This window comes from Squalius cephalus, assembly GCF_949319135.1.
Source record: "Squalius cephalus genome assembly, chromosome: 2".
NCBI lineage: Eukaryota > Metazoa > Chordata > Actinopteri > Cypriniformes > Leuciscidae > Squalius > Squalius cephalus.
Window position 1 is genome coordinate 50,361,255 of NC_137123.1, and position 107,219 is coordinate 50,468,473.

The following is a 107,219-nucleotide window of genomic DNA, read 5'->3' on the forward strand; positions in this document are numbered from 1 at the left end:
GAAAAAAGTAAGGATACCCAAATGGATATTGACTCAAGTAAAAGCATTAAAGTCATTGATATTAAAATTTAAGGAATAAAGTATCAAAAGTACATGTAGATTTTATAAATAATGTCAGCTGATTTGATAAATTTCAGGTTCGATGGTGCAGAACATAAATTAATCTTGGGGTTAATGTTCATTAGTTTTGTTCATGTTTAAATCATGTTTTTTCTTACAGTTTTACATTCTCTAAACTGTAAGTGCAATTGCCACATCTGTTTGCTGGAACATCAGAACTACTGCATGAAGCGCAAGAATTAGCGGCAGGAGAGAAACTTACAGAGGAGTGAGAGGCCTTCGACTTCACTGCCAATGATGGGAAGTGCAGGAAGAGATGCCATAAGGTACCTGAGAAGAACCAGCTTGGAGAGAGAGAGGAGGAAAGAGAGGTGAAGAACAATAAGGGTGGGTCATCAAGATGAGGCTGAAATAGACAGAGTAACACTCTGATAAAGATAAAGATAAAGAAGAGAGGATGTGTGCACCAGAAAAAAAGAGAGATGCACCGTCTGGAAAAGTTGATGGAGGGAGGAAGTGAGCTTAGAGAAGCTGGAGAAAAGAAAAGGACGGAGAGAAAACGGAAGAAATGGAAGATCACAGAGCCAACGCCACGTCTTGTGGAGGTCAAACCTCTGCATACTACAGTCAGATCTTCCTTCTCAAAGCCAATAGAGGGAGAGCTACCAATGCTTCCAAGTGTCTCCAGATACCTTGCTCTACCATCTGCTCGCTTCAATCCCCAGCTGCCAGTGACACAAGCACCCGTGCATCCTCAGAAAACAACTCCAGCACCTGAAGATGTGTTATCCCTTCCATGTTCTTCGAGTGGATCCTTCAAAACTCCTCCATGTCCCGATGAAGTTGTTTCCCTCCGACGCTCTTCATCCCAGGTGGTTCCATTGGCGGTTCCTCACTCCAGCACCTAATAAACTGTTTTCCATCCGGTGCTCTTCATCCTAAGTGAGTCCTCCCAAACCACAGATGCTTCCATTGGCGGTTCCTCCACGTCCCACTCCAGCACCTGATAAACTGTTTTTCATCCAGTGCTCTTCATCCCAAGTGAGTCCTCCCAAACCACAGATGCTTCCATTGGCGGTTCCTCCATGTCCCACTCCAGCACCTGATGAACTGTTTTCCATCCGACGCTCTTCATCCCAAGAGCGTCATCCCAAACGGCTTCCTCCGAGCCCCACTCCTGCACCTGATGAAATCGTTGCTCTGCGACGGCCTCCCAGCCAGAAGCCTCAGCCGTTCACTTCTTCCCAGTTTGAGCCACCTCCACAACTCATGCTGGTTCACATAGAGGATGAGGAGAACGAGTATGTGGAGTACACAGGGAAGACCATCCGGGCCAGTGACTTACCCAAGTCTGAACGCCCTCAAATGCAGAAAGGCTGAAATGAAACCAAGAAAGATGGTTGCTTGGTTGAAGAAGGACAGCGAGGTGCAGGAGCAAGTGTGGGGAAGCAAAGTGGTGGAGGTCCAGGGATTTGAGGAAGAGGAAGGTGATCCCAGTGAAATGGGAGACTCCAAGGCCATACAAGGCCATTCGGATGATGCCTCTGAGATTGATAAGCTCATGATGAAGCTTTTCTGTGTAGCCTCTCCTGACAGTCCCAAGAATGAGACCCAGCACAATGGGAACGTCCAGAAAGTGCAAAAGAAAAGTGCCACTTGTTCTGTTCACTTGGGCACAGGAGAAAGACATGAAAAGGGAGGAGAAGAAAATAATCAAGGAAAAGGAGCAAAGAGAAAAAGAGTTTTTGCTTGAACACTACATGAACTGTCTGAAACTGATGCACTTGTGGACTTGCAACTACAACTCCTCAATGCAGATCATCATCCCTCCTCACCTAACCTGTGTAAATAAAAAAATGTGCAAACTAAAAGTTGAAAGATCCATGACTCTTCCTGACTATTAAAACATAAAACATGTGTAATATAAAGTGAATCAATTTGAACTAATTTAAATAACTGTTTACCTAGAACAGCAGCAGAAAGTGATTCATTCAATGCAGTGCATAACAGTGAAGTACACGGATCAATATATTTTCTCTGATGTGGATCCTTCCAACCCATCACCTCAATGCTTATCATTGTTCTCGTCTATTGTTGTTTTTGGCAACAATTGCATGTGTATATTTTTACTTATAATGTCTCATTCAGAGTCAAAGAATATGTGAAAGTAAATACATTTTATTTGTCTATACATTTGTGTTAATGACGAAAAGAGTTGGCAGCCTTAATGAGTGAGTTGAATCCTTCATTAATTTAATTAACTAAGCAATTACTGTATTTCAATGTATCAAGATGGTTCGTATAATTTGTTCATGGGTAAAAAAAGATTATGCTTTAATATTTGTTTCGCATGACACAGACCCCTAACTGAATCATTTACTCATGTGATTCGTTCAAATAGATTATTTGAGGAATAAAACCCTGTTTCGCTCGGAGACACAACGGTTCTGCTGTTTGTTCTATTTTCCTTGACGGAGCAAAAACAAACAGAATGTGTCTATGAAGGTTTAGTAATTTGTTGGTTATTGAATTGTTGTATTAAATCAATGCCACATTTGCGCTGCAGATGTAGGGAAAAATGGCACTCTTGCTTGTGTAATAACTCATATATCATGGACTTATGTTATAAATATAGCCTAAAAAACAGGAACTCATTAAATAGATTTTATTATTCATTTTGATGACATTTCTTCCCCGCAAATGGTGAGATGGCAGTGCCAGGAGAGAGCGTTAAACACTCTTCAGATCCCATAACTTGGTGGAAAATTAACAAAAATTAACATTGTCTGTAAAGAAATAAGACGTGAACATATAAGACCCAAAATATAACTGTTAATGTACCTTCTACGTCTCTTTACTCCATCCTGCTGTCCATTTCCTTTCTGTTCATGGCTTATTACAATTTCTCCTCTTATTCTTTCCACTCTATGGCCTCCCATTTAGCTACCCATCTATTCTCCCACTCATTTTCCCCATTCTACTCTTCCTATGGCCTTCCCTTTTCTTAAACTATCTCTTCCTCTCCCCCCATCTTTTTCTACCTGTTCCACTCTTCCTATACAGACTATACAGTGTGAAGAGTGGGGTTATGGTTAGGGTTGGTTACGATCTAGGGCGCCCTCTGCTGCTCACCAACCATAAAGGCGATGCCCTATTTCCAGCTTCACAAAGTCACCTGGGGGTCCCTAATGCTGAGCCTCCTAGTAGCCTACTAATCTAAACTAAAGTAAATGGTCACACTTTTTACCCCAGGGTGTGCATGTAAAGCCAAGTACTACACCGGACCTCTGCAATTCTCTCTTGTGCTCTGCGTGCAAGTGTTGGGTTGGGTTGGCTATACAAACAAATGAAACGAAAATGTTCCTTTCACATGTGGAAATAAAATCTCAAGTCAGTAATATGTCAACATCTATCTTATATAAAAGATTTTAAAATAATCACTTCATTAAATGCACCAATCACCATTGTATAAGCTGTATTATATCTTAAATTGAAACAGAATGTCATTAAAGACTTTGTTTTGTCCACAGAATTAAGGTTTACTAAATTCATATTTGAGAAACGAAGGCGTCAACATGTGATATTATTGTTTCATTTAATTTTATTTAATATTACGAAACAAAAATGTAAAATTTGCTTGGACTTGGGCTTATTTATGTGTTTTAATAAAGCACACTTAAGTTTATTTAAACATTTTTAACATTTTATTTAAATATTTTACTTGGCACTGAAAGAGAAAAACAATGTTGTTGAAGAAATTGTATTATTTCTTATTTTATTATAAGCATTGTCAATTTATTGTTTTATTTAATACATTGTGTGTTTAGAGATTAGCATTATTTAAAAGCTGGATGTAATCTAGGACCACTCAACCACTGCACTAGATGTATAAAGAAAGTTAACTGGAAAATAAATTTACAATCAATTAGTTTAGAATTTGATAAAGTGCACTTGCAAAAATATTGCATTGCTATCTAACTACGTGGAACCACTGCACGTAGTATCGTTCTGTTTGAACAGAAAAAAAATATTTTGTGTACATAAGTTGAATAATTTCAATGCTTATTAAGAGACAGCTTATTTAAATAATTTACAAAAAGTATCAAATCAAAATGGCCAGAAACGGCCCTGCTGTTTGTTACTGTACATATCTGTTGTGATAATGGTTGTTTAGCATGTTTAGAGCTTGTCTGCCAAAAAGGGAAGATTTTAAACGTGTTTAAAAGTTTATTGACTCGTTATATCTTCGTATGGTAATGCATTATTACATCTTTCTCAGTATAGCTCTAAAATGAAAAGAGAGATAACATTAATATTTAACTTGCTAGGTGGTAAAGACATACAAAATGTCACATTTCAGTCAGGAATTCCTGCAGTCGTCCACAACCTGTCAGTCAAACAACATTCTGCTGGCCTCCACAAAACCTCAGCATTCTAAAGTGATTTTCTTTTGACTTATTTGCACCAAAATAAAACAGTTTTAGAGAAACTCCATAGTTCGTAGTCATAAATCAGCTCATATCACCCCATAAATCACCTCAGGTTAGATGTCGGGTCACATGAGCATTCTGTTTGGCTCATCTGCACAGCCTCCTCTCTGACCCTGCAGTCAAACCTTTCAGCTCCTTCTTGTTCTTTAGTAGAGGAAGTCTTCTCCAGTGGCTGAGGGTTCTTCGGGTTTCTTAGTCTGTATTTTAGGCAGATGTATTTTACTGGAGGCTACTACAAGAATGTTAGCTCCATGTGTTACAGCGCTGGCAACGCACAACCAGAAGGAGAAGCCAAGATTCTCCTCAAGGATCACAAGGGTAAAAAGGCTCTCACGGTAATTAGCCACATGTTTCGTGAGCTGATGGCACTGAATTGCTGCAAGGAAACACGCAAAGCCCATTGCACTGAACAGAGCTGAGAGAAGAGATTGAAAAATATTGGATTAGAAACTGAAAAAAGTAGTGATTCACAATTTGTTATGGTTGATATTGTTGATTTAGGGTTTATTATCTTAGATTCTGTGTTATGTTGACTTACCTGCAATGAAATTCCAGAGGTAGATGCCAAAAGGTCCTTTGATAGATTGATAAGGAACTTTTCTGGCATTATATATACAGAAAGCTAAACTGAGCACTGCAAAGCCAATAGCCATGAAAAGGAAGAAGATAATGATCATATGAAGACCACTGTTGATTGTTTTGATGAGCTTTGGGAAAACTGCATAATTTGTGAGGAAGAGAGAGAGAGAGAGAGAGAGAGAGAGAGAGAGATCAGATTCACAAAATTGGACTTATACGTGAAAAAGCGTACAGTTACTGCGTAACAGTAGGCTAGATCTATCTATCTATCTATCTATCTATCTATCTATCTATCTATCTATCGTTCAAAGATTGCATTTATTCAATCAAAAGTAAAAGTGTAATGTAAAATTACAGTAAAATCTGTAATATTGTGAAATATTATTACAATTTTAAATGATTTTATTGTAATTTTTAAAATGTAATTTATTTCTTTGATGGCAAAGCTGAATTTTTTTTTTAGCAGCCATTACTTCAGTCTCACATGATACTTCAGAAATCATTATTATATGCTGATTTCCTATTATTATCAATGTTGAAAACAGTTGTGTGGCTTAATATTTTTATAGAAACTGATACATTTTTATAAAAAAGTTTTTTTTATATATATATTCCATTATATTATATTTACATTTTTACACATACACAAGTTTTCAAGATTCTTAGAGTTCAAAAGAACAGCATTTATTTGAAATAGAAATAGTTTGTAACATAGGCTAAATGTCTCTCTCTATTTTTTTTTAAATCAATTTAGAAATGTAATACTTAAATAATTTGTAATAAAAGTAGGCCTATTAATTAAAAAAAAGGACAAAATTATCAACAAAACTAGCCTACAACTAAACAAAATTCAAAGACCTGTTCTAATAATAGCCTACATTAAATAAATGTTATTCATTATAATATGTGTACAGAGCTTGACTGTTTAATCAGAGGGGAATCTTATCTAATCAGTCAACACGTTAGTGCTCTTACTGTATATTTTGGAGCGGCGGATTCCGAGCCCGCATCTCCGTGTTTTCCCGCCCTGAAAGAGGCCGTAGTAAATGTGTCCCGTGAACTGCTCGAGCTCTAGACTGGACGCGTTCACCAGATCTACTCCTGTCTGACACAATGTGGTTCCGGTGACCCAGCGCTCGGTGGACAGTGCCACGACCAGAAGTACCACAGAACCGATGCTGAGTATAGAAGCGAAGGAGAACACTATCTGTTTCCAGAGAGTTGGCATTTCACTAACCCCATTCCTCCTATTTAAAATCAAGACGCAAAGTAACACGACTCAGCGAGGCGTCCACCTCTCTTCGCTACTGCGCGAGTCAACTCTGTTGTAACGTACGGAGTTTAAAACCTTGCGCAATTAGCCTACCGATTAGCAACATGTTTACGATAAGTTTGCAACACTAAAAACTAAAACACAACGGTACTAAACTGAAGTAACGCGAGATAGACTGCGATAGGGAAAGAGCAGGAAACCAGATATAAAGCGGTCAGATGGATCTCCTTTACCACCTAACGAAACCTTATACAGTTTACTTGCCTTCGCTTGGTTCGGTTGCTAGAGCGCGCGCGTGCGCGCGCATACACACAGAGTGTGGGAATTATTACGGGTTATAATTTTTAAGTTCATCTAGCACAAACCAACTGTCAAGTCTTGTAGTCACACACGTAAATCAACCTGCTGTAACATGGATTTTTATTGGATGTCCTTTGCTATAACAATTAATCAAATAGCGATGGCTACTTTTCATTAAAACCTATAGGTCATAGAAACGGACGATTCAAAACATTAAATGTCAGTTCAGCCAAGACTCTACTGGGTCACTGAGCACTGAAATAAAGAAAGAAAGGGGAGGGTTTGATAGGAAAGTCACTGCAATTGAGCAGCAATAAATGGACTAATGACTTGAAATATGAACCTGAAATAGGAACATGATATTTGTTTCATTTGGTGCAGAATTTTGGATTCCAAAAAAGAACCAAGCCTTTACTTTGTCAGTTGGAACATTCTTAAACAGACTTCAGCACCATGGACAGCAGTCTTGTCAGACCTCTTTGGTTCAGGACCATGGACAGCTCAGCTCGTTCAAGAGCTCTGTGGTGCCCTGTAAACAGTGCGGATCTCGCCACTAGAGGGGGATGCTTTACCGTTTCATTGAGCTGAGCTCTGTGCCATTTAATTAAAGGGTTCCTATTATGCTTTTCAACTTTTTCCACTTTAGTAAGTGTGTAATGTTGCTATTTGAGCATAAAAACGATCTGCAAGGTTACAAAGCTCAAAGTCCATTCCAAAGGGAGATATTTTATTTAACAGAATCCCCTTTTCAAGAACTAAAACTTATTTTAAACACTGTTCCTGAACATTATAACCCAAACGTTTATCTATGCGGTGCACATTTTATGGAGAACAGCTTGTGTAATCCCTTCGCTTTTGTAAGATGGTTCACTGCTCCTTAGGAAAATTAACCATGGTTTAGTGATCGATTACTGTTTGTATTACCTTAGTTTTCCGACAAATATCACGATTAAATGGTGGATAACATCGTATCTAAAATGCATAAGAAAATTACAAAAAACATAGCACTCTGAAATGTCCTGTAAAATCTGTGCTTGCAAAGTCTGTGCATGAAATCCGTTCTGCATGATTCTCTTGTTTGTTAACACTGTCAGGGTCTGAATCGGGCTCGAATTAGTTATAAATTGACGGCATCCTTAATATTTACACTAGAGTAGAACTCGCAGTTATGGAGGGGTGGGACATTTTCCAAACATGCTCTAAGTGCTGACAAATTAAACACTGGGCCAGCTAACCAATCACAGCACATTTCGTATTTCGGAAGGAGGGGCTTCATCGAAAACGACAGGTTCGAGACAGACTGGGGAGAGAGGTGCTGTAATAATGTAAAATATGTGAAAAATAATGTATTTTTTGAACAATCAAGCATGAAAACATATTCCAGTACATCAAGACCTCGTAAAAGGGCATAATAATAAGACCCATTTAAAGGATAGGCCTATACTTGTGTGACAAAAACAGCATTTCTTAAAATTTTAAATAAGTGTACTGTAACTATTACTACATATAAAACACAATATTTGCAACAAGCATGATACAAAGTTGATTATACACAAATTAGTTATTGTCCTCAAATTTGATTTGCCGAGTGGTGTATATATATATATATAGTATTGATATTTATGTTTATGTTTCACTGTCTGGATCACTCCACTTATCGGTGTTCATGTCACGGCAATATAAAGCAATCTCAAATATGAGACATATAAAGTTGCAAATTTGCAAAAGACACAATATAATGTGACTAGTATGCATATCAATCTTCCTTAAATCTTATGATTATTGGATTCAGTATTTCTAATCTTCATGCAATTTTGTCTGCTCATCCCTCATTTTTATCTTTTATATGAATAAAAAATATTCACATAAGCAAACACAAAACAAAACTGAGTAAACATGATTGATTTATTTTGTTGATCAGTCTTTTAAATTTTAAAGATGTTAACATTTTTATCTGATGTTATTACTATTTCTATTCAATTTGGCTGATGCTGAGAGAAAGAAAGGTTACAGGGTTCTTGAGGCATGTCTCAAAACATGTCTTCAATCTATATTGAAATGTATTGATGAAAACTGCTTGTGAAGAACACCAATTGGCTGTATAAACAAAATGTTAGCTTTAGTGTCAGGCACATATACAATATATGTTCCCTGTGGTTAAAGAGTCTTGTCATATTGATTGAAGAATGGAGGCATATTGACCAGCTAAATTGCAGCGATGCTCATTGAGGCAACTGTGAATATCAAATGACTACTGTTGTGGTTTTGGACAGGCTTATAGACTTAATGCATTCTGGAATGTTTTAAATGTTTATAATGCAGTTATGATTGGACATGAGTTATGACAGGTGCCTTTATTAATGTAAAATATATTTTTCTATGTATTCTTGATCACTCTTTCTGCTCTTCTGTACATTTTTCTGCTCATTTTTTGTACATTTTCTATTTATCATTTTCTGCTTAATCTAACTTCATTAATATCAATCTAACTCTCTGCTTCTTGTTTTACTAAATCTACTCTTTCTCTTTAGTTCTCAGCTTCACATTATGCTCTTTCTTCTTTATCCTTCTATTTTTGCCTTCTTCCCAACACCAATAAGCTTAATGAGATTCAAAGTGCTCTGTAACCCAGTTAATCAGATTCATCGTTTTGATTACACACTCAGTTTAGCATCTTAACATTTCTTAATCTCTTTGTTTTTCTGCAAAACAGTCAGACGTATTGCATAGATTGACTCTGTTGCTGTCCGCATTAGAATTCTCACAGATCAGTTAAAAATGCATTTCCTGTCATGTCTGACTATAGCATGAAATTGCCCTCTAAAAGATACCATGAGAGTTTATGCATCACAAGACATTAAGATGTTCAACTGATTAACAGATTGTGAACATGGTGTTTTGGAAGAGATGCTATGAATCTGTGAACATATCAGGGAGGGGCAACTCCAGTCCTGGAGAGCCACTGTCCTGGAGAATTTAGCTCCATTAGTCAAATTCTAATGACAGTGTTCCTCTAGGACCGGAGTTTACAGTATATTCTGTAACTTACACTGTAGTGGTTTGCTCTGCTGTACTCTATGTGGCCAAACCACAAAACAAAACAAAACAAAACAAGACAAAACCACTGCACTCTGTGGACAAAACAAAACAAAACAAAACCACTGTACTCTGTGGACAAAACAAGACAAAACCAAACAAAACCACTGCACTGTGTGAACAAAACAAAACAAAACCAACCACTGCACCCTGTGGACAAAACAAAACCAAACAAATCCACTGCACGCTATGGACAATAGAAAACAAAACAAATCCACTTGCACCATGTGTATAAAGCTAAACAAAACCAAACATATCCACCGCACTCTGTGGACAAAACAAAACAAAGCAAAACCAAACATATCCACCGCACTCTGTGGACAAAACAAAACAAAACAAAGCAAAACCAAACAAATCCACTGCACTCTGTGGACACAACAAAACCAAAACATTCACTTTACTCTGTGAACAAAACAAAACAAAACAAAACAAAACAAAACAAAACAAAACAAAACCACTGCACTCTGTGGACAAAACAAAACAAAGCAAAACCAAAACATTCACTTTACTCTGTGGACACAACAAAACCAAAACATTCACTTTACTCTGTGAACAAAACAAAACAAAACAAATCCACTGCACTCTGTGGACAAAACAAAACAAATCCACTGAACTATGTGGACAAAACAAAATAAAACAAATCCATTGCACTCTGTGGACAAAACAAAACCAAACAAATCCACTGCACTCTGTGGACAATACAAAGCAAAAATAAATCCACTTGCACTCCGTGTACAAAGCTAAACAAAACAAAACAAATCCACTTCACTCTGTGGACACAACAAAACCAAAACAATTACTATGTGAACAAAACAGAACAAAAACAAAACAAAACAAAACCACTGTACTCTGTGGACAAAACAAGACAAAACCAAACAAATCCACTGCACTCTGTGGACAAAGTTAAACAAAACCAAACAAATCCACTGCACTCTGTGGACAATACAAAACAAAACAAATCCACTGCACTCTGTGGACAAAGCTAAACAAAACCAAAAAAATCCACTGCACTCTGTGGACAATACAAAACAAATCCACTTGCACTCTGTGGACAAAACAAAACCAAAATAATCACTTTACTCAATGAACAGAACAGAACAAAAACAAAAAATCCATTAGAACAAAACAAAACAAATCCACTGCACTCTGTGGACAAAGCTAAACAAAACCAAACAAATCCACTGCACTCTGTGAACAAAACAAAACAAATCCACTCACTCTGTGGACAAAACAAAACCAAAATATTCACTTTACTCTGTGAACAAAACAGAACAAAAACAAAAAAATCCAGCAGAACAAAACAAATCCACTGCACTCTCTGGAAAAAACAATATAAAACAAATCCACTGCACTATGTGGACAAAACAAAACAAATCCACTACACTCTGTGGACAAAACAAAACAAAGCAAAGCAAAGCAAAACAAAACAAAACAAAACAAAACAAATCCACTGCACTCTGTGGACAAAACAAAACAAAACAAATCCTCTGAACTCTGTGGACAAAACAAAACCAAAACATTTACTCTGTGAATAAAACAGAACAAAAACAAAACAAGACAAAACCACTGTACTCTGTGGAAAAAACAAAACAAAACCAAACAAATCCACTGCACTCTGTGGACAAAACAAAACCAAACAAATCCACTGCACTCTGTGGACAAAACAAAACCAAACAAATCCACTGCACTCTGTGGACAATACAAAACAAAACAAATCCACTGCACTCTATGGACAAAACAAAACAAAACAAAACAAAACAAAACAAAACAAAACAAAACAAAACAAAACAAAACAAAACAAAACAAAACAAAACAAATCCACTGCACTCTGTGGACAAAACAAAACCAAAAGAATCACTTTACTCAGTGAACAGAACAAAACAAATCCACAGTTCTCTGTGGACAAAACAAATCTACTGCACTCTGTGGACAAAACAAAACAAAACTACTGCACTCTGTGGACAAAGCTAAACAAAACCAAACAAATCCACTGCACTCTGTGGAAAAAAACAATATAAAACAAATCCACTGCACTCTATGGACAAAACAAAACAAAACAAAACAAAACAAAACAAAACAAAACAAAACAAAACAAAACAAAACAAATCCACTGCACTCTGTGGAAAAAAACAATATAAAACAAATCCACTGCACTCTGTGGAAAAAAACAATATAAAACAAATTCACTGCACTCTGTGGACAAAACAAAACAAATCCACTGCACTCTGTGGACAAAACAAAAGCAAAGCTTATTTGCTTATAGTTCAGCTTTCATACACAAAAGAAAGTCATGTATGGGTTTATATCCATATGGGTATATGGACTGACCTATTCCTTTTTGTCAGGCTCATGTCAGTTTAGGGTATGCACTTATACAATATTAAAAAGGACAAAGTTAAAATGGTCAACAAAAGCAAAGTACTCTCAATGTGTAGACATACAGCAACACTTAAAAAGCACCACAAAACCCACCCTGCCCACACACCAATCATACTATTATGGATTGAAGACCCTAATGGTCACTTGGTTGAGTAGATGAGGTTGTCTGTACGGTCAGCAAAAATCCAGTGGACAAACTTCATTAGGTTGGCATCTTAGTCCATTAGACTACTCTCGATTTCAGTCTGCGTTGTTCTAAAAGGCCTTTTTAATACTAACAAATATTGGTGCAGTAAAGCATTTGAGCTTAAAACTATATCTATCTATCTATCTATCTATCTATCTATCTATCTATCTATCTATCTATCTATCTATCTATCTATCTATATCTATCTATCTATCTATCTATCTATCTATCTCTCTCTCTCTCTCTCTCTCTCTCTCTCTCTCTCTCTCTCTCTCTCTCTCTCTCTCTATATATATATATATATATATATGTTGGGAAAACAAACAGAATATAAAAGGACACTGTTTCTGTTTAAAATGGCAAAGTGATCATATGTCCATAAAAGAAGGAATGAGTCACTTCTGAAAAGAAAGACCAGTGAGTCAGCATCTCTATCTCTCACAAACAGCCTGCAGAAGATGAGTAAGGACCTATCAGTATCAAAAACCTGCTTTGATTCATGAATAATTTATCAAACTCAAAGTAGCTACTCACACAACATACATGCCCACCGCATAACAAGCATCAGCCTACAAGTATAGAATGGAAGTTTCTCACAATAAAATGAGAAAGCAAAAGTACTTGAAGGTTTGAAAAGCCAACATATCCACCAGGTTGCCATAATTGTATTAGAAGAAAAACAATATCAGAAACAGAGTATGCGTGTGTCTGTTTACGATGAACACACATGCGCGCGCACACTCCTGTCCTGTTAAGACTTCTGATGCAGCAGACAGCACGTCATCATTGAAGAGCTGCAACATTTTAAACTCTATCGATTAACATGTGCATGAGAGGGCAGGCAGAGCAATAAGTTTTAAATTCATGTCAGTGGTCTTTGGCAACACAGAGATGACTGAGCTGCTGAACTGCAGCAAGAGACGTGACACCGTCCAAAATCCTCCACTTAAGATAATGAAAATTGCAATTTGTCCTCTTAACAAGGGCAGTTCTAATTCAAAATCTGTTTGGATTTCCTGTAAGCACACGTCAGCTGATGTCCAGCACCAGTATACCAAAAACCTTTGGTCAAAACAACCTTCATATTGGCAGCTGGGAAACATAGTCAGAGAGATGCATAGTATGGCAAGCCATTTTAACATTATCAAAAAATGTTGCCACTGACTTCTATGGTTTCTGTAGATCAGATATCACTTATTCACTTCTGAAAAGTATGTATTACAACTGTTACTGGCATCTATTCAGGTTTACTAAGTATTCATTAAGTATTATTAAGATTTTAATATAGCTATAAAGTTGCAAATCTGACTAGTCATTACATATGACAAATAAAAAGCATTTGCAATTGGTGATAGAAATACTAGTAAGAATGATAGATGAATGATAAGTAATGGAAAAACGGAAACTGTATTAGTACCTAATGAATAAAATTGGAATAAATAACAACAATTTGAATAAAGTTTTAAGGCCACGTACACACTGCAATTAAATTTGGTTGTCAGTTCAACTTTTAGTGTTTAATCCTGTTCTGTACACACACAGCGCAATAATTAACATGAGTGACAGCAGCATTCTACAGCCAAATTAACTCCCGCAAAAATGCAGGTAGTGGCAACCGCATTTACAAAATTTCTACGCAGTGTATATGGAGTGAACTGAACAACTAGTTAATGACGTATTTAAATGTGCATCAGAAATGTGTTTCTTCTGAATGTGTGCGGTGCAAGAAATGTTAGAGGTCCAGAGTGATTTTGCCAGCCCTTTTACTCACTCTGGATGAGTACCGTTCTTGGAGAGTGGGCAGGGGTGTACCGATGATTCTCTCAGCAGTAAAGGGGTTTAGTTAAAATTGTAGAACATTGGTTCTACATTCAATTACACCCTGGGTGAGACACCCTTCGAGCGCCCCCCATTCAAGTGCACTTTTTGTAGTGTAATAACTGAACTTGTAACAGTTTTGTTGCAAAGCACAATATTATGGTGAAATTAGATCTCGTGTTTGAGTTAAAACCGAATTATTGTTAAGCATAGCAAGAATCATAGCAAAAAGGCTAACAAATAAGAGTTATACCCACCAATTAATATTGCCCCTTCATTCATGACATGGATACCGTAATCATACAGAGAAAACATAGTTGCATACCTTTATCTTTCGCTCGTTTCTAAATTGTACCTGATGGCTTTGACCTTTCTTGTCCATCTCTTATTTGGCACTCGACATCGACAATCAACAGATTTCCCCTGATCCCCCCCATACCAACTGTCACTCACGAGTCACGACCAGAAGTCAAGACTAAACCAATTCACCTTGGTGGTGGTGACCAAGTAATCGTTTTTGTATTACCTATTTTTATTAGCCATTCAGACCATGCAGAAAAACAAAAATGTGCAGGAAATATAGAGGCCTGTATTTATAATATTATGAATGAAATGTGTGTTATTTGGAAGAAAGTCGAGGTGTGACTGACTTAGATAACTATATGGATCCCCCCCCTTGTCCGTTCCATTTGGGAGAGACCCAGGGGTGAACTGTCATCCGCGCCCGCGCCTCCGCGCTCCCTCCCCTTTCCCCTTCTCAAACAAACAGCTTCTGTGCACTGCATCTTCTCAGCAGCAGGGGCGCCTGCAGCTGCAGGGGGCGCAAATTTGCCAATTCCCCACACAGTGAAATGATAGATAATAGAAAACCGCTTCGCGGTGCAGAATTATTATTTTTTGCTCGTGCCGGCGGAGCCGCCCCCCCAAAAATGCCGCCCCGGGCGATTGCCCGGTTCGCCCGTGCCAAAAACCGCTACTGACAATAATTTAGGGGATTAACTCCTGTATTTAAATGAGGTTGTCAATTTAACAGTTTGTATGTGGCCTATGTGAAGTTGGAACATTCCTGATTATCCCCCTTGACAGCAGTGAATAGTTAATAGTGAAACTAAATAATACACTAATGCCTATTGAATTAAGCAATAAAAAATATAGCTACTAGTAATAGAAATATATACTTTAAGGGATTAAATGTTAAAATGGCTTGCCATACAGAGTGAGGGGAGAGAGAGAGAAAGAGAGAAAGAGAGAGGCACTTGAAGACGCACAGTCAGTTGTGGATCAGTCATACTAATGTACGGACACACGTACAATAGACAGAATGGATCACGCTTGGTTTCTACCCACAGTTCTGCTTTTATTCGCCTTACCTGGAGGTAAGAACTTACATTTTTAGTTAAGATATAAAATGGCGTTTTATTAGCCGTTTTTTCCCCCCAAATATGTTGCATTTTTCCCCAGAAAAATGTTGGCTCCGCAATTCCTATTTGTATGAGTTAATTATGAGCAGATGATTAGGCTGATATCCAGGGAATTATCCAATTGTTTTGATAACAGATGCAGATGATGACCGTTAAGAGTTATGTTTTTGTCCATCTGTTAATGTAGCCTACTCTCGATAGTTACAGTTGCGCGCTATCAATTTAATTATTGATTTATTTAGGCCGTCTAGATAGCTATTGATTAATTTCAGTTATTATGTCAAGTTAACTCTCATACAGGGTGAATCTCATGTGCTGTGTCAATAATTAATTAGCGTGTAATTAGAGTCGCGTAATTGAAATAAAGTAGCGCAAAAGCAATCGGTTACTAATAAAACTACTGTCAACATAATGACCACATCAACTACCGAGTTATTAAGTTACAGGCATTGTGACAAACTGTTCTCAACTAACGGTCGGTTTGCTCTTTCCTGGTCGAGATTATCTGATAGATTATAGCTGCTAGCAACAGGTGCCGTCCGAGAAGAAGGTTCACAGGTGTCTCGTGTTTTTACATAGGCTATAGGTGAGAGACAGCGAGACATAGACGTAGGCCTACAACTGTTATTGTCTGTGGACATGTGTGCATATTTCTATTGCATATTTTTATATTACTTTTAACTCAGTCCCCTTTTTCAGTAATAGGCTAATTTCCTCAGGCTGCCAACCTAATAACACCTGTAAAAAATAACATTCATTGTCATTAGGACACTTAGCCTATTAGCCTATTATAGGTCTATTACTCAGAAAACATGCCCAAACCATTTAAGAATCTTCAGAATGGCGTGCATGTTACGTTGCTTTGATAAATTCTGTTAGCCTTGTCTTCTGGTTTGTTGTCATAGTCGCATTGTGTGTGTGTGTGTGTGTGTGTGTGTGTGTGTGGGTCGCGCGTTGCGCGAGTGATTAATGTTCTAATCTAGCGGGAAAGCTTCGTATCTTCGGCTATCCTGAGAAAATGGCATACCTTAGTCACTAATGCACCCCGTACTTGTTTCGTATAACGTTTGATTCATCTGGACAGTAAATCATCATGAGTAACAGATTAGTCATCGTGTTGCGGATAATGAGAAGGCAGAGCTTAATTGTTTAAATGCGAGGGCATCAAAAAATTAGAATGTTATAGAGATGCCTATACCTCAAAAATGTATAAAGATTAAATTAATTAAATATTTTCAATTCTTTTTTTCATTTATTGCTTGCATAAAGAAAACGCCTATTTTTATTTTAAGCAAAAATCATTCTCACTCTGAAATTCAAAATATTATTTACAATGTAGGTCTCATTCTTTGTTGACATAAATTACCATTTAAAGTTTGAGGTAAGATTTTTCAGTGAGATTTTGTTTTTAAAGAAATTAATACTTTTATTCAGCAATCACACAATAAATTGTTCAAAAGTGCCAGCAAAGACATTTGTAATACTACATAAGATTTTTATCTCAAATAAATGCTGTTCTTTAAAACTTTTTTTTTGATCAAATAAATACAGACTTGGTGAGCATGAGGCTTCTTTCATTAAAAAATAAACTTTTGAACCATAGTGTAAATTAGAAAAAAAATTAGTATTTTTTTTTTTATATATAATAAAGTTACTGCACAGAAAAATGTGTCCATAATTGACATAAAAAACATGTATTACAATATATGTTAATAATCTAAACATTTACTTAATGCTAAATATAATTTCTTCTCTCTTAGTTTGTTTTTTCATGGCACTTATTGAGATGCAGGAGTTTTTGTCATAATGAAAATGTTCAGAGCAGACACATCAGCTGCGGGTTTAAGCTTTTAAAGAATTATCACAGTGCACCATGTCTACCATAAAGACCTTCTCACCTTCCTAAGGTTTGTTGACTGTCAACAAAGTGATGCATTAACTGATTGCAGGATGTTGCCGTTGATTAGACCTGACTTGGTATGCGCAGTGAATATATTGATGTGTGTTTGTATTCCAGGATGGTTTAAACCTGTTATCACTCCCGATGCCCCTCATCTGGTGATACTTAAAGGTGGACAACTGGAACTCCGTTGTCATGACGATGCAGAGGCAAGCATGGGCATGGTACAATGGCTGCGGGAAAAAGGTCGGAAAATCGATGGAGAGCTAAAGGAAGACGGAGACAGTGTCATCTTCCTCACCTCCACACAGATACAGCATATGGGCCGTTACACCTGTGAGAACACACAAACGAGAGAGAACAGCTCTATCTATGTCTACGTGAAAGGTCTGAATATGCGTGTTTACACAGTTCTCTTTGATTCTGAGGGGTGTATTTGTTCTTTTGGCCTCAATTCCCACACTTCGCTGTTGAAGGAGTATTAAAACTTGAATAGGTCTTTTGTAAAAGCACAAATGCATGTCCTTAAGCTGTGTACTCAAACCCCACCTTAGTGTGGATGTGGTTTAATATCTTTTAATTGTATTATTGTTAACTGTCATTGAATGATGTAGGTATTTGAACAGCCGAATTGTGTGATAAACCTCTTGCACACATTCATTTTTTTTTAAAAACTATTTCCTCATAGACAAGTCCTTCCAGTGTTTAATGTAACGCCCCTTGTTTTGCATGCACATTTTTTTTCCACATTTCTTCCTTATGTTCTCTTTTGTTTTGCATGTCTTTTGTTCCCTTTCTCATCACTCTCTATGTTTTCTACCTAAAATGTCTCACTTTTTTGGCAGATTTGAGGAACGCTTTTGTGCAGTCCATGGTGAATGGACTTCTGGTGAGGGAAGGAGGGGATTGCACTATTCCTTGTTTAGTAACAGATCCAGCTGTCAATCACCTGTCCCTGTTGACCTGTGCTGGCACAGCCTTACCAGCTGGCCTCACCTACATCACACACCCTCAGAGAGGGATCACCATAAGAAACGTCTCCAAAGCCTTTGATGGCTGCTACGTTTGTGCCGGGCAGATGGATGATAAACCTGTGAAATCAAGCCATTATAACTTGGATGTGCGGCCAGGTGCGTATATGTGTGTGTTAGAGCAGTGGTTCTTAAAGGGATAGTTTTCATTTAATCACCCAAATTATTCTAAATCTGTCATGCATTTATTTTTTCCCTGTGGAACAGGAAGATTATATTCTGAAAATCTATCTTTTTTTGTCCATAAAATGAAAGTGAATGGAGCTCAGTGTTATAGTAAGGCCGGGACACACCAAGCCGATTGGCGGCCGGGCAATGTCGGGCCATTTTTGAGCATCCGTCGGCTTAGTTTTTTCGTTGTGTTCCGCACCGTCAGTGTTTAGGGTAACTCATTGTAAGTAACTTGAGTTACTAAATCAGATTACTTTTTTCAAGTAACAAGTAAAGTAATGCATTACTTTTAAATTTACAACAAAATATCTGAGTTAATTTTTCAAATAAGTAACGCAAGTTGTTTATATGTTGAGAGGAATTGTAACAGGCATTGTGTTCTCTGTGTAAACATGATGGTTATTGTAGTTTTAGAATAAACGTAAGCTTGCATTTACTCATCCTAGTTGCAAAAAAATAAATAAATAGGTTTAGTATTACCCAAAATTAATAAAAAACAGTGAAATGCAATCTCAGAATATTACGCAAACCTGCAAAAATTAAATATATTAAATTACACAAATATACTTTATGTATTTAATCTCACTTTAATAACCAATGTTACTGCTGACATTCAATTATCCACTTATATGCTTGACAATAAACAAAAAGGATTTTAGATAAACAACACATTTGTGTTTCATTTTTAAAAACATTTTATTGGTGAAGTAAGTGTTGAACATTTTTCTGCTGCTATTCTTCTTCAATTCAGAATGGCAGAACAGCTGAAAAGTGTTTTTGAACTGCGCCCTCTACTGTACAGGCGTGAATTTGTATTTCTTTCAGCCTGAGGCTTATTCAGTTCACTTTTGGTGTGAAAGGGCCATTACATTTGCCAAAAATAGAGCTTTTTTTTATTGTTATTAAAAAACAAACAAGTAAGCCCAGCCCAGGTTAGAAAAAAATAACGGAAAAGTAATGTAACGCATTACTGTCCATAAAAAGTAACTAAGTAACGCAAGTAGTTACTTTTTTAGCGAGTAACTCAATATTGTAATACATTACTTTTAAAAGTAACTTTCCCCAACACTGCACACCGTTGGCTCTAGTCGGACACTGTCTGGGTTTTTTGGGCCGATTCAGCAGGTTGATTGGCCGTCGGTGAGAGAGAGAACTCTGATTGGCTGTTCAGCTTAGCGAACGAGTCAGTGCACGAGCGTTCCAGGCAACCTGTAACCCGTGTTTTTCCAACTCGTAACTGGGAGTACATCGATCTAGTACGAGTTCACGGGTGGGAAGTCACGGGTTTGACTGCCGTTCCAGTGCACTTTCACGGGTATAAGGTTGGAAAAACACGGGTTACAGGTTGCCTGGAACGCTACAAAGTCGTGAGTCGTGGTTTGAAGTCGTGATTTACGTGCTCAAAAACCTGCCTGGAACAGCGCAGTGATGAAAGCGAGCAAAGAAGTCAAGACGGTACAGACAGAAGGCTGTTATAATTTTACGCCATCTTACCTGAGCATTCAAATGCACAAATATTTTCATAATAACATAATCCGACTAAATTGAAGAAAGTGATCAGTGTGATTGATATTCAAAATGGTAAGAAAGCGCTGCTTTGTTGACGGTTTGTAATTGTATATCTGCAGTCCTAGTTTCGGTTTCCAATCTTTGATGTCCGCTTGGTGTAGCTGTAGACCCCATTGACTTTCTTTGTATGGATACCAAAACATACCAAAAACATTCATTAAAATATCTTCTTTGTATGGAAAAAACATTCATTAAAATATCTTCTTTTGTGTTCCACAGAAGAAGGAAAGTCATATATGTTTGAAATGGTGTGAGTGTAAGCAAACGATGATAGGATTTTTGTTTTTAGGTGAACTATCCCTTTAACTAGTTTTGTTTGTTGATTTTACATTGGACATCAAAAAGCGACCAATTAAAGTACTAAAATTGTTTATTGTACAAAAGTAAACAAAAATGTGGGAAATATGGGAAATGTTTTCTCTCTTCTATATTATGCTTATCTAATTAGTCATGATTATATGATTATGTGCCTTTTTCACTTTGCAACTCACTATTTGAGAACCACTTTGTTAGATGGAAAGAGTTAGTGAGAGTTGATAAAGAGAATGATACCATACGCAAATTTACTTTCAGCAGTGGACACAAAGTTTGGAATAATTAAGTTTTTTTTAAAATGTTTTTGAAAGAAGTCTTAAATGCTCACCAAGTCTACATTTGTTTAATATAAAATACAGTAAAACAGTAATATTTGAAAATATTAAATAAATAAATAAATAATATTATTAAATATTTTTAAAATGTAATTTATTCCTGTGATGTACAGCTGAATTTTATGAAAAGCAGATATCATTCTAATATGCAAGATTTTTGAATAAGAAATAAATAAATAAAAATTCAGCAAGAACACATAAAATTGATCAAAAGTGACAGTAAAGACATTTATAATGTTACAAAGGATTTCTATTTCAAAGAAATGCTGTTCATTGAGCATTCTATTCTTCAAAGAATAGAAAATTATATAAAACAAATATAAATAAAACCAGTTATATATTATATCTCACAATATTACTGTTTTACTGTATTTTTGATCAAATACACTAGCTGACAGTAGTGTATCATTGCCATATTATATCATTACATATATCTCAATATATCTTTGCCTATATGCTTTATTGCATATTTATTGTTTTTGTGATACAGTCCCGGAGACAGCGCCAGTGATCAACCTATCCAGAATGGAAAATGTGATTCTGATCCAGGATCAGAACTTTGATCTCACCTGTAGCAGCATCAACATCAACCATGATTTCTACCTGAACTGGAGCATCCCTTCGGAATCGGTTAGATCCACACACCTGTTGCATATCTTAGATTGCTTACTGTAAGCGCAGTACCTAACCTGGACTAATGTTGTCAATAATGATTTAGACAGCAAAGGAAACAACTAAATCTAACGTCCTGCCTGGTTCTCGAGGATATCTGCGCATAGCAACACTGAAGTTCTTTTCTGTGAAGATGAATGACTCAGGAGTCTATCAATGTAATGCGAAGAATGAGAAGGGTGTCTCCATGGCAACTGTCAATCTGGAGGTTTACGGTAAGATATGTGAGATTAAGCTGTATCTTCTAAATAATATTGACTTTAACCAGAGAGCAAGAAGGCCAATACTTGTAGTAACACGAAAGGGCTTAATTGTAACACTCAATAGAAGTCTTGCCTTTAAGTTGATAGATGCATGGGTTTTACTTCAACCATGCATCTTTAAACCTTGGCCTTTTCAGCAAAAGACACGTCCCTGGCTAAACAACGGAACATCTGTTTATGTGTGTATTTGTGGCAGAGCGTGGTTTCATTAACCTTACGGAGGGAGAGGACAGTGTGGTGGAGGTGCGAGAGGGAGAGAGTCTGACCCTCAGCGTGGAGATGACTTCATACCCCAAACCCTCTGAAATCTACTGGTCGTATAACAACCAACAGCTCAAAAACACATCCGAGCACGTCATTACACTACACAACCAGCAGTACAGGTACACACACCTGCACATATACACACACAGTCAATTCTGTGGTAACTCCACCAGTGTTTTTATACACAAAAGTTTGATCCTATCTTATTGCCACTGGTTCTTTAAAGCTGGTATATTATATATTTTTAAAACAACTTCTGAAGTGACTCAATAAATTAATAATTGACCAAACTCTTGGAAATATTTGAAAATGTTCCAACAAAAAGTAAATAACTTTTTACGCTTGTAGGAAATAGGATAATTTTATCTCCAAATATTAATAAAATGTGTGTTATTTGTATAAACTATAAAATAAAACTTTTTGTTTGAACTACTAAAATATGCACTTTGTCTTATACAATTAACCACAATTTAAAAAAAGTTCATGTCCAATTGTTAACTACGTGTATCCGTTAGTTTTACAATTAGCATTAGTGACCTAATTTCAAACATTTATATGTGAAAATTTAACAGACATTGAGTGTCGTTCGTCTGAATTTTGCAGGTTCATCAGTGAACTGAGGCTGGTTCGAATTCATGGATCAGAGGGCGGGATCTACACTTTCTCAGCCAATCACAAATATGCATCTGTCAATCAGTCATTCACAGTCCATGTTATGTGTGAGTTCAGAGGATTGAGAGGATTTTAGCTTTCACATTTGCCAGATTATTAGAGTCTTTATATAAATACAGTAAATCTCTCATTCAGGTAAACCAGTGATAGTTTCCCAGGAGGGGCCGGTTGATGGACAGGTGCGGTGTGTTGCTTCAGGATATCCTGTCCCCAAAATATCTTGGTATTACTGCGAGCCGCCACATACACGGTATGACTCACTCACAGGCTAATATAAGCCACTCACACTCACAACCATGTTAATAGCACATATGCTAACACTTTATGTTGATGGTCCATTTTAGACATTCTACTATCTATAAGTAATTATCTACATGTCAATCTGCTCTCATTAGATTATTAGTGGACTACTACAGTCTACTAATACTCTAATGAGAATTAGTTGACATGTAGTTGCAAAGTCACTTATAGTTAATAATAAATATAGTGTAACCACATGCATCTCTAACTTATGTTATGTAAGTAGTAAACAAACTATTGAGATTGCAGTGTCAAAAAGCCATTTAGAATGGAAAAGTGTTTCTTAGATGATAAATTGTGGTAAATAACGTTATATAGATATAATAGCTGTTTGTCATATTCTTTTGGCTCTTTATATTCTCTGACAGGTGCTCCCTTCTGTTGAATGCGACGCAGGCCGATGAAGAAGTTGCTGTTGTAACAGTGTCAGGGTCAGAGTTTGGACGAAGCGAGGTGGAAAGTCGACTTAATATCAGCAAAGGAAAATTTCACACCCTTGAGTGTGTGGCAAAAACCCAGAGCGAGCATGCCTACACCCTCTTTTCCATCAGCGGTGAGATTCATTCATGTTTATCTAAATGAGGATATTCCTATTGCTTATATAAAGCTAATCACAAATATAGCAGTAAACAGCAATTATCAAGGTCCAAAAAGATAATACATGTTGTATAATACAATGCAGTTGTTACAGCAGTGTCAATGTGGCATAGCCGTTCAATCTTAAGGCCAGAGAGAAGAAGCTTTCTACAGACTGTCCTTTACCCAAACCCTAATGCTGCTTTCAGCTGCTGTTTACAAGTTCAGAAATCATAATTACAATGTGATGTGTGTTCAAGTGATTTTAGTAGGAAAAAATGGAGGCAATTTCATATTTATTTTCCTGTTTTTTTCACTTACTGTTAAGACAGAAAGCTTTTTTCACACTAATGCAACAAAATGAAAAGCAAAGGAAGCGCATTAGGTCTGTAATAGATGCTTTATCTTGGTATTTTATTATGACATAGAGAATGGTGGGAAATGCAGTTTGGTCACACATGACTGTGACCTAAAAAAAACAAACAAACAAAAACCAAAGTAGTGTTTTATCAGATTTAAAATTAAAAAAAAAAGAAAGAAAGAAATTAATACTTTTATTCAGCAAGGATGCATTAAATGAATCAAAACTGACAGTAATAATCATTTATTTCACTTTCTATTAATCAAAGAACCCTGAAAATAATAGGAAATATTTTTATAGCAGCAAATCAGCATATTAGATTGATTTCTGAAGGGTCAAGTAATTGCCATCACAGAAATACATTTCAATTTAAAATATATTAAAATAGAATCAAATATTTAGATACCAGATATAGAATTAATCAGATATTTTTTAAACTGTAATATTATTTTTTACAAAATTACTGTCTTTTTATCTTTATTTTTAATGCAGACTTGGTGAGAATAATAGAAAACATAAAAACATAAGCTATAGTGTATGTACTGTATATTAAATTATACAGTCAACATTTAAAATTAAACTTTAATTACCTAATTTATTTTTTTTACTTTCAAGGACATCCCCTAAATGGAGGTTTTGTCAGATTAAACTAACTTAATTTAGTTTATTAGCCCTTAGCTAATTATTAGCTAATTTCTCCAGACACAACAAACAGTTGTGGGCAATTCATTACATTTAATATACAATTAAACTTTATTTACCGAATTTATTAATTATTTTTTACCTTCAATGATATCAAATAGAGGCTTTGTCAGAATAAGTTAACTGAATTTAGCTCTCATAGCTAATTATCAGCTAATTTCCCCCCCCACACACACGCCAAAACAAACGTTCTATTTTGGTTGAGGTGGGCCATTCTTGCCATTTAGTGTTATTGAGATCAGTAGAGAGACACAAACCCGTTCACACCCAAACACACACACACACACACACACACACACACACACACACACACACACACACACACACACACACACACACACACACACACACACACACACACACACACACACACACACACACACACACACACACACGGCTGTTAACAGATAATCCCTGAATGTTCTCAGACACACACTGAGCTTGTTGACAGATACGAGGGATTATTATTTTGTGCAGCGTGTGCACATTAGGATTTGATACTGATGCTAAGCTCTTAAAATCCTCTGAATAACAGATTTAAAACACTCACCTTATTAATATAGTACTGCGAATTAAGAAGTATTATTGTTTAAATGCAGATGTGGTGTTTATATTTGTGAGTGTGTATATTCATGGATGTGTGGGCATGCGTTTCTCTCCCCAGAGAGAACTGTGCCCCATAAACTCTTCACACCTCTGTTGTCTGGTGTCGTCTCCACTGCTGTTCTGCTTAGCTTACTTGTGGTGGTTCTGCTCTTCAAATACATGCAGGTACACAACACTCACACTACACACTATGACATAACTTCAATTGTTAGCAATAATTCTGGTTTTATTTATTTCACTTTTATTTCCTGCTTACCATTTTGTACACTGCCATAGAAACCCAAATATGAGATCCATTGGAAGGTGATCGACAGTTTTGATGGCAACAATTACACCTACATAGACCCGACGCAGCTGCCTTATGACTCCAAATGGGAGTTTCCACGGGAAAGACTCCGCTTTGGTAAAGGCATTTACATTACACATAAATCTCAACGTTATGATTACACAATACCTCATTACTTAATCTGACTAAAAGTGTGTATCATACATATAGGATTCTTCGGTGAATAGAAAGAACATATATATATATATATATATATAAATCAGCATATTAGAGAACATTCCGCTTCGCCATCACAGGAATAAATTACATTTTACATTATATTAAAACAGAAAATATTTATTTTAAATTGTAATAATATTTCACAATATTACTGTTTATACTGTATTTTTTATCAAATAAATGCAGCCTTAGTGAGGATAAGAGACTAAAATATATTTTTTAAAAAATACACCACAAAAATATACCACAAACTTTTTAACAGTAATACTTAGAAGTCCTATAATACTACATAACTATAATAATCATCTAGTCGAGTGCTTATTAAAATGGTATAAATTTGAACATAATAATGGCAAATAAGAGCTAAATGTTTGTTGTTTGTCATGATAAAGGTAGAATCCTTGGCTCTGGAGCGTTTGGTAAAGTGGTGGCAGCTACGGCATATGGGCTCCTATCAGCTGACACAGTGACCACTGTTGCTGTAAAAATGCTAAAACGTGAGTATATGTCTGGATGTATGACTTAACGTGTGTAAAGTACACTTCCCTGGATGTATGACTTAACGTGTGTAAAGTACACTGCCCGGCCAAAAAGTTACTTTCTGGATTCATAAAGCAAATGCTTAAGAGTCTATGATTATTTCAGTGATATTATGTTTCAGAAATATTATGTTTCTAGCATGTAGCAAGTCTTTGGGATGTGCTGGAGTAGACTTTACAGAGTGCTTGACTCTTGCATTGTCAAAACAAGATCTTGACCAATAATTGATGCACCTCTTGATGGAAATAAATGTTGTGATGTTATTTCCATCAAGAGGTGCATCAATTAAGGTTAGAAGAACTATTAGCAAACATATAGCATGCTAGAAACATAATAATCACTGCAATAATAATCCAATCATAAACTATCCAATCATAAACCTGATCATAGACAATCATAGACATTTGCCTAATTTTTGCTGGACAGTATATGTTTATAAAGACTCCAGTCATTGGTTTTCAAAACCTTTAATGTCTATATAACGTATCTTTGTATGTGTGTGTGTGTGTGTGTGCACATGTGTGTGTATCTGTGGATTTTTCCCAAAGCGAGCGCTCACTCCACTGAAAAAGAGGCTCTAATGTCAGAGTTGAAAGTTCTGAGCTACATTGGCAACCATATGAACATTGTCAACTTGCTTGGCGCCTGTACAGTAGGAGGTACGTGATTAATATTGATTCAATCACGTTAACAGTGGTGACAGGTTAAAGAAAGATACCTATAAGTTTATTATAAGATATATTGTATGTTCCTAATGTCATTCCAATCCCATATTGTTTTCTTTCTTCTGGTTGAAACACAACAGGAGATGTTAGTAAATTACTGTACTTTTCCAAATAAGGAAAGTGGAAGTGGGTTTATTCTGCACCACAAAAGTAGAAAACAGTAGTATTTGTCTCTCGAAATTATGGTCTGTTCTTCACACAAATTTTTTGTATAGCCTTTTATAGGGTAATATTGTAGAGCTTTGTATATAGCTTATTGTATAGGCTTCATAAGACTTGGACTATATCACACATTTATGGTGCCTTTTGTCATACTTAGAGCTTACCAAATTATCAAAAATGATAGTATGGAAAAGAGCAGTCTAGACATTCTGCCTAAACTTTTGATGTTTAACTGAAAAAAAAGTCACACAATGATATGAGAATGAGATATTTTGGCAAAGTGTAATTTTTTGGGAGACTTTTTCCTTGAGGAGAAATTTGATAATTGTTAAAGTGACACATTTTTTTCAACAGGCCCTACTCTGGTGATCACAGAATACTGTTGCTATGGCGACATGTTGAACTTCCTGAGAAGAAAGCGGGATGCGTTTTTCAGTTCCAAAACAGGCGACGGATATTACAAAAATCTGCTCAGCCAAATACAGCCTTCAAGGTAAGATGTGTGTCTGAGAAGAAATGTGGTGCAACATTTATAAGAGTGTAGATGTCCTTTGTTAGGTTTTTGTAATGTAATACACCATCTATTATATGCATGTGTGCACACACAGAGAGGGCACTGATAATGGTTACGTGCCCATGAGGTCGTATCAGAAGAGATCGAATCAGACGGGTAAGGCCCATCCCAAGAAAATACAGCCACTTTTACCACCAATTTTCATTATTTTACACTTTTCCAATCTGTATCATCTCTCTTAGAATGGTGTGATGATAAAGATGATCTCTCTTTGGATACTGAGGATTTACTCAGCTTCTCATATCAAGTGGCTAAAGGCATGGACTTCCTCACATCCAAAAATGTGAGTGTGTAATTACATTTATTCACCTCTCAAGTTTCAGAGTGAGTTGAACATACAGACTTTGTAATGTTATCTCATTTTCATATACAGTTCTATAGTGAATACATACGTTTTTGACATTTATGTGTGTCGCCATGTATATTTAGTGTATCCACAGAGATCTGGCTGCTAGGAACGTTTTACTGACTCAGGGTCGGGTAGCAAAGATATGTGATTTCGGTCTGGCACGTGACATCACTAGAGACTCCAGCTACGTCCTGAGAGGAAATGTAAGGAAGTGTTGTATAACCGTTACCACACTCACACCAACTGGCAGGCTCTATGTTAATATCCAGCATATTCAGAATTATATTGGAGATTTTATGTAGTAAAAACACCATTGATTTAAAGGGATAGTTCACCCAAAATGATTTACTCGCCCTCATGTTGTTTCAAACCTAATGAAAGTCAGTGGAGTACAAAGCAACATTGGACCCCATTAACATTAAATTAACAAAAAACTGAAAGAAATCTATGTATTCTGGAGAAATCCACACAGGTTTGGAACAACATGAATGTGAGTAAATGACGACCAAAAAAAAAAAATTAAAGCATTGTTCATTATCATGAATGATGTGTTTCCTGTTTAGGCACGTCTACCAGTGAAATGGATGTCCCCAGAGAGCTTGTTTGCTTGCGTGTACACTTTTGAGAGTGACGTCTGGTCCTATGGCATCTTACTGTGGGAGATCTTCTCTCTAGGTCTGTATTAGCTGGTATCAGGCCTATTAAATATCACACATACCCAGAATACATCTCCTAAACCAAGGCCTATAAGTGACTCATTATAAAGGTCTTACGAGGTGAAAATCTGCCTGCAGGTAACACGCCTTATCCGGGGATTCAAGTTGGATCCACATTCTATAAGATGATACAAGATGGATACAGAATGACTGAGCCTGAGTTTGCCCCAATCGAAATGTAAGATAATTATAATTGTCTTTAAACAGCCTGCAGTCAGTATTTTATATTTATGGCGTGCACACTTCCATTCAAAAGTTTTGGGGTGATGAGATTTTTATGCTCACCAATAAACAATAATATTGTGAAATATTATTACAATTTAAATGGAACTGTTTTTTATTTTAAAATATTTTAAAATGTCATTTATTCCTGTGAAGGCAAAGCTTTTTCAGCATCATTACTCCAGTCTTCAGTTGCACATGATCCTTCAGAAATCATTCTGATTTGATGACATTTCTTATTATCAAGGTTGAAAACAGTTGTGCTGCTTAATATTTTTGTGGAAATCATGATGCATTTTTAAGGATTCTTTGTTGGAAGTGTTTGTGGAAGTTTTGTTCTTTTGCAACATTATAAATGATCAATTTAATGCATCCTTGCTGAATATAAATATATATATATATTTTTTTTAATCTTACCCCAAACATTTGTGTGATGTGCATGATAACGATGCTTGTGTGTATGCATTATCAGTTACGAGGTAATGAGATGGTGTTGGAGTGCTGACCCTCTGAAGAGACCAACCTTTAAAAAGCTGGTGGAAAGGACTGAACTCCTGCTGTCGGAAACCACCAAACATGTACGTTCTGACTCAGCTCATCTCAAAAACTGCTGACATTGAACCAGTTTCTTAAGTTAGGTTTGTATTTGTGTCTTGCAGGATTACTTGAATCTCAGCACTAGTGGCAGCTGTGAGGCGTTTGTTCCTCCAGACCTGCAGAGGGCACAACGGCTGAGTTCTGTGGGCAGCTCAACGGCCTCCTCAACTCAACCCCTGTTGCAGGCAACAAATGAAGTTTTTCTGGAACATCAGAGCATATAAATGACATCACATTCTTTGTTTTGCCTCAAAATCATTTTCTCAATGGGTTTGACCTAAAAGCCTTAACCTCCATTTAAATACTGACTTTGTGGCATTTAAGGGCATCTCCTAAGATTACCTGCTCTCTGCTGGCTCAATGCAACTCCATTAGCCTTGTCTTCCATTATATTTGAAATTACTCAACAGACAGCATGTCCAGCTATATACCATATTTTTTCTAAATGCAGCTGGGCTCCATTTTATTGTATTGATTATAGTATTCTGAGTGCATGAGCAGCTACCATGGCCAGGCAAGCATTTAGATATAGAACCTAATGTTACCTCACCAGATAAATGACCAGCTCTACTAATGACATCATCGTGTAGTGAGTGTCTCTGTGATGATGTCGTGTCGTGTATTCTTTTGTCTTTGTGTTTGACTGGGTGAACAACTGCGATTATGTCTTAGTGCAAGTAACAGTAAGGTGGGTAAGTGGTAAAGATGTTAAACCCGAAGTGAATCTTGTTTAATGTGTCTCTATCTGAAGCACTTAATACCAACGAATGGAGGTTCTCGTTCATGCATACAGTTTTTAGCATGTCATTACTCTCAGGTGAGTATTAGAATGCATTATCGATTTGTAATGCTATATTGTATCTATGAGATCCCTCTCTAAACTAAAATCGTCATATTTATTAATGATGAAAAGAAAACTAGGATGTTTACATTTTTTTTTAGTTTGGAATTGAACGTTTGAGCTGTTGAATATGTGCATATATAAATAAAATTGGTTGCAGTGTTAAACTGAGAATCATATTTGAAATGTACATTGTTTGTTGTAATAATTGACTGGGTTCTATTCTTCAAAAGTGGCTAATTTGGCTGGAGTAAACCATAAGTTTTTGTTCTTGAGGCATGCTTTAAAGATGAGAAGCATATCAGGTATCTGCTCATTGCTAATTATTCCAGTAGATCCAAGGTTTATGCTAAATTATTCAGCCAACTAAACCACATTCGAAGGATGGGATGTTGGTTTCAAAAAAAGAATCAAATTCAATGTTTTTGAAGGTTGACTGTGACAAATAACTTGAATTGCTATGAGATTTGACTTTGTAAATATCTGATGTGTGAAGCTATTTTTTCAACTTGTAGAGTTTTATGTCAGAAATAAAAGCAGTAAGGAATGATGTAATGTTTTTATACAGAATAAATGAAAATGAAAAGGAGCCACTGCATGAATTGTGTATTTTTAAAATACAGAAAACGTGTGCAATTCCTTAAAAGTTACAGTTGATGTTAAAATACATTGATGTTTGTTTTAAATATCCAGATTCTAATTTGGAGCAGCTAATCCAATGGTGCGAGTTTGGGGTGGGACTATCCGTTTGTCTGACCAATGACAGACAATAGGAGTATTCAAAAAACCAGTTTGCAATTATTTTGGCAATTCCATTTGGTACCGCATTTTGCAGTATAAATGTCACTTAAAGCAAATCTACATAGACAATATGAATAACATTGTTTGCTTTATTTCAAGATTTAATATTGTGGAGGGAAAATTCTCTTTTTTTTTTTTGGGTAAACCAACAGAGGACAATTCCAACAAATTCAGTCACATTGAAGGTGATATGACCTGGTAACATGGTTTTGGTGCACAGCAATTCAGTATGAACAAAACAATAATAAAAAAAAGGTTATGGTAACATCTTAAGACTTTTACATTTACTCCCTTGATGATTTATTATTTTATCATTCACTCAACTCACTGATTTTCTACTCAGAAATCAGAAGCATTAATCAAATTTCAGGGGCTACAACCAATAACCATCATATTCTGGAAGCACACATTCTTTTGGTTGCATACAGGAATACAAACTGTAAAAAATAAGTTAATTTTGGATACAGACGGTTGAAATATCCAGGAATGGCATCTAAAGTCCTATTCAATTATCTTTTCAACCTGTCAGTAGCTTTTTTGGGGGTAATTTATGATTGTATACACAATGAAACATCGTTTCCAACAGTAACAACAAACACACTTGGGGGTTTCAGTGCACAACACAACTATGAAAGAAAATAGGACAAATTAGAGGAAAGTGGACATCTACTTTAGGGGTATCTCCACTTTTGGAATTCCAGAAGTCAACAATATCACAATCTGTTCAGTTTCCATATACCTTTCAGCTCTAACTAGTTGTCTAACAGTGTTACCGGTCTATACACAGCAATACTGTTTAACACGAATGTCTTTAGCCATATGAAAATAAAATTGCTTTGAATACTTCTTATATAAATCCATTTCTGAGGTATATAGCTAAAATGGGGAAACATCTAGAATACTGAGATACTGCAACGCAAGAACTGATTGGTCATCGCTGGGGTTAATACACACTGTAGCAACCCACACAGCGATACTGGAAGAGTCACAAACTGTTATTGATATAATAGCCTGCACTTTAAATTCTCTCTCTCTCTCTCTCACTCACACACACACACACAGACACAAACATTCAAGCAGTTAAAAGGAAGATCACTTAACTTTAAGACTCTACAGCTGCACGATAACCCTGCTTCGGTTTAAATTACAACTTTGGAAATAAAACGAGGAAGAGGACAATATAATTATTTTCCTGAAAATGGGAATGGGTCCACAGTATTCCGGACCGTCCTCAATAACACATTTAGAAATGCTCTGCCTTGGATGTGGCTTCTTGTATAGTTCCCAAATCCATAAGGGAGAACATTTATGAAAGAGGATTTGAAAGCTTATTTATGGCGTGTTATTCTCTGAAAAATACAAGTACCATCCATGCACACAAAAACTAAACCATTAGGTCACAATTACTAGAAGGATGGACTATTTTAGTGTGCATAAACACAATAAGTGCTATATGTAGCGGGGAAAAGGTGCACAAAAACTTTTTAGTGGACTACTATGACTCAGCTAAAAAGCCAATTAACATTCAAAAACTGGAAGTAGGTTTTTTTTTTTTTTTTTAAACAAACTAAATACAATTTGGCACTTAAAAACTGTCAAATTTGATTCTTCTGCATCAAATGTCTTTGATAATTAGAAATAAACTGAAACTGGGCTTTTTTTGTAAGTCAGAGACATGGGGTATAATAATCCCCCCCCCCCCTATTTTTTTTTATCTATTGTTTTAGATAAAAAAATCTAAAACAATTCTAGCGCCTCTAAAAAACCTCAAGGACAATCTATTATGAACCCTAACTACACGTGAGGAGACTACTGTAAGGGAAGGGTTAAAAGTAGGAAGCATCACTATATGCATAATATAAAAACGTTAAAATTAAAGTAATACTTTAAAAAACAAAACTGGAAGTACAAATGAAAGTTTACACTTCATGCAGCATATAAAATATTCAATATCTTGCTTTGTTTCTTTACGGTTGTGTATTTACACTGTATGGTACAGAGACTGTACAGATAGACACAGTTCTTTGGGCTGTTTACAATGAAAGCCTGAGAACGAGGTTTGCTGTTTGGCGATGCAAAGGCTAGCAATCCTATACTTTCTGTTGTTGAAATAAATAATGAGTTTGGCAACCACCTGTTGGTCTGGTGAGACATTCTGCATGGTTGCCACAGCATCCATCTGGTGGTGTTGTGTTCCTCACAGCTGCCACGTTGAGGGAGTTCCTTGTCTGAAAAGCATTTCAGACGCTGCCAGGAAAGGCCGTTTTGTCATAGAGCTTTCAAATGAGTTCAGCACCAATAAACATCCAGAAGAGATGATGCGAGCAGGCTCCTCCATCTGATTGGCCATTGTGTTTATCCATGTTACTGAGACTGGGCACTAGTGCTGTCAGTCTGGTGAGAAGGGGTTGTTTTCTGCTGTTTTTGAGTGTGTGGTTTCAGTTGCTGCTGCTGCTGCTGCTGTGATGGAGTAAATGTGCCTTGCTGCTGAATAGGGAAAGCCTGCAGGATCAGTTGTGTAGACTGGTTGCCATGGAGAAGGCGTGTGTTCTGACAAATACACAGAAGAAAATTAGATATGCGTCAAACACTTTTATTTAAAAATTAAAGTCAAATGAAATGTTTCACATGTGACTGAAATAAACCAAAACAAAAAATGGATGGAAGTGGTTTTACATGGTTTCTATATGAACCGCTTATTCAGATCAGTGGTTCTCTATAATATTATATATATATAAAAACACACACACACAACCAATCAAAGGTTTTGGAACGGTAAGATGTTTTTAAAAGTCTCTTCTGCCAACCAAGGCTGCATCTACTTGATTAAAACTACCAAAATGTGAAATATTATTACAATTTAAAGCAGCTCTTTTCTATGCGAATATGTAGTAAAGTGTATTTTACTCCTGTGATCAAAGCTGAATTTTCATCATCATTACTCCAGTCTTCAGTCACATGATTATTCAGAAATCATTTTACAGTAATATGATGATTTGATGCTCAAGAAACATTTCTCATTATTATCAATGTTGAAAACAGTTATTTATTTACTTTATTTCAGGATTCTTTGATGAATAGAAAGTTCAAAAGACAGCATTTATCTGAAATAGAAAGCTTTTATAACATTAAACACTACTGTTGAAAAGTTTGGGGTCAGTAAGAATTTTTATTACATTTTTTGGGGGAAAGAAATAAAAGAAATCAATACTTTTATTCATCAAGGATGAAATAAATTTATCAAAAGTTACAGTAAAGACATTTATAATGTTAAAAAAGATCCTACTTCAAATAAATGCTGTTCTTTTCAACTTTCTACTCAAAGAATCCTAAAAAAAAAAAAAAAAAAAAAAATGTACACAACTGTTTTCAACATTGATAATAATAATGAATGTTTTTTGAGCATCAAATCAGCAAATTATAATGATTTCTAAAGGATCATGTGAGACTGAAGACTGGAGTAATGATGCTGAAAATTCAGCTTTGATCACAGGAATAAATTACATTTCAAAGTATATTAAAATAGAAAACAGTTATTTTTATATATATATATATATATATATATATATATATATATATATATATATATATATATATATATATATATATATATATATATATATGCTGAATCACTGAATCAAGTTCTGAAAAGATTCAAAATGAAACTATGTGCATGCTTTGTTACCTGTAAAAATGGTTGCTGCTGTTTTGTTGGCTGCTGCGTCGCCCCCTGCTGTTGACTTGTTTGTAATGTGGTAGATTGAGCCTGTTGTTCTGCAGGCGCAGCTGACTGAGTCTGCAGTGCTATGGTCTGTGTCTGACCTTGTTGCTGTGGAAACGGGCTGTAAGCCGTCACCACCTGACCCATAAACATTGTTGTGGGTACCATGACAGCATTACACGCCATTGGAGCTGTCACAATCTTGGTGACCAACTGCTGCCCAGAAGGAAACCTGAGAGTGACAGGGTCAGGTAAAGAAAGAAATAATTAATATTAGTTGTATTATTAATAATGATAATAATAAGCATATATTTTATAAAGTGTCCTGTAAAAGAGAGAGGAGAAAAAAGACATGTACTGTACCGGTTTATTGCATTGCCCTGATTGATTTTTGAAGCAAGATTGCTGGGTATCTGCACAACATTGGCATTGGCAGGCTGGCTGATCATCATGGTATTATATACAGGACCACGCTGAGAAAAAGAATGAGAGACAGAAAAATTAAGTCATCTATTTAGATGATGTCACCACATGAAGTGGAAGACGAGACATTATGTCATTGTTAATGGGCTTTTTAAAAACTTCTAGGTAATACACAGCTAAAGATACTGTCTATACAGTCAATGTAGGAGTGTTAACAACTGTAAATTAATCTTTTTTAATAACTAATTGCAACAGAGTTGTGATTGGCGATATATACCTTAAATTTATAAAGCTGCGTTAAATCATAATTAATCATGTTATTTATATATATATATGTGTGTGTGAGTGTGTGTGTGTGAGTGTGTATATGTAAACTACCATTCAAAAGTTGGGGGTCAGTAAGATTTGTTTTGTTTTATCAAAGATGCATTAATTTGATCAAAAGTGACAGTAAAAAAAAAAAAAAAAAAAAGAATCCTAATATTAAGCAGCAGAACTATTTTTAACTTTGATAAGATGTTTCTTGAGCATCAAATCATCATATTAGCTCGATTTCTGAAGGATCATGTGACAGATTGAAACAGAAAACAGTTCTTTTAAATTGTAAAAATATTTCACAACATTTACGACTTTTATTATTTTTTAATAAAATAAATGCAGCTTTGGTGACTTTATGTGACTTACTTCAAAAACACACACAAAACAATATTACAGACCCTAAACTTTTATATGGTAGTGTACATATATAATATATATTAAAAATATATGAATTGACCGAATCTGAAACATTGAATTGTGACCAAAATTCAGATTATCATCATCCATTGAATCTTTTAATAAAGAATCATATTCAAATCATTTACACCACTAACTGAAAAAAGACAAACTCACCTGTGTAACAGAAGAACCCTGTAGATTCTGCTGAAGGGAACGAGGAGCCTGTTGCTGTGGAAGTGCTTGTTGCTGTGGAACAGTCCCACTGTGTGCTGTACTCGTCACATTTTGCCCCTGTATAGCTATGACCCCAGTCTGTGACCCAACACCTAAAATGTTAGTCTGTGCCCCTCCAACTTGAGGCAACTGTACGCTGAGTCCACCACCTGACTGCTGCAATATCATCTGAAAGACACCATTTGAATCACATGCTTCTGTTACCATGACAACAAAACGGTCAATACGAACATTCACACAATTATGCGTGTGTACCTGAGTGCCCGGACCCTGCACTCTCTGCAGCTGCTCATGAATCTGTCTCAGTTCCTCCTGCTGTTTCTGAATGTTGGCCTCTATCATGCGTGTCCTCTGCTCCAGTTGATCCTTTAGGTGCTGCATTGCATTCAACTGCGCAGAGAACTACATTCAGAAAGCACAGAAAGATAAATATTATGGTGTCATTGAAAAAAAGAAAGAAAATTAAGAAAAAAATATTCTAGCTGAGCCCCCACCATGAGTTTAAGGCGACTGTTATTTTAGAACGCATCACCTTATTCTTTCCATGACGATGCATCATGCTTGTCACGTGACACACCGCCAGCCACAATAGCGCTGTGTGACAAATGTATTGCTTTAATTTCGTTTTTCCTTTTTTATTCAAAATATTCACTTGTATATAACTTAACTTGTTAACTATATCATGAACTATCTGATATTCCGATTCTCAAATATGTGAATGTGTTTTGTCGTTTAAAAAAAAAAAAAAAAACGTTATGATGATCATGTTAGTTGATTTATAATGCGTGATGGGCGCCGCCATGTTAGATTACACAGGTGACATTACATTTAATCATTTAGGAGGAGAACAATGGAAGCAATCAGACCAACAAGAGGGCAACAGTATACAAGTGCTGTAACAAGTCTCAGTTAGTCTAGCACAGTACACAGCAATTTTTTTTATTTTTTTTATAAGAAAAAAACATAGTATAGAATAGGAAAGGTAAGTGCTAGTATTAATTGGTCAGGTACTGACAAAAAAAGATGTGTCTTTAGACATTTTTTGAAAATGATTTTTCAAAAAAAATGTATATAGTTATCTACACAATGTGTATCTGATATGAATAAATCAAGCCATCAAATTATAATTGAAAGGATTATTATTGCCGTTTCAATAGACATGAGTGTGTATTTCACAAACCTTTAATGTTTTTTTTTTCAAGAAATTATGTGCACTTAAATGTCTGAAACCTAAAATAAACATTATGTGGTTGAAAACACTGAATAATTGTGATAAGTGACAAATGCTGAGCACGTCCAAAAAGCGCGAAAACACATCTGAATTTAGCAGTTGATCACGTGATGCACTGAACGTTCTAATCTCACTGGTGTGATTGTACGTAAGTGTCAAAGGGCTTAATTGTGGCTTATCTGATCTCTTTCTAAAATTCTCAGCAGGGCATTGAGCTGAAACTGCTGAACAAAAAACAATTCTCACCAGGGCATTAGGTTGAACCTGCTGCTGTGGTTGAGGTTGTTGTGGTTGATGTTGGCTGATTTGGACCGAAGATCCAGTTTGATTGGTGTTCTGAGAACTCATGGACTGTCAAAACAAATTAGATATGCTCATAGCTGGTGAGTAATTAAGGTTAAGTTAGAAGTGTTTTGTAAGATAATTAAATAATTTGATGCTGATGAAGAGGCAAGTCTCACCTGTGTGCTGAAAGAGGAACGACGTTGGGGTGTCATATCAACAGCGGGCTGGGGTGGAGTGCTCACATCAGTCTGTAGCTTGGAGGGAGTTGCTGAGGAAATCAAACAGATACGAGCGCTTTCAAACCAGCACAAAATCAGGAAAACCCAATAGAACAGCACACTTTTGGTTTTAATCAGGGCTTGACTGACTTAACACCAAACGCGGGTGGATTTCAGCAGTGACGTGTAACAGTTACGCCCACTGGCCACTTTAACGGGTTGAATTTTAAATACATTTCAATTGTAGTCTTCTCAAAAGGCATCTGAAATAACTAGAGGCTAAAATTTGTGAACAAACTTTAATGTGGGCTTGAGAAGCCTGAACCTTGAACCGGGACTTGAACTCGCATCACCTGAAGCACAGCTGCGGCATATGTCAGAACGATATTGCTCTGACATAACAGCTCATTTTCATCAGATAAATGTCTATGGTTTGTTATATTTCTTACAGATTTCTGCTTGTCCTAAATCAGATTCAGTTAAAGTAGCACAGTGAGATTACATTTATTTGAATGCATTAGTGAGAGAGCGACTGCGTGTGTGAATCAATCCTACCTGTCTGCGCAGCTTTTCTCTACTAACAGTGAAGCTGTGGGTTTTCATTACTTTAAAAACAGAAAGAAATGCTATAACTTTTGTTTCTCATCTATTTTATTGATACTGTAAATCACAGGACAGCATTGACAATAAGTTTCTGTGCGAGTATGGATCTGTATCTGCAAGTTACTGTCTGTATGCTTGAGTGTGTGTGCAACAATGTAGCAGCGCATTAGTTTAGAACAGTGATTACTAAGGTGTATAATAAACTGTTTAAACGTGCATTCACCAGATCAATATTGAATAGGCTATAAACAAACATTACTTTGTGGAGCGCTTGGAGTACGCATTTATTTATAATTTTAACTGATGGAAACGAGAGCAAAAGAGTGGACAAAGATTTCTTATCCTGTGCCCCCCTCAATAGGACAGCATTAGTATCACAGCCAATGTAAGTCTATGGGATTCTTTGATAAAGGGGATCTGTAGAGTGAAGGAGGTGTGTGTACAGTGGTCATTTACATTTAAAATGGTTGTAAATCTAGCTCAATGACATTTTAGCATGCCACAGTCCACTTTAATCATATAAAATGTAATTTCCCAACTACAAAATTGTGGCCAATGAAAATGCCAAATGGCTAATAATTTTGGAAAACCACTAGACACAGTGGTTAGTGAGCAAAAAAAGTTAATGCCAAGCCTTAGTTTTAATGCTTACAGGTGCAGGTGTTGTCAGAGACTGCAGTGTGCGAGGACTTGCGGGAGCTCCTTGAGGAGGTGGAGGGTGTGCGGCTGTTACTGAAACGCTCCAGCACCTCCTTCAGACTGGAGGTGTTCAACTGCGATTCACAGCCAGAAATCTGAGACCGATGCAGAGAGAAAGAGGAAAATAAAGACTAAAATATAAATACTTATATATTTATGTGTTTGAAAAGTCTCTTATGCTCACCCAGGTGGCATTCATTTGATCAAAATACAGATAAAACAGTAATACTATGAAATATTATTAATTTAAAATGACTGTTTTTTGTTTGTATATACTTAGTTCAAAATGCTACAAAAAATACTCCTGTGATGACCAGGCTGAATTTTCAGCAGCCATTATTCCAGTCTTCAGTCACATGATCTCCCAGAAATCATCCTAATATGCTGATTTGATGCTCAAGAAACTTTTATTATTATCAACAATGTTGAAAACATTTGTGCTTCTTTGATGAATACAATGTTCAAAAGAACAAATAACTGACTTCACTTTAGATCAATTTAATGCATGCTTGCTGATAAATTAATAATACTTCAATTTAATTAATTTAAACTTTTGAAAAATAAGGTATATAATAAAGATTTATTTTTATAATATAATTTATTGCAAGTGAGACGCACATGAATGTTAATCATTCAAGAAGCAGCCACAGTTAACCGCCAATGCGATAACCTCAAAATGATTAATGACCTGGCCATTTTCATTAATGTTGTGGAAAATACTTAATCACAATCTGCCTAAGATAAGCCATTTAACAGCATGTCCATTATACCACATTAGTGGACTATTTCAGAGAGGTTTCTGTCTCAAGCATCTCACCTTGTCTCTAGTCAGCTCAGGGGGAGACTCCTCTATACCCATCTCTCTTCTCCGCTCCGCTCGCACCTCGGCATAACTATAGACAAAAAGAACTGAAAATAAGAGCAGAACTGCAGAAAAGAGTGTAGAAAAAGAAAAGAGGTTCAACTCCAGCCCCAAAAACTTGCTGATCTTGAACAGAGCTGAGTAGCGGAGAAATGCTGTCGCTGTCTATGGCAGTCTCATTAAGCAGTGTAATAATATTGCACAACATAGCTCTTTTTATCTAAATATATAAAACTGTACGTGCGAGAGTGCGAATGACTCAACGGTTTCAGTTTCAATATATCACCAAAAAGGACACAAGAGTACCGGGAGTTTATGCGAGCTGCCGGTATGCTAGAATCACTCCCGGTACTGTGAACAGCAAAACAGAAGTGCCAAAATGCCTGCATAAACACCTTAATGCACAATGTTTGATTTTAGACTGGTTATAGTCAGGTGAACACATATCTGCATTACGTCACCGTCCGCTCCTCAAGTCTGTGGAAGCACATGGCTGGTTTGAAACAGGCTGAGGTTTGCCTGGCTGGGAACAGGCTCTGGCTCCAGAACGCAAACAATTCTGGTGGAAAAGGGGTATGTGGGTATCTGGTTGGATGGTGTAGACATTTATGTGCCTCTGCGTACCTCACAACAGTGTGCGTGCACACAATGAACTCTGGTCGTGAATTCCACTGGTGATAAGTGATGTAGTAGTTAGTCTGGAGCCAAATCCATTGCTGCCCTTTAGTTAAAAAGCGATAATAGCACGATTTCCCTTTTCCAAACTGCATTACTGCAAGCAGACAAATAAAGAGAAAGACATGAAGAATATGGTACCTAATGAAAGTCTCAAATGTATTTTTGTGCATGTTATACTCACAATGCTCATGGCATTTGGCCAGCGAATGCAGGTCGTCTACATGATAGTAGTCATAGCCTGACGTTCCCAACACCTCAAATGGCATATAGCCAATGATAGGTGGTGCTCTGTAACACAAGGACACACACACACCTCATTGAAGAAAAAAACTGGACAATGAGTTACAAACAAGGAGAAAGTGATATTGTGAGTAAGTGTGAAAACCTGTGATCTAATAGGAGGAATTTCCACTCCAGACTGTGTCGAGATGTGAATTCCTCATAGGGCTCCTCCACCATGCACATCTCCTGTACACAATCAATTGTGTCAATATTAGTGTGTTAATACTAATATTAAGTAATACCTTATTATGATGAATGACTATGGTTATCTGCTTTCAGATCTACTTATTCTCTGGATTTTCTGATTGATTATCTGCTTACTTTGATGAATTGGGGTTTGGCGAGCCTCACAGTAGCAATAAAACAGACTGGATCATCGAAGGCTGGCTGCAAAGAACGCTGCAAAACCCCCTCAAGGCCATTCCGGGTTGCATTAGGCACTGAGAATAAAGACAGGAAGAGGAATAAAGTGGAGATTTGTGTTAAGGGAAATTGTCAGTACAAGCATGTGTTGAGGGCAGTAATGCATGCAGTTAACATATGGTTTCGTATTCAGTGAGTCTAGATCAAGAGGAAAAACAAACACTCACTGTTGGCAAGTGACTTAAAGTTGCCAATAAACTTGACATATTCATATACAGGTGGTTTCGTGGGATCCACAGATCCTCTGAGGATGTGACAACAAAACTCCATCTGGTTCTTGGCTAAGAAAAACAAACAAACCAAAAAACACTTTAGGTGCATGACAATCTAAATTGAGATCACTGAGTTACAGTGAAAATAGGTAGAGGCAGCAAACATTTGCACAGTTTTTTTGATAAAATACCACAGCAGAACAGATATCTGGAAGTGATTGAGGTTGGACACTCACACTTGTGGTAATCAGAGTTGAGTTTCTCAATGTCTGGGTGTGAGGCCAGCGCTTTATACACTTCTTCATGCTCCCCCATTGGAAGAAAGTTCAAAAGGTTCTGACCCACCAGGTCCGACTGAAACAAATACGACTATATATGAACATATGACTGATACAAAAATCTAACAATTCCAGGACAATATTTAAATAGACTTCACACAACTAGACTTCACACAACTAAACACACACATACTCTCTCACTTACAGGTAGATGCTCAAGCAGAGAGGTTACGCTTTCCGAGGCGTAAATTATGTTGCCGTCTGTCAGCATCACAAGGAAAAATCCATCCAGCGCCTTAAAAAAAAAAAAAAACACACTACTTAAGACAGCTCCAATCCTAAACTACAAATTTAATCTAGAAGAGATGTATGAAAAATTATAAACATTAAACATCAATGAGGATGCACTCATATTCTATTAGTGGAACCATCTTTCACAACAGGACGAAACACAAACATTTTGCCCAAAGCGGGGTCTCACCTCTAGCATCAGCTGTGTAAACTCCTCATTACAAAGAAATGGGGGTTTCCAATCCTGCTTGATCTCACTCGACTCAGATTGTGCAGCATTTTCTGTATGTGAACACAAACACTTCCTTGTAACTAGTTTTCCTAGGGATCTGTACATCTAAGTTGATTAGAGACTACGCAACCTTTAAAAAGTTTTGGGTCTGAAATATTTTTTTAAATGTTTTTTAATGAAATTTCTTCTCACCAAGGTTGCATTTTATCACTGAAAAATACAGTAAAACAGTAATATAGCTAAATATTATTACAATGGCAAAGATGTGATGGCAAAGATACATTTTCAGCAGCCATTACTCAATTTTTCAGTTAAACAATCCTTCAGAAATCAATCTAATATGCTGATTTGCTGCTTAAAAAAAATTATGTTGAAAACAATTTTTGTGGAAACACAGTTTCTTTCAGGATGCTTTGTTTCAAAAGAACAGCATATTTGAAATAAAAATCTTTTGTAAAATTATAAATGTATTAAATGCATTAAATTGATCAATTTAATGCACCCTTGCTGAATAAAAGTGTTAATTTCTTTAAAAAAAAACAAACAAAAAAAAAACATTAATTGACCCCAACATTTTTAAAGGTAGTGTATTACAGTGTTTGTTATTACAGTTCTGAGTGGAATACTAGTATAGCAAAATAGCTTTAGCGAACTAAATATTATGTACTAAATAATAATAATAAAAAGTACAGCGCTTCCTACAGTATGGCTTTTTGTCAAATTTGCATTGAATATAATCCTTTGTTTTTGCACAGTAGATTGAGCAGTGGTGCAGAAAACACTACAGTAGTATGCAGCTTTGTTGTCACAGGACCTCGTTACACTGCATATTTTATTCACGAGTAAAGTCCAGTTATCACAACTTAAGTGTGGAAGCTGTTAAAAATCAGTGGTGATTTAACTGTGAATCTACAGTAGAATGGAAGGTTAAGCATACAGCATTATGGGATTCTGTGTAGTATGATCTGTTTTATGCTGCACCCTTTTGGCATTTTGGTAGGTCACCAAAGTATTCCATCATGCATACAGAACATTTGCATAAAGCTCACAACACACATTATTCAGAAAATGCATGAATAGTATGGTAGTAGAGAATTGCATAATTATTAATGAAGATTACAATTATAGCTGTGATAAATTATGAAATGTGATGATTAAAGCATTCCACATGTATATCACATGACATTATGTATTTGTCTATTTTCTAGTTGTTGTTTTTTGCAGCAGTTGAACACTTTACCCAATCACACATACATCTGTATTGTGCATGGCAAAACAATAACGCAGATCTGTAATTATTCCACAGCACTGCATACAACAAATCCCCCTGTTGTTCTGTCTAGAACTTGAATTATAATTTTTTTGCCTCACCTTTTTGCTTGCACAGGTAGTCTATGCTTTTCTGCAATATTGTAGATTTGTCCATCTTGCGTGTGATTCCAGGCAACATGGTGCCGAGTTCTTTAATGAGGACATTGAACTGGTCTCGCCTTTTCTTCTCTGACTTATTTCTCGAAACTCTGTGACAGTAGAGATATAAAAAAGATAATAAAGCAACAAAGCATAAGACAAGGCTGCAAAATGGTTAAGAACCCAACCCAGGAAAAAATGTTTCACTTCAGACTAGGGATGATAATTAATCGACAATCGATTAAGCAAGGTCGTCATTAGAGTGCGTGGTTTTGAGGTGCCTGCGGCTCATGCACAAAACGTGCAGCAGACACACGAGGAAGAATGAAGGGAGCACACCGTAGTTACGTATTCTAAACGTATTAATGTCTTCAAGCCATGCAATGGATTAAGTAGGCTAACCATTTATTTCTAAACATAATTAACCAAAAGTCCCAAAAACCCTCCAAACAAGTGATTTTACTGAACATAAGACCTATTTACTTATGTAACACCACAATAAAAGTACATAGAATAAGTAACAAGTAATGAGATCCTGGTCGGATCCCGGAAGTCCTATAGCTTTAGCAAAGAAACAAGTCATGTCACTTCGTGATCTACGCATTGTCTTATGTTGTGTTCGGTCTCGTTCGAAACCCCCTGCTATAAAGATATGCAATCTACTATGGATTACTAATATTTCACTAAGTTACAAACCAAAACATGGCGCAAAAGCATCATGTGTTTACACGTGCGTCGGTGGCGATTTTTCATACAAATACTTGGTATAGTTTGGCCTCTAACTGAAACAAATATGCTTCTTGTATTCTGCTAGTTGGGACCTTTTCAAAGATATATGACAAGTCTATCTGTTATGTAGGCTACTATGATTTTACAGATTATTTTTCACTGTGAAAATAAAAGCACTTGTTTAGTGAAGGTCATATTCCCTATATTCACTGTAAAGCCACGCTTCTAAGATTTAAAACGACACCTACGTTGTGTTGGTTAAGAAAGTGGTTGTTAACAACTTAGTAGTGCTTATTAGTAGTCCATCAACAGGAGAACTATTTGATGTACATGATGTATATACCCATTTCTATTATGATAATATTTCATGTTATAAGAACAAAATCTGCAATTAAACTCACCGTTTCGCCTTATCTTTCTCATCATCATCCATCAGCCCATCAAAAACACTACCATCATCCCTAAAACAGGGAAAATAAACACATTTATTCTGTCTGATAGAAAACAATTATTATTTTTTTGTAAATCAATTACATGTCTATCAGGGACGTTTCCTCCAAGGAGGCAAGGGAGACAATGCCTCCTTAAATTGGATGAGAAAATAATCCATATTACAAAAATAAAAACACAAAGCAGGTTAAGTTACAGCAGGAGTCCGAGTCTCTCGTGCCTCCCCTGAGCCTAGTGAGTTTTGACAATGCTTCCATCGTGATATGATTGTATATGATTGGTTCTCGTGATAAAAACAACCTCTTGTTTTCGTGCGTGTTCACAAATCGGTCTGCATGAAGACTAGTTAAAAAGTAAACAACTGAGCCACTCAGATATCACCGCTTTCAAAATTGAAATTGCCTGAAAACATGTTGACTGTGGGGTTTTTTTTTAGTGAGCAATCAGCTTGGTGGAATTAAAGGTACATTTTCGTGTCTGTAACCGGTGTTTACCGAGCTTGATGACTGATAATCCGAAAACAAGTTTACTATTAAAAAGAACATTTGTTCACAAATAAAACATTTTTTAAATTGTTAGTGCTTTTAGATTTTATTTTGGAATAGATGTGGAAAATGCTTAAAACTAGATAGATAGATAGATAGATTACATATTTAATGTAAAAATACTATAAAATAATTTCAGAACACCACTGCACTCCACAGATGTCTATTTTATAAAATAGAGAGAATAGACTAAAAATAGACTTAATTTGAGGACGGACTCAAGAATACAAATTAAAGTCAAGCCACACATACTGTACTTTCTTTAAAACGTAAGCGCAGAACGTGGGACACTGAAAATTCAAGTGTGAATAATACGTGTTAAATTACTACATTTTAATAAGCAGGATGCCAACATATGCATACATGAATTTATACAAATAAAAATCCAAACATATTTTCTGTTGTACTATATTAAAGAGTCAGAATTATTTTTGAAGAAGTACGCTACTGTTCAAAAGTTTGGGTTTGTATTACTGTTTTCACTGTGCAGAGCACATAAATACAGCCTTGGTGAGTAGAGACTTCTTTCAAAGGTCTTTCAAAAGTCCAAACTTTTGAAAGGTAGGGTACGTAAGTGAATAATTTTCCTGCTTTACCTGTCTCTGGAACTCATGATAACGCCGTCTCATGGATCAGTCTGGGATTAAAAACACCCTGACACATTGGGAAGACATTGAAGAAAAGGGCCTGCCAATGTGAAAGTCTGCAGCAGACACACAAAACAGAAGATAACTGAATGACAAATGAACAGTTTAGTTTAATAGCCTACTGTTTCTTTCTGTGAATCTGTTTGGTCACTCAGAGGTGAAAGGGTAATTGATGGACATGGCACTGGAGGTCACATGACTGCTTACTCAACATAAATACATGTCAGAGAGGATATAATCCTACTTGTTTGTACATTTTCACTTGCTAATTCAAAAGTCAGAGTTTATTACATAATTTAAAAGCCTCTAATGAAGTGCATTTAAAGCATGCAGTCATGCATCTCAACCCTCTAACATTCTGCTCATCATTCCAGTTCAACCCAATAATTACATGTAAATTGCAACAGCAAAAGCAGTTACTGTAAACATGCCAATCATTCATTTACAACACTCAAACCTTCATAACAAGGACACTGACGTTGTGAGAAAACCATGAGTGCACGTTGAAAAATAAAATGGCACGTCAGTGTATAAACAGTGATATATACACTTTAAGACATAGTGCTGCTTTTAAAAATTAAATCTTATACTATGTCTGGGTTTTCCTGCACAACAGTGTATGCACCACGGAACTATCGCCTTTATCAACAACATAAGTATATTTGGTACTTACCTACCGAAAAACACACTCGCACATCCACACAGGTGCCTGGTCAGATCTAAGCTCCTTCGGTCCCGGGATCACAATGCATCGCTGCGATGAATAATCACGGTTTAATAATAATGTAGTGTAAAAATGCAATGCTGAATTTCATACGCGCACTTCCTCAAGCGGTCTCGCGAATGTGGGTCAGCGGGCCTAATGGCACGCGAGGCGGAACGGAAGCTCCTCCTGAGTCCTGATCACCGCAAAATCAGCACACTTTCAAAGTGCAAGTTAAGTTCGAGCTCGAAACGCTATATACATTCGGAGTTTAGACTTCGTACCTCTTTTCTTTTTCTTTTACCTTCGATCGGCGGCGACAAGAGAGCGATATCGGTTGCGAACAGAATGAAAACATTTAAAGCCAGGCCTGCGCGCAGTCAAAGACATGCGCAGTAGCGTACGCCATAAGCGCACACGGGCCTCTTTAGTTCACTTGCGAAATAATGTGCAAGGAATACGCGCAGTACAGGGGCTTTGCAAAGCTAAATACTAATGCAAATACTTATCCTTTATATGGACTGTTTGCATTACTTTATTTTATTTCAGTGGTACCTTTGATACCTTTTGTCAGCATTGTCTTTGTCATTACCTATATTTATAAGGTTCAATAAAGTGGAATAAAATGCAATTTTTGATAAGATCTAATTATTGTTTTTGCCTTTCAGTGTCACTGATTTTTTTTTTTTTTTTTTTTACATTTTAACTGCGCTCTTTAATAATGTATTATTGATTATGTCTCCCTTATACAGCTGTTTCCCAACAACCCCGACTTTTTAACTTACAATTCTGCATTTTTTCCCCTCAATTTGGAGTTTATATCTCGCAATTCTGAGGGAAAAAATAATTCTCAGAATTGCGAGTTTATATCTCATAGCTCTGAAAAAAAGAGAGTCTGATTTGCGAGATGTAAACTAACTTAATGTAAACGTTTATTTTATTTTATATTTAGTGGCGACAACAAGCTTCCATAGATAGTGCAGTCCCTTTAGGGCCAATAGGACTAATAATAATAATAATAATAATAATAATATATATATTTTTTTTAATTGCAAAAAAAGGTACAAATCACAGGTGACTAATCAAAACGTACTTAACAACATACAAAATTATAGCACATAAATAGTGTACAATACAATATTGCCAGGGGAAGCTTATGGGCCATTACAAAGAGAAAGAGGACCACATGTTTCAGACAGTTTTAACTGCCTTTTTGTTGGAGCCAGAAATCAGATTAATATAAAGTACAACTTCATGGAGAAAAAATACTAAATTAGTTTTTTTAGCGCTGAATTTACACTTATGAATGTGAAATTTTGCCAAAAGAATTAATAAATTTATAATGAAGTACATCTTAGGACTTATATTTTTGTAATAAAACGTCGTCTTTTGTTGACGTCATTAGCTGCGACTATGCGCGATTCTCAACCTTCCAATGTCACGTGTAAAGCTTTCTAAGAATTAACGTTACCCTCTTGAATCACGGTTGAGTCAGTTTTTATCCATTTAGAGACGATGTTGATACCATTCAGAAGGGTGTTGCTTACTGCAATCCGAAAACACAACTGTAGACTGTTGTCGGACTCTAATATCACTTCCAGTACAAGAAAAGTAAGTTTCATAACTTGGCTTGTCAGGTAAATGTCTCTTTGTGTATGGAGGTCACTAACAAGCGATTTGTTTTGTTAATTGTTGTGTGTGAATGGGTTTATTCAGGGTTTAGTTCTAGGCGTGTATGAGAAACAGTTAGACAATGACGGGGTCCATTTCACGGAGGCTGCAGCGGCATTTGACAGGACCGTCTCAGGAAAACTGTCAGAAATGCTGTCGATGTAAGTCACTCATTTGATCTTTGCATTCCTACTGGACCGTGCATTCGCTTTTCTGCACGATCTATTATTTCACATGCCCACTCATTTCCCCCTCTCTGCTCTGTAGATCTGGACCTCCTCTGAAGAAAGGGAAGAGTCGGATTTTCTATGGTTTACATCAGGTGTGAACTCACTTCTGCATGTTTTTGGCTGCCTTTTCAGATCAAGATTAATATATATCAGTCAATTCTTACACAAGTCTTTTACTTTTAAAGGACTTCCCTAGTGTAGTTGTAGTTGGCCTGGGTAAAAGCGGCACAGGTGTGTGTGGAAACGAAAACTGGGACAACTGTAAGGAAAGCATTCGTGCAGCTGTGTCAGGTAAGTGCCATTGATGTGTTTGGGTGAATGGTCTCAGCAATATTTCCTCCCAAAATAACATGAAAAAATAATAATTTTGGCTTAATGACAATTAAGTATGAATGAGTTTTGAAGATTGCTAATTTTGCTCTCCATTTATGCAAAAAAAATCTTATTTTTAGTTACTGAAATCTAATGTACAAATATGTATTTTACAATTAAATGCTACGTCATGGTAGTATTTGTTGTACTGCCTTTAATACTTAAGGAAATTGGAATTACAAGAAGCAATCAATTGTAAAATGTTTGGATACAGTGAGGTTAATTGTCATGAAATAAATTCACAATGCATATATCTAAATGGTCCCAAATAGGCTTAAGTTTCTTACGAAATTATAATTTCTTAATATGTTTTTTTTTGTGTTCAGATCTTTACAACGTATGTGTTGTAAAGTGAGAAAATGGTTTTTAATGCGCTGTTTAAAATTTTCCTAATATGTCTGCCTGTGTTTGTACAGTGGGCTGCAGGCAGCTTCAGGATCTGGAGGTAGCTCACGTTGAGGTGGACACTTGTGGAGACGGACAGTCAGCTGCAGAGGGCGCTGTGCTCGGGCTTTTTGAGTATGATGAGCTGAAGACCAAGAAGAAGGTCCGTGTCACGACCCAACCACATGGGAGGTATACCAAACAGATTCATTTATTCCATTTCTTGGGAAATTTATTGCATGATTTGTAATAAAGCTTAAGCCTCACACAGAGTGCACCTTACACTCATACTTAGAAATCTGAAACTTTATGTTCTTTCTTGTAAGTTCATTTCTGTCTTGTTCCTTAGCAGTGTGGATTCAGCATGGAAGAAAGGTGTTCTGTATGGGAACGGGCAGAACCTGGCCAGACAGCTAATGGAAGCTCCAGCCAATCACATCACTCCCACAGTGTTCGCAAACACTATAGAGCAGAAACTGTTACCTTTTGCTCATAAAGTCACTGTCTACAAGAGGTAGATGTCAAAGTTAATTTAAGGGTACCTATTTTGCCCTTTTACAAAGTATTTTTTATTTTTTGGGGTCTACTTGGATATGTTTTCATGCATCAATGTTCAAAATCACCTTAATTTTCAAATATTTATCTTTGTAGCACACAACTTTGCAAAGCTGTTTGTGAATGTTCATTGGAACTATGTGTAACTGTCATAGGCCAGTAAGAGCTGTGCGTGTAAACCTCACTCCCCTGGCCTCAAGAGGCCTGCTAGCGACTGACGCTTTAGCGTCCTTGTTAGCGTGCCCACCTCCCACGCCGGAGAACGCTGTTTGAATCCCGCTCTGAGCAGGTTGAGTAGGACCGGTTACATTTGTGCCATGACCCGGATGGGAGTGAGGTTGCTTCAAGCGTGTTTCAGAAATGTCACGCCCTTTACAATAAATGCGAGTTTCAACACACTACTAATGCAACTCAACGAGGCTTTGCCTTTTTTATTTTGATTATGCCCCGGGCAGGAATTATTTAAATGAGGGACATTGTGATGTGTATGTTCCCGGAAGAAAACTCAAGACTACAATTGAGGCATTTTAGGGAGTTCAGAAACAGTGCTCACTGATATAGAGAATAACTCCCTTTGGAGTGGAGTTTGTGCTATGTAACTTTGCAGACCTTTTTCATACTCAAACAGCAACATGACATGCTTAAGAAAGTTGTAAATATAAAAAAGCACAATAGTTAAAGGCACACTTTAAAGTCAATCACCCTGTTCATTAAACACATCACTTTTCTGTGTATATTTCTCTCTCACTCTTTAAGGCCTCAGTCTTGGATTGAGAGTGAGCAAATGGGGGCTTTTCTCAGTGTGTCTAAAGGCTCAGAGGAGCCCCCCATCTTTCTCGAGCTGCATTACAAAGGCACTTCAGACTCTGCACAGCCTCCTCTTGTGCTGGTGGGAAAAGGAATCACCTTTGACAGGTAACTGCACCTGGACAGAACCTGAAAACATCAGTAGCATCTGTCTAAACACCTACACAATTTATGTGTCCATACATTTCCAGTGGTGGAATCTCTCTGAAGCCCTCGTCAGGCATGGATGCCATGAGAGCAGATATGGGTGGAGCAGCCACTGTGTGTTCTGCTATTGTGACTGCAGCCGCCCTGAATCTCCCGATCAATATCATCGGTCTGTCCACTGCACGAGACACTGTGCTTTAGCATCTGCTTTTTCATAACTGTTCACACACAAACAAATCTCACCTTCCCTGTTTCAGGTTTGGCACCACTCTGTGAAAACATGCCTAGTGGAAAAGCAAACAAACCTGGTGATGTTGTCCGTGCCAAAAATGGCAAAACCATTCAGGTATTCTCCACTCACAGCAAAATTTTTGAAGTAGAATTTGATATGATCCTTCAGAAATCAATCTAAATGCTGATTTGGTGCTCAAGATTTTTTTTTTAAATTATTATTATTGATGTTGAAAACAGAGTTTGCAGAAATGATATATGATGTATTTTAATGAAAAGCTGAAGCTAATGAAAAAAAAAAAAACTTTTTTATATTTGGAACAATGTAAGTCAAGTGTTTTAATTTTTGTTCAATTTAATGCATCCTTGCTGAATAATTTTGTTTCTTTAAAAAACATTTTGGGTTCAGCAGTGGACACTTATGTAGAAAACAAAGGTTTATATTAAATAGTTTTAAAAAGTTTATTAACTTTTATAAAATGAAATACCATCAAAGAGCATTTCTGTTAAATTTTATCTGTAATAAATAGCCTATTCATTTTTTTTTTAACAAATAGCCTTACGGTCCTACATTAGATGGTGTTTCTGCTCAAATGCCCGAAGAAATGCTGAGTAAGAAATGTATTTCTTTGGTAGGTTGACAACACCGATGCAGAGGGCAGACTGATTTTGGCTGATGCTCTGTGTTATGCTCATAGTTTCAAGCCCAGAGCAATCATCAATGCGGCTACACTTACGGGTACAGACATGCACACTGTATTCACATTTGTGCGTTTTTAAGTACACATGTAATCGTATTAAGGATTTCTCTGTCTTTGTTCATCTGGCAGGTGCTATGGATGTGGCCTTAGGTTCTGCTGCTACAGGAGCCTTTACCAACTCTGATTGGCTGTGGGAGCGGCTGCATAAGGTAATGAGCGGCGTCACTCGAATGTGATTGTCAAAATGATTTGAATAACACTTCAATAATCACTGCCATAATTTCTTTCAGTTTGTAAGGCTTTGGGTGAGCTGTTCATATTATAATGTGAATGTGTGTCCTCCCAGGCAAGCATTGTTACTGGTGACAGGGTGTGGAGGATGCCACTGTTTCAGCACTACACCAGACAAATAACAGACAGTGCCCTGGCAGATCTGAATAACGTTGGAAAATACAGCCGGTACATATGCACTCATGCACACTCATTAATGCTCATTCACACGGTTTCAATCTTTTTCATATGTTCCCTCACTCTAATTTCACCGGCCATCGACTAGCGATAGCAAGTAGCAGATCATGGTTTTACTGGGGTGCAATGTGAACTAAAGGTTTTGGATATTTAAAAAAAAAAGTCCAAACATCCAAATGTTTACCAACATGGTAAATAAAGCATGTCCATATTGTATTCATATTACACATACATACTTTATAACGCATATAATTCATTTATAATGGTCGTGAAATTCTTATCAAATGCAGTACATACTCAGACCATATGTGACCCTGGACCACAAAACCAGTCTTATGGGTATTTTTTTTTTAAATTGAGCTAAAAAAAAAAGCTTTCCATTGATGTTAGGATAGGACAATATTTGGTCGAGATACAACTATTTGAAAATCTGGAATCTGAGGATGTAAAATAAATAAAATATTGAGAAAATCGCCTTTAAAGTTGTCCATATCTGTTGGCGATTTTGCTGCATCCACTCACAAAAATACATTTTTGATATATTTAAGGTAGGAAATTTATCTTCTAGATATCTTATACAAAATACCTTCATGGATCATGATCTTTGCTTAATATCCTAATGGTTTTTGGCCATTAGAAAAATCGATAATTTTGACCCATACAATGTTTTGTTGGCTATTGCCACAAATATACCCGTGCAACTTATGACTGGTTTTGTGGTCCAGGGTCACATATATGACCCTCTTCAATATGTCCCGACCCAACTTCCTGTTTCAATAGGAAAATGTCTACATTACATTTACCCATTCAATTATTTTCCTTATTGCATGCGTTATTTAAGAAATTAATAGTTTTATTCAGCAAGGATGCATTAAATTGATAAAAAGAGACTTTAAAATATATATATATTTCAAATAATTACTGTTCTTTTGAACTTCAAAGAATCCTGAAAATCATGGGTTCCACAAAAATATGTAGCACAACCATTTTCAACTGTAATAATAACATAAAATAATTTCTTGATCAGCAAATCAGCATATTAGAATGATTTCTGAATGATCATGTTACATTGAAGACTGGTGTAATTATGCTGAAAATACATTTATACATTAAAATTGTAACAATATTTCACAAAATAACTGCATGTTTGATCAAATAAATGCACCCTTGGTAGGCATAAGAGACTTCTTTCAAAAACATTATAAAATCTTACCCGACCACAAGCTTATGATTAGCACTGTATTTGTTATCTGTAATCTGTAGTGTTTACCGTGCTTGTTTTTGGTTGCCATGACACTGAACTGGTCTGTGACCTCACAGTTCAGGTGGCGCCTGCACCGCTGCAGCCTTTCTGAGAGAGTTTGTGACAGCCGATCATTGGGCTCATCTGGACATTGCCGGGGTCATGAGCAATAAGGATGAAGTCCCATACCTGAGAAAAGGAATGTCTGGAAGACCTACACGTACTTTGGTGGAGTTTGCTGCTGGTTTGGCCTCTGAACCGTAGCGTGAACTTTGTGAACTTTGACTCGACTGCCTCGAAAGTATATCCATGACGATCAGTGTTCAGAACGTTAGCCTGTGGTTATAAATACTTTTGCTGCTGAAATTAGCAAACACTTACCAACGAGTGATCAACACAGGGAAAGAAGGAACTTTTAGTGCCATGAACAGAAAATAATATTTAATGGAAACTGCTGACAAGCACTGCTAGAAGCTGCCATGCTGTAGCTAAAGTCTAGTTACATTGTAACTAGCAACAAATAAAATTGTAGTATGAAGGACCTGTTTGGTGGACTGCCTTTTAAAACGGTATTGTATTAAGAAGTGGCACAAGGTTCAGGGAACTTTTCAGATTTTCATAGTTGTGTAATAAGATTACGTGGTACCAGTGTTATGCCATGTATAAATGCACAAAATACAAGGTCAATAAAGTCATGTGGCAATGAAGAGTGTGATAAATGTCGCAGTGGAAAGTGTGTTGGCATTGAGTCAGGATGGGCTGTCCAGATTATTTTTGTCTTAAAAAACAAGTTGAATTATCTAAAGAAATGAAAAATATATCTTTCATTTCATGTATATGTGGTGTTTTTAATATGCTTTAAGACAAACCATGTGCAAATTCATAAGTCATTTACTCCCCATTGCTGAGTATTTTCTCATTAAAACTGTAGTGTCAAAAACACGGTTCAAAGTTTCTTATGTCACAAATTACCTTGTAACCAATCACGTCAAGGTATGGGCGGGCTTTAGCATATCATTAACTGCTGCGAAACAGTGGAGTCTCAAGAGAAGCTAGCTATCTTGGTATAATTTTCTGTTCAGATAAAAAGAATCATGTATGATGTATATTACGATGTTATGATGAACTATATGCCTTTTCCACTGACTTTCTTTAATGTTAAAAGCTTTTGTAAGGATGCTGATTTTTTAGAAGGCAGCTGTCTGACTCTGAGATGGCAAACGGGAACATGTTTTGTGTAACATTAGCAACACATTTTTAGCTGTTTGACAACATAGTCAAGCCAAAAGCTAATCGTATTAATTACTGTTGTGTGTCCTAGGTTGTAGAGAGCGATACATAAAATGCATTACCATTCTGATACATCGACTTGTAGACAAGCCTGTATGAGTGAGTGGAGATGGGGCTCATTTGCATATTCATAGTTCGTTGTATACTAAATTAAGCACGGGTGTAGAGTTACATTACAAGCATAGTTATGTGCTACATAACTACATAACTTACATAACTTGTTACATAGTTACAAGCTATTTGAAGGCATGACTAAATTTTTTTTTCACATGATTTTTTTTTTTTTTTTCTTCTTGTAGAAGAAAGTCAGATTTAAAGAGTTTAAATGTTTGGATATCTTTAAATGGTGCTTGTTAGTATATTGCCTAACCATGTTTTAAGGTAACTGTATGTGCCCTATGCAGAGTTAATGTCTGAGGGGAAAAAACATTTATACAAAGACTATTCATTGTGATTCAACTTAATAACTTTGATTGAAAAGTATGAAAAGTGAGTAGCTCTTTACACCACTAGATGGCTTTGTGAAAGTGAATGGAGGAAGAAGAGAAGGCCCGTGTTATCTCAGAAAGTTGAGTGTTGTGTCAGCTGGGCTTGCGCACTCATTTACACACAAAACGGGACAATTTACTGGAATGAAACCCTCTCACACCATGCCTTTGTGTGTGTTTCTATCTTGAGGAACATTCTAACAATCCTCTGGGGATATAGTTGCTAAAAGACGTCTCCAGAAGTTTGCAAAATCGTATTAAAACTAATTTTATCACATCCTCAAAGATAAAAGTGCATCACAAATAAATGTAAAATGGTGTTTTTATTCTTGAAATCAAAATGTTTTTCTTTTAGGTCTTTGGTTAAGATTTGTCAGTAGTAATTCTGGATTTATTACTAGGTTAAATGGCAGTGTGTTTTGAAGACGCTAAATCGGACGTTGTGCTGTAAGCTGATGTGGAATTTGTGCAATAAACTGGTAATCTGAAAAGCGGGTCGAGATGGAGAGGAGAACGATTGTTCTAACAGTGCAGAGGTTTAAGCACGCGCGCCATGCTTTCATCCCACAATCCCTCTACACACGCACAGCCCAAATATCCACTTTACACACACTTTTTAGACATAGTATTGCTGATATTTCACGTCTGTGCTTGTGCATTCTAGAGCCATCTTTACGGCTGTAGTGACAAGTGATTGTATATTTGTGCATTGTGACTCAGTAATTGAATTGATCACGCAAGGGAAACTGATTGTTTCAGGAATTAAACATGACATTTTTATTGCTCTGTGACTCGCCATGGTTGCTTAATCTTAATTTGGAACTATTTTTGTTGGCAGACTAAAATAGATTTATCATATAACATAATCAGCAATACTGTGTCTAAAACATTAATTTACTTTTTAGACAGTATTGCCAATTGTTGTTTATTTTACTACAAATTTACTTGTAATTTGACTTTTTAGACACAGTATTGTCGAATGTTAATGCAAGTATTTGTTCAAAACGGATTCATTAAGGAATTAAACAACTTTTTGCTCTGTGAAATGAAACGGTTGCTTTAGCTTCATTTGGAAATATTTGTAATTGTTATTGTCATTAACTTAATCGTCAATACTGTATATAAAAAGTAAACTTAGATGTAACGTAATCGGTAGTAATGTCTAAAAAGTAAACTTGTAGATGTAACGTAATCGGTAGTAATGTCTAAAAAGTAAACTTGTAGATGTAACGTAATCGGTAGTAATGTCTAAAAAGTAAACTTGTAGATGTAACGTAATCGGTAGTAATGTCTAAAAAGTAAACTTGTAGATGTAACGTAATCGGTAGTAATGTCTAAAAAGAAAACTTGTAGATATATCGTATCGGCAGTAATGTCTAAAAAGTAAACTTACAAGTAAACTTGTAGATGTAACATAATCTGTAGTAATATCTAAAAAGTAAAATTGTAGATGTAACGTAATCGGTAGTAATGTCTAAAAAGTAAACTTGTAGATATATCGTATCGGCAGTAATGTCTAAAAAGTAAACTTGTAGATGTAACGTAATCGGTAGTAATGTCTAAAAAGTAAACTTGTAGATGTATCGTATTGGCAGTAATGTCTCAAAAGAAAACTTGTAGATGTATCGTATTGGCAGTAATGTCTAAAAAAGAAAACTTACAAGTAAACTTGTAGATGTAACGTAATCGGTAGTAATGTCTAAAAAGTAAACTTGTAGATGTATCATATTGGCAGTAATGTCTGAAAAGAAAACTTACAAGTAAACTTGTAGATGTATCGTATCGGCAGTAATGTCTAAAAAGAAAACTTACAAGTAAACTTGTAAATGTAACAATTGACAGTACTGTCTAAAATGTAATCTTACAAAGTAAAATTGTAGTAAAATAGACGTAGTGTAATCTGCAAGTCTGCGTCTAAAAAGTAACCTTACTTTTTAGGCACAGTTTTTCTGATTATATTAGGTTTATTTTATTCCAATTAAAATAGTTCCAAATGCTTTGACTTTGAATAAAGCTACCGTGTGTCACTGAGCAATAAATCACTGAATAAATCACTGTTTTGAACGAATCACTTGCATGACTGATTCATTTACTCTCAATGCACAAATTTAAATCACTTATTGCTATACTGTGAATAATGAACTGATTTCAGCTGCAGCATCAGCGTCTATTTATAATGTAGGGGGCGGGATATTTCACGCTTCAGATTCTAGAGAGAATTTCATTGGACAGAAAATCCAAAATCCCAGAAAAAGTGATATCATCAAAATCATTGATCCTTATTGGCAGAAAAGAGAGACTGTAAGTTTTGAATGCTTATATCTTCTAAATGCAAATTTTGTTATTGTTTTGGAGCACACTAGCTTATAGATAACAGCAAGGCTAACATTCATACTAAAAGCCAAAAAAAACAAAAAAAAAAACATTTTGGTTTCATGGGGACTTTAATGAAAAAAACAAATTTGGATTATTTTTATTAATGAGAATTTGGGAGGGGAATTTGCTAAATTGTCATGAAAATAATGTCACTATGTAAAAAGTCCTAATGTCTAAATAAGTTGCTTTTGGGGTGTCATATGAACACTTCAAATACTTTAAAGACAAACATACAAACGGAGTGATCCAACAACTAAAGTCCCAGTAGTGCTCTTGCTTGGCCAATCAAATTCAAGAACCAAAACTGTTGTATATTTTGTTTAATATAGCCGATAGCTGTGAAGGACATAAAAAGTGTAGGATGAAATTCATTGTCATAGAGCTGTGAATCTTAGTTTGTAGATGAGGATGAATCTTTATAGGTGAGTTTTGTTGTGTAAGAATTAAGACTGTGATGCTCGCGTCTCAGATGAATGAAGCTATATGTATGAGCTTTTTGTGAGGCTGAGACAAAGAGGGAACAGCTTTGATAAGAGTATTGTTCAGAAGTGCAGCCAGAGGACAAGGTCACCCTGATACAGTCAAAATATCCTTTTTACCACTTTGTGTGTCTTTTTGGAAAGTTTGTGGTAAACGTAGTGCTAATATCCACATCATAAATCATTGGCAACTTGTTAATTTGTGTTTTAATACTTTACATTTGAGAACTGCATAATGATGAGGACTGAAAAATCAGTTAAGATTATTCATTTAGCAGACAAATTTTATCCAAAATATCTCAGATTTATGTATTTATCTAAGTATCTCAATTGTTTGTTCTAAACAGCAATGTTTCATTTTGCTAATGTCTCCTGCTTTTTAGATTTGTCGTTGGAGAACAATACCCTAGCAAGATGTCATAAACTTGCTCAGTTAGACCAAGATACAAATTTCTGCAATTAAAAGTTAGAGAATTAAGTATGAACTCTTGATTTCAGTGAACATTTCTCATCAAATCCTTCCAAAGCCAAATCTGTAAGGAATTATAGGAGAAACATCAAAGACAAAGTTGACACTAACAGTCAAAAGTTATTTTTTTTTAAAAAAGTAATACTTTTATTCAGCAAGGATGCATTCGTTTTTCAAAACGGACAGTAAATACATTTATATTGTTAATCAATGCAGATCATGTGAACCTTGTTCATCAATGATTCATAATTTTTTTTTATTACGGTTTCCACATAAATATTAAGCAACACAAGCCTTTTTCAACTGTGATCAGAAAAAAAAACTGTTTCTTGAGCACCAAATCCACGTATTAGAATATTACTGTGTTCTGTATTTTTAAGCAAATGAATGCAGCCTTGGTTAGAACTTCTTTCAGAAACATTAAAACATTTTACCAACCAACAAATGTTTGAATGGTATGTGTAAATGAAACTTAAACGAAAGCTTCATAGAGGTTGAGCTTTAAAGCACAAATAAATGTTTCCTCTGGGTGTGTGTGTGTTTTGGGTTGAGGGGGTAGTGTATGTTTTGGGCCTGCAAATGGCCTATTGTGTGTATGTTTTCGAGCTTCATGTTAATGAGTGTGTGTGTGGGAGAAAGTGTGTGATTGTATCCCCCCTCTTCAGGCAGGAGTGTGATTGGTTTTAAACAGATTAACATTCTAACGGTCAGAGTCTCAAATCCACCCAGTAACTCAGAACAAAAACTACTCATTAAAACATACTGACCCTACCGCATGGTTTCGTTTACCTTTTAATTAAAAGCTTAGCAATTTATGCCACTATAGTACCCCCCAAAAATAAATATACTAAAATACAAAAAAGGCTCCCCTGGTCTAGTTCATGTTGAATTTGCTGTGTCACCGTGGTGCAGTGACTCTGCAACCAGAGATGAGGAATGTAATTTTGTCCACTCCTACTGCTTTTGCTTATGTGTAATTCACCTGTAAGTCTTTGTCATGTCCAGCATTGAGGAAGTGTTTCCGATCTCTCTCTCTCTCTCTCTCTCTCTCTCTCTCTCTCTCTCTCTCTCTCTCTCTCTCTCTGTCTCTTGTTTTTTCTCTGCATTGTCTGTCTATTGAGAGAGAAGAAGGTGTGTTGAATGCATTGATTGTATGAAAGGCTTTTTCTCTGTGTGAGAATAAATAGAACTCTTCTCAGAGACTTGTATTTCACACATGGGGGTTGGTTCATTCATTTCTGTTTTCAGTTAAGAAATCAATGATTTAGTGAAACGTTCCAATCAGTAGATGAACCATTTGTTTGTCTGGGAAGACGATTAATGACACACTAAAGGGTTAATGTTAGGGTATGATTTGGGGTTAGTGATGCATAATTTATAGTTATTACTATAGTAAGTACAAGTACTGTGCAACTACGTCACGTTAAAAAAAATGTTACTTGCGAGTTTGTAACAAGAAACGTAGTGTAATTTTCTTAAGTGTAATTTATTCATTAATACGTGTACGTGACATGTTGTCTGTATGACCGCATTTCATGAAGTCATAATTTGAAATACACACATAAGCTAGAGGTCAGTGAACTAGGTGAAATGGTTATTTGGGGGATTGATATTTTCATTTTTTATTTTCATTTTTATTCAAACATTCCCAGAGGCCTATGAGAAACAGAGTGTGTGTTCATCTTTGTGTCACTTTGAGGCCTTTATTGCATAAATCAGAGAAACCAAATGGGATGGTGAGCTCTTATATTTGTAAGGTGTGTGTGTGTGTGTGTGTGTGTGTGTGTATGTGTGTGTGGGGAATGTTGATCTGGCCTGTCTCCAGGTTGAGGGAGGATAGCGTTTCCAATCCGAGAGCCTGGAAGCATTCTGGTTTGGTGAGTTTCTGAGACACACACACAGAAAGGAACAGGTTGCTCGGACCAGCCCGGTGAGAAACAGTTCCCGGTACTGACTGCTCTAGACACACACACACACACACATACAAACACAAACACACACTCTCTCTCTCTTTCATTTAATCAGTGTCTGAAGATTTAATATTCCTTATATACAGTATATATTTTTTTTCTGAAAGTTTGTTTTTTGACCTTCTGGATTTCAGACTGGGCCAGTATTCCTACAAATTTTTTTGTTCATTTTTTTCCCTCCTCACAGCAGAGGAATGTGAAGATTATGTCAGTGAGAGGCAGGTACAGAGACTAGCGCTAATTACTCTCTCTCTCTCTCTCTCTCTCTCTCTCTCTCTCTCTCTCTCTCTCTCTCTCTCTCTCTCTCCACCCGCTCTCTCTCGTTCTCCCTCCCTCCTCCTTCTCCTCGCCAGTGAAGGAGAGACACAGGGGAACGAACAGCAGGGACGGGGAAGTGAAACAGTTTGGAGACAGAAACTAAAAGAGAAAAAACAAGAAACTTAAAGTTTTTTCATCACTCTGGACTGTCAAAACCTACAAGAACAGACACGATAAAGGGTGAAATACAGAGAAACGGGGATGATTGTGGCTGATCTGCTTGATTAATGCAACGCGTAGATTCTCTTTGACAGCTATTAAAAGCGCAGGTAAGTTCGTACGTTGTCTGTCATTCTCTCCTTCAGCGTCTCATGTTTTGTCTGTTTTTCTTTCCTGTTCTCTCTGTGTCATCTTCTCACAGATGGTCCAGCGATCATGTTCTCCCCTCTGACCTTATTTATTTTCATAAAGTTAAATTGACATCTCTCTCTCTCTTTCCCTCCCTCCCTCCCTTTTTTGTTCTCTTTTCCATCTTACAGTTGTAAGGTTAGAATGTCCTTGTGTTGCGAAAACTGTGTTGAAAGTTGCTCTGCGGGTCTTTTGTGTGTGTATGTGTGTTGTGTAACTGCACTCAGGGGGTGTGCTATAATTTATTGTGTGTGAGAGAATCAGGTTTCTGACAGAGAGATGGCTCAATCTAAGAGGAAAAACAACTAACGAAAAAGATTGAAAGAAGTTAAGGCCCATTCAAGCCAACGTAAGAGTTTGCATAGTCAATATAATGAGCGTAGACGTGTACTTCTTTTTTCAAAGGGGAAAGGCACAACATGAACAGACAAGACACAAATCTTAATTAACAATTAATCACTGTTTCTTAAGCAGAAATTGTTTCTAGAGCCATGGAATCTTGTTTTTGTGTCAATAATGTGGAAATTGCCTTCTGATGCATATAATAGTGAAGTGCTTTAATGTGGGTTTAAGTTGTCTCCAAAAAAGTAGCTACATCTGATAAAAACCTACTTTAGGGATGCCCAAAAGATTCCTCAAAAGTAAAAATGACTCATACTGTATATCATACACATATAGTTTAATCTTAAAATGAACGTTTTCTTGTAGAGTTAGGGTTAGTTTGTAGCAATTATAATTAGGTTTATATAAGAACAATAGCTAGATAACTGTTAAACGTGTGTGTGGGTGGGTGTGTTTACTTTGCTGTACCTGAGGTACAATTTTGTCTGCAAAAGAGAGCTAAATCATACAAAACCTCTCTCAGGGAAATCCTGACTTTTTAAACTGGAAAAACGATTCAAGTAAACCAAATTATTTATAAAAAAAAAAAAAGAAGAAAAAAAAAAGAAACTATATTACTTGTAGTAGTAGTACTTTATATCAAAACCATAGAAGTCTAAGTCTCTATTTGGATATCTTGGTAAGTGTGTGTGTGTGGTCCTGGTAAACTCTACGTTATGGGAACAAAATGTCCCATTTTATGGGGACAAAAAATCCTTCTCCTTGTGGGGACAGTTTTTGGCCCCTATGAGGAAAAAATACTAAATTATGTTTTTTGAAAATGTAAAAATGCAGAGATTTTGTTGTGATTGGTAGGTTTAGGGTTTGGGAATAGAATATACAGTTTGTACAGTAAAAAAACCATTATGTCTGTGGAATGTCCCCATAAAACATGAAAACCAAGCTTGTGTGTGTGTCTGCGAGTGCCTATGAATGGGTTATTTCACGTAGGGGGTAAAGAGGTCAGTGGTCTTGAGAGCTGACACGCTGTGGCTTTGCATTGTGGGGATGCAGTTTAAAAGAAATTAAGTGAACTAGAAAAGAATTAACACTGAGGTGAAGTACAAAGAAAAGACAACTTGTCACTGTGTGTACACGTCTCACTGGTCAGGTGACTCTCTGTTATTACTCTAAATACCGCATCAGTTAAATGTGTAGGCATGTTTATTTGGTGACAGACCTTTGGGGGCCCAGTAGTGCGTGCACTTAAGTGTGTGTGTGTGTGTGTGTGTGTGTTTGAAATCTGATTGGCTGTGGCTCTGACTTGAACCAGTTCTCTCTGTCTCCATTCAGATGCTTATCTGATTATCAGAAGGCAAGCAGGTGCATGTGTGTTTTTAGGATTTATATACACTTTTATATTTTATTAATTTTGTGAATATAGCAATGAATTTCATTTTCTTTTTATTTGCCCATTAAGTTTCCTAAAGACGTAAAATTTGTCTCGCAAATCGAGTATGAACGTTGAGACAGATATGCTTTAATTGTGCCTCTGGCTTATTCTTCAGAAATGCGGTTACAATTTCTGAGAATCAGTTAATTAACATAAATCAGTTCAAACAGTCCTTTTTGATTAATTTATTCAAATTTTCGATCCAACAATTAGCAAGTAGCATTTTGACCGATTTAAATCTTAGGTCAGACACAAAAATGCATTTAGAGTTGTTGAGTTATCCATGAATCAGTTCAAACTGTCCGTTTTAATGAATCGATTCACAACCCTGATTCAATGCTTGTTTGCTTGCCTTGTACTTTTACCTTCACTCGAAGTAATTTCTGGATAAGTATATAAATACTGAGATGTTTTTCAAAAAACTGATTTTAGTTTTTATATTGCCTGGTCCTATTGTCCAACTTTCTTCAACTTTCTGAAGAAAAAAAAAAGAACACTTCCAAATCAGTCAAACGCTTTCATTTCTTAATCCCCACAAACTCAAATGATAAGATTTAGGGACATTTCTCAATTCTACATTCTTTATTGACTCAGTACTTTTGTTTCCTCTTTGCGGGAAACACACACATTTCTTATTCATCCACCTTCAGTACTTCAGTCAGTCTTTCTTGACTCTTGTAGATGTACTATTAGATATAAAGAAGGAAACAGAGAGAGAGAGCAAGACAGGTCACCTCTCTTTCTGTGTTCTTAAAGTCATATGACTGATCATGTGACCTCCTCAGCATGACTTTAACCCTGACAGACATCTGGACAAGCGTGTGTGAGTTGTGTGTGAGTGAGTGAAACAGGATCTCCTCTCTCTCCCTTCTGCTTTTCTTCCCATCTCTCTCCCTAATACACACCAAATACCTGCACTTCACAATGAATGCATTCTTATACTGTCTCTATAGACAGACTAGAAGAGCTGTGTGTGTGTGTGTGTGCGTTTGTGTGCTCAGCATGGTTCTCCTCCAGGTAGTTTGATTAATAGTGACTTCTGAGGGGTGGAGCTCTTTTAGTCCAAAGACTTAATTTGGGATATCCCACCGTGTGACACACACACACACACACACACACACACACACACACACACACACTGGTCTCCTTAGTGACACAAGTTCTGCATGTCCAAATCAAGTCGCTCAATTTCTCTCTGTCTTGCTAATGCTTTTATGCCGCTTCATTACACACTGCTCTCTCTCCCCTTTCTTCTTTACTTTGTTGTAGTGAGTAATAATAGGCCCCGTCCATTGAACCCAACAAACCGCACAAAAGCAGCATTGGTGTGTGAATACTGTTATATAGTGTGCACATCTTAATTGCATTACCAATGTACCACTCACATTTTGATGGACAAATCTGCTGTAGTGTGTGTACGTGTGAAATGAAGGGTTGAGAGAACGCAATGGTCCCTAGCAGCTTGCCTTCTTTTAAATGTAACTATTTAAAACATCTCATCCCTCTTGCATTGATACTGAAGACTCACACATTCACAAGTGTTTCCTTTTCTGTAAGAACACCCTGTCCTTCAGCTAAGACGTCAAAAAACATAGCACAAAAAGTAACAACTTTTCTCTTAACATTAAAAATAGCACACGGCATCACTGATTTACATTAAGTGTTAACCTCTCAAAAAAACATGTTTTTGTTTCGTATGACCCTTGAGTCAATGTTCAATGGGAAAACTTGAAGAATAAGTGCATTCAAAGTGATTTGAATCAACAAAGTGACAGAAAGTCAATTATTTTCAATGAGAGTTGGCATTAGTGACAGAGACTGATAGTTCAGGCCAAAATTAAACATTCGGTCATTATTTACTCTCTCATAAGACTTTAATTCTACTTTGAAACACAAATGAATATATCTTTCTGGCCCTTCATTGAACATTCTTTACACCTATATGTTGATGCTTCAAAATGTTCATAAAGACATCAGAAAAGTAATCCATATAAATCTTTTGAAGACTTGAATTAAACTGCTCGATCCATATGGATTACTTTTACTATGTTTTTATGAATTTTTTGAAGCGTCAGACTTTAGTAGAATGGACTTTCAATTGAGAGACAGAAAGGTTTCATTAAAAATATCTTTGTGTTTCGAACATGAACAAAAGTCTTTGGGAATGACAGAAGTTTTGTTTTTGAGTGAACTATCCCTCTAAACAGTGTTCAGTGTTATGCAAATGAGCAGTGATGCGGTGACAACCAGTGGGAGTACAGAGTTATCCTCCATGATTACTACGCATTGAGCGTGCGAAATTGCTTTCGACACGCAACAGATTTATTCAACGTGATCTGACGTCACAATCCTAGGTTATCTATTTTTTTAAATAGATTACAAATCACAACTAATAATCATAATAATCAATAATTAATTTGACATTGCACTTCAAAAGTCAATCTATGATGTTTGGATCCTCTATTGTTCAAATATATTCGCACTACTGTGATTCACAGGTCAAAGTTCACTGAAATTCTTCGGAGTTTTTGTCCTTTATTTCTATTAGTGTGCCAATGCGCTTTGTAGCCCCGCCTACAGTGAAATCTCATTGGTCCAAAATCACACTGTGTTTTGCACTTCAATATGGCTCTTCCATGTCTGGAGATATTTAAAGCTCTTGAGTGGTTGAGCCATCAGCGCAGTCACCATCAGATGACCTTGACTCAGAGATCTACTGTAGGTTAGAAGTATTACTAGCAAAGACAGTCAGAGCGCATGTCTGTTTGCGTGCCTGTGTGTGGCTTTAGTCTATTCATGTTTTTGTACAGTGTTGAAGTTTAAGTTAAACCTGATTTTCCAGTAACCTCTACCGGCTATGTGTGACGCAATGTGTGCAAAACTAAAACACACTTACACAATCTATCTTTATCCCCCCCACACACACACACAAACACACACACGTACACGTCTTATATCCCCGTCCCTTGAGAATACAGTTAATATGTTTCAATTATATTTATCTAATACTCTGTCCATTTTTCTGTAACAAACAAACTCTCTCATCCCTCCATCCTTAGGAAGAACAGAAGGAAAGAGACTTGAACTCAATGAAGGAGAAGAATTGTACATGTTTATAATGGGCGCTGATAAGGCTATAAAGGCAGACTTTGCACCCTCTCAAAGCATGTTGACTTTCAACACAGCCTCACCCTGCTTTATAGCCTACCCACAATGCATCATGTGCTCAGGTTTTATAATGTTGCCAATGATTAAAAAGATAATCACTGATGGTGCTATTTTACATTTCAAGGTTGCATTTTGATTGAGTGTGGAAAAACTTCTGAAATGTTTCCTTGTGAATTAATGTGTGTGCACTAGCGTTTTGAGCTCAGGACTGTTGTAGACAGTTCAGTTGAGGGATCCATCCAACTGGTTTGCCACCCCTTTGTGTGTGTGTGTGTGTGTGTGTGTGTGTGTGTGTGTGTGTGTGTGTGTGTGTGTGTGTGTGTGTGTGTGTGTGTGTGTGTGTGTGTGTGTGTGTGTGTTTGTTTAGTGTGGCTACTAGGGATTTTTGTGATCAGCCAGCCGGCTAGAACAAAAACTGTTTCGGCTCTTAAGCGCAACGTCATTTCCTGTTTCCCCTGTTGCACTTCTCTCATCCCCCTCCCTCTTTCCAACCCCAGGATTTTTAGTAGTTACAGATGAATGTGTAACAAGTGACCATCATATGACATCTTACTGACTCTGCAGAAAAATATAATCGGGTAGTTGATAAATAACATGTCCATGAACTAAAGGAAGTTGTTAAAGGTACGCTATTCTAACATTTTGTGTTTGGTAGGTTATTCATGTTTTAAACAAAGTGTCTTATGCTCACCAACGCAGCATTTATTTGATCAAAAATACAGTAAAAACAGTAATGTTATGTAAAAATATATTTTTTTCTTGTTATTTTAAATGTAATTTATTCCTTTGATGGTAAAGCTGAATTTTCAGCATCATTACTCCAGTCTTCAGTGTCACATGATCCTTCAGAAATCATTCTAATATGCTGATTTGCTGCTCAAGAAAAACACTTTATTAGCAAAGTTTAAAAAACAATTGTGCCGCTTTATATTTTTTTTGTGGAAACCGTGATTCGTCATTTTTTTAAGGATTCTTTGATGAATAGAAAGTTAAGAACAGCATTAATTTCATATAAAATTGTTTTATTAGACTTTAAATGTCTTTATGATCGGTTTAATGCATCCTTGTTGAATAAAATGTTTCATTTATTTAAAAAAACACCAAACTTGGTTTGAATGGTAGTGTGCAATCAGACATTGACTGTTAGACATGGTCAGTACAACATAATAAAAAAAGTGGATTCAATCTGACTGAATAAATGAATAATATATAAAATAATTTAAGTAATAAAATATTATATATAAAATAAGAGATTTGTTTATAAATCTCAAATCTGTCATTATATTATAGTAGATGTTTTGCAAGTGGCAATTTTTTGAAGGGGTCTTAAAAGCGTGAAATATATTTTTCCCATAGCATATATTTTTCTGTCTACTGCATTTCGTGTCACAACTTATGATAGTCGCTAGAGAATCAATGTTTCCAGCTCTTAATTGTCATGTGATCTCAAAATGGCAGCCCGATGAGTGGATCCGCTCCATGTAAAATAAAAGAGCTACTAACATTACTAGATTCTATATCTAATGTTGTATAACATTTTCACGAGTCAAATTAGTTTCTTTGCGCAAAAAGTTTCAAGGTTAAATGCGTTAAGTATAGTCTGTGTTTCTATTTCAGATTATGTTTGGGGTGCACAATTGTTTTTCATAATTGTTTTCATTTGGCTAGTGGCGGTTACACACACACGCAAACACACAACCATTTGCGAAATCAATGATTTCCACCTTATCTAAGTAACTAAAGCAACACAAGACACACTGTAACGTGTGAGTACCTGTTTCTTAGGAACAGGAATGAAAAGATTTCACAGACCTTTCCAGGTTTGAATGAGCAAGGAGGGCTGCTGAGCTTTAAACTTTTTGTCTTTAAGTGTTTTTGAACGCAGGAATTCAGGAAATTGATTCCAGGTCAAGCTGAATAGTTTTCAGTCATTTGCCACCTGTAATGTACTTTTGCTTAGTCAATGGACAACCTCATTCACAGCCCACCGCACACAGTCACGCACCCGCACAGACATCTCGTTTGCTTCCAGAAAAACTGGAGAGAAAGGTTCTTGGGTGTGACAAGGAAAAGGAAGAAAGAAAGAAATATAGGAGAGAGGTGTAGGAGGGGGCACCTTTGCTCTGCCCCACCCCTAACATGCACTGAGTAAACAGTCTTTTACCAACTGCACCTCCAATCACACACTCCGTCTCTCTACCCCACAGACTGTGTGTGTGAGAGCGAGAGATTGACCGAGAGAGAGAGAAGAGAGTAACCGCTGACGCCAGACAAACAGAAGGCCTGAGTGTGTGTGTGACTGTGTGTGAGTGAAACAACATCACAGTATACACACATCAGCTACACTGCCACTCGGACACACATTCATTCACCTGAAAAGACAGGTAACGTCTGTGTTTTTTTTTTTTTTTTTTTTTTTTTTAATGCCTGTGTGTCTGTGACCGCTGGGATTCTAGAGTATGTGTGTGTTTGAGCACTTTTTTAGTTCTGGCTGATGTCTTATTTAAACAATTGATCTTTACTTAAGCGTCCATGTTGTAATGACATTATGACCTTCAGGGGAACTTTATAAAGGAAAACAATATATTTGCCCGCTAAGGATATTTAGTGACATTTTACAATAAGGTCTCATTTGTTAACATTGATTAATGCATTAGCAACATGAACTAGCAAAGAGCAATATATTTTAAAGCGTTTATTAATCTTTGCTAAAGTTAGTTAGTAAAATTTTTATTGTTCATGTTAGTTCACAGTGCATTTACTAATGTGGTTGCACTCTATTTTAAGATGTCCGTGTTGCAGTGTAAGTATACATTTAAGTATTGAGTAATAATAATTTAAATACATGTACTTATGGTTAGGATTGGAGTTTGGTTTAGGTGCATGTCTGTTATGCATCATTTATAGTTTTATTACTACATGTAACATGTAACCAGGACACTGCAAAATAAAGTGTTACCATGCACTAATGTTAACAAGTATTATTTTTGTAATGTATTAGTACATGTTGAAATTAACATTAAGATTAATAAACGCGGTCACACTTTAGATTAAGGTCCAACAACTATGACTTTTGCCTCAATAAACTCTTAATTACTGCTTATTAATAGTTAGTAAGGTTGTTGTTATGTTTAGGTATTGGGAAGGATAAGGGATGTAGAATATGGTCATGCAGAACTAGGCATTAATATGTGCTTTATAAGTACTAATAAACAGCCAAAATTCTAGTAATATGCATGCTAATAAGCAACTAGTGACAACTGGACCATAAACTAAAGTGTTACCATAAATGCTGTAGAAGTGTTGTTCATTTTAGTTCATGTTAACTAGTTGACAAATGAAACCTTATTGTTACCAGATATTCAAGAGTAATTGTATTAAAATGAAATTTAAATAGCATCATTTGACTATAGCAGTATTGTGTGTTTATGCAAATGAGCGTAAAATAGTGTAAAATGTAACTGTGCGTCACAGTGTTGGTTGTTGGTCTTTGGACTTCTTCAGTCTTATGTTTGCTGTTGGGGTGGGCCCAGACCTGTGCGTATTACTCTTATCAGAAAGGTTCCTGTGTCTCTTCAGTCAGTGGTAGATGTATCTTGATTCTCCATGTGCAGATTTCTCACAGAAAAATCATCAAGAGAAAGTGATGAGACATCAGAAATGTGCTCACGGGAGGCAATTTTTGAGCAGATCATCTGCTGCGTGTGTCTGATTCAGCGGACTGTGTTTGATCAGGACTCGTCACATTGTGTTGCACTAAGTAGATTAACCGCAGGAGTGAAGAGTTCAAACTACAAGATAAGAAACCTCAAGATGTCATCAGTGTGCGTGTGGTTCATCCCAATGCTCATTTATGTGCAGTGTAGTGAAATGAAGTGCTTTAGTTTATTGTCAGGTATATGTGCATTTGGGAGTTGTCCACTTGGATCTGTGTGTGTGTGTGTATGCAAAAACAAAATGATTAATATGTGATGATTGTTTGCTTGTGTGTGTATTCACTTAAACTTAATCATTTTAAGTTTTCTATTTCCTCCTTCCTGTTTTGTTTTTGATTCTAAGCAGTGTTAACTAAAATGTAAACAATTGAATATTGTAAAGCTGAAATTAATGTTAGATGGAAAAACTTTGAGATAAAATTAGTTTACAATTACAAAAATATATATAAATGAGTGATATTTATAAAAAACTAAAGTATTACATATATAAAAATAAAATCTTATTTAATAAATATTATTAAATATTAATTTAATAAGAAGTGTTAATAAATACTATAATAGTATATGATGCTTGGGCATTTTTGACTATAGTTTTTTAAGTCATGTGAACAAAAATCATTGTGTGTGTTTAAAATGAATGACTGGATAAATGTTTTACTGTAGCCTGTTTTCATAGAGAATTGAAACTGAGGACTACAGGAATTGAGAATGGTGTTGTGGGTATGATGGTCACCATGTCCACATGTCTTTCACTCTGTCTGGCATCATTTGACGCCACGCCAGTGTTCTGTTTTAAAAGGAACCATAATGTGTCCTTTATGAAATATTGTAATGTTAAGTGGCCTCCTCTGATCCAGATGCTCATCTACAATGCACATAGCTTAATTATAGATACACACATACCGTTTTTTGATTATTCTCATTGGTTATTCTCTTTAGATCCTTTCTCATTACTGTAACACAATGATTTGTTACATATGTGCTTAATTTTGAGTTTGGAGTGACATACTAGACATGTTCTTGATAGGTTTCAAGAATTCACCCATATTTTTTATTTTATTTTTGAATTTCTGTTACTTTCAGTATATCAGATTGATCATTATTGTGACATGGAGGTTTATTATCTGGCTACGTGAAGACATAAAGTGCATAAGCTGTTGGGATCCCATCATGAATTGCACATTTGGCCATTTCAGCCTAACCGCTTGGGTGATTAACGGAAGTGGTAGTTTCCTCGTGTCAGGTTCAAAATCAATCAGCAGCTTTTTTGCTGGATAACTTATTTTATGCTTAATATGAAAGTTACATTTAGGGAACTTTAAGTTGAAGTTGACTAAATATTAAGTGTCTATTTGATTTCACTATAATTAAATGATATTTGGCTGGTTTCACAGACAAGGCTTAAGCCTATAGTCCCAGACTAAAATGTATGTTTGAGCTGTCTGAACTGAAAGCAACTTGCATTGGCATATCTTAAAATATGTCAGCGCCATTGTTTTGTCTCAAGATGCACACCAGTAATGTTTTTTTTTAAGGCACGTTTATAAAAGCTACTTAAATATCCTAATTAAACTGAGGCCTAATCCTGGCTTAATCTAAGCCCTGCCTGAAACCAGGCCTTTATGTATATATATATCGCCATTTTATCGACCACCGGCCACCTTGATCACTGGCCATTTAAAAACCTCTATTGTTTTCGCACTAGGGTTTACGTAGCCATTATGTTTTAAGTAAAGTCTGTTAAATTAAAGTGAATTGTGGATTCTCGTTTAAGCAGAGTTAATGTTAATGATCTGCACATTGATTATGAAGTGTCGCAAAGGTCGACGTTTGTCAGAGATGAGGTTTAATAATTATTGAGAGTTTTTGCTTAGTCACTGAGAAGAACACAAGGTTCTGCACTTTTCTGTTCATCATGTGAGTGGTTTCTTAAAGTGAGGTGTTTTAAGAGTCTCTTCAGCAATAAACATTAACTTCCCAGTTTATGTGTTGGCGAGTCAACAAACTTTGAGTCTTAATGCAATGGTCACCTTGTATGGATGCTGAGTTAATCTAAACCTTGCTGACACCCTAACATTCAGACACGGTAAAAAAAAAAACGGAAAAAAAAACTAGTTTTGTAGCCACCTTTTATCCCTGAGAGTCCTTCATGACACTCAGACCAGCAGAGCTTTTGTGTCTCTGTGAGGGCTTTTATTTGCTCTCTTGGTTGCTCTATGGAGTGTATATTGTTTGAAGAGCCCTTGTCATGACTAAAGACCTCCCAAGCATCTACACATAAACAGAAAGACAGACACAAATGGGTCAATTACGTGACACTCATCTATTATTTAAAATGCAATTGTGCTTTAACTTGAATATGCATATCCTATGATCGTGTTTTAAATTCTCAATTTAAAGTTATTTTGATACTTTTCATGGGAATAAAGTAAAAAATGTTTAAAAACTGATATAACTGTCTTTTGAAAAAAGTCTCATTAGAATAATTAAATTGTTACTTATAACTTATCTTGAGTATGCTCAAATCATAATCAATAAAAACTGCTACACTGCTCATTATTCGGAAAACTTTTGTCTGTTAAATCAAAGTCACCTGGTGTGAACAACATGCAAAAACATGCAGAAAACATAAAACAGGAAGTGATATTGAAGATAAAACCCCTGCTCACAGTTTTATGAAAACGCAATGTTAGAGGAGGTAGTAAAATGTCATGTGATGCAGCTCCCCAAAAACGGATATTTATTAACTCTTCTGGATATTTGTAAAATATACTTTTTATCTTAAAAAACACATTTTAATATAATGATTCAGGTGTGTACACCCACATTTATTCAAGGTCTGAAGGAAATATGTTACTTTGTACTTGATGGTTGCACTGTTGTTGTTGTTTTTTTATAAAAAAAAAACATAAAAACTGTATGAAACCAATATAAATAATACATTTCTAAGAACTTGGCACATGTGTTTTAAACTAGATTATTTTCCATGTTCTTTATTATGATTCATTGACATGCTTATTTGTCATTGACCCAAATGCTTCTTCATTATCTTTTTGTATCTTTTTTATAGTATTTGAGAGTGTGTATTTGAATGTGCACTAATGTACTCTTGCAACTGAGTAAAAATCACAACCTTGTTATTCATTCACACCATAGCTGCGTAACCGCACTACTATCTGCAATTTTTCAAACTGTAGTACAAACACATGTGTGATTATATTTAAGCAAGAATTTTGAGTTAAATCTCTGTTAATGACTCTTCTCTACGCTATTTCCCCATACTTTTTCCCATCATGCATCAGTGTTGCCACATCCATTTTTCAAGCCACAGTGACCCAACTCTGTTCAGCAGGTGTGTGTGTGTGTGTGTGTGTTTGTTTGCTATCAGTACAGTTTTCTTTCTCTGGGAGGCCAGCATGTGTATTGTTCTACCCTTCTACATTTCACACTTTTCTTTCACTGAGATCGAAGGAGTTTCACCCAAGAGATACTAATTGATATGTCTGCAGTGCACACAAAAGCCTTGTGTGTGTTCCTGTGTTCCTGTGTACCTGTGCGTGAGTTTATTTGTGCTGATTGTCAAGTATTGTCCTGTGTTAAAGAAGTCAAAGATCAGATATTTCTGTCAATCAGTATCTTAGATAATAACAAACCATTATCTTGTGATCACACACGCATAAACCCTCACACTTTCCAAGAATGGCCCTTCTTCATTAACACGCTTAGCCATCATTTGTTGTTTCTATCACTTGTTATTTAGTAACAAGCCATTTATTTAAGAACTTTATAAGCTTAAATTACATATATTTTAATCAAAATGAAAACACACTTGAAGGAAATTTAAAATCAAGCATATTATACCATTAGCTCATTCTCAAACGTAGTTTGTGTGGCAACACTTTTCAGTAGGTCCCCTTAATTCATGCATTTACTAACATTACATAACAATGAGCAATTTTTTTGTATTATTTATTGATGTTTGTTAATGCTTGTTAATTCACATGCAAGTTAGCTTATGTAAGCTCAGGTCCATTAAATAATATTCAAGTATAGTAAATATTCAAGTTAACCAAGATAAAATATATGCTTTAGGTGTATTTCCATTGTTAGTTCATGGTAACTAATGAAGTTAAATAATGTTAAAAAATAGAAACTTACTGTAAAGTGTTACTGGTTTTGTTTTGTTAGAAAAATGGTAGAGAAGATTTAAAGTTTTAAAAATATTATGATAATTGGGCTATGGGCTCTATTTTAACGATCTAAGCGCATGGTCTAAAGCGCACGGCGCAAGTGCACTTAGGGCGTGTCTGAATACACTTTTGCTAGTTTAACGACGGGAAAAATGGTCGGTGTGCCCGGCGCATGGTCTTAAAGGGTTGTCTCTAATCTCTTAATGAGTAATGGGTGTGTTTTGGGCATTACGTACAATAAAACAATTAGAGTCTCATCTCCCATTCCCTTTAAAAGCCAGTTGCGCTCGCGCCATGGTGGACTGCTATTTAAATGGCGGAATTTGCAAGTGGAAAGACTGAACGCGTCTCCAGAGCGCAAATGGATCTGCTTGTGCGCGAAGTTAAAGCGCGCGAGCAGACCATCTACGGGACAAGCCGGACTCTACCATGACTTTATGTACACAATATTAATCTTTTACATTGTGATCATTTTATTTTTAAGATTTGGCATGTTTGTGAGCTGCTGTGCGTCCCTGTGTGTGTAATAAGTACACGCGTTGTGGACCCGCCTATAGGCACATATTACTAACGCGCAATAACAAAAAAAAATATTGGCGCAGTCTGTATTCAGTTGCCTCAAAATAGCAACGCGCCAACAATTCACCCGAACACACCTCGTTTTCAGACCAGCACGCCCGTGGGCGAACAGATGAGCACAAATGCATTTGCTATTTAAACAACTTGGCGCAGGACATGAAAATGATAACTGCGTCGGGCTGAAACTAGCACAAAACACTTGCATCGTGCCGCATTGCGCCGGGTGTGTGAAAGGGCCATATGTCTTATTAAAATAAGTGCACTCTGTATGTGTGTGTAAATTCGTTTTGTCTGAGTGTGCAGCTAGTGATTTGTGCTGGTTAATCATCCACCTGCTGCTGCCTCAGGTTTCCTTGCACCAAGTGTGTGCGCGCACACACACACACACACACACACATATAAAGGTCAACCATTGCCAGGCAGGTACAATGAGATATGGAGACCTAATGATGGCTGGAAAATGAGTAATCTTTTTCTACCCCCTCAATCGTTCATTTTCTCTCTTTTGCCACTGATTCTCACTTCCTGCTGTTTTCAGTACATCTGTACGGAACAAGGAAACATCCACAAAGTCTCACTTCCAGAAACACATTAGGGCCTAAAAGATGCTTCCTCGTGTCTTTTGTTGTCCCTAGTGATTTACCTTAAAATTATATACTGTTTAATGAAAGGTTTTATTGTACATTTTGTTTTCAGCAGACATTATTATCAAAAGCAAAAATGTTATGGCTTCCAGGGCAATCGAACCCAAGACCTTGCCATTGTTAGTGCCATGCTCTACTGTTTTAAGTACAGAATTGATAACCCATATACTGTAGTGTGTCAAGGTGAACTGCTATTGGGACAACAACACACCTATATGAACTGTATCTCTTTTTTTCATCCTGGGCTATATTGTAAATGTTTAAAACATTTATAAAAATTAAAATATGTTATCAAGACTTTAAGGTATGTACATATACAGAAATTGACTTTAAAATATAGACCTAAAAAGTGTGACAACTTGCCCCTATATCCCCTATTTCCTGAGTAAAGCTCCAAATGAAAAGTCTATAACTGCACTCCATTTTGCAGTCAAGCTGATGCATAAGCGCCGTGTTGTTAAGATAGTGTGTCAAGGTAAAAACAGCCCAGTTTTCATGAGAACATAAGCGTGTCACATATGAATTTCCCAGCACAAAAAAAAAAAAAAAAAAAAAAAAAAAAAATTCTAAGAACGTTTTGCTAACATTCTTATCAAGTTAGGAAAAAAATATTTCTTCATGTTCTCTGAACAATCAAAATGTCAAGGTATTTTTTTCCTTTCTTTTTTTTCCCTTGGTTTTGTGAACATTAGAGAAAACATTAATCAAGGGAAAGTTCAATTTGATAATTTTGCAAAGATTTTGAGAATATTTCTTTAGGAATGTTCTCTAAATCATCTCAAACTAGGAATTATAACGTTTAAAAAAAGTTAGATGAACATCCAACTAAAATGTTTCAGAATAACGTTCCATGAATGATGTATACGTAATGATTTTATGCTAATGTTTTGAGAAAGTTATTAAAGACTTGATAACTTTGAGAGAACATTCTGTTAATGTTGCTGGAAGACCGTTTGTTCATAACGTTCTGAGAACATTCCCTGTTCTAGCTGGGAACTCATTCTGTGCTGCCTGCTCTCTGTTAGAGTTTTTGGAGAGGCACACAGACGCTTCTGCATTCTGCACTGCTTTTCCAATGTTTTATGCGACTGACGTCTTTGGACAAGTTTCACTTGTGTCTCTTATCTTTTGTAGAGTCTCGCTCATGAACAGGTTTTTAAAACGGGGTATCAAGTTAAAACCTGTTAAACTTTTTTTAAAAAAGTGTCTTGAGATCAGCGTTTTTAAATAGCCTTTAAAAGGTTGCCTGTAACTGCGCTCAGGGGGCATAATTAATAGCTTTTTTTATCACACTATTTTTGTCACATTTACTCGCATATTTTTGTCACTTTTTTTTATGCTTTTTTTTTTCTTTACTTGTTCAGTGTCTGGCAGAAATCCATTTTTTTCTTCTCTCTCTTGACCTCTCCTTCCTCCTGATTTCTGCTGAATCGTCTTTCATTGTCATTTGCACACTTCCATTGACCCCACTTCCATTATGCAGTCTATCCCCAATTTAATACAAACTGACAACCAGTTGTTCATTTAGAGGCAGTATATTTTATGGATTTATTATTTTATTTGTCCTGCAGAGTTTGCATTTTTTTATTGTTCATATTCTTGACATGTTTTTTGTACTATTATTTAAGTTTAATAAAACCAACCCTTAAATTTCAGGCTATAATAGCTGTTGGACTCTCTCTTGGTGTTGCTGTCTCCTCATTTAAAGTGATCACTGAAACGCTACATCTACAGATGTATTACTTAAATATCTGTTATTGGTTGGTCTTCCTGGTCCTCTTGGCTTTTGATTAGTCAGTCTGCTTTTCTTCCTGTTTCAGCTTGGCCTTGAGCCACACATGTACTGATTTTCAGTATATGTGTGTGTAAGCATGTGAATGAGGAAGTGTTTGTGGATGTGTGTGTGTGTGTGAGAGAGAGCTTTGGTTTAGTACTGCTGAGTTGCCTGTTATTCCAACCTCACAGTCACAGTCACATGCTCCTTCAGCGAGCCTCTTGAACTCATCATGAAAACACCAGGTACCAACTTAAGCACGGTGCGTGTTGTAATTGTTAATTTATTTGAACTTTATTCCTGGAGTAAATGACTAATTAATAACCTTTACACCTTTGTTGTTGCTTAATGTCCTCTTAGTTGTTTTAGCATGCATTTGTGTGCAGTGTGAGTTGTGTGAACTTAGTTGTGTGCGGATAAGCAGTGTGTGGGTCAGCGTGCTCTGCGTGTGTAACCATGGTTTCATTGCTAAGCAACCTAACTACCTTTCCCTCGAAGCGGCATCAAGGTCCGGCTAACCAGAGCCAACTAACAGCTAAACAGTGTGATTGAATATACAGTATATAATGTTTTATTATGTAAGAAACATACTAATTTCCTAAAAAAAAAAACAAAAAAAAAATGTAGTTTCTTTATATCAAACACAATTTCTTTGTCTAAGATTTTGTAGTTTACTTCCATGCGTCTGCGTTCTGCTTATGGAAAATTTTGGACTGTAGGATTTGGACAATCTGGAGATTTATTCCATGCTGAAGAATGTAGATGCGGCTTAGTGAGGTTTATTAGGCAGCTTTATGTGTAGAAGAGGATTTACGTTTTATGTGTGTATGTGTGTGTGTGTTTTATACAGAAAATAGGACTTATACACTGTAAAAAAAATATTATTGGTGTAACTTAAAAAAAGTAAGTAACCTGGTTGCCTTTAAAATTTTTAGTTCATTGAAACTGAAAATTTGAGTTAATACAATGGAGATTGGTTTAATCAATAGAAACTCAAAATATTATGTTATCTGAACCACATAACTTATCGAAGTAACTTATCTAAAATAACTTATCTAAAAATATTGTCATGACAAATCATGATTTACAGTAATAATTACAGTAATATTTTACAGTAATTTGTACAGTAATAATTAATAAAAAATATATATTCATGAGAGATTTTCTTTAATTTATTGAGTGATATTTGATATTTACTTATAGATGCTTATTTCCTTCTGTTACCTTTGCCATCATCTAATGCTCACTTGAAGTTAATCTTAAAAACACATTCATAGTTTATAAGAATGTTGTTAAATGTAATGGCAAATCTCAAAATTAATATCAAATTAATATAAAATTTTCATATGGTACATCATCCACCAGTAGCATTTAAAATAATATAATAAAATAATGTTTTTAGTCAAAAACATTTCAATTTTAATACTGGCTATATATCAGCCATAACATGGAAATATTTATTGACCATCATTTTAATATTGGTACATCCCTAATTAATATCAGGCATTGGGATTCCAGTGTTAATATAAACATCTACTTAAATTAAAAGTTATTGAAATTGTATTGTTTATGGATTTATAAGCTAATTATTAGTGATGGTCATTGTTTGTTTTCAGTACAAAATACACTAACCGGATGAATTTTCCATCTCTTTTTAGACTCCAATCCTGATTGGATGCTTATTTCAGAATGACAGCAGAAGACTCCGCCTCTGCCGTTGCCATGAGTAACCCTAGCCCTCCCTCCTCTTCTAAAGCCTCCTCTGGGCATCCACAGCATCACTGCTCTGTCCCAGAAGGAGTGGCCGGGGCCCCAAATGAAGCTGCACTTGTGGCCTTGATGGAGCGGTCAGGCTACGGAATGGTGCAAGAAAACGGACAGCGCAAATACGGCCCACCACCTGGCTGGCAAGGTACCTCGCCCCCACGTGGCTGTGAAATCTTTGTAGGTAAAATCCCACGTGACGTTTACGAAGACGAGCTGGTGCCAGTATTTGAGACTGTTGGACGGATCTACGAGATGCGCCTTATGATGGACTTTGATGGGAAGAACCGTGGTTACGCATTCGTCATGTACACGCAGAAGCATGAGGCCAAGCGAGCGGTTCGTGATCTCAATAACTTCGAAATTCGTCCCGGAAGGTTGCTAGGTGTGTGCTGTAGTGTAGATAACTGCCGCCTCTTCATTGGCGGAATCCCAAAAACCAAGAAACGTGAGGAGATCCTGGAGGAAGTTTCCAAGGTGACAGAGGGGGTGCTGGATGTGATCGTGTACGCGAGTGCTGCGGATAAGATGAAGAATCGTGGCTTTGCCTTTGTAGAGTATGAGTCTCACCGGGCTGCTGCTATGGCCAGAAGAAAGCTCATGCCAGGACGAATTCAGGTTAACACCATTTTCCATTGGGATCAAAGGAATTGATCAGCTGTTTTCCATACAACAAAAGTCAAAGACCATATCTGCTAAGCTCTAAAAAAATGACATAAAGCATTATAAAAGTATTCCATATGACTCGTGTGCTCTATTCCACGTCTTCTGAAGCTAAATGATCAATTTTATTTATTTTTCACTAATAATTATTTTACCCAGTGAGCTGTTAACTATTGAGTCATTGAGTTTAGACTCAGTCAAATCCATCAAAAAAAATCTTACATAACAAATAGGACTGATCCGATTCTGAGTTCACTGACTCACTGCTTCACTGATTGGATTCAGTGATTTGGTCGCTGTGTTTTAGTGGAAGAGATTTTTATTAGTGGCTAGTTTTGCTTTGTTCATCACAAGGCTTCAGAAGAATTTGCTCAAAAGTCATATCTACTGCTCTTATGGTGCTTTTATCATGTTGTGCTTTTTGAAGCTTTACAGATATTCTGTTGTTGCATTGGAAAATAGATGTGACGATCTTTTAAAAGTGTGTTCCTTTGGGTTGGGGGGGGTTTGGGGGATATAACAGCATAGGGGTTTGGAATGACATGAGGATAAATAAATAATGGCAGAAATTTGGGGGCAAACTATTCATTAAATCTTTCTATGACATTCAGTGAGTACTCCTGCCTTACTTATTTGTGTGTATATGTTGTTCGGTTTCTCTATGTGTGTGTATCCAGCTGTGGGGTCACCAGATTGCAGTTGACTGGGCAGAACCTGAGATTGACGTTGACGAGGACGTCATGGAAACAGTGAAAATTCTGTATGTGCGGAACCTGATGATAGAGACCAGTGAGGAGACTCTACGCCAAACCTTTGGCCAGTACAACCCTGGCTGTGTGGAACGTGTCAAAAAAATCCGAGACTACGCCTTTGTTCACTTCGCCAGTCGAGAAGATGCTGTGGTTGCAATGGACAACCTGAACGGCACAGAGATCGAAGGTTCCCGTATCGAAGTGACCCTGGCCAAGCCTGTGGATAAGGAGCAGTACACTCGCTATCAGAAAGCATCGAAGGGAACAGCGCCTGCGACAACTCCCGAGAACACCCAACAAAGTTTTGTGTATCAGTGTGATCCATATACACTCGCCTATTACGGCTATCCATACAGCACACTCATTGGACCCAACCGAGACTACTTCATCAAAGGTTGGAGAACTCATTCTCTCTCTTTATTCTCTAAGATCAATAACTTTATGAACTCAAGAAATGCAATACCATTTGATGAAATCAAAATGAACTGAAAACATTGCTAACAATTGCTTTTTCTTGACGACCTTAAGTGTCACGCTATTGAATATATTTGGGAAACTAGATTGTTTTCCAACTCTCTCTTGCATAACAGTCCATATTCACACAAGTAACCAGAGTTGATCTGTACAAACAAATGTAGGGGATGCATTACAATGAATATGAAAATAATGTCCCCTTTAACCCAGAGCTTTCATAAGTCTCATCCTTTAAAATAGTGGTTCTCAACCGGTTGGAGAAAAACAATGCTAGAAACCATAAAAATCAAAACCCATGAACTACGCAAGGTAAATAAAACAAAAAACAGATTGCATTCAGGGTTGTAAAATAATTATACTTAATTACCATTTACATATTTTGGGGGGAATTTGTGACAGCGATTACATTTGCTTACTCAATTACATTTCTAAGAGAATTATATATATTTCTGTCCATCGTTTTGAGCTACCAAGCCATATTTAACACTTATGTACATTTAAAAGTGGAACATTATGCTTTTATCAAGTGTGTTTTGACTCAATACAGTACTCATGCTTCAACTTAAATGTAATGAAGATAAAAATGGTTTGATTTGACAAAAATGTATTTTGAGCTGTCAGTTATTGACTTCCAAGAGAGTGTCATGTTAATAATGTTGCGTATTAGTTCATGGTGATATAAGGAAATTTGTTTACTTTTCTACGATAAACAAGTTTGGTACTGTAACTGCTATTTGATATCCAATGTAAAATCCAGAAACAAAACCAGTTGAGAACGACTGCTTTAAAAGACAATTTTCCAAATAAAAAGCTCTGTCCTGTTTGTTGCTAATCACATATTTAGTATAGCCACTAGATGGCATGCACTTTGAGATTGTTTTGGGCTGAAGAGCTGAGATCCACAATAAGTATGATACTGAAACTAATGATGGGAATCTGGTATTATTACATTTCCTAACCCATAATCATCAATTATAAATGCTTGTGGTTTTGGGTTGGGTAGCAGTTGAGAATTGTGATTGCATATTCAATCCGAGACATATTTGCTCATCCATCATCTGATTATATGAAAACAAAACTTTATCTTTACTTTTCATTTCAACTTTACTCATGCACCTCTCCCATCTCAAAGAACAGAAGGAGATTACAAAGAGGTGTTCACACTGACAGCAATTTGAATTAGAATGCTGAAAAGTGATAGTGCCTAATCTCCGCCTTATGTGTAGCCGCACCCATATCTTGATCATGAAGTCACCCCATGCGAGCAAACCTTTTAGCAGATATATAGAATCTGAATAGAAAGCTAATTTCTTTATTTTAAATATCTGCTCAACCTTAAGCACTGGGGTTACCATTAATTTTATATAGGTATGTGCCTCCTTGTGGCTCTGTAGCTGAACAGCACCTCCTTTCATTTGTATCTCAAGCAGGTACTGTAAGAGGTCGTGGTCGTGCTGGGGCCGGTAATAGGGGCCCAGGGCCCCGCGGCTCATACCTTGGTGGCTATTCAGCTGGCCGAGGCATATACAGCCGCTACCATGAAGGAAAACCCAAATTGATGGACAAACCTTACGAGATCATGCCCAATCTAGAGCTGACAGCTGTGAACCAAGTGGGCATGAAGCCTGGCACAAGTCAGTGTGAAATTAAACCACATACATACAGAATTTAACTCTAGTTGTGCTCTTGTCCATCCAGTGGAGGCAGAATCTAAAACGATCTGGAAACAGAATCTATAGAAAAAAGGTTTATGGATTATTTATAAATGTTATTACTGAAATTGAGCCACCAGTAAGTTTCACATTCAACTCTTACGCTTAAAAAAATCACAATCAATTAAATTGGAGTTATTCAACAAAATGTAGAGATAAATTTGTAAGACACATTACTGCCCCTACTGGTCTGGAGAGGAACACCAACTTCCTTTTATTATGACAGCTGCCATGGCTGTCACTGCTTACCCCAGTAAGCAGGCTTTTGATTTTTGTTTATTGCTTAAAAGCTTCACTTTTTTCAATTATATACACAATGTTCAAACAATGCACAAAAACTCTCAAAATGTTATATACCTCCTGATAAAATCAAGTACAGTCATTTTAAAAGACAATTATTAAGGACAATAGGATCAAACAGTCCAGAGAACTAAGCAATCAATAAAAATACTTTGAGAGTATTTGAGTTTATTTGTTTGGGCATTGAGTTCAAGGTTCTTTATTTTCTTACTAATCAGCTGCTCTGTCGAAATTAACTGATCCTGCAGAATTCTGATCTGAGATCAGCAAACTCCTGACTGGAGAATTGTGACGTCAACTAAACCTACTGATCCTAAGTCTGAATTAACTTGGGGAATGAAAAGAGTTTTTGTGCATGGAAACAATGTGTGTGTGTGTGTGAAAGACAATGTGTACGTGGCTGCGTGTGGGTGTGTTTTTTTATCGCTAATCTTAAGCTGAGTCATACACTTGTTGTAAATGAGGACAGGTTGTGCAAGTCTCAGTCTTTTTCCTGCATTTATCTTTTATCATTCTTGTACTTTCTGACTTTTCTTTCACTTACCTGCATTTTTACATATGTTACATAGTGATTTACAATATGTGCTAATTTAAACCATACATTCTCCATATTTTTTGTCATTGTTCTAATTGAACGTGTGTGTGCGTAGTGGCTCTTCCAGGACTTGGTGGCCAGTACCCTACTGTGTTTTCTGCTGCTCCAGCAAATAAGTTAATGGAGGAAGGAAAGATGCACCCTGTGGAGCACCTGATAAACCCTTTGGCCCTCCAGCATGACCCCACAGCTGCCTCGGCCAGTGCAGCGGTCATGCCTGCAGTCTCCACACCACCCCCTTTCCAGGTACTGACCTGCACCTCACCAGATGGGACATTTCACAGTTATTATAACACTTAGATAGCTCTAATACCATGAGCACATTTGTATGCCCACATCTAAAGTGAAAATGCTGTGCTACATGGCACATTAACAGCCAATGAAAACATATTTGATGTTTATTGTACAACTATGTGGAACGTGATTATGCCTGGAGCGTTAGTGTTTTCTCGCACTTCAGGATTCCTCTGATACTTGCTTTCATGAGACTTGAATTTAAATTGCACAATAAGAAATATTGGAATTTGAATTATAGGAAGTAGAATTAAAATGACCTGTAATTCAAAGAAATTGATGTAACTGCATTAAGTGACCTTTTTTGGTTTTGGTTTATTTTGATGGTCCCTTTAACACATTCTGTTGACAATATGAAACATTGCACCTACATGTCTAATTACTCTCAATTGAGTGTTAGTAGAGTATTAGTAGACTGGTAGGGTTAGGGTTAGAATAAGTTGACATGTACTGTACTTGCAAAGTTACTTAAAGTCAGTAGAATGTCTGTTAGGGGAGCATCACAATAAAGAGTTAGCAGATATTAAGCAGACAGTCTACTAATACTCTAATCAGAGAGTTTAATTGACATGTAGTTACAAAGCTACTTATAGTCAACAGAATGTTCAAAAGAGACCATCAAAATAAAGTGTTACCTAATTTTTAACTAGAAAAGGAAGTCTCTTGTCAAAAGAACTTTGAAAGCCTTGTCTGAAAGCAAAATTTTGAAGGGTTTAAGGCCTTTTATACTCTACTTACTTTAATTCCTATTCAAATTCCAATTTAACTCCCTGTTCAATTAAAGTTCCAACTCATTAATTAAAGGGACGCCAATTCTTAAAATATGAACCCAGACAAGCATAAAATGTTATAGCCTATAATGCAAGAATTCACCATCATATTAAAATACTATTATAAGTCTAAAGCAAAGAAAATGGAATTTGTAAAATATCAGAAAAATAATGACAATACAGATCAAAAATACACAATGTCTAGTAAAAATGCAATTTAGTGCCTTCACATCTGTATAGAAATCTGTATGGATCGTGCGCTCATACATTCATGATATGTAAGCAAACATATAACATATAAGAACTTTAATAAGACTGTCAATGTGCAAATTTTGCTCGTTGTCTAAAACTCAGATTATAGTCTTTATTTCTTGTTGATTTATCGCATCTAGTTTGGACTCTGTGTAAATCATGGTCAGTGTGGCAAGAGTGAAATCTACATGGTGAACTTTTTCACCCCCACACGAAACTCCCAATCATGCAGATTCCTATTGGAATTACTGGATTTTGTCTGCAAAATACCTCCAACCAATTGTAAATGTAACCGCACCTTAACTTTTTCCCCACCATTGATGAGATTTTCCATCATAACACAACGCTTCCCAGACATTGACGAGTTTTTCCGGCAATCCGTGTTTTCACTGTGCATCTTCTGAAATAGTATAGCATCTCCGGATCCAAAAACCAAGTGAAGATCCGCGTAAACCAGAAGGAGCGGATAGAAGTTGCTTACACACATTGTAAGCTAACATGATCATCAAACATTTAAACATTTACCGAGAAAAATGACAAACCCACAAAGAAGTATATGTCTATGCAAGCTTTGGGGTGTCGATAGACTCAATCTACTAGAGCTATGCTTTGATCATGGTTCTGAATCTTATCCAGATGAAGTGTTGACGAAAACATGATTTTCACTTCTTTTTTTAATAAACTTTACCCAAATTTAAATGTTGATAAAAAAGAATAAAAGCTAGAATCAAATTTTGTTGTTGATGTAGAGCAGAGGCTTTGTTCTTTCTTTTGGATATATTGTACACAAGATTTTTGTAAAAATGATCAAAAATGTTGACGCTGACCGGCAACTTTTTCAGTAAAGGCTGGCTGGGAAAGAGTTAACAATTGATCTCTCTCTATCTCATAGGGGCGACCTATAACTCCCATCTATGCTATGGCTCATAATGTCCAGAGGATCCCGGCTACAGCTGCCAGTCTGTATGGGGCTGGGTACATGCCTTTCGCCACCCACGCCAACACTGCCACGCTGGCAGCGCTGCAGAAGAACGCTGCGATGGCCGCCGCAACCTATGGAGGGTACGCTGGGTACATGCCTCAGGCCTTCCCTGCCACTGCCACCTTCCAGATGCCCATCCATGATATATACCAGACCTACTGAGATACCCGCAGCATCAATCACAAACACCACATCACCACAGGCCATCAGACATTTACGCTGCATCTATGAAGTCTGCTGGTTAACTGAACCACGCAGAGTGAAACTGACATACTCACAACAAAACTAACACCGTATGACTCGTGTGAAGCTCCCTGGAAGCCTTTAGATTTGTGTACAAGTTAACGCTGGCAGCAAGGATGTAGATTTCTGCTAAATTCACTCACAGCCTCATCAGACCCCCTGGCCCACATTTATTAATCCAGACGTATGACCTAGACCAAAACCACTTTTATATGCTACTGATTAGCTAACTAGGATAGGTAGACATTTGTGTTATATGTTGTGGACTCAAACCCCTGCAATGTGACCAGAACCTTGCCCACTTTCCCTTTAGACCAATAGTCTGTCAGTTCGACTTCTTAAAGGACTTGACCACACTTGCTGATTTCCAAAGCCATCACACGACTGAATGAATGACAACATGATCATTTGCATATTTTATCATTCTGCAAAGGTGTTGTTTATTAGCTGATCACCAGTACAGTGGCGGACTGACTCCGAGTGATATGTTCATATGAAGAAATTCAAAACCGAGCATTTAAGACTTGCAGAAGCACATCACCTACTGACATATCACCTGACATATCTTCCCCACACACTCCAGCTGAGAATCGTGAGCCAGAGCGGTTATGTCATCGCACAATCCTAATACCACTCCTCTGCGTTCACGGCCACAAGAATACCGAAGGAGCGTTGTAGTATTAGTGGCCTCTATGCTTTAGTGCATTTACTTTTGTTTTGTGAAGAAAAACGAAATTGACAAAAAAACTGTAAATGAACAAAAAACCTGCTGAGCAGAAACTTCAACAACCACAGAAGTAGAAGATTTAAAGTGTTTCATGAAAATGCTGTATTTTGAGTATAACATATATTTGCGAAATGTTTTGAAGATGTCGGAATCTTCCGTCCACTGGGTTTTCCGCACACGAGTCCTGCATTCATTTTTCCTCCTTTACTGTTTATTGCTTATGCATTTTTATATTTAGATTATTTTAAGTTTGTGCTATTTAGTTGGCTTGAAAACTTTTGAGCTGTTGTTTTTATTGTCTAGAGGTTATTTTTTCTTTTCTGAACTGGAAGATAGACAAACACTGTTTTCCTTCTCAGAGGCAAAATAAGTTTGAGTGTTCAAGGAAAAGCAAACTGAAAAAAAAAAAAAAAAGTCAGTTGAATCTATGCTGGATAAAATTTGTTCTCTGTTAAAGGAACAGATCACCCAAAAAATGAAAATTCTGTCAACATTTATTCACCTTCATGTCATTCCAACACTGTATGACTTTCTCTTTTTCTATGGAACATGAGAGAAGATATTTTGAGAAATACAGCAATGCCAAGGTTATGGGTTCGATTTCCTGGAATCCATGAATTAATGGATGCAGATTGTTGATTTTTTTGGAAGTCAGTGGGAACCAAAAACTTTTTGGTATAGGTTTGGAAAGACATGAGGGTGAGTAAATGATTTGCAATGATTTTCAGAATTTTCATTTTTGTTTAAACTATGCCTTTAAAATGTTTTAAAAGCACAAACTGGACTGACAAAAAAATAACTGGGTTGAGGATACAGCACCATTTATGATGACTTAAGGTCCCTTCACACCAAGAACAATAACTATATTGGCGTCCACAACAACGCACAATATCGTTCTGTTTATTCTGCGCAGTTATGTCACCTGCCACTTTAAGTGCTCAAGCTCTTTAAAGAAGGATGGATTCTGATTGGCTGTCAATGTTTTCATCAGCTGGAAAAATACCTTCCTTTGTGTTGTGGTGTGACTGCTATTCTTTTAAATTTAGTTTTTTTTTTTTTTTAAACTCCATTCATTTTGTAATCGTTATAGTTATCACCCTTGGTGAAAATAGGCCTTTAGTTCTGCTTGCTTGTGCTGGTTGTGTTTTAGTTAATAGTTGATGACCAACTGTGAGCAGCCCTTATTTTTTCAGACCACTACTGTGATTCCCAGCATCCAGTCCTGTGCATCATTAGGAGAACACAGGCTCCCTTATATCCACTTTTGTGCCATTAATACAAACTGCACCTGAAGTACTGTTCCATTTACCGCTGAACCAAATATGTTGATGTTGTTTATTAACGGTCTTGAGTCGCAGGATAAAATCAGGTTAATGGCGTGATTCTCTCATTCTCCCGATCATAATTCCTCCTATAGATGCGTGTAGACACAGCTGACAGGCCATAGAGTTTTATAGTTTGAATTCTTTAGTAGTTTTAACCCTGCGTTTTTGTAGATCACACTCCATATTGTGTAGCTACTGTAGTACGGTATGTGCTAGTAAAGATGACTGTTCTGAGGTGCACTTAAACATTTTGGGGGGTTTAGAAGTTCTTGTGTATGTACTGTATGTGCTTTATAATATGTGTTTGAGCAGGCACTTTTGTTTTTTTTAGGGGTATTGCGATACTCCTAGAACTGGAATGAACTGGACCAAACTGAAACCAGGGAGCTCAGAGAACCTGTTAATATCCTCATTGCCTTTTCAATGACTGCTGTATGTAATATCAATGTCCTCTTGAAGAATGTTGTATGCCACCACTATGCCTTCTGTAGGACTGCGTATGTCACGTGCCTTTATTCAGACTGCTGTCTGTCAAGTGACCTCTTAAACACTGTTTGTAATACCACGGTGCCTCTTCTCTCCTATTTTCTTTCAGAAAGTCAAGTTTTTCTTCTTTTTTTTGTTTTGTACTGTTGTGTCTATGGGGGCTCTGAGTGTTAGAGTGCTGCTTTATGTTGTATTATGCTTCCATGTTCTAACAGAGTTGATGTTTTATTAAGTATAGCCTGTTTTTCTTTTTAGACGGGGATAAGTTCACAATATACAACCAAACAAAGAACGACAATCCATGCAGTTCACATCACGTAAGCTAGAGACACATTTTTGCACACTGCTGCCATCATCGAGGACAATATCTTTCGGTAATGGCATGTCAGTGTGTGTTTGAGAAAAGTGAACTATCCCCAGTAGTCTGTTATCTAATCTTTTATTATGAGCGAAGCAGTCAGGATATTTAATATATACAGTACATTGTTTTTGTGTATGAAGTAAGAGGAAATGCTATAATATATTTTAAGAAGACTTTTCCATCTCATTGTATGTGCTTTAGAGAGTTTAACAACAACAGAAACGTTTCCTTTTTGCCAAAGTGTTCAATGCAATTAAACTAATGCGAATGTGTGCATGTGTGGATATATAAAAGTGGCAATAAGTTGCCAGTATGGTGTCAATACTGGCCCAAATTGATCATGCATTCATTGGCAAAACTTGCTTTCTTTTGCGACCATTTCATAAAACACTACATGTGTAGCGTTTTTTTTTTTTTTTTTTTCCTTTTTTTTTTTTTTTTTTGACTTGTTTTTTGTTACTAAAAAACAAATGAACAAGACAGAAATGACCTCGGCTGAGGACATTTAGATAATGTAGAATGCTATTGCCAAAATATTCTTATCTTTCCTTTTTTTAAGATCTAACTGTTTTCTTTCTTGCATTGTTTGTTTAAGGCTTTTTGGCATTGTTGTATTTATAGAGGTAGTTTAATAAAGCATTTTCAAAAAGAGGAGTATGATCTGTGCTTGCCTTTCCTACATGCATTCTTTGCCCTCCATTATTCAAACAAAATGATTTCACAAAAATTATCAGCAATTTTTCAACATTTTAAACACTAACTTTACTGTTTTATTTCTGTTTTTAAAATGATCTGATCAGATAATGTAAAGTTCATTAGATTCAATTTTACAGACAATGATGGTCTTTCTCAATTGAAGATGTCTTCTGGTGATGAACAATGTCCTCAAGTGTACCAAATGGTTTTAGCTAAAGCAGGGATGCCCAATCCTGTTACTGAAGAGCTACATTCCTGCAAAGTTTGGTTCCAACACTTAATTACCTGGTTTCACAAACAGGACTTAGATTAAGCCAGGATTAGGTCTTAGTTCAATTAGGATATTTAAGTAGCTTTTATAAATGTGCCTTAGGCAAAAAACATTACTGGTGTGCATGAGACAAAACAATGGCGCTGACATATTTGAAGATATGTCAGTGCACGAAACAACTAACATGCATTATAGTCTGATCCGGTTCCTGAAGATCTTAATTAGTTGGTTCAGGTGTGTTTGATTAGGTTTGGAACTGAACTTTGTAAGACGTTTGTCTTAGACAAAAAAAAATGTCACCCCAAAAAATTAAAATTCTGTCATTTACTCACCCTCATGTAGTTCCAAAAATGTGAATAATAGTTTTCGACTAGTTTTACGATCTCTATGAGCTTTTTGAAGCGTCAAAGTGGTTGTTGCATAGCTGTCAACAGAGGGACAGAAAGCTCTCAGATTTCATCAAGAAGATCTTCATTTGTGTTCCGACGATGAACGAAAGTCTTACAGGTTTGGAACGACATTAGGGTGAGTAATTAATGACAGAATTTTCATTTTTAGGTGAACTATCCCTTTAAGATTCAAACATGCAGTACTATTTGTACCACTAGGGGGCAGCAGTGCAGAGGGACCAGATGAAATGGCATCTGAGCACCTGTGTTATTGTAATATGGCTGAAACTGTTTTTCTTAACATGGCCATTAAGTGCAACGAGGTTGTTCCTTTTTCTTTGTCTCGAGAAGCTACTAAGTAGAAGTGTCATGCTTGACATGAAATGGCTTGCTGAATTGGTTATTATTGCCACTCCCCAGTGGTATAAATATGTGCAAGGTCAGCCATGAGGAAACAGGCTTTATTTAATGTTTTTTTCTTTGTAAATTGGGTGACATAAGGTGAAGTGGTACGAATGTTTCATGATTGATTGCCCTTTAAATATCATCAGAAAATCAAATGTTAATAGTTGCCACAAGGGTAGTTGTCATTTCAAATGTTTTCATTTTCATCACAATCATGCTTCACTGTGGATACAATCAAGCTTCAAGCAAATAAAAACGCTCCTCTTAAACATAAGCCACCATACAGAATACAAATCACTTACACATAACATTTATGGTAGTTTTTAATTATTATTTTAATTTTTCAATGAAAATTACAATATGTATTGTTCCAAAATTGCAAAAATTGTCATCCCATTAAGGTGCGTTTTATTCTGGACACTTGCACTTTTGTTATGATTGATTATGATTAGTAATCACGACACTATTATGGCATCACACGAACCATAGTTTGGGTCTGTGTATAGGGATGTGGATATTATCAGGAATTTTATATTTACGGTAACTTGGAGGAGTTATTTTCTTGGAAAAATAATTTACGTACCGTGTATATAAAATGTACTTAGGACTACTTATTTACTTATGTAATGTTGGCACTCTTTGAAAGTTGGTTCTTGCTGCAGAATCGTCTGCGCTGAAAGTACACAAAAATTAAACTTTTTTTCACTTTTATCAGAGTAATATAAAATAGGTCACACTGTACAATATGTGTTCAAAGGGCATTCATAAGCACTGTATAAACTCAAAGAGACACATTAAACAAGGGCACATATGACAGTATTTTCAATGTCTCGCTGGACATGAAAAATATTATAATAGCCATAAATTTAGCACCTGTGTCCACAAAAAATTGACAATGCTTTTGAATGCTAATGATTCATCACTCAAACTCCTCCAGTACAGGGTGGATGCACAGTGCAATAATAAATGTGTTTAAGATGTGTGTGTTTTTAGTTCCTCAGTCACACCACAGACTGAGAACCATGGCGCTGGTCCTCTGAGTAACGCCTGAACTGTTCCCCTAGCAACGGCTCCAGGCCCTCAGCTGAGTGGTAAGAGCGTGCCCGAACAGCACACCCGATGGCTCCTCCCACCACAGCCACAACAAGCACTACGGCTACAATCGCTATGGTGATGATCTCTGAAATAGTGTATGACCGAGCTGGGGAGGGAGAAAGAGAGAGATTTTTTGGTTATATGTACTGTTTGCAGTGTGTGTGTACTCCTAATGAGTGTGCACTAACTTGTATGGGTTAAATGCAGAGGACAGATTCCGAGTGTGAGTTACCATACTTAGCCTTCACATGTCACTTTCACCACAAATGTATAAAGATGAAATGCATTTTTTAATCGAACAAGTGTGGCGGCTGCCATTGCTCTAATGTTGGTTTGCTAACGGCCTTTAAACTGGTGTCGTGACAAATCGGGGAAAATGGCAAGTATGAAGGTCCACCTCTAAACCTAACCATCATTGGGACATAAGCAGGTTGTAGCCTACAAAATCGTATGAACAAGATTGCACAAATTCATTCAATTTAGCCACCGATTCAGCAAAACATAAAATAGTTATGAATTTCCATGAGATTGTGTTGATAAAATCACTCTATGATGCATGTTATTTGAACTGTTATAATGAGTATTAAAGGAATAGTTCACCCAAAAATGAAAATGATCCCATTATTTACTCCGCCATCTGTGTATATGACTTTCTTATTTCAGCTGAACACAGTCGGGGTTAATAATGGTTAATAAAGGGTTAATAACCACTTTCAGGGTTAATAAAGGCCTTAAAGCAAAAAATATCCATATTTAAAACTTTATAAACTATAATCACTGGTTTACGGCAAATGCGCTCGTTCATGAGAGTTACGTGGCTTTTGCAAGAGGTGTCTATTGGCCCTGTCCCAAATGGCACACTTCATATGCACTTACGGATTTATTAACCCTCTGGACTACTTTTATGATAAATGGATGCGCTTTTTGGAGCTTCAAAATCTCGGGCACTATTCAATGCCATTCCTGGGAAGAGCCAGATATTATTTAATATTACTCCGATTGCGTTCGGCTGAAAGAAGAAAGACATACTCCTAGGATGGCTTGAGGATGAGTAAATTGAACTATTCCTTTAATGTCTATTTTAGTTATCTTACGTACAGTATTGTAAATTAATATTGTTTGTGTGCTTGGTATAACTCTTAACTGTATGAATGACTCGACTCGCCATGATGACACTGGTGGAAGAAGCAGGTGAACATTTCTTTCGCCTAATGGACTGTGCACAGCAAATCAGTGACTTCCCGGTGATTTTACTTTTAAAATGGCTTAAATATTATCCCTTAAAAAGGCAATGTGCACCACAAGATACACACTCTTGTAGGAGGCATGAGAAATATATGTTTTAACCAATACTGTTATTAATATAATGATGTGGGTCATATGACTTGGTCAAATTTTTTGTGTTCCTTTTGTCAACCTGATCTAAAACCAATATGTTCATCCATGGTGCTGGACAGTCTGACTTTGTGGAAAGTAATTGTATATTAATCTTACTTTTCTTCAGCAAAAAGAGCAATCAAACAGCTAATATTAATTGTGTCTTAAGATGCTGAAATAGAAAATTAAGTCATACGTTTTATGCAACAAATTAAAAAAAAGATGCGAGCAAATGATGACAATTTTCCTTTTTTTGGGTGAACTATTCCTTTAAGTAACCTAACTTATACACTTAAAGTTATACTAATAAAGCTTTCCAGAAATGAAAGTTCACATGGTTTATGGGATTATTATGCTTTTTTTTTTTTTTTTTTTTGCTGTGTATGCTATCACCAGTCACTTACTTGGCCACTGAACCTCATAGGTGTAGCCCAGGTTGTCTGGGGCGGTGACAAACATTTCAGCATTTCTGATTGGTGGCCAGAAAGGGACCATGTTGAACTCTCTGTTGTGACCAATCGGAGCATTTTCCTCAGGATAGGCCACTGTTCCTGCTGCATAAGCACAATGAACACTGGTTAGGATGCAGCTGAAACATGAAATTCTTTTATGTATGTGTGTGTGTGTGTGTGTGTGTTTTACCAGCAGTGTGCCGCTGAAGCCATTCATCAAAAATAGCATCAGTGAACGTGTGAAGCAGGACAAAGATGGGGTCGTTTGGTGACAGGTGAGTCTGTCCACCTGTGCCATTTAGAAACAAATGAGCCAGGTTGTGCAGACTCCTCACTACTGGGTCATAGTTTCCCTGAGGAGCGCTGTAACCTAGTGACACAACAGAACACAAATTAAAAGTCTCCTCATTTCTCCAAAAGGCTGCAAAGAGTTTATGCAGGTGGTGGGTTGTTTGTTTGGTATGCTAGTCTCTTTGTCTGTGGTGGCTCCAAACATATTTATTTTAGAAATACTGTTGTCTGCAGCTGTGTGTGGATCATACCCTCAATAGTGTTCCTGAAGCTCTGAGAAGAAGTTGAGTAATACGGTGGGGTGTCGAAAGTGTTCAGCTCTAGACAGTCAATGACATCCTGTGGTTGTGGTAATCTCTGAACCATGGGTCGTGCCACATTACCAGCGGGGTTTCTTCTGATTGGACTTGACTCTGAATCTGAATACACACGAAAGCAGAGAAGGTACATTTTGATTTTGAACTTCTGATACATTTTGATGAAGGTCATTTTTTTTCTTCAGAATCTATTAATTTGTTTAAAAAATACATTATAAATGCAATTTAAACACAGACTGACTTGAAAACGATTTTTCAATAATGGGTATGTTTTCATTCATTTTTGATATTTAATTTAGAGCCATTTCATAAAGTAAAAAAATGTCTGGGTGATACAACTGTCCTGATATCATAATAAGAAAAAAAATCGAATTAAACTTCTCATTAAGTGTCATATACATTTTATAAAGGGACAACTTTTTTTCTTTTTATTTTAATATTGTAACAAAGCTGCTTAACTGCTTATTAATATATGAAAAACTTTTGTCAGCCAAATCACGTGGTGCGACCAACACAGTCAAATGGTCTAACAACTAACAAGGAATAATAGTAATAATAATAATAGTAATAATAATGAAAATTACCCCTAAAAGACCATCATGACTGTATGTCAACGTCAATAAGTCTTTTAAAGATCAAATAACCTTTTTATGATAATGCATGATTTGTTCAGGCTGTAAAATGTCATGTGGTGCAACTCCCCAAAAACAAAATGATGTAAAAACTATGTTTATCTCGAAAAGTATTGTTAAAGAAAAGTAGTATGTATTGACACATATATTCAAGGAAAATGTTATTACTTTTTACTTGATGGTTGCACCTCATGACATATTTAGAGTCATTCAGTTTAAAGTTTTCATGAAAATGGTAATGAACATTTTTCAAAACCAAAATGAATAAAACAATATTTTTTTAAAGAAGCTTGGCAGTTTTTTCCATTGTGATCTGTCATTAGTCTTTGACCCATGAGCCAAATCTCTTCACGAGCTCTCGCAGACTGTGAGAAAGAAGCATCATAAGATTGAATATTATAGTATTCCGTTTGTCTGCAATCGTGAGTCACATACTTGCAAATACTATCACATGATCCTAATCGTTCTGCCCATATAAGGTTTGATCTTTCTTCTGAGCTCTCGAAATGCCTCAAAGGATTAGTTCAAACAGCATGTGAGCAGTCTTAGGTCTTGGAATGCATGAGTGTGTGTGTCTTACTGTTGCAGATGGTCTCCAATGTCTCACACTCCCCCACACTCTCACAGATCTCCCACCGGGTAGAGGACACACAATTAAACGTGTGTTTATGCGGAATTCTGTGTATATGTGTTTGAGTGATGTGTGTGTTACTGGTATGTTGTGCGAGTGTGTCGTACTGTTGCAGATGGTCCCCAGTGTCTCATACTCCTCCACACTCTCACAGATGACTCTCCACTGAGAGAACACAGAGTTGGAACTGATGCCATTGGTGTCAAAGCTGCTTCTGGCTCCCAGCAGGTCATCAGTGCAGATATCACACTCATTGCCTCCTATAGCAAAGTTCCAGTACGGCAGGGCAAACGACGGGTCCCCCAGCATGTCCTGCACACACACACAAACACACACGCATATCCCCAACATGTCCCATTAGCTGATTTTTCTATCAATAGGGAATTGTTGATATTTCTGCTCACTGCACAAGATAATAAGGCTTGCCAAATTGATTTTTCTGGAGTACAAAGCATAAATCCAACAAAACTTTAGACGTTTATGCTTAAAACAAGCAAAATGTACAAATGAGGGAAGATAAACTTCATTCAAGATAAATTCTCTGAAAAAAAGTCTTATTGTCTTACATAGTTTTTAGTTCTCAAGAAAATTTGTTTTAAGGATATTTAGATATTTTTATTGGAAAACAACAAAAAACACTGATTAAAGATGAAATCATTTTAAATAATTTTTTTCTGCCACATAAGAAAAAAGGCTTTTCATAATTATGATCTAAAAAGTCATCATTATCAGAAAAGTCACAATTATAGCATTGAAAGTCATAATTTTGAAAAACTCTAGTAATTTTTATGTATTATATAACTTAATTTAATGTATAGTTTTATGTCTTAATTTGGACTTTCTATGACATATGATGTGAAAGTCATAACTGGCCTTCCATACTAAAGGGAAGTTTCACCCCAAAATGACCTATTTTGATTACTCACCTTCATCTCATTCCAAACCAATATGACTGACTTTCTTCCACTGAATACAAATGACATTTTAATGAATTTTAAAGAATGTATTATTCTCACTTTTCTACTTGATCTTTCAAGCTTTAGAAAGAATATCAAACCATCATAAAAGTGGGCCAAATAACTGCTGTGCCCTATTCCAAGTTTCTGAAGTCATACGATATATTTGTATAATAAATAGATTAATCATAAGTCATATAATTTTCCTAAAAGTGTGCCTGTTTCTCAGCAATAGCTATGATTTTAGAAAACTTAAGATACGAGAAAGATCCAGTACGCATTACATTTTCATGGAAATATCTCCTTTCGTGTTCCATGAAATAAGAAAGTCATACAGTTTTGGAATGACGTGACATTATTTAATGGGTTTCTAATTCAATTTCCTGTTGTATAATTATCATTATCATGATTTGTGTCACCTGCATGTCTCTCTCCAGTTGCAACAGGTGGTACCGGTGCCAAGTGACAAATCCTGGTCCTTCGTGAGAGAAATCCACACCTCCGAAGCTCTGCTGGCCTGGACCCATGTAAGTCTTACTGACCGAATAGTAGTGGGTCCAGACAAAGTAATTATAGATGGTGATGTTCTCAAATTGATCAGGCCCGAAAATCTCCTGATAGCGGCGGGTGCAGATGACCAGGTCAGGATGGACGGTTCTTTTAGCCTGGTCCAAAGCGTTCACAAAAGCTCTTTTCTCATCTGTAGACATCTGCATGACGTTACGTCGCACTGGGGACACAAACAGACTCAGGTGAGAAAGAAAGCAAAGCATACACATGTGTACTGGATGTATTTGCAGTGCATATTTGGGATGTTTATCCTCACCCACGGTGACTCTTTGATCACAGTTTGGCCCTGTCAGACCATGTCGGCATTGCCCACAGTTAAATCCACTGAAGTTTCCGTTGCATTGGCAGGTTCTGTTAAAGAACCGCAGTGGCCATCGTTCTCTATCATCCCGGCCATCGTGAGGATACTGAGGTCCGTGCGGGTGACGGTCGGCAGTGATTGACACGCATTGACCTCTGCCAGTACTGGATCCACACTCATCATTGGGCAGTCCAGTAGGTGATGGGCAGCAGGTGCCACTCTGCAGACCTTCTGGTGTCACACACTGACGTGGGAACTGAGCGTGCGTCAGCACAACGCACATCAGCACTAAACACACACTCTTCCACATCCTGGAAAAACAAATATGGACCCGCATGTATTATGCTTAAAGGGTTAGTTCACCCAAAAATGAAAATTTTCTCATAATTTACTCACCCTCAAGCCATCCTATAGGATGGCTTGAGGGTGAGTAAATTATGAGAAAATTTTCATGAGAAAATTGAATGATTCATTGACTAGTTGAATTTACTAAAAAAAATTATGTTAATTGGATCCACATAATTAATTTTAGCTACATTTAAACAAATGCATTACGTTGAACTAATTTCAGCTTAATGCATTTGTTTAAATGTAGCTAAAATCAATTGTGTGGAACCACTTACGATAATTTTTTTTAGTAAATTCAATGATTTCAGTAAATTCATTGAATTTACTAAATGTTTTTATCGTAAGTGGTTCCACACAATTGATTTTAGCTACATTTTAACAAATGCATTACGTTGAACTTAGTTCAACGTAATGCATTTGTTTAAATGTAGCTAAAATTAATTATGTGGAACCAATTAACATAATTTTTTTTAGCAAATTCAACTAAATCAATGAATCATTTTTTTCAGTGTATATGACTTTCTTCTTTCAGTCAAACAAAATCGGAGTTATATTAAAAAATATCCTGGCTCTTTCAAGCTTTATAACGCAAGTGAATGGTACCCTAGATTTTGAAGCCCCAAAAAGCGCATCCATCCATCATAAAAGTAATCAGCTCCAGGGGGTTAATATAGGTCTTCTGAAGTGAAGCGATGCGTTTTTTAATGTTCATATTTATAACATTATAAACTATAATCACTGGCTTCCGGTAACGGCCGTACGCGAGTCGAGTTCTGGCGGAAGAGTGACCTCTGACCCGACATATGACGTATTGACGAACGAGGAAGCACAGAGGATAGAGCAAAACAAAACATCGGTCACTAATTAGAAGTCTAAAAAGGTCGGAGAAGCTCGAGTTGTTTGAACCGCGAGAGGCGTCTACTCTCACCTAAGCTTACGCTACTCCTACATCCTACGTCATGCGTCGGGTCAGAGGTCACTTTTCCGCCAGAACTAGACTCACGTTACCGGAAGCCAGTGATTATAGTTTATAAAGTTATAAATATGGATATTTTTCTTACAAAAATGCATCGATTCGCTTCAGAAGGCCTTTATGAACGCTCTGGAGCCGGATGGATTACTTTTGACATGGATGGATGCACTTTTTTTTTTCCTCAAAATCTCTGGTACCATTCACTCCCATTATAAAGCTTGGAAAAGCCAGGATATTTTTTAATACAATTTTGTTTGGCTGAAAGCAGAAAGTCCTATACACCTAGAATGGTTTGAGGGTGAGTGAATTATGGGATATTTACCCTTTAAAGGATAGTTCACTCAAAAATTACAATTTTGTCTCAGTTACTAAACCTCCTGCCATTACACACCTGTATTACTTTCTTTATTCTATGGAACAGAGCACAAGTTGAACAGAATGAGAATCATACAGGTTTGGAGAGGAATGATGGTAAACCAGTTACTTTTGAGGGATGAAATATCCCTGTAAAATGACACGGATTGTGTTAAGTTAATTAACATGTCCAATATCTAACGATCGTAAAAAAGCTGCCTTTAGAACTTGTAAAATTGGCAAACTATTTAAAAAATGGTTACACTTTATTTTGATGGTCCACTTTAGACATTCTACTAGATGACTTTCCAACTACATATCAATTTACTCATTAGATTATTAGTAGATTATCAGGTTAGGGTTAGGTTTTAGGGTTAGGGGTTAGTAGAATAAGTTGACATGTAGTTGTAAAGTTACTTATAGTTAGTAGACTGTCTAAAGTGGACCATCATAAAACAAGTGTTACCAAAAAAAAAAAAAAAAAATACAAAAACAATTCTTAATCACTATTTTTGTCTCATTTCCAAGAATAGATACAGTACCTAAACTTAAGATGATAAATGTATAAGCAAAATTTTAAGCGAAATATATATAGAATTAAAAAATTAATTAAATACATTTTTAAGATGATTTGAACTCAATATTTCCCCGCTGGAAATTTTTCTTGTTTTAAGCATAAAACTTACAAAAATATTATTAGATGCTTAAAACAAGAAAAAAAAAATCTTGAAAATTTTATTTATTTATTTATTCATTTTGCAATTAAATTGGATAAATTACATGTGAAGAGAAAATTATTTAATCATAAAGCGTTGTTTTTTTCTCTCTGTTTTTGTTTTAGGCTTGCAGTTGTATAACAGCCTTCCAGAAACATCTAAGTTATAGACTGTTCAAACTTCATAACCTCAAACTGTCTAACTTGCAGACTATGTCCTCAGAGTAAACCCACACACAGATCACGTACATAGTTCTTACAAAATAAAATCAGTTATTTCCTTCATCGATTTGTCATCTCAACTCTTATGATACCAAAAAGAACCTGACAATAAAGCACATGCATATAACTCACCCTGTTATGCTCATCATTAATTCTGAACTGATTTATTAAACAACAATTCATCCATGTCATGCCCTATAGTGGGCCATAATGTCAGTCTTTAAACAATGCAGTGATGTGTAAAAAAAAAAAAAAAAGATAAAAGTATAAGTACCTTATATCATCCGTTCTCTCTTTTCTGCCCACTCTTTCTCCCACACACACTGGTGCCCCCCTGTGCTGCCCCCTGTCCAACTCTTTTATACTTACACCCCTCCTGACTGCACTCATCTCCCTGATCCCTCCATCCCGTGATCAGCAGCCGGTAGAGGGAGGGAGAGGAGAGAGGGAAACGGGTAAAGACAGAGTCCACAACTTTCTTACCTCTTTAATGAATGTGGTTCTTCATTTGCGTATATTGGTTTGACATTTTCAAAGGTCTGATGGATCAGTGATCTTTGCTTTCATAACAGGCAAAAAAGTGGACTGAATTAAACCATTTATGTAAGAAAAGACACATGTCTCCTGTCTGTTACGATAGGGTTGTGGAGGAAAGATAGGAAGACATAACATTTGAATGGTTTTTAATTCTGGGCACTTTCAAAGTAATACATTTTAATTAGTACATGCCAAACTTAAGTTTTCTATGGAATTGGACATATGTTTACAAGTAAATGGAAATAATTTAATGCAATAAATTGATGTGAATTGCAACTATGTTCAGCTTCATCTAGACAAAAGAAAAAAAATCAGTCCTATGGATTCAATTCCAATTTACTCTACTGGAAAATATTTTTCTTTTTATCTTTTTTTCTTCTTGTTTTTTCAGTAAAATATCTGAACAGTCTTAAAACAAGATAAATATACTTAAGAAGCATTATATGATAAGATAAATATTGAATTAGTTTATTTATCTCACCCCATGGGCAAATTGTTTTTAGATGTTTTGAGCAAGAAAAAAGCTCAATAACTCAATTCCAAATATATTTTCGGAAAACAAGTCTTAATATTTTATGCAGTTTTGCTTAAATGTATCTTTTCCCCCCAGAATATAGATATTTTAGCTGAGAAACCAGCTCAAAAATGTATACTTTTTATCCTTGTGTACATGCAATAGCTAGATGTTATTAATGAATGAACTCTGCTTTTTAACACACTGAAAAAAAAAATGCTTTTCTTAATATTTTTGTCTTGTTTTCCGTACAAATATATTATTTCTTAAATCAAGATACATTTACTTGAGAAGGAAAATGGCATAAGCTATCAAGTCTTGTTTTTTAGGCAAGTTTATTCTTAATACCAGAACAAATATCTGCCAGTGGGGTCAGAAAAATTATCTTAAACTTAATTCAAAGGGAAAACAAGATCTTTGGCAAATATTTTTCTTATTTTAAGCAAAAACTCACTAAAATTTAATCAGTTTTTCAGAAAACAAGGCCTGATTTCAAAATTGCTTGTCAAATAAATGATTATTGACTTAAGAATGTTTAGATATTTGTACTGGAAGACAAGACAAAAATACTGGGTAAGAAGATGTTCTCTTTTGCTGTGCAAATACTGTAGGTCATTCTTCTGTAGGGGGAACAACACATGAGTGACATTTGCAGTCAAGGTTAACCAGACCATTCAATACACATATAGACACACACACATGTTCATATAGTCAGACACTCAATCATTTACACACACACTTGCACATCTACTCCTTAAGGTCAGCAATGCTAAACAGCAGAGGTTCTGGGGTCATAGGATGAATTCTTCTCTGTGGAATCCTGTGGGATAGTTGTCATAGCAACGTCCTCTTGCTGGACCTGCGAGTACTCTGGAAGGTCGTCTACATCAGTTCTGTAAGCACAAACAATCAGTCACAATGCATGTGTGTGTGTGTTTATGGTCCTCATAATCAGGATGAGTATGTGTGTGGTGGTCGGATACTCACTGTTCATCAATTGGAATGGTGGTAACTGTGTTGTTTGCGTAACATTCTATACCTCCGTTTCCTCTTGCACACGGGTTCTTTGGGGCCACACTGCTAACAAATATATAGGAATATTACCCTTAAAGTACGTATAGTATAAAATAATTGCAGCCTTGGTGAGCATAAAACTTCTTATGCTCTTAAAACTCTTATGCTCTTAAAAAAAAAAAAACCTCACTGACCACAAACGTTTGAATGGTATAGACAACGCTATCTCACGACTAATTGGTACGAGTGAGTACGAGTAGGCTAATTCGTACGACCTCACTTGAATTCGAATGATTTGTCTAAACCCCAGTGATGGGATTAGGGACGGGGTCAGGGGTAGGTCATTCGTACAAATTCATACAAATTGGGCAATTCGTAAAATATTTTCGATTTAGCAAAAATCGCACAAATTCGTACGAGTGAGGTCGTATGAATTCGTACGAATTAGACACCTCGTAATATTCCTGTTGCTCACTCATGGCTTTGAGTCCTATAGGGATATTGTACTGTAAGTCACTTTTGATAATGCATTTGCATGTGTGTAATTTATACTGTAACACGCTGTATAGATGTCTATATTACACATATATTATCATACATCTCATCAGTTAATTTTTAGTGAAGTTCCAATAATTACTTCTCTTTTCAAAGATCCTATAAGTCTTACATTGCACACACAAACCTGTTTGGCTTTCTCCTGCACTTCAGAATGTAAACTATGGTGACAGCAGTTTGCAGAATGAGAAAGAAAGCTGCTGCTATGGCTCCTATCTTCCAAGCGTCCTGCCCTATGGCTTTGGTCTCTGAAGCGTGAAAGAGAGAGAGAAAGTACTGTCAAATATAGAAAGTTAAATAAATCAAAAAAGAGAAATGAGCAGGTGTGCCTTATAGAGACTACCATCTGGCACTTTCCATTACAAAATAGGGAAACTCTTAAAAACATGTTTTGTTTATATATATATATATATATATATATATATATATATATATATATATAGTCTAAATACATAAAAAAAAAAATGAACTTCAAACTTTGATAGATAGATCATTTGGTCATTAAAATGGATAATTTGAAATTGTTTTTGCAAATGTTTTTACTTATTATTTCTGTTTTACTTTGTGTTTAGATATTTGTCATGTTGTTGTCATACGTGTAGATTCAACATGTTCCTCCATTGGTGCGTCAGTGTCTCCGAGCCTCAGTTTGAGAATTGGTGTTGGTGGGAGCTCCTCAACAGTGTTCATCAACACCAGTTCACCCGGATTTTTCCCATTCGGGTCCCTGGAGTTGATAATCTCATTTACATCACTGGCCTCATGTGTTTTACCTGCAGAATATGAAGAAGTTTCCACACATTCATTGCGTTACATTCATAGACAGCAGGCGACTGAAGCTTTGAGAGGGAATTTGTGTCATTAACAGCCTCACCACCTGTTGCTTTAGACTTGGTGATAACAGGCTCCTGCAACTTAATGGGTCCCTTAGTATCCATGGTGACCTCTGTTGTGAAATGAGGGAGACATTTAACATAGTGGTGAAAATTTCAGCGTAAAGATGAGATGAGACCTGGAGGATACGTATGGAATTTAAAATGACGCTCTCACAGTATATATTTGTGTGACACAGGAGTTCAGCAGTGTTAGGGGTAACAGATTAGGCAACAAGTAACATGAGTAATGTAATCAGATTACTTTTTCAAGTAAAGAGTAAAGTATCACATTGCTTTTAAATTTACAACAAAATACCTGAGTTACTTTTTTTTTAAATAATACAAGTTACCTCATGTTGAGAGAAATCGGGAGTACGAATGGCAGCACAGACGAAAGGTTTGTTCCTTTTGTCTACAGCCAAAGAATGTACATTTCCTTCAGTCTGAGGCTCATTTATTTCACTTTACATTTTCTAAAAATAGAACTTTTTTTTGTGTTATTTAAAACAAACAAACAAGCAAGCCCAGCCCAGGTGACAAAAAGTAACGCAAAAGTAATGTAACAGATTACTTTCCACAAAAAGTAACACAATTAGTTACTTTTTTAGGGGGTAACACGATATTGTAATGCATTACTTTTATAAGTAACTTTCCACAACACTGGAGTTCAGTATATTAAGGGACCAAGAAACCTTTGCAACAAGAGATCTGTGTTTGTCAGAGGACAAAATGACTTTAATTAGCTATATATTGTACGTGAGGGGAAGTCGATATTTTAAATTTTCCTCAAGACCTCCAGACTATTGGTCTTCGTGAAGACAAAGGTGAGATTCTTACTTCCTCAAATTATTAAATCAATCATTATAGATGCACATTTTATACACATATTTACCCAATGCACAAAAATGAAGAAAGTCTGATTTATCTGAATACCACCAACTGTGACAGAGGCAATTTGACTCAGTGGAGCATGTAGTGCTTTTAGGAGGATTGAGGGGTAAAGTCCATGCTGTATGGGAATTAAGGTTTAGGGGTTTCTTAGTTTCAGCAGGATAAATGTGTTTCTGTATGTAGGTCACAGAAACAGCAAGAGCAGAAACATATAGGACAGTGGTTCATCATAAATTAGGCTCCAACTAGGGAGCTTTGGACTTGTACTAAAACAGACCACACTCAAACTGGTCGATATGATGTTTAGACATGTTAAAATCCAACATAAAGCTGTGCATACATAAATACTTTTATGTTTTAAATAATGACAATACATCCATATTGTATGTTTCAGCATATATTGAAACATACAAATGTATGTGTATTATAGGATTACATATGACCACTAATAATTTGTTCTTTTTCTCAAGTAGAGGGAGATATTGTTAGTGTTTGCAGGTGTTTGTGTGGGCTTTATTACTCTCAAACTCCCAAATGTGCTGAAACAAGATACATATACTTTGATTAAAGAAAACAACTGCTATTCCACAGCACTATTCTATTTTATTGCATTCTATTCAAATCTTTTTAGGAAGATTCTACTACACTCTATCTATTCAATCTAAAACTGAAATAAAGTGATGCTATGTGAATCCCCAGTGTGCACAGTCTGATTAAGCAGTGTATTTCAGAGTATTTCAGCGTGACTGTGTAATTAATGGTGGATAGATAGATGACTTGGAGTGCACCCAGGAGCCAGTCATCTCCAGAGATTCATGTTACGAGTCTTTTTGCTGTTATAAAGTGAAGGGATGCCCTTAGGCGGCTTGGTTCCTTTGCTGTATTGTAAGTGCAAAGATCAGACAGTGAAAGTCTAATTGCATTAGGTTTGGGGGGGGAAAACTCCATAACAATTGGAAACCATAGCTAACAAAATAATTTGCCGCTATGGTGTACAACTAGAAAATGTCACGCCTCTAACCTAATGGGAAATTTGTAATTTAATGGTTTGAGGTTGAAATTTATCACCATTTTTGGTTTGAAGTTATCTTGGGTGGTGAATGCACTTTAATTACCTGGTTCCTGTTGAGTTTTCTCTGGTACTGTTTTGTCAGTTGGAAGAACATCCTCCTCTCTTGAAACCTTCTGAAATTGTGCCTCAGATCCAGCCTTCACCTCCTCTCTACTTGTTTCAACTTCAATCACACTTTGTTCAGTCTTTGCTGCTCCCTGCTCTTCCTCTTCCTGTTCTACTTCATCCATATCAACCACACCACCATCTGCACCCATCTGTGCTGTTACTGCCTGCCATTCCTCCTCACTACGCTCTGATTCTGTATCCTTTTCTTGCCTTTCCACAGATTCTTCTTCCTGTGGTACTTCTACTTTAACTTCTCCACCACCAATTGTCACCTCTACTTCTATTTTTCCTTTGTTCTCAATAAATCCCTGCCCTGGCTCTTCTGCACCCTCTTCAACCTCTTTGCCTCCCTTGTTCATTTTCGCAGCTCCTCTTCCTGATTCATTTTCCTTTTGTGTGACAGTATATGTCTGGACCGGTGATTCCTCTGACTGGCTTTCTTCTTTCATTGGTTCACCCACTCCAACAATCTCAGGGTCTTGCAAAACTGATTCTACTGGTTCCTGAATTGAATCTGTTGCCTCAAGGTCCAATGGTTTTATAACTGATTTCTGTTCTGGCTCTGAAATTGATGACTCCTCCTGAGCTATCTGTCCTTGAATCCCCTCTGCAGGCTCTATATCTTGGGCCAGCCCTTTTTGAGCTGTTTCCTCGTATGTTTGTTCATTTGATTCTGACATATGCACATCTGGTTCTCCTTCATTGAGATGCACTTCTTCAGCTGCTTCTTCTATTGTATGATCTGCTGTGTTCTCTACTGATGGTGACTCCTGCTCTGCCGGTGTCTTCTGTGGCGTGATTTCCCCTACAACATGCTCCAAGGCTTCGCGTACGGCGCCGGTTGTCGAGATCTGTACTGCATGCTCGAATGCTGCCTTCACTGCATCAATCACATCACCTAGGCTTGGTGGGGCCGGCTCGGGGTCAGGGGACGGGAGAGCATCATCTGTGCAAAGCAGCAAAGAGACTTTAGAGCAGATTTGACCAGGTCAACATTGTCAAGCTGCTAATGTGCAGCAGGTTCACATCTCATCACTCTTTCTGTGAGTTTAAATATATATATATATGAGCAGCAGGGATGGACAGAATTCAGAATTGAAGAACTGGCTTCAGTTTTATGAGTTGGAATTTGTACTGAATTGGTCACAGGAAGTTGAATTGGAGGAAGAAATTGTAATTCAAAGAAATTCAGCACATAATTCACCCTGGTCCTTAAAATGTTATCTATCTATCTATCTATCTATCTATCTATCTATCTATCTATCTATCTATCTATCTATCTATCTATCTATCTATCTATCTATCTATCTATCTATCTATC

General features: G+C 36.4%; 7 protein-coding genes across 17 annotated transcripts; 4 read left to right on the plus strand and 3 right to left on the minus strand.

The window, feature by feature from the left end:
- The first annotated feature begins 224 nt into the window (after positions 1-224).
- Positions 225-2,119, plus strand: LOC307145037 (uncharacterized protein). Its single transcript, XM_079847861.1, has 2 exons — positions 225-932; positions 1,024-2,119. The coding sequence occupies exons 1-2, from the start codon at positions 543-545 to the stop codon at positions 1,438-1,440; spliced, it is 807 nt and encodes a 268-aa protein (XP_079703987.1). The 5' UTR covers positions 225-542; the 3' UTR covers positions 1,441-2,119.
- A 450-nt stretch (positions 2,120-2,569) lies between these two features.
- Positions 2,570-6,683, minus strand: clrn2 (clarin 2). The gene is made up of 3 exons (XM_079850311.1): positions 6,105-6,683; positions 5,089-5,268; positions 2,570-4,965 (listed from the first exon to the last, which is right to left on the minus strand). The coding sequence occupies exons 1-3, from the start codon at positions 6,355-6,357 to the stop codon at positions 4,697-4,699; spliced, it is 702 nt and encodes a 233-aa protein (XP_079706437.1). The 5' UTR covers positions 6,358-6,683; the 3' UTR covers positions 2,570-4,696.
- An 8,771-nt stretch (positions 6,684-15,454) lies between these two features.
- Positions 15,455-31,147, plus strand: kitb (KIT proto-oncogene, receptor tyrosine kinase b). Its single transcript, XM_079864176.1, has 21 exons — positions 15,455-15,558; positions 17,621-17,890; positions 18,349-18,633; positions 21,415-21,554; positions 21,643-21,811; positions 22,056-22,242; positions 22,727-22,842; positions 22,931-23,045; positions 23,464-23,648; positions 25,399-25,505; positions 25,617-25,743; positions 26,238-26,342; positions 26,934-27,044; positions 27,627-27,765; positions 27,881-27,942; positions 28,029-28,129; positions 28,276-28,398; positions 28,759-28,870; positions 28,990-29,089; positions 29,606-29,711; positions 29,793-31,147. Exons 1-21 carry the CDS (start codon positions 15,504-15,506, stop codon positions 29,952-29,954), a joined length of 2,877 nt encoding a protein of 958 aa, XP_079720302.1. The 5' UTR covers positions 15,455-15,503; the 3' UTR covers positions 29,955-31,147.
- Positions 31,148-31,871: 724 nt separating this feature from the next.
- clockb (clock circadian regulator b) lies at positions 31,872-47,697 on the minus strand. 4 transcript variants are annotated; one of them, XM_079864179.1, is made up of 21 exons: positions 47,220-47,697; positions 46,492-46,598; positions 45,302-45,361; positions 44,133-44,281; positions 42,720-42,811; positions 42,444-42,533; positions 42,197-42,314; positions 41,916-42,029; positions 41,647-41,765; positions 41,429-41,511; positions 41,225-41,331; positions 40,990-41,137; positions 40,321-40,396; positions 39,457-39,598; positions 38,160-38,251; positions 37,945-38,049; positions 36,723-36,857; positions 36,408-36,635; positions 35,457-35,566; positions 35,058-35,325; positions 31,872-33,922 (listed from the first exon to the last, which is right to left on the minus strand). In XM_079864179.1, the coding sequence occupies exons 2-21, from the start codon at positions 46,506-46,508 to the stop codon at positions 33,737-33,739; spliced, it is 2,439 nt and encodes an 812-aa protein (XP_079720305.1). In that variant the 5' UTR covers positions 46,509-46,598; positions 47,220-47,697; the 3' UTR covers positions 31,872-33,736. The 4 variants fall into 4 exon arrangements, with proteins under 4 accessions (XP_079720305.1, XP_079720306.1, XP_079720303.1 ...); XM_079864180.1 differs by having other exon boundaries at positions 47,216-47,697; XM_079864177.1 differs by having other exon boundaries at positions 36,723-36,869; positions 47,216-47,662.
- A 932-nt stretch (positions 47,698-48,629) lies between these two features.
- Positions 48,630-54,827, plus strand: lap3 (leucine aminopeptidase 3). Of its 2 annotated transcripts, none has more exons than XM_079897662.1 (13): positions 48,630-48,856; positions 48,962-49,077; positions 49,184-49,238; positions 49,332-49,437; positions 49,935-50,094; positions 50,252-50,416; positions 51,214-51,372; positions 51,456-51,580; positions 51,669-51,757; positions 52,279-52,381; positions 52,473-52,552; positions 52,690-52,802; positions 54,132-54,827. In XM_079897662.1, exons 1-13 carry the CDS (start codon positions 48,761-48,763, stop codon positions 54,316-54,318), a joined length of 1,554 nt encoding a protein of 517 aa, XP_079753788.1. In that variant the 5' UTR covers positions 48,630-48,760; the 3' UTR covers positions 54,319-54,827. The 2 variants fall into 2 exon arrangements, with proteins under 2 accessions (XP_079753788.1, XP_079753789.1); XM_079897663.1 differs by having other exon boundaries at positions 48,651-48,856; positions 50,255-50,416.
- A 6,195-nt stretch (positions 54,828-61,022) lies between these two features.
- On the plus strand, positions 61,023-89,557 carry rbm47 (RNA binding motif protein 47). 7 transcript variants are annotated; one of them, XM_079849746.1, is made up of 7 exons: positions 61,023-61,103; positions 61,480-61,713; positions 79,296-80,019; positions 80,742-81,210; positions 82,718-82,924; positions 83,953-84,143; positions 86,106-89,011. In XM_079849746.1, the coding sequence occupies exons 3-7, from the start codon at positions 79,327-79,329 to the stop codon at positions 86,355-86,357; spliced, it is 1,812 nt and encodes a 603-aa protein (XP_079705872.1). In that variant the 5' UTR covers positions 61,023-61,103; positions 61,480-61,713; positions 79,296-79,326; the 3' UTR covers positions 86,358-89,011. The 7 variants fall into 7 exon arrangements, with proteins under 7 accessions (XP_079705872.1, XP_079705871.1, XP_079705874.1 ...); XM_079849745.1 differs by lacking the exon at positions 61,023-61,103 and adding an exon at positions 68,942-69,118 and having other exon boundaries at positions 86,106-89,557; XM_079849748.1 differs by lacking the exon at positions 61,023-61,103 and adding an exon at positions 68,942-69,118 and having other exon boundaries at positions 82,721-82,924.
- A 522-nt stretch (positions 89,558-90,079) lies between these two features.
- On the minus strand, positions 90,080-100,692 carry tyrp1b (tyrosinase-related protein 1b). The gene is made up of 8 exons (XM_079864773.1): positions 100,607-100,692; positions 97,676-98,031; positions 97,269-97,579; positions 96,001-96,205; positions 94,565-94,732; positions 94,213-94,392; positions 93,975-94,124; positions 90,080-92,299 (listed from the first exon to the last, which is right to left on the minus strand). The coding sequence occupies exons 2-8, from the start codon at positions 98,028-98,030 to the stop codon at positions 92,100-92,102; spliced, it is 1,569 nt and encodes a 522-aa protein (XP_079720899.1). The 5' UTR covers position 98,031; positions 100,607-100,692; the 3' UTR covers positions 90,080-92,099.
- Positions 100,693-107,219: the final 6,527 nt, after the last annotated feature.

Coding starts and splice junctions, on each gene's coding strand:
- LOC307145037 (XM_079847861.1), top strand. CDS start 543: ATGCACCGTCTGGAAAAGTTGATGGAGGGAGGAAGTGAGCTTAGAGAA. Junction 933..1,023: donor TCCGACGCTCTTCATCCCAG/GTGGTTCCATTG, acceptor CCCAAACCACAG/ATGCTTCCATTGGCGGTTCC.
- clrn2 (XM_079850311.1), bottom strand. CDS start 6,357: ATGCCAACTCTCTGGAAACAGATAGTGTTCTCCTTCGCTTCTATACTC. Junction 5,269..6,104: donor CCGCCGCTCCAAAATATACA/GTAAGAGCACTA, acceptor CAAATTATGCAG/TTTTCCCAAAGCTCATCAAA. Junction 4,966..5,088: donor CCTCTGGAATTTCATTGCAG/GTAAGTCAACAT, acceptor CTCTTCTCTCAG/CTCTGTTCAGTGCAATGGGC.
- kitb (XM_079864176.1), top strand. CDS start 15,504: ATGGATCACGCTTGGTTTCTACCCACAGTTCTGCTTTTATTCGCCTTA. Junction 25,506..25,616: donor TGCTCTTCAAATACATGCAG/GTACACAACACT, acceptor ACACTGCCATAG/AAACCCAAATATGAGATCCA. Junction 26,343..26,933: donor TGCTGTAAAAATGCTAAAAC/GTGAGTATATGT, acceptor TTTTTCCCAAAG/CGAGCGCTCACTCCACTGAA.
- clockb (XM_079864177.1), bottom strand. Junction 42,030..42,196: donor CAACTCTGATTACCACAAGT/GTGAGTGTCCAA, acceptor TGTTTTTCTTAG/CCAAGAACCAGATGGAGTTT. Junction 33,923..35,057: donor AGCAGCAACCATTTTTACAG/GTAACAAAGCAT, acceptor TGTATTTGTCAG/AACACACGCCTTCTCCATGG.
- lap3 (XM_079897662.1), top strand. CDS start 48,761: ATGTTGATACCATTCAGAAGGGTGTTGCTTACTGCAATCCGAAAACAC. Junction 50,095..50,251: donor ACGACCCAACCACATGGGAG/GTATACCAAACA, acceptor CTTGTTCCTTAG/CAGTGTGGATTCAGCATGGA. Junction 50,417..51,213: donor AAAGTCACTGTCTACAAGAG/GTAGATGTCAAA, acceptor TCACTCTTTAAG/GCCTCAGTCTTGGATTGAGA.
- rbm47 (XM_079849746.1), top strand. CDS start 79,327: ATGACAGCAGAAGACTCCGCCTCTGCCGTTGCCATGAGTAACCCTAGC. Junction 81,211..82,717: donor CCGAGACTACTTCATCAAAG/GTTGGAGAACTC, acceptor TTGTATCTCAAG/CAGGTACTGTAAGAGGTCGT. Junction 84,144..86,105: donor CCACACCACCCCCTTTCCAG/GTACTGACCTGC, acceptor TCTATCTCATAG/GGGCGACCTATAACTCCCAT.
- tyrp1b (XM_079864773.1), bottom strand. CDS start 98,030: ATGTGGAAGAGTGTGTGTTTAGTGCTGATGTGCGTTGTGCTGACGCAC. Junction 96,206..97,268: donor AACTGGAGAGAGACATGCAG/GTGACACAAATC, acceptor GTGTGTGTGCAG/GACATGCTGGGGGACCCGTC. Junction 94,393..94,564: donor CTTCAGGAACACTATTGAGG/GTATGATCCACA, acceptor TTGTGTCACTAG/GTTACAGCGCTCCTCAGGGA.